General features: G+C 37.9%; 2 protein-coding genes across 7 annotated transcripts in view; both read left to right on the forward strand.

The window, feature by feature from the left end:
- The first annotated feature begins 1,130 nt into the window (after positions 1–1,130).
- Positions 1,131–107,321, forward strand: FYB1 (FYN binding protein 1). 3 transcript variants are annotated; one of them, XM_082837410.1, is made up of 19 exons: positions 1,131–2,345; positions 53,761–53,917; positions 72,362–72,405; positions 74,328–74,347; positions 74,788–74,822; positions 75,804–75,924; positions 78,207–78,366; positions 78,869–79,013; positions 83,372–83,394; positions 84,471–84,537; positions 85,308–85,442; positions 87,132–87,157; positions 89,937–90,003; positions 92,705–92,795; positions 93,975–94,137; positions 101,839–101,872; positions 104,519–104,550; positions 105,338–105,402; positions 106,604–107,321. In XM_082837410.1, the coding sequence occupies exons 1-18, from the start codon at positions 1,211–1,213 to the stop codon at positions 105,358–105,360; spliced, it is 2,478 nt and encodes an 825-aa protein (XP_082693536.1). In that variant the 5' UTR covers positions 1,131–1,210; the 3' UTR covers positions 105,361–105,402; positions 106,604–107,321. The 3 variants fall into 3 exon arrangements, with proteins under 3 accessions (XP_082693536.1, XP_082693535.1, XP_082693537.1); XM_082837409.1 differs by lacking the exon at positions 106,604–107,321 and having other exon boundaries at positions 105,338–105,540; XM_082837411.1 differs by lacking the exons at positions 85,308–85,442; positions 106,604–107,321 and having other exon boundaries at positions 105,338–105,540.
- Positions 107,322–120,176: 12,855 nt separating this feature from the next.
- The window catches only part of RICTOR (RPTOR independent companion of MTOR complex 2), a 127,646-nt gene continuing 103,643 nt past the window's right edge, over positions 120,177–144,179 (forward strand). For all 4 annotated transcript variants that reach the window (XM_082837398.1, XM_082837400.1, XM_082837399.1 and 1 more), the window contains exons 1-2: positions 120,177–120,286; positions 120,458–120,505. In XM_082837398.1, coding sequence (XP_082693524.1) covers positions 120,238–120,286; positions 120,458–120,505 — 97 coding nt within the window. In that variant the 5' untranslated portion in view covers positions 120,177–120,237. The remainder of the gene's footprint in view (positions 120,287–120,457; positions 120,506–144,179) is intronic.

The raw sequence follows: 144,179 nt of genomic DNA on the forward strand, positions 1-144,179 counted from the left end.
AAGGAAGTAATACAGGGGCATGTAGCAGGGCCTGCTGTGCTACATGAGTTAAGAGGAGGGAGCAATTCCTCCCAACCGGACAGGATCTGGTTTTGTAGTATCTGAGTGGGGCCTTGAGAGAAGAAATACGCTTAGCAATGACAGGTGAGGATAGGAAGCAAGAAAACGTTTTCTAGGTGAATTTTAAGGCAAAAAATGGAAACTGTTGTGGCTACCTGTGATTTTTTTTTTCTAAGCCTCAGATTTTCAAATATATTCCTAAAAGAACTAGAAAAGTTCAACTCCTGGCTTTTGAGAGAAAAAGCAAACCCACCATGAATTCTTACAGGTTACATGGGATTATAGTCGCAGAGAAAGGTGACTGCCTGCCCTCTTTACTAGGTAATACCCTAGTTCTAGACAGGGGGACAGAGACTGGAGAAACCAGCACCTGGAAATGAGATTTTCCAGCCTGTCCCTGCACTTTCCTTGTCACCTTCCCTGTGCTCCAGACTATGTAAATGAGCGCAATCTGCCTGCTAGTCTGGTTCCAGTTGAATCGTTTACACTCATATGTATCAATAAGTAGAAAAACTCATTTTATTGCTTATGTATAAAACTGAGTGGGTTTTTCTGCCACATCTCCCTGTTAGGAAACAGATGGACCTTCAATATAGGTGGGAACAAGAACAGGCTTGCAAACACAAAATGTCAAATGTGGCTATGCTGTGTGAAGCATGCAGCCCAGATTTACAGAAGAGCTTGCTTTCATTTTTTAAATGCAGTTCCTATTTAAGAGACTCAGCTATAAAATATGGAAGAGGTCATTTCTTAGTCACGTTCATATTTTTTCAAGTTCAACAAAACACATAAATACCAAGTTCAGAGTAAATCCAACAAGAGAGTTAGAGAACCAGTGAGAGGAAAGGAGAAAATATAAGCTGTGACTTAACAACAACAACAAAAAGCAAGTCAGTCTAAGACAACCAAAAAAAAAAAAAAAAGTCTAAGTATCATAGCCCTCCCCCTTCAAGAAATTCTCACAACTTATTTTGCCATAGAGGAAGATAAATGTTACAATATCTCACGAACCAATCAGCGGTGCTGCAGGCCTCAAACCAGGAAACCCTTTAAAGTGTAGTACTTTAAATTGTGCAAGTGAGACTTTGGGCTCTCAGTGAGTTTTTGTTCCCTGTGCCTGCAGGATGGGAAAGCGAATGTGAAGTCCCTCATGGCGAAGTTTAACACAGGGGGCAACCCCATGGAGGAGGTCTCGGTCAACAGCAGGCCCTTCAAGGTCCCGGGCCAAAACTCCCCTTCAGGAGTACAGGTCAAAAAGAACTTATTCAACAACCAAGGAAACGCCAGCCCTCCTGCAGGACCAAGCAATGTGCCCAAGTTTGGGTCCCCAAAGCCCCCTCTGGGGGTGAAACCTTCTTCTGAGGAAAAGCCTGACAAGGAGCCCAAACCTCCATTTCTAAAGGCGACCGGAGTGAGTCCCAGGTTTGGACCGCAGGCTAACTCGGCCGCCAGAGACCCCGAGGTGAAACCGGGATTTCTGAAACCTGGAGGCCCCAAGCCCATCAACTTGCACAAAGAAGATTCCAAACCTGCGGTTCCCCGGGCTCCTGGGAATAAGCCTTCACTTCACAGTGTAAACCAAGACCATGACTTGAAGCCACCAGGCCCCAAGCCGGGGTCAAATCATCCAGCCCAGGAAAATGAACCGAAGCAAGTCTTCCCAAAGCTGGCTGGGGCTAAAGGCAAGTTTATGTCAGCCTCACAAGATCAGGACCCCGCGCCCCTCTTCCCCAGACCTGTCTTTGGCCAGAAGCCATCCCTGAATACAGACGACCCCCAGGAAGACGGAAGCCCCACCAAGACTGTGGCTCCACAGAGAGGCCCCCCGGCCCCCCTGGGAGCCAAGGCCAAATCCGGCCCTTTGAAACCAGCCAGGGACGACCTAGAGAATAAAGAGCGTGGAGGCGAGACGTCAAGTTTTCCTTTTCCTGGAGTCGTTCTGAAACCTGCTGCAAGCAGAGGGGCCCCAGGCCTCTCCAAAAATGCTGAAGAGAAAAGAGAAGATAGGAAGGTGGATGCTGCTAAGAACGTCTTCCTGAGCCAAGTGAATCCTGAAGAGCCGGCCTCTGGGGCCCCTCCTGCCAAGTTCCTGAAGACACCTTCGAAGTGGACAACGGCAGGGCCCTGGGGCCCAAGTCAAGAAAAGGAAAAGGAGGACCAGAATTCAGCCACCCCCAAGCGGAAACCCCTGCCCTCCTTGTTTACCCTGGGCCCCCCTCCACAAAAGCCCAGCAGACCGCCGCACGTTGACTTGACGAAATTCCGGAAAGCCGCTTCTGGACACAGTGAGTTCTTCTCTCATTTGCTATTTTGCACATGTTTTTTTTCCCAGCAGAGGGTGATCTAGCTTCCGGGGAAAAATTTGTAACAGGGAACTGATGCCGTCACCGGTACTCCTGTGTGTATGATGACTTTTGTTTGGCATTTTTTTCCTCTGGTGTGGGACGTCTGAGAAGGTTGAAATCCTTGGTTTTAGGTCGGCATTCTGTGAGGAAGTGCCTTGGGGGGCTGATTTGGGGGGCGTGGGGAGAAATACATCCATTTGATTGCCAAGTGGTTTTGCTTAATGATAAGCATTTCTTTTACTTCCTTTGTTGGGTTTCATTTCTGTTGAATGCGACTGAGGTGTGTTCCCTCTACTACCACAAAGGAGTTAGAAGGTGAGCAAACCTCTAAGTCAGTGGTGGATGCCCAGGGGACATTTGACTGTCACGGCTGGAGGGTGCTACTGGCGTCTAGCGGGTAGAGGCCAGGGATGCTGCAAACATTCTACAATGCACAGAGCAGCCCCGCCCAACAAAGAATTATCCAGTTCAAAATGTCAATGGTACAGAGGTCGAGAAACCTTTTTCCAAATGATTTTAAATGTCCACAAATTTATCATAGGTCTCCTAAGCCCAATATTCAAATAAGAGATGCACAGGACTCTTGTGAAATGGTGCTTACTGTTTCATATTTCAGCTGTTTTCTATTGCTCCGTCAGCATAAAGTTTTCTGAACGTTTCTGATTCATAAAGTAGGACATAACTAAGATAATAAGCCAGACAAAGGGATACATGATTTTCCTCCTGGGTAAATAGTTCCGTTTTCTACCAGAGATGTTACCACCATCCAATGGCACAGGCTAAAAGTTGATCCTGAATGACTTGGTAAAGATTTGTAACCCTCATAGTGATGAAAGGAGCTCACTTATGCTTGAAATGATTAATATTTTAGGCAAATAATGGACAACCGTTGTTTATGGTGAGAAACGAAAAAGGATACTTACGAGTGACCACACCACAACTATATATATTTTTTACTTACGAAAGTGGATCTAATTAATGCAGTTCTGGGTATAAAGGTAGTTCATTTCTATTTTGGCTCCGTAGAAGCATCTCACAGTGTCATCTTCCTGAGACCAATATTCTCGCTGTCAACCAACATGTTAGGAATCAAATCCCCCATTAATCGGTCTCGTAGAAAGCAAGTTTGGAATGACCCCGTGATCACCTTTCTTCTAGAAAGAGTTAGCCTGTTACACTTGTTGTGTCCTCGTGTGTCACCTTCTCATTTTAATACTGGGCCATAACTCAGAAATGTTGTTTTTCTGAAACCTTCTAAAAAAGCCCTTTCTTAATTCCCTGTCGTAGTTCTGCGCCTCCGGTAAAAAATTAACTATCATAACCTCCATTTTACGGCTCTGAGTTCATGCCAAGGAAACTGTCCTGATGTGAAGCGGAAATCCTTGAGAGTTTTTTCCACGTCTTCCATCTTTATTTACACTCCACTACCTGGTTTGAGTGGTAGTACCCAGATGGCTGCTGTTGTGCTATTGAAATGCCCGTGAAGTCCTCTTTTGGCTCTGCAGTCCTGGCAAGGTCGGCCTTGATCTGATTTTCAGTGCCGTATAGCTCCAAGAGACCCAGGCAAAACTGCTTAGGAAGCCAAGTTGATCCTTGTCCTCTTTTTCCTCCTTCTTGCAACCCTGTCCCCATCCTGACATGCCTCCCCCCTGCTCATGTGCCCCATGACACAGTTTAGATTCGAAATCCTCTCGTCAATGTACCCTACCTCCACCCTCTGATCCCTCGATATATATTATGCTTCAAAGTGGACCCTGTTCCTTCTTCATCCACCTCTTCCACAAATCAAAACTCAATCTTCTTAATTTGAACTGATGTCAGGTTGGCGTCAGGATAAAGTAATCTGATTCATAACTTTAAATTCTGAGTAACACCCCTTTACAGCATTCACATTTTTTTTAAAGCATTTACATTTTTAACTTATTTTTTAAATAGAAATTTACATCTGGCTCAAAAATGATATAGAGTAAAAAGTACTTTAGTCCGTCTCCACCATTTCCTGGGTCTCCTCAGCCTCTGCTCCACAGAAACCACTCTTCTTAATTTGTATATCTGTCCGAAGTTTCTTTGTGTTTACACAAGCAAATATAAATACAGATATTAATCTCCTTGCTTTTTACTGAATAAGTAAAATACTATATGCAACGCTTTGATCCTTGCTTTTTAAAAATAAAATTCCTGTCTATCTTTCCACATTTTAATAAGAGGTTATTGAATATTCTTTAAAGCTACATGATATTCAGGTAAATGGATGACTCACCTAATTGATTTAACAATTTGTATTGTTTCCAAACTTCTGCTCTTCCAAACAGTGCTACAGAAAATAACCTTGTATATGTGTCACAAAATGAGCATTTACTTTCTGAACACAGAGAATTTCTTAATAATCAGGTCTGCTGACTCCTAATCCTACCATTGCTATTTTTCCTAAACCATACTAAGTAATTTAGTACTCCATTTAGAAAGGTTAAACAAAATACCAGAATTTGAAAGTGTATAATAGCATTCAAATTAACTGAAGCTTCACCTAGTAACTCTGTAGGTTTTCAAAACTCTAGAACTTTTTTCTTAGGCTTCTACATGGTTCCTTCCTTTCCAGGTTCACATCTAATTCCTTAAACCTCTTCCCCAGATCTACCTTCCCTCTTTTATCATCTCTGTCCAATATATTAGCCATTAAGCGTGCTTATCATTTATTGAGGACTTGTTACATATTAGATACATGTTACCCCTGTTTATTCCTCCCAAGAAACCAATGAAATGGGAATTCAATGAGGAAATTAAAGCTCAGAGAGGTTAGGTGGCTTGCCCAAGGCCATAATGTGACTAGGCAAAGACAGGGCTGGTCCTCCTGTCTCTCTGATTTCAGAGGCTGTGTCCTCCCTTGCCACCCTCCTTGCTACGGTCCCTCTCTTGAAACATAGGATATTATGAGATAATAAGTAACGCATAAGTGAAACCCAAAGAATCTTCATTCTTCTCCCTTTCTCTGTCCTTTGGTTAAAACACGTCATTTTTTGTTTCACTATAAATACCACCATAAGCTCCATGTAAACAGAGGCCAGTCTGTTTAACATTATTTATTTGGGGCATAGAAATAATATATTCTTTTTGATTGCTCAGATTTGTCCCCCCACCGAAATCGTTTAATCAGAATTTAGTATTCATACTCTTTATAGCCTAGCAATTACTTTGAAAATGATTTGCTTTTCTGTCTAGATTCCCAAAGAAATCTGTCTTTAAGATTTAAAAACAGCCAAGATGTATCTGTGTCAATCATTTTATCACCAGTATTTTCTGAGATGATGTTCCTCTTAGCTCTCAGACATTTTCTGTTCCATGAATAAGGAGGGCCCACCACTTCTTTTGATCCGGCTGATGGATAACGAGCGCATCTACTCACTCTAATCCAGTGTGATAAATTTGTCTTCCCTTCAGAGCTGTGATTTGAGTTCTGAGTATTGCTTTTAATCCCCTCATTTGTAAAATGAAGGTTAGCTGTGCCGGTCTTGAGGGCAGTCCTTGCTGGGGACCTGAATGCTGTTACATTTTCTGACATCTCGTTAAGAGCCCTGTACCAGGACAAGGCCAACCATGGCAGCTCATTCCCCCTTTGTCTCTGGGAAGATCCTGTTGTGGTATGTAGGGCTTTTATGCTATAGGTTGTGCCTTGACCTTCCCCAGGCTGTTCACCACATCTGAGTCCACTTCTCCAACCTGGCGTGCATTAGGTAGAATCCACAGGTTTTCCTAGGATCACTGTCTGCCCCCCCATCTTGCTTCTCAGCCTGGGGAACAAGCGGAAAGCTTCACCTGCCTCCTGTGGCACCGGACTCTTCTGTTTCTTCCCTTAGCCACTAATTTTTGAAGTTCATTTAATGCAATTATTTTCCTTTTCTTGTGCCATGGCTCCTAGTGAGTTTGGGATAATGTTTATCTTGCCTTATTTTGTTTTTCCTATTTTATTTGGGAATTGGAGGAGGAACATCCTGTAAGTCCCTCCCTCATTATTTAATACCAACTAAATATTTCAGTTATAATCCAGGAGTCAGCGGTATTTCCAAAGGGACCATAGGTTCACCCCTTCACAAGGCAGGCAGCAAGATGGCAGAAAGGAAACTCATGTGACTTTGAGTGCCCACTGAGAGCTGTGTTTCGTATCCTCTGGACTGTGCTCACTGGTCATGGATACTTGGATGACCACTCCCTATCCCCTCCCCAAGTCTCCTGTTCTGAGGAGTCTTCAGGACGCAATCAAGAAGGGGCTGGGGGAGATCCAGCTACCCCACACGGGCTTCACTCAGACTGTTGATAGCATCTGACCTCCACTAACCTGCAAATCCCTGAGAGCAGTCATATTTTAAGCTTTTAACAGCCAATCAGTTTATACTTGGACTAAGAGAGGATTCGAATACTGACTAGGCAGATGAGCCAGGAAAAGGAAAGGACCACTGAACTGACCCCTAGGGAAGGCAGATTCCCCCTCTTCAGGGCCACTGTCAGCACTGAAAAGTCCCCTAAGCATACTGAGCTTCCTGGTTTCTTGCTGGGCGCTCAGTTGGGCCATCAAAATTCTTTCTTAATGGCCTGGGCATCAGCTAGTCTTTTAATATTAATTTTGACACGATAAACCACACTTATTATTTAATTTACAGGAAAACGTTTCCTTACAGTGATATTCACCAGGCCTGTAAAACAGACGATTGTTTTCTTAACTATGAGAAGAGAAATTTCTGTAAACCCAATTTGGAGCAACATGCCATGATTTACCATGATGTAATAATAACTCTTCCTGTGATCAAGAGGCTAGAAGTCGGTATATTTTTAAGCCACTTACAAAGGAAAATTTGGAAATATTGCCCAACCAACTGGCACTATATCAACGTTTGTAACATGCGCTAGATCAAAGAAGCTATGACCACTTGTAATATAAATGCATATTTTGTTTTACAGTGGCTGACTTACCCTTAAAGTATAAAATGCATATGAGATGATTTAATATATAAAAAATTTGATCAACATTATTTAATTCTTAAGATAGGCATGCAAAGTTGTTAAGAGAGTAAATCCTAAGAGTTCTCACACAAGAAGAGACTTTTTTTCTATTTCTTTAATTTTTAGCCATATTCAGATGATGGATGTTCATTAAACCTATTTTGGTAATCTTTTCATGCAGTATATAAGTTAAATTATTATGTTTCTGTAGACTCCTTAAACTTATACAGTACTGTATGTCAGTTATATTTAAATAAAACTGGAAAAAAACAGGCATGCAACCCTTACAGGTAAAAGCATTAAAATGAAATTGCAATTTACTTGAGGAAGGAAGGGGGTCAAAAAGAAAGTCACATCTAAGAGTCAAATAAAAATACGTATGAGTCAAGTAATCAAATACCTGAAAGCTTTTCCTGATTTACTTTCAATTGTGCTTACACATAAAAATGCTTTTAAAGAAAAGCATTAGATAGGAAGATTGGGACAGATGTACGTGTGATAATTCAGTTACTGGGCAGGAGATGCCTTGCTTCATATAATCTGCTAAAATAATTTCCAATTCAAGCCAAATAAAACCTTTTTTTGTTTTAAGAATTGGAATTCCAGAATAGTCATTTGCCATTGAAGGCTCCTTTTTTCCCCTGATGACAACTGTTTCTGAATATGATGAGTTCATATGAAAAAAGTACCTCTTTGTGCGTATGTGTTTTATTCTCAAAACAAAACGAATTAACTTTTATAACACAAGAATAACTTCAATTATTAGAAGAGCAAAAGTATGCCTTCAGGAGCAGAAATCCAGCTACCTGATTTTACAAAAATATCTGGAAATGTTTTATCCTTTTAGAGTAAGCACAATCATGATAGTTGTGGCGTGGCTCTAAAGCCCAGAGAAACATCCAGAGCACTAGATTGTTTGTTCTTCCAATATACGAGAAACAAGGAAGAGAAAAAAGTCCACATGCTGGAGAATGTGACTGCTACATTAACCACTAGTAAATACACAGACAAGAAACCTATTTCTCTTCCATTAAATTGCCACTAAAGAAAAAAGACTATACTTCATTTTGTCTGGCATAGCAAGCTAGAAAAAAACATCTAGAACAGCTGATAGCAATAGATACCATCAGGAAAGAGCAACCAAAGATGAGACATCTGGCAGTAGAAAAAAAAGTCTGAACAAAAACCCATGTGAGGTTTTTCTTTCCCCAAAGTAAGAACTTGCATTGTCGAATCAGCTGTTCGTATCTGTTACAAAAGTCTGCATCTCTCTGCAGCTGTGCTTCTGCACACCACAACAGCTCTTTCCGCCAGCATGCTACTGGCGACTGGGCAGGTGTTTCTCCAGGGGTGGCAGTAGGTCTGTTGAGGTAAAGAGGGGCACAGGGAAGTTCTTGCCACATACCACCCCTTGCTCTCTTTTCTTGATTTTTTTATAATTCTTAGAGCAATAAGATAGCTCATCTGATTTTCCAAAGCAGCCTGTGTGGTGATAGGATTACTGCGACCAGGCAGCTAAAAATCTGTCCCCGCGAGCTTCCCTGGTGGCGCAGTGGTTGAGAGTCCGCCTGCCGATGCAGGGGACACGGGTTTGTGCCCCGGTCCGGGAAGATCCCACATGCCGCGGAGCGGATAGGCCCGTGAGCCATGGCCGCTGAGCCTGCGCGTCTGGAGCCTGTGCTCCGCAACGGGAGAGGCCGCAATAGTCTTCAGTGGTTTGTTTTTAAATCCACAGTAGTTCCTATTTCTCTTCCAAATTGTCTCCTTAAGGAAGCTGAGATACATCATGTGTTCTCAGTTACGGAGGGTCTGGAGTGTGGCTTCTCCTTGCTTTCCAGCCTTTAGCTTCTGGTTCATGTAGAGTGGGTAAAGCTACACACACACACACACACACACGCACACACACACACACACACACACACACAACATAGCCTTGACTTGCTCCTCAGCCATTTTTTCAAAAGCTGTTTTATATGAAAGGAGGATAAGGTAAGTCTATAAAATACATTTCAGTCATTCACGTTACTCTAAATTAAAGAGAATTTTCTAGACCTGATATGAACAGTTTGACAAGCAGGAAATCTCACTCTTTAAGAGGCTGTCTTCTATTTCTCTGAAGGCTTGAGTTCTTAGTCCTCAGGAGGAGACGTTAGTTGTGCTCTGGCTGAGTAGAGTGCAACCAGATGACGTTTCCAGATCACTATCTTCTGCTACATCTCTGTCTACCACTTAGGAACGCCTACTTTTTCCACTGATTCCGAGTGATTATCTAATGGACCTTGGGTGAACTATTACAAAGTGCAGTAGTATCTTAGTCAGTGCAGCCTGCTATTACAAAAATATCATAGATTGGTGGCTTTGCAACAACACAATTTTATTTCTCACAATTCTGGAGGATGGAAAGTCCAAGATCAAGGCACCGAGAGATTCATCGTCTCGTGAGAACCCACTTCCTGTTTCATAGCTGGCTGTCTTCTCTCTGTGTCCTCACATGGCAGAAGGAGCTGGAAAGCTCTCTGGGGTCTCTTTGATAAGGGCACTAATCCCATTCATGAGGGCTCCACTCTCATGACGACATAATTACCTCCCAAAGGCTCTGCCTCCAAATATCATCACATTGGTGATTAAGTTTCATGTAAAATTTGGAGGAACAAAAACATTCCTGTGCCACTCAGACTTGCAAATGAGAGTCTACTACTCCCCAACCATCTGTCTCCCTCTTATTTTCTTGCTCTCTTCTTCATTCTCATCTTCTAACTTATGGTTCCTTTTAAAAAATCTTATTTTTTTCCATCCCTCCACACCATCACCACAAATCTCTTTTCTTTGGGGACAATGAAGCCTGGGAGTAAAACCCACAGAAAATGCTGAGCTTTTTGAAGGCATGAGGATCAAAGAGGTTGCTGATTCTAAACTACTAAGAAGACATGGCTAATTACATGTGTCAACATGATTTTGAAATGGAAAAGCTAAAGTAGGAAATAAATAAAAGCTGCTAGTGTGCTCCTGAAAATCTGGATAAAGTTCATTCCAAATGCTAGCCCATGTTTCATGGACGAACTTAATGATCTCCACAGAAGATAAATGAATAACCACGTAGCTTGAATTCTCAAGGTCATTTCTGTCTTTCAGCTCCTGCTTCTAACTTGGATTGGTTTAGCAATTGCCCCCCTGACCTTGTGCTGTACTGCAGTCACCCAAACAAGACCCGGCTATTTTCCTTAACTTTCACTGCAAACCACTCACTGAAGGCATTTGTGTGCGTGAGTGACAGACTTCAGTGAAGGTCTGTGGAGACAGGAGTTCACATTGCGTTGAGGCTAGAAATGTGAAATGGAACACCGGCAACCATGGTTCTTCAAAAGCAGCTCTGCATTTTGCAGCTCAGCTTCCTGTCCCCTGCACTCTGACTCACCTTCTTTCTTTTCCTCACTTCCTTGACCCCTCCTTCTCAATGGCAAAGAAAAATGAGAACAAACTTTCCATTTTCTTATTCAGAAGAGTTCAGCTGCCTCTAACCCAAACCTTGAACTCAGCTGGTGTCTTCCCTTGCACATAAGCAGGAGTTTCTTATTCAAAGGCCATTTCACTATCTCTTTTTTTTTTTAAAGAAGATGTTGGGGGTAGGAGTTTATTAATTAATTAATTTATTTTTGCTGTGTTGGGTCTTCGTTTCTGTGCGAGGACTTTCTCTAGTTGTGGTAAGCGGGGGCCACTCTTCATCGCGGTGCGCGGGCCTCTCACTATCGCGGCCTCTCTTGTTGCGGAGCACAGGCTCCAGACGCGCAGGCTCAGTAGTTGTGGCTCACGGGCCTAGTTGCTCCACGGCATGTGGGATGCTCCCAGACCAGGGCTTGAACCCGTGTCCCCTGCATTAGCAGGCAGATTCTCAACCACTGTGCCACCAGGGAAGCCCTCACCATCTCTTTTAAGAATGGAAGGAGTCTGTGGGATGGGATGGCCCGGGGGGGTGGAAGTGGTTTTATTTTTTATTGTGATTGGTAGCCATTTTAGTACTAGAAACAAACTGCTGATCAATAGAATACATCCAAGAGAGTTTGGTCTATCATGATAGAAGTATAGGAACTGAATCGTTCCACATTGGTGTGAGAGTCAGGTTGTTTCATCTTTTGTCTATTTTCAGTACCTAATAACCAGAGATTCTTTAAAAATACAAGTGCTGGAGAGCAGTTTTCTTCTATCAGATCTGGGATTTGCAAGTTTTCAGACTTCTGCCTTAATATAAGGACAACCATGCAAACTAATGTCTCTTACATGTCTTCATGATCATTGTGACACTAAATGGGTCCTAAAGAGAAAGATGACCAAAATGAACGGTGGCTCTGATCAACAATGTGGACATCATATGTATTCAGAAGGAGCCAGAGGACATAAAAATTAGGCCTTAGTCTTTCAAAAGTTCTCAAACTTTAAATTGCTTTAGGAATGCCCCCCAATTTTCTAGTGCAAGAAGCCTGAGATGAAACCCAGAAACTGGAATAGTTATTAACATCATCAAGTGATTCTAATGCAAGTTTTTCCCTGACCACAGTTGAGAAATGCTGCCATTTATGAGAACTGTTACAGTGGGGGAGGAGTAAAGGGGATGATGGGGAGAGGAAGGGTTTCCAAACCAGCGGTATTTTCCTGAAAACAAAAGAAATGCTGTAACACTGAGACAGGATCTTAGAAGTTAGTGATTGTATCAAACATGGAAATGAGTGAGTGATCTCTTTAAGCAAACAAGTAGTATCCTAGGGTTGAGCTTAAAAATTTGCTTAGTTAGGGAAAGTGCAAAGATGCTATTCAAATATCTAACATCTGGGTGGCTGGCACCAGAGTCCTGAAAGTCTTTTGTTATATCAGGCATTAACCTGTTCGTTGATGGATTGCAAAGACATCCAGGGGTTACTGAGGGGCACCTGGAACCCTCAGAGGGCTTCAGCTAGTTAGAGTGTTTTAAAAGTTGATGGTTAGATCGTACATACCAGCTGGCTGGTACGCCCCAGCTCACCCTGCCCATCAGCCTGGAGGAGCGTAGTGCTTCCCATCTCCCCCACAGAACACCTGTAATCAAGGACTCTCACTACTCTCTCTGCTTCTTTCCTTTCTTCCTTTTTTCTGCTCTCTATTCCCTTCTATTTTCATTTATTTTCTCCCCTTCTGCCCTGTACTGGCCTTCAGGTTAGTTCAGCAGTGTTTTTCACGTGGCACATATTCTTACTATTCATCAAATTAAAAAGCCACATTTAGCACAACTGGTGGTACTCAAGGCAAAGGAAAAACAATGTAAGTGCTAAAATAAACAGACTTTGGAAACCTGAATAATTGTGTATCACTGTAAGAACTACCACTATATTGATGGAGGCCAGGATGACAGGAGAGCCCACAGTCCTGCCCAAGGTGGCTGTACTTGTTCCCTTGGGAGGTCTCCATGCTTGGAGATGGAGGGTCCCCTCCACTGAAACTGACCAGGAGGGCCAGGGGATAAGCAGAGTTAAAAGCACTGGGTTTTTCTATGCTCTGAATCTCATCAGCGCCCAAGTGCAACTGTACTGGCCTAGCTACCCCACTACCTATATAACTCATCACTTGGTAACAACATTCATCTTTTTCTTTAACAATATTTAGTGTATTAAGTTACGAATCTTCAAAATAGGCCTATGTTCATATAGTACTTAAGAGTAATTAAGCCAATGCAAAGGAAAGCTGGGCATTTGTCCCAAAATAAAGGGTGGATTTCCTCTGTAATGCTGTTTAGTTGATGTTCAGAGCTATTCGAGTTTGGAGAAAAGCTCTCTCAAGTTCCGATGCTGCAGAGTCCTGCATTTGTGAGCCTAATGATAAAAGGAGAGGGTGGATGTGGCATGGATAAAAACAGATTTTTTTCAAGCTTCTCACTGTATTTTTGTAAGCTGGAAACTTTCTTTTTAATCTCGCTGTGAAGTTGATAGGTGCTTACGGAAAGCGCTGTGAACACTTATGATCTATGAGAAGTGAGATGTATTCTAATGACAGTAGTGCTTTTTTTGTTTTGAAAAATGTAAGTGTTTACACAATTGTTTCTCATCAGAGAGAGTTCGGAGCAGTTGCTTTGTTGCTAGAGAGACTCGGGGTCTAGTACAAGCCCCGTTACTTACTGTGTGACCCCGAGGAGGGTTCTTAGCCTCTCCAAGCCTCGGTTTTGTCATCTGTTAACGGAAATAAGAAATCAATTCTGTCATAGGGTTATTGTGAGGATTAAATGAAAATGTATATAATGTACTTTTAAAGTTCCTGGTGTATCCTGAAGACTCAAACCATTAGCAGTAATTTAATTACATGTATTAAAGGGGAAACGGAGACAATGTTCAAGTAAAGACCTCATTGAAAAATACATGAGTAATAGATGGCAGCCATTAGAAGTCGCCTCAGGTATCAATCAGTACTAGTAAGAACATCATCCAATTGTTGCAGACTTTAAATCATAGTTTATTTTGTTTCAACACAACATACAAGATTTTCATTATCACAGCATCAACTTGGTCCTCCTTGAGATGCAGCGTCGCCTTGCATCCCTCTTGCAGTATTACTGTCTCCTTAGGTGTGAGTTCTACTATTTGTTCACTACAGAGTTCTCCTTTCTTGGCGCTGGCTTTTCTTGAATTTTGAAGGCTGTTTGTTTGTGCACAGGTTGGTAGTGGTGATGCAGTTCGGCTGTTTGCCGTTTCTGTTTGTGCAGCCAGCTCTGGGGGAGACAGAGTTCAGCGGAGTGAGGCAGTGGCTGAGCGCTGAGGGGTAGGGCCTTGATGGCTAGTCTTCCCCAGGACAGCCCCTGCCTCCTGGGCATTGCAGCCCCCGGAGTCCTGCTCCACTTCGCCCACCCAAGGGCTCAGTCATTGCTCCCTTGATTCCCGGCCATATCTATATTGCATCTTTCCCTCCAAGTACTCCCCCAAAACCCCTTCCTGTCCCCCCGATTCTCTGTCTTTTGAGTGCAGAGCACTCTGGGTGGGGTCCCACTCTCTCGTGTGCTCTGGTTGGGCTTCCGTTTCTTCTTTCAACAGGTCTCTCTTCAAATCTGTTTTTTAGGGATTCCTCATGGCTTCTGGTCCATTGTGGATTTACTTTCTTGTTTTCCAGTACGTTTATCGTTTGTCTGTTTGCTTGCTTGCTTGTTTTCATTAATTATCTTTTCCATCATTTCTAGAGATCTGGGGTGAGCAGAGCTTGCTATGGCGTGTAGTCAACCGGCCATCTTGACTGGGAACTTTTAATCATATATCTAAGGGGGAAAACATTAGTAAGGCACATAACTGTTGTAAAGCATCAATATCAGAAGAAGTACTTAATGGGTTACCGTACATGAATCATCTAAAGTTTGGATTTACAAAATGTAAAAAACAGTGAAAAATTCAACCATCCTCATGTATTGATAGTATGTATGTGTCAATGTAGACTTTGCACCTGGTCATAATAAATGACAATCATCCTAAAGAAGATAATAGTTCACATGGGTTTTTCACCTCTTGAATTATGTTACAAGAAAAACAATGTTTGTATATACTGAGTACTCTTCCCTATTTACAAGGATTTGTAAGATCTAAAGGAAGAACTTTGAGAAATGTGTTTGAGTGCCTTAAAGGGACACATAATTCATTATTTGGAATTTAAAAAATTACATACTCTCCAAAAAAGATTTTTACTTAGATTCCAGACTTAAGGCATAAATGCTAACAGCATATGAGCTGGAATCAAGATTAACTAAAGCTGGGGCAAAACTGTTTTTACTTAAAGTGCTTTCCATTTAATTGAGGGGAAAATAATATAAATTCATGTTGAAAGATATCCATGGGATAGAGATTAATTAATCTTTGATAAGTAAAATCGATATAATTTCTGTAAGATTTTATAGGTCTATAGGTCAGAATAGGTTGTACATCATCTCTCACTTTAAAATGAACACTGATTCAAAGCATATATTCAACAAGTATCTCTCTATAACACTATTAAAGAAATCTCGGGGCGAAAGGTGAACTATCAAAAAATATACGAATTACTGAAGAGTTTTTTTTTAAGCCACAGCAGCAAACTGATGGGAGTTACTTCAGCATCTTGATTCAACAAAGAATATTTAAGTAAAAGCCCAGTTTGCAGTAGCAGTAGCACATTTGATAGCATACTCTGCAAATATGAAGTGAGTCTTTCCTTCAAATGGACTTATCACCCAATGTGAAAATTCTTTGGGAATTTTCTTGGAATTTTTTGTAGTCTGTGAGTGAAGAGAAAAAAGAGAGATTTGACTTAATTATACTACCCAATAGTTTAGGATTTTCACATTCAAACCCACCAAAATAACCCATTTAACTTTTGTTTTCAAATTTTCACCTTTTGGTAATTTAAAATAATTTAAACAGGCAACAACATTACTGATTTTATTAAGATAACTATACCTTCCTTGTAGAAGAAAACTCATCAAACTTTCTTTTGGTTAAAATACTTGAATTGTTTATTATTTTAACTTTTATTATTCTGTTCCACATACAGCAACACAAAATGTTTTAGACTAGGGCTTCCCTGGTGATGCAGTGGTTGAGAGTCCGCCTGCTGATGCAGGGGACGTGGGATCGTGCCCCGGTCCGGGAAGATCCCACATGCCGCAGAGCGGCTGGCCCCGTGAGCCATGGCCGCTGAGCCTGCACATCCGGAACCTGTGCTCTGCAACGGGAAAGGCCACAACAGTGAGAGGCCCGCGTACCACCAAAAAAAAAAAAAAAAAGTTTTAGACTTCATGGGTCAATTTGTTAAATTATAATTTACCTCATAACTTTGGCAACTATCTGCTTTAGAAAGTTTTATGAATATTATAATCACATTTTCTGATATGGTCACAAAATTAGCCTAGCAAATCAATTTATAATACATTTTTCTGTTTTCTCTAATAATTGAAAATTGGGTTTTCTTCTAAGTTGCTAAATAGGACTGGGTCTGCCATTAGGTGAAGTAAATTTTCATCATCTCAAAGTATCTCACCTGACAACTATTATAAAATTTCCTTTTCACCCATTGTTTCTCAAGGCAGTGTTTCTCCCAGTGTGGCCTGTTGACCATCTACATCAGAACGGGCTTAGGCACTTTACAAAACTTAAAATCACTGCATCCCCACAATTCTACCACCACCATAGCCACTTTTCTGAATGAGAACTTCTGGCTTTGGAGCCAAGGCATCTCCATTTTTTTTTTTTTTTTTTTTTTTGGCATCTCCATTTTTTAATAACTGCCCTGGAGATGCTTGTGCACATTGACAATAGAAAAATTTTAACTCAGATGAGCCCTTCTTTAACTGGCAAATACTTTTTCTTGTGTTATAAAGTAAATAATAGCTTGTTTTGAGCAGTGTTAGAAACTCATGTTCCTTAGGGAAGCCCTGGACTGAGTAGGAATGGAAAGGTAGAGATATCAAGGAAAAGGACAACTGGTAAACCAGGCAGTTGGTCTGAACCATTCCACACAGCCTTGTCATAGACGCTGGCCTGAAGTGCTACGAGAGCTGGCATTTGACAGTTAGCTTGTGTAGAATCAGAAGAGACTGCTGGATAACATTCATTCTCCCATCATGCTAGGAATTCCAGACAATCTTCCTAAAAGAGCTAAGTGCTCTTAGGATAGATCCAAACATGTCAAATGCATAGATTATGCTTGGTTTTAGTTGTGACTAAACCAAACCAACCCCTTTCCTTCCTGGACCAGAGTTTGAGAGTACCTAAAAGGAGAAACAAATACCAATATGTACAAATAGGGGACATGGGTGCCTTTGAAGATGAACTTTGTCAACTCAGTTTTGCTTAGAGCTAGTCCTGTCTACACTTATTTCCTTTTGCCTAAGAAGACAATTCTGCCCTGAACAACTTTTGAGGATAATGAAATTTTCCTGAAACACCTAAAAAAATTAATAATAACAACAACAAACAGGAAAGAAACAATAGCACGAAAGTATGTCAGACTGAGGTGCCAACTATTATAGAGAAAGTGTTGTGAAGAAAGCCTTCTCCTACTCCTCTATCTCCAGATGGGTACTTTATTTTACCAAATGTTTCACATCTCCCACATGCTAAGTACTCTGACCTACAAGGATCTTACATTTTGGCTCCTTGTTTTCACCCTGATTTGGGTCTGTGATGAACCAGTCAGCAAGGGATATGATCATGCTAAAATAAGCTTACGTTTCCCACATTGTACCTGCACAGTTCACACTAACCTAGTAAAAAGGATGTATATGACCTGAGTCTCTTTGAAAGCCTTCTATTTAATTAAAGCTTTTTGAAAACAGAGATAGACCTCAGGCCGAAATAAAAGCATCTGTTTTTATTGGTTAGAGCCACCTGCACAGCACCTATTGGAGCTTCCTCAAATTTTAGTGAAACCAAATGGCAGTGGTAGATAGTATTTGACCACACACACCCACAAAAACAAACACACGCACACACACACACATTAATGGCATCTGTACATGCCACCTGCTCTCCATGCACACCAGCATTGTTTAACGAGCAATAAAAGGTAAATGAGGGCTTCCCCGGTGGCGCAGCGGCTGAGAGTCCGCCTGCCGATGCAGGGGACACGGGTTCGTGCCCCAGTCTGGGAAGATCCCACATGCCGCGGAGCGGCTGGGCCCGTGAGCCATGGCCGCTGAGCCTGCGCGTCCGGAGCCTGTGCTCCGCAACGGGAGAGGCCACAACAGAGACAGGCCCGCGTACCAGAAAAAAAAAAAAAAAAAAAAAAAAAGGTAAATGAGAAGGACCTACTGTACAGCACAAGGAACTTTATTCAATATTTTATAAGAACGTACAAGGGAAAAGAATCTGAAAAAGAATAGATATATACATATGTATAACTGAATCACTGTGCTGAACTCCTGAAACTAATACAACATTGTAAATCAACTATAATTCAATTTAAAAAGGAGGAAAAAAATGGTTAAAATGGTAAAGTTTATATGTATTTTACCACAATAAATAAAACTTCAAAATTAAAAAAAAAGATTTCTGACACATGTTCCTAAGTGTGTAAAACACCTAGTAGCTAAACGTTAAGGTTTTTGGCTACTCCTTTTTAAAAAGGCAAAAATATCAAAATAAAGAAACTATTATTTTTAATATAAGAATGATGCTATTTTAAAATATTTTGTATGCCTTATTCTTTATTAAAACATCCAAAAAAGAATGCAAAAAAAAAAAAAAAAAGAAAGAAAAGCAGTAGAAGATGGGACCAGGGAGGTAGGCAGGGGTCAGAATTTATAGGCTATATTAAAGACCTGGGACGTTTGCCTAAATATGAGGTGACCTGGTTAGATTTGACGTTTGGGAAGGATTGTTCTAGGAGCAGTATAAAGAAGTAGGAGACCATTGCAGTAATCCAGGCAAGAGCTTGGACTACAGAGGTGGCAGTAGAGATGGCAAAAGAGAGTGAATCTGAGAGATATCTAGACTAGGAAATGATGGATTAACTATGTGAGAAGACCACGGTCTTTATATTGAACATGTTCGATTAGAGGAGTCTTTGAGACGTCGCACAGGCAGATAATTACGAGGGTCTGGAGCTCATAGGAGCTTCAGTTGTCTCTCTACATTGTTGACACTTCAGCCTGTCTCTTGGGACCCAATGCTCTTCTGAGTGTTTACATTTCCACGTATCTGATAGACTGTTATCTAGGTTTGTCCTGTCCAATATAGTAGCCACTAGCCACAGGGAGCTTTCTAAATTTAAATTAACCAAATAAATTTAATATTCAGTTCCTCAGTTGCACTAGCCACATTTTAAATGCTCAGTAGCCGCCTATGGCTAGTGGCTATAGTATAAGACAGCACAGATATTAAGCATTTCCATCATCCCAGAACATTCTACTGAACAACACTCATCGAATGACCTCCTGGTGCCTCAGCTACATTTCCAAAACTGAATTAATATCACCAACAATATCACACCAGTTACATGTTATATGGTGCTGGTTATTTCTGTACCTAAACTCTTGAAAACTGTGAGTTCCATGAAAGCAAGAACCATGCCCTACTCATCCTCAAGTCCCCCCATACCAGCAAAATGCTCTTGTACTATGTGCTTGGCAAGCATTGGTTGATTGAATGAGTAACTGAGCAAGACAATATTTAAAATTCTGTCCCAAAAATATGTAGAAAAGTAATCACTTATGTAACCTCTTAGATTTATACTGATGAGATAACTACTGATATTTGGACCCATAGAATACTGTAGCCTGGTTTATAAGACAGCTTCAGTAAAAGGGTTTATTGCACATCATTATAACATAATTAGAGTAGAGGCAGGAGAGGTAGAAAGTAGATGGTATACTCCCGAGTTACCTTCTGCCTCTACTGTACTCAGTTTTAACGAGACCAGCATTCAGTGGGTAACACCTACCACCATGTACCACTTCACGGAGACAGCAGCAGCAATAGCATCTGTTGCTATAGCATCTCTGTTTCCATCCCTCAAGTGTTCTGCCCCTAAATGGCCAGGATACCTTGCCAGATAACCGTGGTGGTGTTGAGAGTTCTGGCCACAGAGTCCTCCTGGGACTGGTCAGTGTCACGATAAGGATTTCCCCAAGAGCCTTAGTCAACACCCAATCTGCATACGCTCGTCACAATGCTGCTGCAAGGGATTGCCTCCTCACACATAAGGATGGGAGGGTTGGAATAGAAATTAAACATCGGTGGAGGTCCCAGGAGGAATGATGAGGCACATGAAAATGGAATAGGACAGGAGTGCCAAAGCCTGAGTAGAAACGTACTCCTCTTCCTTTATCCCAGCAGCACAATATTCTGATATAATTTTCCTGTTTATGCACAAGGAAGAAGGAAATTGTAGGTGAGGGATAATGATTTTGGACATGGTAAATCATTGGGTGATGGTACGGTGTGGACAGCAGCAAATAGTTATTTAGCACTGAGTATGCCCTAGGTACTGTGCAGGGCCCTAGGGATCCAACAGAGACGAGACAGATGTGTCTCTACTCTCCTGATGCTTGTCTTGTACTAGGAGCCACGGACAAGTCAGTGGGCATGTATACTACCCCTGACAAGTGCTAAGGAAAGGAGAGCACGGGCTGGATGCTGTGAGACTTAAATATTCCTGGAGACTTAGAGGAGGAGGCTTCCTATTGGAATTGACACCTAAGCAGAGCCCTCAGAAAAGAGTGTCAATCAGGCCAGTGAGGGAAGAGTGGGGAGATAGATGAGGACGTGCAGATGCCTGAAGAGAAGTGAGAGCTGTCAGGGGCCCCAAAGTGAACTTTTCTGTAACTCAGAGTTTCAGTGGGAGAAGTGGCAAGGTGTGGGAAGTACAAAAAAGTACTGAAAAGTTAAAGCCTACATACTGTTCTCTGTCCCCTAGAAATGGAAAAGATCTCATCTTTTTTTTTCTCTTTTCCTACTCTGCCCCGTGTTTCTTCCTCCCCCACAGGAATCTAAATCAACCCTGCCATTCAGTCACAACACGTGGTTGCACAGTGGTTAAATGCACACTCTCTGGAGCCGGGCTGTGTGGGTGTGATTCCCAGCTCTGCACACCAGTAGCTGTCAGACTTGGGGCAAGTTATAATAATTTGCATGTTTCCTCACCTACAAATGAGAACAATAATGCTACCTACCTTCTGAGGGTTTTGAGGAATTACAGGAATATTTCCAAAAGCAGAGCTTTGAGAACATATGTGCCTGGCACATAGGAAGCACCCTACAAAAGCTATTTGTTGTTAGCATGGGCTAAAAAGACTCTTGTTAGCTAGTATGGAAACAAGCATTTAACCTACATTTCCATGGGGAACAACTTACAAACTTCTCTGTGTCCCAATCCACTAGGAGCCGGGGCTAGGAAGATGTTTAAACTTAGCAAATTTTCTGTGTGTTCCATGAGATAATATGTTTTTTAGGGATTTCCCAAGATTTTGAGAAAATTATCAGGTACCTTAGAAAACTATTGCAATATGTTAAAAGATCTGAGGAAAAAGAAAAATCTGTCTTACCACACCCAACAATAAATTCCTGAGTGATATTTCTTTAGAGATTAAAAATTGTTAGCCTCAGTTGTTACCAGAAACATAATATCAGGCCTTGGGTACTTTTTTGAATCTTGGTTCAGTTAAAAAACACAAGTATTGCTCAAGTTCTTTTACTTTATTTGGATATTCTACCAGTATTTCTTTCTTTTCTCCTAATATTATATTACAATCCATTCTTATTCTCCCCATTTTGCAATGAAGACACTGAGGCTCAGAAATTAAGTAGTTTACCCAAACTTATGCAACTAGTAAGAGATGTAGCCAAAATTGAACCCTGAGCCTTTTGACTATAGAGTCTGCATTTGTATTCTGATATTTGAGCCTTAAAAACACTTCATTATCGTATGGTGCTTGGAACACTGAGACATACTGAAAGGCTAGTGTTATCTCAGAATTGCCCATCTACTGAGATTTCTGCAGGATGTTATAAATGTTATGGGGAAAAGTAATTCAAGTATGTTTGGGAAATCCTGGGTTAAGCAAATTTAAATTAGTTTTTTAGTGTAAGGTCTTTAATATACTACTGAGCACTATGAATATCAAACGGAGAATATAATTTGTAGCAATTTCCAAATCATATTTGACTACAGACCTCTTTCTTTTTTCCTCCCTCTCTCAAAATAGCTCAGTAAGACCAATGTTCTCAGGAACTAACTTTGAAGGAAATGCTGCATGACATAAATGCAGAGTAACATAATACTTACAATTCAAATTCACTGGTGAAAAATATTTTGTGTTTGCTAGGAAAGATGTTTTACTGTACAGAGCAGAAATTGCATAAAAAGGAATTTGAAGTCATGGTTCTAAATCTTAATTTGCTTGAGATGGGGGAGCTGAGTGAGAACAACTTTGCAAAAATATGTCACCAGTAAAGTAGGAAGTGGTATTCTTGCAGCTTCTAACAGCTTCAGCAGCTTTGTTGTTCAGAGCCAGAGCTGTAAGATGCCTTATCTCAGAGAGCACACACACACACATGCACACACAACCTCAAGGACCAGAGAGAGGTGATGAAGAACGTTGGGGATTTTGGTGGTACCCTTTTATATATAAAAGTTGAGGTTCAAAAGCTGGAAGTAAAGCAATTGCAAAGTTTAAAAACTTACTGGAAAAAAAAGTAGTTTTGCACTCTAAATGATTCACTAATTCTATGACAACCAGCAGTTTCAGCACCATAAGTTGCAGTGACTGTGATCAACCCACAGTTATTAACAATCTTTAATGTCAAGAGTTCCTTTCTGGGCCCAATTCTGTCAACTTTGGGTGATCTTGGACAAGCAATTTCTTTGACCGCCTTCTCATTTGCAAAAGGAGAAGGTTGAATTGGATCACCCCTAAGGTACCTTCCTGCTCTGGAAATCTGTGAAATTAAAGGAAGAGGTGGATCACAGACCTCTTCTGGTCGTTAATTCCCCAAGAAAATAGAGACCTATCTGGATATCAGGGGCATGGCAGTAAGGAGGCACCAACAGAAACAATAAACTTCGGAGGTTAGCCACAGCCCTGAGGAAACCAGATAGGTGTCTAGGCTGCAGCCTGCAGGCCACTGTGTCATGTTACTAAATTCAGGATGGGCCTGAAATAGTAAGTGTAGGCCATGAATGGCTGGAAATAATGACAGCTGTGATCTTCCAGTGTTGCCAGGGCAAAATCTCCTAAGACAGAGTCCACAAAATCAGAAATACTATATATATATATGAGAAGGAAGATCACTGGCTTCCTCCCATGGGTTCATAATGCTTAATTGAAATTGTAACCACCCAGTCTCTGGAAATTAGGCTAACCTCTTACCTTCCTGTTTTTGCTCCTGTCTCTCAGGGTGAAACTTTGCCGTGGTTTCACTGGTGCAGTTTTCACTGCCTACACCATCTCAATTAAACTGGGCTTGGGAAAGCAAACCAAATGACTAGTGCATGAAACGACTTGAATCAGAAAATCAGGAAGTTGCATCACCTTTTTTATTTTACTCTGAACTTGAAGAAAAAGGCTCATTTCTGAAAAACTCTAAGGTTTCCATCTTTGTTTCTTTTCCTACCATTTATGACTGTCTTGAGAGATCAATGGTGTTTATCTTTTCAGAGACTGGCACTTTCAAAGTAAAGCCACTCCTAATCGTGATGCCAAAGGAAGACTAATCATATGATCATCCAGAGCTGTGAGCTATTATATGTTTAGTTGTTTGAAAATATAGATTTGCTTTTGCTGATGATGGGGAGCATAGCAGCTGTGTGTCTTTATAATCACACAGTCCTTAGGTGGATACAAAAACAACCTGGGATTTTCTGAATAAACGAGGACAACCATGAGGGGGCCACTTTGGGGCAGGGATGTTACTTTGCTCTATTTAGAGGGGGCTGCTCCGTGCTCTGCACCTGCCTCTAGGGCACTTAACACCCTGGATCTCACGTATAAAATGAGGTCTTCAGTTTTCTGGAATGCCACCAGCAGGCTGGGACACACTATTCCTCCTCAAGTAGAGCTGTCTTGCCTAGTTCAGGAATTTTAGCCTCCTTGATCTCTAGCCACTGAAAAGCCAGTAGCCATTGGAATAGCTAAGATCAACCCCTTCTCCCCCACCCCATCCCCAATTCCAAATGCTTCTTTGGAAGCTTGTACTGCCCACCCCCATTTGGACCCTTGACCAGATGCACATGGATATTCTTTTCTGCCTAGCATCCTATCAGGATGGCCAAGAAGAGCACTGAGCAGTATGAGTGTGCAGTTAAAAATCTTTTGGAAACATCCTACACAGCAGGAAACCTGCACATAAAAGGTACATTAAGAGTTGAGCTCATTATGAAATTATAGAGTGGCAATTCCACATACTTTCATAGCAACTTTTGTCATAATTCTCTTTTTGTCTCCAGAAGAAGGCAGGTGTTTTGCTCAATGAGGTCAAAAGAAGTCCCTCACTAGTTCCAAACTTCACACACCCATACTCCGGTCCATGTGAGACATTCTCATTTCAGAACCATTTCAACTCAATCCAACCCAGCTCACTGCTTATATCAGGAACATCAATCAACTAGGGTCTTCTCCAAGCCCTATCGAAGAGATGTCTAACCCAGTTGCTGTTGACACATGATCTTCCCCCCCACCAACCGGGTCCCTTCTTTGATGTTTTCTTGGATTCTCCATAAAGAAGGCTCAACAGCCAACGTAGAATCTGCCTGGGTGAATCTCCACTCTGCTCTATCTTCCCACCCTACATCCCTTCTTCCTCCCCTCAAATCAGAGATTTGGCTGTCAACAATTCCCCTCCTTCCTGGAAGTTAGGTATCAACCTTGCTCACAGCCGGAATCATCTCAGCACACACATGCACACAAATGTATGAGCAAGCAAACATATGCTCATGACTTTGGGGAATTATTAAGGTCCTCCCCTTCACAAAAACAACTGGGAGAGCTGTTTCTGTGTGGGGGAGGAGTTCTGCCTGCTATGTTTGCCTTTAGTCTGTTAGTTGTTGATTTTTCTGTTTTGCCTAGTCTCTCTGTAGCTGCTTCTTTCATCTTGAAGAGTAACACGTACATTTTCAGTTATTTCACCATTGAGATACTGAAAAACCTTTCAAAAGGAAGGTGTTAAGCTTTTATCTCCTTAGGGTTTTGGAAAAAATGAGGTAGAGAGAGATTTGGTTTCCTGGGATGGTAGAAAGAACATAAGACTTGAATAAGGAAAAAGGATTCTAGTATCAGGATCTCATGATGTGAAGATTTGCGTTCCTTCATGAATCACCAAACTTATCTGGACCTCAGACTTCTTATCTTTGATCAGAACTGAGGGTGCTTTAAAGAGTTATTCTGTGCTTTGTCATCCATAAGGCTAAATGATTCTCTCACTCTGTGTTTCAAAGTCCTATGCAGAAGCAGGAAGATGGCTTCATAAAGAATCAACAATCAACTTTTTATGCCAAATTATGTGAAAGGCACAGAAACAGTAAACTCACAAGAACTTCCAGTCCTACAGTTTTATGGTTGTCTTTAGGAACAGAGATTCTAATTCCTTGGCCATTTGCTCCATAAACTGTATAGGGTAGGTAGTCAAAATGGATTCTATCCTCTTGACGAATCCACTTTGTCTGGTTCTTCCTCTGTTTCTGGAGAGAAAACTGGTGGTCAGTATTCTACAAACTGTACATTAAAGATTGCTCCTGATCACTTTGTATTCCTTTCTCCAATCTTTTCAGTCTGCCATATCCTAAAGTTATCTTCTGATCTTCCCCTTTGCCTTTATCACTCTCCACCCCTACTTGGCACTGCCTCATCCATCCAATTATAAAAGGGGTAGTGTGGTCTTCTTTTTTTAAATTGAATTATGGTTGATTTACAAAGTCATGTTAGTTTCAGGTGAACAACATAGTGATTCATTTATATATATACATTCTTTTTCAGATTCTTTTCCCTTATAGGTTATTACAAAATATTGAGTATAGTTCCCTGTGCTACAGAGTAGGTCCTTCTTGGTTGTCTATTTTATATTTAATAGTGTATATATGTTAATCCCAATCTCCTAATTCAGTGTGGTGTCATCTTAATGAGGTTTTTCCCATTTCATAATCACAAGGTTCTCTTATTTCAGCTATGGGTGGATCATGTAAGGTTTGGTTCTTGTAGACAGGACAAGAAATAACCAGAAGGAACTCTTAGAAAATGAAGTACAAACTGAAAGCATCAGCTAGTAGCCAATATGATATTATTTTTTTTTCTTTTTTTTCTCTTTTTTTTTAAACATCGTTATTGGGGTATAATTGCTTTACAATGGTGTGTTAGTTTCTGCTTTATAACAAAGTGAATCAGTTATACATATACATATGTTCCCATATGTCTTCCCTCTTGCGTCTCCCTCCCTCCCACCCTCCCTATCCCACCCCTCCAGGCAGTCACAAAGCACCGAGCCAATATCCCTGTGCCATGCGGCTGCTTCCCACTAGCTATCTACCTTACTACGTTTGTTAGTGTGTATATGTCCATGACTCTCTCTCGCCCCGTCACAGCTCATCATTCCCCCTCCCCATAACCTCAAGTCCGTTCTCCAGTAGGTCTGTGTCTTTATTCCTGTCTTACCCCTAGGCTCTTCATGACATTTTTTCCCCTTAGATTCCATATATATGTGTTAGCATACGGTATTTGTCTTTTTCTTTCTGACTTACTTCACTCTGTATGACAGACTCTAGGTCTATCCACCTCATTACAAATAGCTCAATTTCGTTTCTTTTTATGGCTGAGTAATATTCCATTGTATATATGTGCCACATCTTCTTCATCCATTCATCCGATGATGGGCACTTAGGTTCTTTCCATCTCCGGGCTATTGTAAATAGAGCTGCAATGAACATTTTGGTACATGACTCTTTTTGAATTATAGTTTTCTCAGGGTATATGCCCAGTAGTGGGATTGCTGGGTCATATGGTAGTTCTATTTGTAGTTTTTTAAGGAACCTCCATACTGTTCTCCATAGTGGCTGAACAATTCACATTCCCACCAGCAGTGCAAGAGGGTTCCCTTTACTCCACACCCTCTCCAGCATTTATTGTTTCTAGATTTTTTGATGATGGCCATTCTGACTGGTGTGAGATGATATCTCATTGTAATTTTGATTTGCATTTTTCTAATGATTAATGAAGTTGAGCATTCAGTGTTTGTTGGTAGTCTGTATATCTTCTTTGGAGAAATGTCTATTTAGCTCTTCTGCCCATTTTTGGATTGGGTTGTTTGTTTTTTTGTTATTGAGCTGCATGAGCTGCTTGTAAATTTTGGAGATTAATCCTTTGTCAGTTGCTTCATTTGCAAATATTTTCTCCCATTCTGAGGGTTGTCTTTTGGTCTTGTTTATGGTTTCCTTTGATGTGCAAAAGCTTTGCAGTTTCATTAGGTCCCATTTGTTTATTTTTGGTTTTATTTCCATTACTCTAGGAGGTGGGTCAGAAAGGATCTTGCTGTGATTAATGTCATAGAGTGTTCTGCCTATATTTTCCTCTAAGAGTTTGATAGTTTCTGGACTTACATTTCGGTCTTTAATCCATTTTGAGCTTATTTTTGTGTGTGGTGTTAGGGAGTGATCTAATCTCATACTTTTACATGTACCTGTCCAGTTTTCCCAGCACCACTTATTGAAGAGGCTCTCCTTTCTCCACTGTACATTCCTGCCTCCTTTATCAAAGATAAGGTGTCCATATGTGCGTGGGTTTATCTCTGGGCTTTCTATCCTGTTCCATTGATCTATCTTTCTGTTTTTGTGCCAGTACCATTATGTCTTGATTACTGTAGCTTTGTAGTAAAGTCTGAAGTCCGGGAGCCTGATTCCTCCAGCTCTTTTTTTCGTTCTCAAGATTGCTTTGGCTGTTCGGGGTCTTTTGTGTTTCCATACAAATTGCGAAATTTTTTGTTCTAGTTCTGTGAAAAATGCCAGTGGTAGTTTGATAGGGATTGCATTGAATCTATAGATTGCTTTGGGTAGTAGAGTCATTTTCACAATGTTGATTCTTCCAATCCAAGAACATGGTATATCTCTCCATCTATTTGTATCATCTTTAATTTCTTTCATCAGTGTCTTATAATTTTCTGCATACAGGTCTTTTGTCTCCTTAGGTAGGTTTATTCCTAGATATTTTATTCTTTTTGTTGCAATGGTAAATGGGAGTGTTTTCTTGATTTCACTTTCAGATTTTTCATCATTAGTATATAGGAGTGCCAGAGATTTCTGTGCATTAATTTTGTATCCTGCTACTTCACCAAATTCATTGATTAGCTCTAGTAGTTTTCTGGTAGCATCTTTAGGATTCTCTATGTATAGTATCATGTCATCTGCAAACAGTGACAGCTTTACTTCTTCTTTTCCGATTTGGATTCCTTTTATTTCCTTTTCTTCTCTGATTGCTGTGGCTAAAACTTCCAAAACTATGTTGAATAAGAGTGGTGAGAGTGGGCAACCTTGTCTTTTTCCTGATCTTAGTGGAAATGCTTTCAGTTTTTCACCATTGAGGACGATGTTTGCTGTGGGCTTGTCATATATGGCCTTTATTATGTTGAGGTAAGTTCCCTCTATGCCTACTTTCTGCGGGGTTTTTTATCATAAATGGTGTTGAATTTTGTCAAAAGCTTTCTCTGCATCTATTCAGGTGATCATATGGTTTTTCTCCTTCAATTTGTTAATATGGTTTATCACATTGATAGATTTGCGTATATTGAAGAATCCTTGCATTCCTGGAATAAACCCCACTTGATCATGGTGTATGATCGTTTTAATGTGCTGTTGGATTCTGTTTGCTAGTATTTTGTTGAGGATCTTTGCATCTATGCTCATCAGTGATATTGGCCTGTAGTTTTCTTTCTTTGAGACATCCTTGTCTGGTTTTGGTATCAAGGTGATGGTGGCCTCGTAGAATGAGTTTGGGAGTGTTCCTCCCTCTGCTATATTTTGGAAGAGTTTGAGAAGGATAGGTGTTAGCTCTTCTCTAAGTGTTTCATAGAATTCGCCTGGGAAGCCATCTGGTCCTGGGCTTTTGTTTGTTGGAAGATTTTTAATCACAGTTTCAATTTCAGTGCTTGTGATTGGTCTGTTCATATTTTCTATTTCTTCCTGATTCAGTCTTGGCAGGTTGTGCATTCCTAAGAATTTGTCCATTTCTTCCAGATTGTCCATTTTATTGGCATAGAGTTGCTTGTAGTAATCTCTCATGATCTTTTTTATTTCTGCAGTGTCAGTTGTTACTTCTCCTTTTTCATTTCTAATTCTATTGATTTGAGTCTTCTCCCTTTTTTTCTTGATGAGTCTGGCTAATGGTTTATCTATTTTGTTTATCTTCTCAAAGAACCAGCTTTTAGTTTTATTGATCTTTGCGATTGTTTCCTTCATTTCTTTTTCATTTATTTCTGATCTGATTTTTATGATTTCTTTCCTTCTGCTACCTTTGGGGTTTTTTTGTTCTTCTTTCTCTAATTGCTTTAGGTGCAAGGTTAGGTTGTTTACTCGAGATGTTTCCTGCTTCTTAAGGTGGGCTTGTATTGCTATAAACTTCCCCCTTAGAACTGATTTTGCTGCATCCCATAGGTTTTGGGTCATTGTGCTTCCATTGTCATTTGTTTCTAGGTATTTTTTTATTTCCTCTTTGATTTCTTCAGTGATCACTTCGTTATTAAGTAATGTATTGTTTAGCCTCCATGTGTTTGTATTTTTTACAGATCTTTTCCTGTAATTGATATCTAGTCTCATGGTGTTGTGGTCAGAAAAGATACTTGATACAATTTCAATTTTCTTAAATTTACCAAGGCTTGATTTGTGACCCAAGATATGATCTATCCTGGAGAATGTTCCATGAGCACTTGAGAAAAATGTGTATTCTGTTGTTTTTGGATGGAGTGTCCTATAAATATCAATTAAGTCCATCTTGTTTAATGTATCATTTAAAGCTTGTGTTTCCTTATTTATTTTCATTTTGGATGATCTGTCCATGGGTGAAAGTGGGGTGTTAAAGTCCCCTACTATGAATGCGTTACTGTCGATTTCCCCTTTTATGGCTGTTAGTATTTGCCTTATGTATTCAGGTGCTCCTATGTTGGGTGCATAACTATTTACAATTGTTATATCTTCTTCTTGGATCGATCCCTTGATCATTATGTAGTGTCCTTCTTTGTCTCTTTTAATAGTCCTTATTTTAAAGTCTATTTTGTCTGATATGAGAATTGCTACTCCAGCTTTCTTTTGGTTTCCATTTGCATGGAATATCTTTTTCCATCCCCTTACTTTCAGTCTGTATGTGTCTCTAGGTCTGAAGTGGGTCTCTTGTAGACAGCATATATGAGGGTCTTGTTTTTGTATCCGTTCAGCCAATCTGTGTCTTTTGGTGAGAGCATTTAGTCCATTTACATTTAAGGTAATTATCGATATGTATGTTCCTATTCCCATTTTCTTAATTGTTTTGGGTTCATTATTGTAGGTCTTTTCCTTCTCTTGTGTTTCTTGCCTAGAGAAGTTTCTTTAGCAGTTGTTGTAAAGCTGGTTTGGTGGTGCTGAACTCTCTCAGCTTTTGCTTGTCTGTAAAGGTTTTAATTTCTCCATCAAATCTGAATGAGATCCTTGCTAGGTAGAATAGTCTTGGCTGCAGGTTTTTCTCCTTCATCACTTTCAGTATGTCCTGCCACTCCCTTCTGGCTTGTAGGGTTTCTGCTGAGAGATCAGCTGTTAACCTTATGGGGATTCCCTTGTGTGTTATTTGTTGTTTTTCCCTTGCTGCTTTTAATATGCTTTCTTTGTATTTAATTTTTGACAGTTTGATTAATATGTGTCTTGGCGTATTTCTCCTTGGATTTATCCTGTATGGGACTGTCTGTGCTTCCTGGACTTGACTAACTATTTCCTTTCCCATATTAGGGAAGTTTTCAACTATAATCTCTTCAAATATTTTCTCAGTCCCTTTCTTTTTCTCTTCTTCTTCTGGAACCCCTATAATTCGAATGTTGGTGTGTTTAATGTTGTCCCATAGGTCTCTGAGACTGTCCTCAGTTCTTTTCATTCTTTTTTCTTTATTCTGCTCTGCAGTAGTTATTTCCACTATTTTATCTTCCAGGTCACTTATCCGTTCTTCTGCCTCAGTTATTCTGCTATTGATCCCATCTAGAGTACTTTTAATTTCATTTATTGTGTTGTTCATCGTTGCTTGTTTCATCTTTATTTCTTCTAGGTCCTTGTTAACTGTTTCTTGCATTTTGTCCACTCTGTTTCCAAGATTTCGGATCAACCTTACTATCATTATTCTGAATTCTCTTTCAGGTAGACTGCCTATTTCCTCTTCATTTGTTAGGTCTGGTGCATTTTTATCTTGCTCCTTTATCTGCTGTGTGTTTTTCTGTCTTCTCATTTTGCTTATCTTACTGTGTTTGGGGTCTCCTTTTTGCAGGCTGCAGGTTCGTAGTTCCTGCTGTTTTTGATGCCTGTCTCCAGTGGCTACGATTGGTTCAGTGGGTTGTGTAGGCTTCCTGGTGGAGGGGACTAGTGCCTGTGTTGTGGTGGTTGAGGCTGGATCTTGTCTCTCTAGTGGGCAGGTTCACGTCTGGTGGTGTGTTTTGGGGTGTCTTTGGCCTTATTATGATTTTAGGCAGCCTCTCTGTTAATGGGTGGGGTTGTGTTCCTGTTTTGCTAGTTGTTTGGCATAGGTTGTCCAGCACTGTGGCTTGCTGGTCGTTGAGTGAAGCTGGGTGCTGGTGTTAAGATGGAGGCCTCTGGGAGATTTTCGCCGTTTGATATTATGTGGAGCTGGGAGGTCTCTTGTTGACCAGTGTCCTGAAGTTGGCTCTCCTACCTCAGAGGCAGAGCCCTGACTCCTGGCTGGAGCACCAAAAGCCTTTCATCCACACGGCTCAGAATAAAAGGGAGAAGAAGTAGAGAGAATTAGTAGAAGTATGAGGGAAGAAAGAAGGAAAGGAGGGAAGGAAGGAAGGAAGAAAGAAGCAAAGAAGGAAAGAAGGCAAGAAGGAAAGAAAGGAGGGAGGGAGGGAAGGAGGGAGGAAGGAAGGAAGGAGGGAAAGAAGGAAAAAAGACCAAAAGAAAGAAGATACAGTAAAAATAAAATAAAGTATAATAAAGTTATTGAATTAAAAAATATTTAGAAAAAAAAAAGGGACAGATAGAACCTTAGGACAAATGTTGGAAGCAAAGCTATACAGACAAAATCTTACACAGAAGCATACACGTACACCGTCACAAAAAGAGGAAAAGGGAAAAAAATCATAGATCTTGCTCCTAAAGTCCACCTCCTCAATTTGGGATGATTCGTTGTCTATTCATGTATTCCACAGATGCAGGGTACATCAAGTTGATTGTGGAGCTTTAATCCGCTGCTTCTGAGGCTGCTGGGAGAGATTTCCCTTTCTCTTCTTTGTTCTCACAGCTCCCAGGGGCTCAGCTTTGGATTTGGCCCCGCCTCTGCGTGTAGGTCGCCGGAGGGCGTCTGATTTTTGCTCAGACAGGACGGGGTTAAAGGAGCCGCTGATTCAGGGGCTCTGGCGCACTCAGGCCGGGGGGGAGGGAGGGGCACTGCGTGCGGGGCGGGCCTGTGGCAGCAGACGCCGGCGTGACTTTGCACCAGCCTGAGGCCCGCCGTGCGTTCTCCCGGGGAAGTTGTCTCTGGATCCCGGGAACCTGGCAGTGGCGGGCTGCACAGGCCTCGCGGAAGAGGGGTGTGGAGAGTGACCTGTGCTCGCACACAGGCTTCTGGGTGGCGGCAGCAGCAGCCTTAGCGTCTCCCGCCCGTCTCTGGGATTCGCACTTTTAGCCGCGGCTCGCGCCCGTCTCTGGAGCTCCTTTAAGCAGCGCTCTTAAACCCATCTCCTCGCGCACCAGGAAAAAAAGAGGGAAGAAAAAGTCTCTTGCCTTTTCGGCAGGTGCAGACTTTTCCCCGGACTCCCTCCCGGCTAGCCGTTGTGCACTAACCCCTTCAGGCTATGTTCAAGCCACCAACCCCAGTCCTCTCCCTGCGCTCCGTCCGAAACCGAAACCCAAGCCTCAGCTCGCAGCCCCGCCCGCCCCGGCGGGTGAGCAGACAAGCCTCTCGGGCTGGTGAGTGCCGGTCGGCACCGATCCTCTGTGCGGGAATCTCCCAGCTTTGCCCTCCGCACCCGTTGCTGTGCACTCCTCCGCGGCTCCGAAGCTCCCCCCTCCGCCTCCCGCAGTCTCCTCCCGTGAAGGGGATTCCTAGTGTGTGGAAACTTTTCCTCCTTCACAGCTCCCTCCCACTGGTGCAGGTCCCATCCCTATTCTTTTGTCTCTGTTTTTTCTTTTTTTCTGTTGCCCTACCCAGGTACGTGGGGAGTTTCTTGCCTTTTGGGAGGTCTGAGGTCTTCTGCCAGCCTTCAGTAGGTGTTCTGTAGGAGTTGTTCCACGTGTAGATGTATTTCTGGTGTATCTGTGGGGAGGAAGGTGATCTCCGCGTCTTACTCTTCCGCCATGTTCAAGGTCCCCCGCCAATATGATATTATTGAGGGTCAAAAATAAACAAGTTGTGCTTTAAGAAAGAGAGGTTGTGATAATAATACATTTCAGGCAACAAGTTACACACCTTAGCAGCACAATGACTACTTAAAATTACCAGTCTCTTCACAGCCCTGGTCTACCACCATTTAGTCTGCACCAGGATTCTCAAACTTGACTGTGCATCAGAACAACCCCAGAACTTGCTAAGATGCAGATTTCTGGGTCCCAGCCCCCAAATCTCTAATTCATTAGATCTGGGATGGGGCCTGAGAATTTCTGTTTCTAACTAGTTCTCAGATGATGCTGATACTACTGGTGCTGGGTCTACACTTCAAGAAACACTGTCCTATGCTAAATAGAAGAAAATGGACAAATACTATCTCTAAGTTATTTTTTTTAATTCTTTTAAGCAATCTACTTAAAGCATCTCTTCACACCTTAATCTAAACCTCTTACCACATCAGTAGTGCCAACATTAGCTGGCTTGAGTTTCACTATTTCTTTAAAGGAGAAGAAAGCAAAATTAACATTTCTCAAAATGTGGTCCGTAGTCTACATGCATCAGAACTCCCTGAGATTCTAGGCAAGAATGCAGATCACTGAGCCCCATCCAAGAGCATCTCTGAATCAGAATCTCTAAGGATGGGTTCCTAGAACCTGTTTATTAAATATGCACCCAAGTTATTCTTAAATTTTGAAACTACTGCTGTAGATCTAAGTTCAATAATCAGCCTTATACTCAATTTCTGAATAATTAAATTCTGACAACTTAATAAGAGCCTAAAAGGTGATTCCTTTTTAAAACTAGGGGTCATATTTCAGTTGAAATATCTACAATATTAAATATTTTAAGTTTTAAAATAGGTATGCCATATAACTTATTAATATTTGATCTATGATGAAATAAGGGTACCCTAAAAGTTTTTCTGTGATCGCTGTACATACTTGATTTTTCCCCATCACATACTAAAGTTTTGGTCACTGAGTAATTAACTTGTACTTTTTCTGTTTAATGTCCTTCTAGTTAGAGCTCTCTAACTTATCGGGGTTTCTTTAAATATAATTCTTAGCTTCTAAAGTAGCAGTAGGCCCTTCAACAAGGTGTTATCAACAATCTAAGTTAAGTGTGCTCCTTTGATGCAGTCCTACAAAAGACTGCATTGGAAGTTTGGTCAAAATGAACACTATGACGCAATTTGTAACCGTCAAAGTTTACCAAGACAAGTATAAGTAATACAGTTTTAGCAAAGCATATCAGAAGAAATCAGGCTGGGGCAGTTTCGGTGGTCATAGTTTTCTATATCTCCTGGTTCCTCAAGATAACTTTGGCTTGGTTCCATTATATGTTGGACATGTACTGTTTTGTTTGTGAATTCCTGGCACATGTGGAAAGAGGAAAATGGGGTCTTACCAAGCCCCTTATCCTCCCCCCTTCCCAGTTTCATCATGCTAAAACTCCAATATGGACAAGAGCATCAATTATGTGCAAGGTCAAGGGGATTTGACTCCAAGTCTGATTGACTCCAAAGTACATGGTTTTGACTGGAACTCTACATTGGCTGGTTATCTTGGACTCTTTTCTCCTTCCTGGCTGACCTTTCTGGATTAATTTAGACCCATCCAATTCTGATCTATTCAGAATCCTTAGTCTTGATCCTATACTGCTTACCGGCCTTGCTCTCTTATTACCAAAGATTTCCTTTCTTTCAGTCAAGTCAGTGATTTAAAATTTAATTGTATTTAGACCCAGTGAATTTTTCTTCTGGATGACTTCTTATTCCAACTCCAAGTCTGGTATTAAATGTTATTCTTTCTACTAATTATATGACTTATGCCTATATTTGACTGTCATTCTTTCTGTTCAGTGCCCTGTAACATTCAATTTCACTACTGCATGCAAAAAATAATAACCCTTAGTGTGAATATTAATGATAAACATGAATTACATAATAAATTCTTTATTGTGTTTAATCTTTCCTTTGTTCCAAGAGTGAAAGATCCAAGAGGATTTGACATTTTTTTTCTAGCAGAAGATTATTTATTCATATATCCATTCAACAAATATTTAGTGAGTGACTACCATGTGTTTATGCCTGGGAATATAGCAATAAGAATGATTATATGGTTTTTGCTTTCATATAGCTTACATCCTAGTTGGAGGAGCAGATAATACACAAGTAAATGGATAAACAAATTCAGAGAATGCTTAGTGTTGTGAATGAAATAAAAACAATGATGTGACTGAGAGGTAGCAGACAAAGTGAAGCTACGTTAGATGAGATTGTCAGTGAAGACCTCTCTGAGAAGATAATATTTAAGCAGAGTCATGAATGATGAGAGAGTCCAACTATACAATGATATGGGAGAGGAACATCTGGCCAGAAAGCAGTTAGTGCAAATTCCTTAGGCAAGAATCAGCCTATTTCTTGGTTAAAGAAATAGTAAGACCTCAGTCAGCTGGAATACCATAAGTGAAGGGGGAGTGGTTCAAGATGAGGCTGGAACAGTAGGCACTGACCAAATCCAATGGGTCCTAGAAGGTCATGGTTCAGAATTTGTAAAAGGAAGCCATTGAAATTGGAGCCATTATGAGGAAGAGTATTATAATCTGGTTTACATTTTGGGACTTCTCTTTGACTGCTGTGTGGAGTATAAAATGTAGGCACATACGAATGAAGCTGAAAGACAGGTTGGAAGATTGTCAGGTGGGAAATGATGTGGCTTGGACCAGGGTGGAAGGGAGACAAGTAGATGAATTTAGAATATGTTTCAGAGGTAGCGTTGATAGGAATTGTTCACATACTGGATGTAGGGAGTAAGAAAACACAAAACAGAAATCAATATGAGTGGTTGTTAAATATTATACATTGATTTCACCAATTTACTATTATATTTGGACTTCATACAAGATTAGATGCACAATGTAAATGTGACTATATTATTTTAATTTAATTTGCATAATATAGTGAAGAAATTTATGAATTAGATTTAGAAGCAGTAAAACTTGGTATTGTTTGATCAGTGAGAACCATTAAGCAAAGCACACAGATGAGATAAATGAGCTGGAGGAATCTTTGTTTGCGGTTCGTAAACCTGACTGAGCTGTGGAGAGACAAGGTAGTATATTCCAACGTGAGGTCTTCAGACATTCTCAGAGTTCCTCAGCTCTGCTAGACAAACTTTTAAATTATCATTTTAGTGAAAATGTAAAAAAAAATTAATGTAAGCATACATTTACATTAAGTTTCATTAAAATACACCTTTATTTACCCCAGACTAATGAAAAGTACAAGTGAAAGCCAAAAAATGTCACAGTAACTGAAAAAACAATGTAGTGGTAAAATTGGCTTATAACACAGGACATAATACTATAGCAATACTAAACTCTAAAAGAAATATTCCTCAGAGCACTTTAATTAAAAATAGACTGTGAATATGGGTTAAAAATTAAAAATGGATTTACTCAATGGTTAAACACATGTTACTAATAGAAAAGGTTTATTAGCACCATAAGAAAATTATACAAATACAACTAACTAGATTAAATTGTCCTTCACTGAGGAATACATAATAAGGGAAGGAAATGAAAGTTCATGGATTACCTACTGTGAGCTAGGCACTTGTGACAGGCACTTTTGTTAATTAATGTAATTATCCTAACACTGGGAAGTAGGATTTTTATCATTTTACAGATGAAATTGAGGCTCAGAAAAGTTAAGTGTTGGTGTTGACACAACTGAAAAAAAAATGATTAAAAATGTCCAGTGGTAGAGAGGGTATGAGGGGGCAAGCCTTCAGAGAGTCTCTACTGGTAAAGCTCCGCTGGAGGACAATTTCACAGAAACCATGTGAATATAAAATGTGCAAATCCTTCATCTCAGTAATTATACTTTTACATACCTAATCTAGAAGGCTACTGCCACGGATATATGGAGAAGCATGTAGGTAGCTGCTTACGGCTGCATTGTTGGTAGAAAGTGGGTAAAGACTAAACAAACCATGAAATATCCTGATCACAAAGCACTCTGCCACAGTTACAAAGAATGAGCTAGGCCCATGCTATGCAATATGACGCTCAGCATACAGCAATATTTAGGCTTTTAATCCAATATTTCTATGCATACATCCGTAGGTGAGTAAATGCATGGAAAAAGTTCTGCAAAGATAAACAATGGTTGGAATGGGGAGTGAGATGTCACGTGAAATTTTATTTTTTCTGTTCTAAAACTTTTTCAAGAAATAATTAATGTTATTTGTATAAATTAAAATACCTTTTTTTTTTTTTTTTTTTTTTAAGAAAAGAAGGAAGAGGGCAAGACCTGCCTGAGGTCACGCCTCTGGTAGGAGCTTCTCTGTGGCTTTTATATTTTCTCTCTTTGGTCTTCTCTTCTTCTATGTCTTTCTCTCCTCTAGGTCTTGATTTATCACCTGATGCTTTTGTGCTGTCTCTTGATTCAGGGACCCTTCACTCTTCTCCCTTGGTGATCTTCCAAAACTAGCAATGACAAGAATAGTCATTGCCATAGAAATGACAAACATTAATTGAACTGAACCTTCTGTTTACATCCATCTGTCTACGTAGTTGTGCTTCTTTCAGCTACACTGGGTCGTGGTCACTTTGCTTCTCCAGTGCTTCTTCCTTTGGAGTCTCTGTCCAGGCGCTGCAGGGAAGCTCTGTCTTCTTTGTTGGCAGTTCTGGTCCTCTTTCCTCAATTCATGATTCTACCTGGTCTGGTGGTCTAATTTACCCCTTTCAAACCCTTATAGTTTTAGCAGGAAAAAAACTAGGTTCCTGGAGGAACCTATGATCAGGCAATTTCCCTTAGAAGACATTTTCTTTATAGCACTTCCTCTCACTTAACTTAAAAAAGGTGTCTATCACAAAGTAGTTTAATCCAAAAGTGCGCTTTGTTTGGTGTGCAGAATTTGGGGGATGTTGTTTGCTTTATGTATTTGTTTTGTTTTGTTTACTTAGTTGCCGACATTCAAAAATTGAAAGATTTCACAGAAAAGTCTAGACTTGTTCTCCACAAATTTACAGTTGGCTGGAGCCCTGCAGTAGCCACTCCATTGAGCCAGGGCATGAACCTCCTGCTCACCAGTCGATTCCCAGAGCTACGTACAAATGCATGTTCCTGTCTGGCTTCCACTGACAGTTGAGTTTGAAGCATCTGCTTTAGTTGTCCCTCTATTTGCTCACATTCTGAAGCTGTAATATTGTCTCTGCATCAACAATGTTTACTCCTTTTCTGCTTATAGATGTTATGTTTCTGGATTGATTTTTATTTTTAAAGTATTGACTTACTCAAAACACTCACTATTCCTTCAACATATAAAACAGTTCATATGAGGATTTTCTAAACCTTGAGTTCTAGTACTTCCTTTACTCCTATATGTTTTAGTATACTTTTAAAACAATTTTAGCGTTTGAAGAAAAGAAATTCAGTTATTGTCTTCTGCCCAAATATGCTCTATCTCAGAACAAGAAAGGCACCTTGTAAGCTATCAGCATCTGACAAAAAACTTTTCCTATATACTGACTTTTTTCCTTTTCATATAATACTTAACATTTTTTTACAAGGAAAGGTTCAGAAGTCAGCAGCCTTCAGTCAAATTACTGTCTGATTTGATTTCATGTTATTTTATGAGTTGAAAATAAATAAAAACAGGGCTTCCCTGGTGGCGCAGTGGTTGAGAGTCCGCCTGCCGATGCAGGGGACGCGGGTTCGTGCCCCGGTCCGGGAAGATCCCACATGCCGTGGAGCGGCTGGGCCCATGAGCCGTGGCCGCTGAGCCTGCGCGTCCGGAGCCTGTGCTCCGCAACGGGAAAGGCCACAACAGTGAGAGGCCCGCGTACCGCAAAAAAAAAAAAAAAAAAAGAAAAAGAAATAAAAACATTTATAAAAACAACTTACATTTCATGATTATGTCTAATTATGAAAATAACGATATAAACAAATGGATAGCCAACAAAGTTATTGGGCAAGTGAAGTTTTAAGAATTAAAAAAGTATTCAGAGACATTGAATGTTACAGTTAGATCTGAGATAGGGAAGTTTCAGGTAGTGATCAAAGGCTTTCTTTACTTATTTTCCTCTAATTGATCATATTTGTTTTGATCTCTACCTCTTCACCTTCTTTTTAATATCTGCCTTGATTATCTATGAAAATATGAACGTTTCAGTTATTACTTTTCTTTCCATGTTGATGGACTATTCTAAGCTGGCCAACATTTTCTTGGCAGTTTGCTTTCAAAGCAAAGGTTTGTGTTTTTTTTTACTAATATAGTTACAGTACTTTGTTTTCAACTAAATTGGTTTTCAAAATTTCCCATCCTCTATGGGTTTACATCCACTATGGGTTTATAAATTCTTTGAAGATAAGAATAGATGACTTTGAATCAGGCAAGAAAAAAATTCTGTAAAACAAGATTTTCTAAGCCTGTGCCCCGGGGGTTTCAAATCCTTACTTTTGAAAGCTACTGAGGATCTTCTGAAAAATTTTATGATTTAACATAAATGGCAATACCACTTATATGCCTATACTGTAAATGATATTCTATACTGGATCCAATGTCAATCGTAATAGAGTATGATTATCCCAGTCTCAGTACACAGAGAGACATAAACGTGCCCTCAGAGGTTTAATGAGAGCCTGTCCCATGTAGAACACAACAGTTCTAGGTTCTAAGATAATTCTTAAGTAGAACACCCACTATGTGCTGGGTAGGTACACATATCATTTCTAATTCTCATAACCATCCTGCATGTTAGGAAGCAGTAGTCCCATTTTAACAGGCAAGGAATATAAAACCCAGAGAAGCAAAATACATTACCCAGTGTCCTACAGCTAGTACTAGTTGGGATTGGCAGTCAAACCCAGATCTGAATGATTCCAGCACAAATATTGTTTCTACCAAACCATTCTACTTCCCATGTTGAAAACTCGCTTCTGGTGTTGTTTAGGAATCAAGAAAGTGAAAGTAATGTTTGTTTGTTTGGTACCTAACAAGCTGGGTAAGGAGTTAAACTTCCTGATTCTTAACCCATTCTAAGATATCTTAACAGAACCAAGATTATGCATAGTTGGTTTGGGGAAAAGGTCTTGGTTTTTACAGTTGAGGTGGGCAGACTGCCATATATCAATGATGCAGCCTGATCAAGTAACAGTTAAGAACAGGAATGTTTATTAAGAGTGGCAATGTTCAGGTGCTTCTGCAAGGTGGGTGTATATGACCATTTCACAGATGAGAAAATGAAGGCTTGGAGAAGTCAAGCAACTTACTTAAGGCCCCAAATTGAGTAATAAACAATTAAATAAAGGTTAACATAACATAAGAGTGATGAAGTCTGATTTCTAACCCAAGCCTCTCTACCTCAGAACTTTTCATTCTTCCCTCTGCCATGAAGCCACCCAAGCACAATAAAGGTATAGAAGTGGCAAATATAGACTTGTGTTCCAAGAAGTGTGGCTGTGAAGGGAAGGAAAAAAAGCAGCTGGTAACTAGAGTGGGGGACAAAGAAGAAAGGATATTGTTGTGTTTCTTCACAGTAGAGGAGATCAAACCATGTTTAAGATGGGAAGTGCATCGTAAAGGATGAAACACAGTCCAGAGCACATAGTAGTTTCGTAATAAATGTTTCTTACCTGATGCAAGTGAGGGAGTCGGTGATTAATGAAGCAGGGTCTCTAAGGAAGCAGGCACTAATACGAACCAAGACTGGCAGCTGGTATTGGTAAGACTGATGTTTTTCCAGAGAATCAGTGGTAAAGGAAATGAGGGAAGCAAGATGTAAGGAGACTTTAAGTTAGAATGAAGGGTAAGTGGGAATGGTCAGGTAGAGTATTCTCCATGCTGTTAGTAAAACAAGAGGTAAGAAAATCTGTGGTGAATGAGGAAGGCATGAGTAGGGTCTGGTAATGTGGAGAACTTTGAAACCACTATTATGGTAAACGTGAAAAGATCTCAGTGAGACTCCATCCTGAAAAAGCCCATGTTTAGTTAGGTGTAAATGACTGCTCATGGGCAGGCAACTGCTAGGGGTTCCATCAAGCATGCACTTAGATTGTTCTTAGTGCAGAATTCACCAGTCCAGATTCTGGAAATGCCATACAGTTGCTAGAGCTTTTCATCCTGTCTGGATGGGCAATAGCCATATGCTTATCCAGGCCTAGAGAAAATAAAAGTCTATATTCCATGTTGCCAGTTCAATGGCTAAATCTTGGGGCAGGCACATAATAATTCCCAAATAAATAAATGACCTTATATAAATGATTTTAAAGGATTTCAAGTCAGGATAACTTAGTAGTGATTTTATTTGTGGCACCCCCTCAGCGTTGTGTGATCATCTTTTATGTTTATATAATGCTTCAGACGTTTCAAGATGCTTTCAGACATATCAGCTCACCTAATCCTTAAACCTATGTGAAGTAGTTGGGGTCATATCACTCCCTTTTGACAGTTGGAAAAACTAAATCACGTGGAAGTAAAATGATTTGCCAATGACAAAGAGCTCTTTGGTGACAGAGCTGGTGGTAAAATTAAAGTTTTCTAATTTCTGGCTCAGTTCTAAGACATCCCAACAAAACCATAATTAGAAATTAGGTCTAGAGTCAGGGTTTTATGGCAATTGGGTGATAGTGTCTTTGGTTTTGTAGAGGAATCCATGGATTAAAAAGGAAATCCAGAACCACAACTCAAGATGCTCCTTAGACGCCTTGGGACATGAAGGTTACAAGCACCTTCTTAATCAAAAGTCATAAATGTCAGAATCTGTGGGGTAGATTTCCCAAGTCCTCATAGATATTTGTGTTACAAGATTATTGTGACAATATCAGGAACCAGTATTTAGTTGTCAAAAAAATCTAAAGTGCAAAGTTTGTGAAATAATACAATTTCCATTTTCTATAACATAAGTGCATTACCACCATCACCATTTCTTCATTAATCACCCCCTCCCCTTCTCCGCATCTCTTCTTTCCTTCCCGCTTAACTCTGTTTTTCCATTTATAGTTTTTTTATTTTTTCACATTTATTTTATTTATTTATTTTTTTGGCTGTGTTGGGTCTTTGTTGCTGCACACGGGCTTTCTCTAGGTGCGGTGAGTGGGAGCTACTCTTCGTTGCAGTACGAGGGCTTCTCATTGCAATGGCTTCTCTTGTTGTGGAGCACAGGCTCTAGGCACACAGGCTTCGGTAGTTGTGGCACCCGGCCTTCAGTAGCTGTGGCACGTGGGCTCAGTAGTTGTGGCTCATGGGCTCTAGAGTGCAGGCTCGGTAGTTGTGGCGCACGGGCCCAGCCGCTCTGCAGCAAGTGGGATCCTCCCGGACCAGGGCCTGAACCTGTGTCCCCTGCATTGGCAGGTGATTCCCAACCACTGCGCCACTATGGAAGCCCCCATTTATAGTTTTAAATCCTGACATAATGTCACCACTTTGGGTAGTTTGTGGTTCAGTGAACCTGGAGCCACGCTTCAGGGCAAGGCCAGATAACCCCTAGGCACTGCTGACTCATGGAAGCCTCTCCCAGTAGTTTGCTCCTGGTAAAATGACCCTTGTGTTCCACCCATCCAGGCCGGCCTGAGCCAGGGCACATGACTTGCACAAGACCTCTTCTGAGCTTCCAAAATTAAAGAGAATGAAGTTTGAATCAGAGGTTGTTAACTTCCCAGATTCTTGAGAGTTGTTTTCCTGCTCTAGAAGGTTTTGCAAGTTCTCTCCCCTTCATTCCCAACTCTCCCCAGTTTTTCTGTAACCAGTATGAACTGTTCCCTACTATAAGTACAGTGAGTTCTATTAGTCACATTTTTAAAATTATGTCTAAGAATTTTATTATCAAAATTACATCTCTTGTGGAAGTTCAAGCGTTACAGCAAGGTGGAAGTCAAGCTCCCATTCAGCTTTTTAGCAAAATGCTCAGGATCTCCTTGAAGCCTTGGGCTCCAGTTAAAAGGCCCAGGAACACAGTTCCTGAATCTGACTTGGGATGAGAGTGGGCAGTAGGATGCATATTCACCTGATTAGCTCACTGCCACTGAGCTGTCCTATACTGTCCAAGAGACTAGCTCTGCCTACTGCTATGAGGCCCATATCCCTACACAAACTTGTCATTCTTTGGGGAAGAAATTCCAAATTGTCTTTTCAATTCTTGTAAAGCCACAGACTACCTAGGCAATATCCCCTGAGACTTGGGGGATAAGACACACACACACACACACACACATATATATATATATATATATACACACACACACACACACACACACACACACACATACACATATAGATAGATAGATGGATGGATAAATGGATGGATGGATGGATAGATAGATAGATAAACAGATAGATCAGAGTTTTGTGTGTTAGGTCTCAAATTTTACATTTCTATTTCTTGATGCAAACCAAACTCTAAACTTGTTGTTCTTTCCCTTTATTTTATTTATTTCATATCTTTTAAATCCTTTCATGATTTTATTTCAAGCTCCTCAATTCCAATTCATGAGACTTTTTTTTTTTCCTGTCAGCCCACATCAGTCATCCATCTTTGGGGACCCATTTTCCACTAACTCCTGAATATCTACTTTCCTGCTATCTGGTTCCCAAGATCAAATTCTGAAACATATATCCAAAACACCAATATATTTGAATTCCTTTACAGATTACTTTATAGTCTCCAGAGCTAGTACTGCCCTAATGAAACTGAAAACAGTTGTCAAAACTGCACTAAGAGGAAAAGTACCAATTAGAAAAGCCGGACTTACAAAAATGTGTTAGTATGTCCATTGGAACGTATCACTGATTTCCATTTCATCACTTTGAGGGCATGAGCAGAACATAGCAGAAAGGGCACAGACATCATAAGAAATCAACTAAGGTTCAAATACTGGCTGAGTTTGAATTCCACCTCTATTGCTTACTGACTTTCTGAACTTGGGTAGTTTTCTTAATTATCAAATGGAAGCTAGATAATAACATATACCCAAAGGAATGTTATGAAAGTTAAATAAAATTCCATATGCAAAATGCCTAAAACGGTTCCTAGCAAAAAAGTGATTTATTAATGTTATCATTAATCTCAGAAATTTCCTATAGATTTATTGTTTCTGTTTCTTCTTTACTTGCTTTATTATAATTCAATATCCACACTTTTCTTTCCATCACATCAGACTAGATTTTTGTTTTTGAGAATTCCAATATTACTAATTATATTTTGGTATATTTTATAAAGTCCACATTAAGATTTTAGAGCCAATCATATTATAGTAAGGTAAGTCTACCTGTTTTTTTCCCCCTGAAATACTAAGATGCTTTTCCTTAGAATTATTTTGTATACATGCAAATATATTCCCTGTAGTATTTGAAAGTGACCATAAATTTTGCAAAGCAAGGGCTTCCCTGGTGGTGCAGTGGTTGAGAATCTGCCTGCTAATGCAGGGGACACAGGTTTGAGCCCTAGTCTGGGAGGATCCCACATGCCGCAGAGCAACTAGGCCCGTGAGCCACAACTACTGAGCCTGCGCACGTGGAGCCTGTGCTCCGCAACAAGAGAGGCCGCGATAGTGAGAGGCCCGCGCACCGCGATGAAGAGTGGCCCCCGCTTGCCACAACTAGAGAAAGCCCTCGCACAGAAACGAAGACCCAACACAGCAAAAATAAATTAATTAATTAATAAATTCCTACCCCCAACATCTAAAAAAAAAAAATCCTATTAACCAAATGATCACTGTATGAATACATGTTTTTTTAAAAAAAAAATTTTCAAAGCAAAACATTCCACTGCTAAATACTAGTGTAACATAGGAAGACTTTAGCATGTGTTCTCCCAAGCTTAATGAGGAATAAGACACTTACACAGTTTAGTGTCTCATTAAACCTGTCAAATTATCTCTAACAATTTTCCAAAAGTAAAAAAAAATCCAACCAGTCCCTCTCCATCTCCCAGCCTTGCTTTCCTCTGGTTTTGCTGTACCCTCAGGCAAGCCCTTTGGTGGTGGTGGTGAGATGGCTGCAGAATTCCCAGAGGACCCCCTTGGCGTTCCAAGTCCAATGGAAAAGCAGTGACACCCCTTTCTGGGCAGTTCAAGTTATTCTACCCAGGGGAGGGAGAGTAGATGCTGGGCAGGCAGAAGAGCAGGGGCGCATCCCAGATGCCCATCAGAAAGCCACACCATAAGGCTTGTGGGGCTTTCAGGATCTTAGTTGCCCCACCAGGGATCGAACTCGGGCCCCTGGCAATGAAAGCACGGAGTCCTAACCACTGAACCGCCAGGGAATTCCCAAGAATTTACTAATTGAACTAGAGAAAAAGTAGTAAGTCCTATATATCAAAAAAAAATCAACTTTATGACAAAAATGAACTAGACAAAAAAAAAAAAAATATATATATATATATATATATTTTTTTTTTTTTGGTACGTGGGCCTCTCACTGTTATGGCCTCTCCCGTTGCGGAGCACAGGCTCTGGACGCGCAGACCCAGCGGCCATGGCTCACGGGCCTATCCGCGCCACGGCATGTGGGATCTTCCCGGACCGGGGCACGAACCTGCGTCCCCTGTATCGGCAGGCAGACTCTCAACCACTGCGCCACCAGGGAAGCCCTAGACAAAATATTTTTACCATAAATGTAATCAGTTAGAAATTTTTATTTACCAGATTTATAAGGGAACTAATTCTCCCTACCTCAACCCAAAAACATAGGTACCAAAAGAGAAAATGAGCTATTCCTGTGAGATTTGCACCTTGCAAGAAGTGTCACAAGTCAGAGGTGCAGGGGCTGAGCAATTTTTAAAACTCCAAGAGGACTGTGAGAGAAAGGAGATAGGGTAGTATTTTTAATAATCACCATAAGTGAAAAATTTTGGAGAGAGGCAGAAATATCTAAAAGGAGTTCGGAAGCTTTTTGTACAATCTATAAATAGTAGAAAAGTGGTTGCCAGGGGCTGGGATGGGGAAAAAAAAGGAAGAAGTGGTTGGTCAAAGGGTAGAAACTTTCAGTTATGAGATGTGTAAAGTCAGAGGATCTAAAATAAAACATGGTGACTACAGTTGATAACACTGTATTGCATAACTGAAATTTGCTAAAAGAACTTAAATGTTCTCACCACCAACCCTAAAAAGGTCAATATGTGAGGTGATGGATGTTAACTAACTTGATGGGGGGAAACCTTTCACAATATATATGTATATCAAATCATCATATATACACTTTAAACAACTTACAATTTTATTTGTCAATTATACATACAAACTGGGGGTGGGGGGAGGTAGGGAAAGAAATGGAATATTTAAAAAGCCATGTCGAGTATATGAGGGGAGGAACCAAGATGGCGGAGTAGAAGGAAGTGCTCTCACTCCCTCTTGCGAGAACACCAGAATCACAACTAGCTGCTGGACAATCATTGACAGGAAGACACTAGAACTCACCAAAAAAGACACCCCAGATCCAAAGAAAAAGGAGAAGCCACAATGAGATGGTAGGAGGGGCGCAATCACAGTCAAATTCCATAACTGCTGGTGGGTGACTCACAGACTAGAGAACACTTATACCACAGGAGTCCACCCACTGGAGTGAAGGTTCCAAGCCCCACATCAGGCTTCCCAGCCTGGGGGTCCAGCAACAGGAGGAGGAATTCCTAGGGAATCACACTGTGAAGTCTTGTGAGAATTGTTCGCAAGACTTCGACAGGACTAGAGGAAACAGAGACTCCACTCTTGGAGGGCACACACAAAGTAGTATGCATATCGGGACCCAGGGGAAGGATCAGTGACCCCAGGGGGACTCAACCAGACCTACCTGCTAGTCTTGGAGGGTCTCCTGCAGAGATGGGGGATGGCTGTGGCTCACCATGGGGACAAAGACACTGGCAGCAGAAGTTCTGGGAAGTACTCCTTGGCGTGAGCCCTCACAGAGTGTGTCATTAGCCCCACCAAAGAGCCCAGGTAGGCTCCAGTGTTGGGCGGCCTCAGGCAAAACAACCAACAGGGAGGGAACCCAGCCCCACCCATCAACAGTCAAGTGGATTCAAGTTTTACTGAGCTCTGCCCACCAGAGCAACAGTCAGCTCTACCCATCACCAGTCCCTCCTATCAGGAAACTTACACAAGCCTCTTAGCCTCATTCACCAGAGGGAAGACAGCAGAAGCAAGAAGAACTAAAGTCCTGCAGCCTGTGGGAAAAAAACCACATTCACAGAAAGACAGACAAGATGAAAAGTCAGAGGGCTATGTACCAGATGAAGGAACAAGATAAAACCCAAGAAAAACAACTAAATGAAGTGGAGGTAGGCAGCTTTCCAGAAAAACAATTCAGAATAATGATACTAAAGATGATTCAGGACCTCAGAAACAGAATGGAGGTAAAGATCGAGAAGATTCAAGAAATGTTGAACAAAGACCTAGAAGAATTAAAGAACAAACAAACAGAGATGAACAATACAATGACTGAAATGAAAACTACACTAGAAGGAATCAATAGGAGAATGATTGAGGCAGAACAGATAAGTGACCTGGAAGACAGAATGGTGGAATTCACTGCTGTGGAACAGAATACAGAAAAAAGAATGAAAAGAAATGAAGACAGCCTAAGAGACCTCTGGGACAACATTAAATGCAACAACATTTGCATTATAGGGGTCGCAGAAGGAGAAGAGAGAGAGAAACGACCATAGAAAATATTTGAAGAGATTATAGTCGAAAATTTCCCTAACATGGGAAAGCAAATAGCCACCCAAGTCCAGGAAGTGCAGTGAGTCCCATACAGGATGAACCCAAGGAGAAACACACCAAGACACATAGTAATCAAATTGGCAAAAACTAAAGACAAAGAAAAATTATTGAAAGCAGCAAGGGAAAAATGACGAATAACATACAAGAGAACTCCCATAAGGTTAGCAGCTGATTTCTCAGCAGAAACTCTACAAGCCAGAAGGGAGTGGCATGATATACTTAAAGTGATGAAAGGGAAGAACTTACAACTAAGATTACTCTACCCAGCAAGGATCTCATTCAGATTCAATGGAGAAATCAAAAGCTTTACAGACAAGCAAAAGCTAAGAGAAATCAGAACTACCAAACCAGTTCTACAACAAATGCTAAAGGAACTTCTCTAACTGGGAAACACAAGAGAAGAAAAGGATCTACAAAAACCCAAAACAATTAAGAAAATCGTCATAGGAATATACATATTGATAATTACCTTAAACATGAATGGATTAAATGCTCCAACCAAAAGACACAGGCTTGCTGAATGGATACAAAAACAAGACCCATATATATGCTGTCTACAACAGACCCACTTCAGACCTAGGGACACAAACAGACTGAAAGTGAGGGGATGGAAAAGATATTCCATGCAAATGGAAATCAAAAGAAAGCTGGAGTAGCTATACTCATATCAGATAAAATAGACTTTAAAGTAAAGAAATTTACAAGAGACAAGGAAGGACACTAAATAATGATAAAGGGATCAATCCAAGAAGAAGATATAACAAATATAAATATATATGCACCCAACATAGGAGCACCTGAATGCATAAGGCAACTGCTAACATCTGTAGAAGAAGAAATCGAGAGTAAAACTATAATAGTGGGGGACTTTAACACTTCACTTACACCAATGGACAGATCATCCAAAATGAAAATAAACAAAAAACCAGAAGCTTTAAATGATACAATAGACCACATAGGTTTAATTGATATTTATAAGACATTCCATCCAAAAACAGCACATGACACCTTCTTCTCAAGTGTGCACAGAACATTCTCCAGGACAGATCACATCGTGGGTCACAAATCAAGCCTCAGTATATTTAATAAAATTGAAATCAAATCAAGCATCTTTTCTGACCACAGACCTATGAGATTAGAAATGAATGACAGGGGGAAAAAAACGTAAAAAAAAAACAAACACATGTAGGCTAAACAATACGTTACTAAACAAGCAAGAGATCACTGAAGAAATCAAAGAGGAAATCAAAAAATACCTAGAGACAAATGACAATGAAAACCTGACTATCCAAAACCTATGGGATGCGGCAAAAGCAGTTCTAAGAGGGAAGTTTATAGCTATACAAGCCTACCTCAAGAAACAAGAAAAATCTCAAGTAAACAATGTAACCTTACACCTAAAGGAAATACAGAAAGAACAACAAACAAAACCCAAAGTTAGCAGTAGGAAAGAAATCATAAAGATCAGAGCAGAAATAAATGAAATAGAAACAAAGAAAACAATAGCAAAGATCAATAAAACTAAAAGCTGGTTCTTTGAGAAGATAAACAAAATTGATAAACCATTAGCCAGACTCATCAAGAAAAAGAGGGAGAGGACTCAGATCAATAAAATTAGAAATGAAAAAGGAGAAGTTACAACAGACACGCAGAAATACAAAGCATCCTAAGAGACTACTACAAGCAACTCTATGCCAATAAAATGGACAACCTGGAAGAAACGGACAAATTCTTAGAAAGGTATAACCTTCCAAGACTGAACCAGGAAGTAACAAGAAATATGAACAGATCAATCACAGGAAATGAAATTGAAACTCTGATTAAAAATTTTCTGACAAACAAAAGTCCAGGACCAGATGGCTTCACAGGTGAATTCTATCAAACATATAGAGAAGAGCTAACACCCAGCCTTCTCAAACTCTTCCAAAAAATTGCAGAGGAAGGAACACTCCCAAACTGATTCTATGCGGCCACCATCACCCTGATACCAAAACCAGACAAAGATACTACAAAAAAAGAAAATTACAGACCAATATCACTGATGAATATAGATGCAAAAATACTCAACAAAATACTGCAAACAGAATGCAACAACACATTGAAAGGATCATACACCATGATCAAGTGGGATTTATCCCAGGGATGCAAGGATTCTTCAGTATGTGCAAATCAATCAATGTAATACACCATATTAGTAAATTGAAGAATAAAAACCATATGATCATCTCAATAGATGCAGAAAAAGCTTTTGACAAAATTCAACACCGATTTATGATAAAAACCCTCCAGAAAGTGGGCATAGAGGGAACCTACCTCAACATAATAAAGGCCATATATGGCAAACCCACAGCACACATCATTCTCAATGGTGAAAAACTGAAAGCGTTTCCTCTAAGATCAGGAAGAAGACAAGGATGTCCACTCTCGCCACTATTATTCAACATAGTTCTGGAAGTCCTAGCCATGGCAATCAGAGAAGAAAAAGAAATAAAAGGAATACAAATTGGAAAAGAAGAAGTAAAACTGTCGGTGTTTGCAGATGACATGATACTATATGTAGTGAAGCCTAAAAATGCCACCAGAAAACTACTAGAGCTAATCAATGAATTTTTTAAAGTTGCAGGATACAAAATTAATCCATAGAAATCTCTTGCATTCCTATACACTAATGATGAAAAATCTGAAAGAGAAATTAAGGGAACACTCCCATTTACCATTGCAACAAAAAGAATAATATACCTAGGAATAAACCTACCTAGGGAGACAAAAGACCTGTATGCAAAAAACTATAAGACACTGATGAAGGAAATTAAGGATTATACCAACAGATGGAGAGATATACTATGTTCTTGGATTGAAAGAATCAATATTGTGAAAATGACTATACCACCCAAAGCAATCTACAGATTCAATGCAATCCCTAGTAAATTACCAATGGCATTTTTTACGGAACTAGAACAAATCATCTTAAATTTTGTATGGAGACACAAAAGACCCCGAATAGACAAAGAAGTCTTTAGGGAAAAAAACAGAGCTGGAGGAATCAGACTCCCTGACTTCGGACTATACTACAAAGCTACAGTAATCAAGGCAATATGGTACTGGCACAAAAACAGAAATATAGATCAATGGAACAAGATAGAAAGCCAAGAGATAAACCCACACACCTATGGTCAGCTAATCTATGACAAAGGAGGCAAAGATATACAATGCAGAAAAGACAGTCTCTTCAATAAGTGGTGCTTGGAAAACTGGACAGCTACATGTAAAAGAATGAAATTAGAACACTCCCTAACACCATATACAAAAATAAACTCAAAATGGATTTGAGACCTAAATGTAATGCTGGACACTATAAAACTCTTAGAGGAAAACATAGAAAGAACACTCTCTGACATAAATCACAGCAAGATGTTTTTTGATCCACCTCCTAGAGTAATGGAAATAAAAACAAAAATAAACAAATGGGACATAATGGAACTTAAAAGCTTTTTCACAGCAAAGGAAACCATAAACAAGACGAAAAGACAACCCTCAGAATGGGAGAAAATATTTGCAAAGGAATCAATGGACAAAGGATTAATCTCCAAAATATATAAACAGCACATGCAGCTCAATATTAAAGAAACAAACAACCCAATCCAAAAATGGGCAGAAGACCTAAATAGACATTTCTCCAAAGAAGACATACTGATGGCCAAGAAGCACATAAAAAGCTGCTCAACATCACTAATCATTAGAGAAATGCAAATCAAAACTACAGTGAGGGATCACCTCACCCCAGTTAGAGTGGGCATCATCAGAAAACCTACAAACAACAAATGCTGGAGAGGGTGTGGAGAAAAGGGAACCCTCTTGCACTGTTGGTGGGAATATTAATTGATACAGCCACTATGGAGAACAGTATGGAGGTTCCTTAAAAAACTGAAAATAGAATTACCATATGATCCAGCAATCCCACTACTGGGCACATACTCAGAGAAAACCATAATTCAAAAAGACACATGCACCCCAATGTTCATTGCAGCACTATTTACAATAGCCAGGTCATGGAAGCAACCTAAATGCCCATCAACAGACAAATGGATTAAGAAGATGTGGTATTTATATACAATGGAGTATTACTCAGCCATAAAATGGAACAAAATTGAGTCATTTGTTGAGACATGGATGGACCTAGAGACTGTCATACAGAGTGAAGTAATTCAGAAAGAGAAAAACAAATATCATATATTAATGCATGTATGTGGAACCTAGAAAAATGATACAGATGAACTTGTTTGCAGGGAATATTTGAGACACAGATGTAGAGAACAAACGTATGGACACCAAGGGGGGAAAACCACGGGGTGTGTGGGGATGGTGGTGTGCTGAATTGGGCAATTGGGATTGACATGTATACACTGATGTATATAAAATTGATGACTAATAAGAACCTGCAGTATAAAAAAACAAACAAACAAAAAAACAACTAATACTAAACTTTCTTTGGGTTATTTGTATGGAAATATGTTAATATAAATGTTTTAGATGTTACATGAAATTTCTAAAAATCTTATATGTTCTGGTATAAAGTTATAAATCATAATTCTAGTTATTACTTTAAAATGTAAAATGTATATCTCAGAAATAAATAAATTTCCTTGTCAATTGCATTATTATGAACTTTCTTCAAATCTTTAACCGTGGTCATTTTTAAGTCTTTTGTCATTTACAGACATTTCTGGGTGTACTCCGATGCTTTTGCAAAAATGTTCCTATAAAAGAGTTTCATCTTCAAGGAATTTATGAAAAGTCTCTGACAAGTACAGGTTTCTGGTAACTGACTATACTGCTAAACTGAGTGAATAAGCATTTTCAGAACTCTAAAGGAAACCTGATGAATTCATAAAAGTGCTAACAAAAGATCAAGATAAAAACAAATTAATTACATGGGACTGAGTGAACTGATGTGGATGATTATAATTTTTGTGACCTTCTGTTTGAATTAAAAAAAAGAAATCGCACAAGGACTCAGAGGGAAAAAATATACAAATCAATTTTCACTGCAAAGTAAAGGAGCTGTTACAGTGGAGGATTACTGGACTGAATGTCAATATTATGACACAGTATGAGTGTTTTTCGTGTTTGGTAATTGCAACCATTGTTGCTTTTGTTGTGGTCATCCATTTACAATACTTGGTGTCAGTTTATTTATCTCTTGTAAAAATAAAATACAGTGTGTGTGTGTGTGTGTGTGTGTGTGTGTGTGTGTGTGTGTGTGAAAATGAACTTAAAAAGAAAAATAAGAAAGAAAAAAGGTGACTTTGAGGGCAAGAGGGTTGAGGAGGATCAGAGAATCATGATGCTATAGAGATTTTGTAAGCATTTAAGAATAAAAATATGTAGATGTTTTAATTGTGTAAATATAAAAGCTGGTATGCAGAAAGAAAATAAAAAAGCCATGTCGCATGATACTGAGAGTATTAAACTCTTTAAAGCATTAATTAGAATAATTAGAATGCATTTCTTACATATTTATGTTTAAAATCCTCATTTCTACATACTTGGAATAGCCAGTTCTTATAGTTTGAAGATTTGTCTTAATTCACAGTATTTTTTGCTTTGCTTCTTAGGTACCAGCAAGGTCTCAACGTCCTACTCAACAACTTCCCTACCACCACCTCCACCATCCCATCCAGCCTGCCAGCCACCATTGCCAGCATCTCACCCAACACAATCGGCAGTCCCAAGTCTACCTCCCAGAAACATTAAACCTCCCTTCGATCTCAAGTAAGCAAAAGGTTATCTTGCCATTTCTTTGTCAGTCTCTTGCCATGGATTTTCAAACTATGTTTGGCTGAATGCTGTGGGTTCCATGGTAAGCTAATGGATCCACAAAGATGAGCAGTTGGCAGGGGGAAAAGATGGCTGAGCAAGCTGTTCTCACACCACCATACCTTTGAGCAACTCTTATTTCTCTGTTTTTTCAGTGGTTTTCCCCTTAAGAGTTCATCTGAAGAAATTTTCCAGTGCCTTTTTAGAAGTTCTGAAGCATTCTTCAGGTCAGCACCACCACCATCACCATTAGCATCACCACAACCACCATTAACATCATCACCACCATTAGCATCACCAACACCACAGCCATCACCACCACCACCATTATCATCATCACCACCACCATCATTATCATCACCACCAGCACCATCATTGCCATCATCACCACTATCACAACCACCATCACCACCATTATCATCACCACCACCACCACCATATTTTACTCACTGCCTATGATGTGCTAGGCACGTTACATGTATAATCCTTATAACTTTATTGAGTGGATAGTGTTATCATCCTGTCACAGATGAGTAAATGGAACTTTACAGAGGCTAAGTAACTTCTCCAAATGTGAGTCAATGTCAGTCTGAGTCCAAAGAAAATGTGAGCTTTTAACCACTCTGCTAAATAACCTCCTTTAAGTAAAAAATGGAGGTTTTCTCTGAATAGTCAGATTTTTGACTGTGTATTAAAAAACTAGGAAACTTATTCAAGCCCACTCTCACTTTTCTTAGATGGTAGTTTTAGAAATGTCAAAACTGTATGGGTTGTATGCACGGGCTCTTTATCCGTGATTTACCAGAATACCTGGTTGAGGAAAAAGCAAGCAGAAGATTGGGCTAGATGAAATGTTTTAAAAAGAAATAGCCAGGGCTTCCCTGGTGGCGCAGTGGTTGAGAGTCCGCCTGCCGATGCAGGGGACACGGGTTTGTGCCCCGGTCCGGGAAGATCCCACATGCCGCGGAGCGGCTGGGCCCGTGAGCCATGGCCACTGAGCCTGTGCGTCCGGAGCCTGTTGCTCCGCGGCGGGAGAGGCCACAGCAGTGAGAGGCCCGCGTATCGCAAAAAAAAAAAAAAGAAATAGCCAGACGATGGCAAGCATAGATTCCTTTGGCAAGTCAGAGTAGATCTTCCGTTTCCTCTTCTAGAAAATTGTTTTGCATGATTCTCCTTTACCGCAAGTAAGTAATATGCCAAAATATTTGCTACGTTTGTTTTTCCTTCACTTCAATCCCCTATCAGATTGATATTCATTACATTTAAAGTACTTAATATCCTTAATCCTTCTGATAGAATCTATTAATATCAAAATCCGATTGACAGCTTTCCTTTAATGCTGATGATTACAATTTAGAGCAGGGGTTGAAAACATGTTTGTCATGGGTAGCCACCACTACGTTTCACTTTATTAGGCTTTGGGTGGGGGGGTGTGGTTAAAGGCATAACTTCAACTAACTAGGAGGTGTTAGAGCAGCTTAGTGGCTACAATCCTCTGTATAAGCTGCACTGTGCATTTATGTTAACTACATGCCCTTCCAGGCATTTGAGTTTATGAATCCTAATTTATGATAACCAGCTACCAAATAAGAGTGTAAGCCATCTGCCTACTAAAATATGTGTCAAATAAATATTAGTTTAATTAAAATAACTAATAGGTGTTCTTATATACACTTGATTTCTGTGTAAATTACTTTCCTTTCACATGTATTAAATCCTGTGTCTTTTTCCTAATTTTGTTCCTACTCTGATGAATTTAACCCATTAGATTTCGACCTTAGTACTTTTGAATTTTATTATATGACTCTATCCCTGCTCCTGGCTTCAGTTAGGCTTCTGGATCCTGTTTAATTCTAGTGAGAAATTTCGGTAAATAGCTTGAGCATGAATTCCTGATAATTTCTAAGGCATAAAGACTGGTAACTCTTTGATTGAAGAAATCATGGAGAGGAGGAGGGTTTGGCATTATTCCTGCTGTTTGGGAGTCCCCAAGACCACCCATATGTTTGATGATCCACTAAAAGGACACACGGGACTCAGCCCATAGTAGTACTCATGGCTAAGATTTATCCCAGTCACACTCTCCTTCTAAACCTGGCAGTGGACAGAGTAGGACTGCTCTTTTCTCCAGGTACAAAAATGCAATACAAGTATAATGTTGCTTCTCAGGAAAGCCTTTTAGAGGCAGCTTTTACTGAAAGCTGGCACCTAGGCACCTTCTGCCTAGCAACTACCAAAATACCAGACTTCTAGAAGGAAAGCAGGTGTTCACCGTAAGTCATGTTGTTTATACAATCTAGGCACAGCAAAGCATTCTTATGATTAGGCCACTTTTCCTATCAGTGCAGGAAATGCTTTTGGAGCTGAGTTCCCAGTTACAAACTAACAGCCCATCTTGATAAAAGATTCTTTTAAAAATAGCAACTTCAGGCCTGCTATGATCACTCTTTTCTGTAAACCTACACCCTAGAATCCACTGTGATAAGGTAGAGAATAAAAAGTTATAAAAAGAAGAAAGGATTTCAAAAAGAGACCAGTAGCCTGGACTACAGCATCATACCAATGCTGGTCAATTTCCCAACTTTGTAGGAAATTCGTGCAAAGTTGAAAAGAGCCCGCCAATCAGCCAGGTTCAAATTTTCACTTGTAATAGTGTTTTCATCAGAAATCAGCAAAATCCACCAATTGCAATAAACTTAACCTCATCCCTATTTCCATCTTATTAAGGACTCCTAATAAGAAAGTTTGATTCATCTAAGAGTTACTCTTACTCTCAGAAAAAAGATGGAGAGAAACAAGAATCTTAGATGTTACATTGCCTAGATAAGCTAGAACTGGCACATCTGAAAGTTAAATGTCAGATGAAGAGAACAGAGAAAATGAAAGCCAAGGGACATCTATAAGACAATTTTTTTTTAAGTAAAAATGTGGTGTATGGTGTAAGGCTTTCAAGCTCCCATCAGAGAGCTCAAGTAAAATCCAAAATAAAGAAATATCTGGGTTGGAAACTTTCCCCCGAGGAGGGGAAGCTAGAAAAGACACAAAGAGGAAATGAAAGTAACATTGGTCTTGATATTCAGTCTCACAAATTTATATTTCATGTGAGAGGGAAATTTATGGAATGATTTTTAAGTAAAATTGTGAGTGATGTATGTTCTATGCTTTTTCTTCTCACCACCACCCTTCCAATAATAATTTTTTGAGCCACTACTTTGTGCCTTTGCAATAGAAATTCACAAAATATCAGTGAACAAAATGAAGATTCCTGCCCACATAAAACAGGGGGCAAGAGACACAAGGGGGAAAAAAATAATAAACAAGTAAAGGATAGAGCATGTTAGGAAATATCAAGTGCTATAGGAGAAAGTAGAGCAGATTAGTGGTGTAGTGTGAGGGTTGGGGACAGCGTGTTGCAACTTTAAAGGGACAGGTGAGGGTCACTCCCCTTATAGGAAGTTATACTGGAGCAAAGACTCAAGGAAGTGAAGGAGTTAGTCACGCAGATATCTGGAGGAAGACCATTCCAGGCAGAGAAGACAGACAGAACAGAGCCCTAGAATGTCCAGGGACTCAGAAGGAGGTAGCTGGGGCTGGAGTAGATGAACAAGGGTAGGAGTAGGAGGGAAAGATTCAGCTCATGCAGGTCCCTGCGGGTCATGATAGACATTACAGCTCTTATCCTAAGTGAAATGGGAAATCCTGAAGAGCTAGAGCAGAGCAGCGACGTTCTCACTTATGTTTTGTAAATATCACCTTAACAGCTGTCTGAAAAGGGACAGTTGGCAAAAATTGAAGAAGGGAAACCAGTTAGGCAGATAGGGCAGAAGTGCAGGCAAGGTGCAGAGGTGGCTCTAACCAGGAGGGTGCAGGGCAAGTGGTACGAGGTCCAGATTCTGGATGTATTTTGAAGGTAGAGACTACAGAATTTGGATTTGGGGTATGAAATAAAAAGAGGATCCAATGTGGCTCCAAGGTCTGAGCCTGAGTAACTCCAAGGCTGATGTGTCCATCAACCGAAATGGGATTGGCTGAAGGTGAGCAAGTTTGGGCCTGGGGAAGGTCAGGAGAGCCCAGCTATGTTAAGCTTGTGGCGTCTCTTAACATGCAAGTGCAGATGTTGAGGAGGCAATTAGGTATAAGAAGTGAAGAGTTTGGGAGAGAGTTCTCGGTTAAAAATATGTATTTGAGGGTCATGGGTGTATATTCCACACTTAAAGTCCTGACACTGTTAAGATCACTAAGGAAGTGAATTCCTAGAACCAAGAATTAGAACAACGAAGAACTAGTGCTCAAGTGAGGGACTGGCTTCCCAAAGGCATAAATGACTGATAAGGTTCACAGTTCTCCCCAGGGTGTAGAGTCTGTATTGCTTATGGCAAGAAAAGGAATCGGGATCAAAGAAAGAATTTCAGGAGATCTCCCGGCCTTTATCACCTGCCTACCTCCCAGAAGTCACTTGTAATTGTATCTTTCAGGTCAGTATGCCTTAAGAATGTGAAGAATTGGAGGCAGGTGAGAATTACGAATAATAAACATCTTCAAAAAGACAGTAGTTAAGGCCAAAGTTATACTGTATTTTAAATTGTATTGTTTCCCCACCTAGTGGTCAGAAATCAGCTAGTTCCATTTTTTATTTTACTCAGACATCTGAAGAGGAACTGAAATGGGTCAAAGGAGCTCGTTCATCAGTTTTAGTGTTCAAATCAATATCTTTAGGGTAATGCATTTCTTGGTACCATTTTTAAAAATTAATTATAATTTTAACAGTATAACTCATTCATATGAACACAGAACCAGTGGTTGAATATTGTGGTATACAAAGCAAATTACATGGTTACTAATAGTAATGAAACAGGAAAAGTGAAGTAATAAGAAGTAATAAATAATGGAAATGACTAAGGTTGGAAAAGGAAATGTTAAGCAATTCTTACCCTGAGGTCATTCTTAGTCAGTGTAAGACTTTTCTTTTTCTGGCTCTAAAATTAGAAGAAAAGTAAGAATTTACCATTATAAACATTTTATTAGTTAGAAAAGCTTAACACTTACGACAAAATTCAAACCCATTTATGATAAAAACCCTCCAGAGAGTAGGCATAGAGGGAACTTTCCTCAACATAATAAAGGCCATATATGACAAACCCACAGCCAACATTGTCCTCAATGGTGAAAAACTGAAACCATTTCCACTAAGATCAGGAACAAGACAAGATTGCCCACTCTCACCACTATTATTCAACATAGATTTGGAAGTTTTAGCCACAGCAATCAGAGAAGAAAAAGAAATAAAAGGAATACAAATTGGAAAAGAAGAAGTAAAACTGTCATTGTTTGCAGATGACATGATACTATACATAGAGAATCCTAAAGATGCCAGAAACCTCCTAGAGCTAATCAATGAATTTTGTAAAGCAGCAGGATACAAAATTAATGCACAGAAATCTCTGGCATTCCTATACACTAATGATGAAAAATCTGAAAGTGAAATTAAGAAAGCACTCCCATTTACCGTTGCAACAAAAAGAATATAATATCTAGGAATAAACCTACCTAAGGAGACAAAATATCTGTATGTAGAAAATTATAAGACACTGATGAAAGAAATTAAAGATGATACAAATAGATGGAGAGATATACCATGTTCTTGGATTGGAAGAATCAATATTGTGAAAATGAATTTACTACCCAAAGCAATCTACAGATTCAATGCAATCCCTATCAAACTACCACTGGCATTTGTCACAAAACTAGAACAAAAATTTCACAATTTGTATGGAGACACAAAAGACCCCGAATAGCCAAAGCAATTTTGAGAAAGGAAAACGGAGCTAGAGGAATCAGGCTCCCTGACTTCAGACTATACTACAAAGCTACAGTAATCAAGACAGTACAGTACTGGCACAAAAACAAATATAGATCAATGGAACAGGATAGAAAGCCCATGGATAAACCCACGCACAATGGTCACCTTATCTTTGATAAAGGAAGCAAGAATATACAATTGACAAAAGAAAGCCTCTTCAATAAGTGGTGCTGGGAAAACTGGACAGCTACATGTAAAAGAATGAAATTAGAACACTCCCTAACACCATACACAAAAATAAACTCAAAATGGATTTGAGACCTAAATGTAAGACCGGACACTATAAAACTCTTAGAGGAAAACATAGGAAGAACACTCTTTGACATAAATCACAGCAAGATCTTTTTTGATCCACCTCCTAGAGTAACGGAAATAAAAACAAAAATAAACAAATGGGGTGTAATGAAACTTAAAAGCTTTTTCACAGCAAAGGAAACCATAAACAAGATGAAAATACAACCCTCAGAATGGGAGAAAATATTTGCAAACGAGTCAACAGATGAAGGATTAATCTCCAAAATATATAAACAGCACATGCAGCTCAATATTAAAGAAACAAACGACCCAATCCAAAAATGGGCAGAAGACCTAAATAGACATTTCTCCAAAGAAGACATACAGATGGCCAAGAAGCACATGAAAAGCTGCTCAGCATCACTAATATTAGAGAAATGCAAATCAAAACTACAATGAGGTATCACCTCACACCAGTTAGAATGGGCATTATCAGAAAATCTACAAACAACAAATGCTGGAGAGGGTGTGGAGAAAAGGGAACCCTCTTGCACTGTTGGTGGGAGTGTAAATTGATACAGCCACTATGGAAAACAGTGTGGAGGTTCCTTAAATAATGAAAAATAGAATTACCACATGATACAGCAATCCCACTACTGGGCATATACCCTGAGAAAACCATAATTCAAAAAGAGTCATGTACCACAATGTTCATTGCAGCTCTATTTACAATAGCCAGGACATGGAAGCAACCTAAGTGTCCATCAACAGATGAATGGATAAAGAAGATGTGGCACATATATACAATGGAATATTACTCAGCCATAAAAAGAAATGAAATTGAGTTATTTGTAGTGAGGTGGATGGACCTAGAGTCTGTCATACAGAATAAAGTAAGTCAGAAAGAGAAAGACAAATACCATATGCTAATACATATATATGGAATCTTAAAAAAAAAAATGGTCATGAAGAACCTAGGGGCAAGACGGGAACAAAGACACAGACTTACTAGAGAATGGACTTGAGGACACAGGGAAGGGGAAGGGTAAGCTGGCACAATGTGAGAGAGTGGCATGGACATATGTACACTACCAAGCGTAAAATAGATTGCTAGTGGGAAGCAGCCGCATAGCACAGGGAGATCAGCTCAGCGCTTTGTGACTACCTAGAGAGGTGGGATAGGGAGGGTGGGAGGGAGGGAGACGCAAGAGGGAGGAGATATGGGGACATGTATATGTATAACTGATTCACTTTGTTATAAAGCAGAAACTAACACACCATTGTAAAGCAATTATACTCCAATAAAGATGTTAAAAAAAAATAAAGTAACACTTTCTTCAACACTTTTTGAACATTAAAAAAAAAAGAAATGCTTAACACTTTCTGGAATTTTGAGACTTGCCATATCAGTCATGCACTCCCAGACAGTCTTACCTAAGCCCATTCGCTTTAAGAAATCATAGTTTTATAATTTCTCATGCGTTAAATACAGGAAGTCGTGTTCCAGAGAAAAATTTATGGGATTTCGTTTTCAGTAAGGTCAGGTATAGAACAAAGTTTTATATGTCACTTAGATTTCCTCCTTCTTCTTTAAAAATCAAACTGAGAATTAAGAGCTAAAGTCACGGAATAAAGGTCATGAATAGCGAATAAAGTATAAAGGTCAACAGTTCCCATCTTTAGAAGTCAGGAAATAGAGCTCTAATAGCTTTCTAAACATGACAGTCATAACATTAAATTAATTTTGCTTTTCCTGTTTAATTCTGTATGCTTTGTTTATACTAAAACAAAGAACTATGGTGAAAGGCCTTCTTGAATAGATGTCCTTATTGTAACAACTGATAAGCTTCCTTTTCTTCTTTACCCGCTCCCTCTGTTTACTTTTCTAGGACTTGGGTTGTGGCTAGTGTGGTTGTTTGTCTCTGTCTCTCTGTGTGGCTTTTCTCAATGCCTGGAACACTTTTTTGAGCAGTTGGTGACAGTTTGTTCTGGGTCTATCCTTGACACTCACCTATTTCTTCCCCTCATCTTTCTTCCTTTTATTCTTCACTGTTATTCCTATTCTTAACACAATTTCATATTTAGTGACTATATTAATGTTCTATATATGGTGAATTCAGACCTATATAAAACTAAAATTTATATGCTATAATGTTGGTTCCATGAATATATGTATGCATACAAACATTATCTACAAGTAATAAATCGTTTACATTAAAGTGCAGGTGTATATGTATGAGTGTGCTATGCAGATCCCCTTCATTTTGCAAATATTTGTAATTCATCCAAGTGTTTCAGGAAGTAAACTGCAAGTCCAGTAGTCTTTTTAACTTATATTCTTCTTCAAAAATGATAATAAACAATTCACCTTAGTAATAAGCGTTCATTTCTTAGTATTACTAAGACATCGTTAATTTGGCCAAAAAAAATCAAAGTCCTATATAACAGGAATTATTCTAATAGCTTCCTAAAAATGACAGTCATAATAATAAATTAACTAACAGTGATAATCTCTTTATTCCAAGGGCTTATGGTTTTGTAGTAGGAATAGAGACCTGCAAGTAATTGCTCTATAATTATAGCAATCCAGAATAATCTCTGTAGTGAGCAATGTATGACATATGGAAGCAGCAACTGTGTGAGCTTGGGGGAGTTAGGATAACTTCACAGAGGAGGGAGTGTTTAAGAAGAGGCTTAAAGATTTAAAGATTAAGGAGGGCCACAGCAGGGGATGATGAGAAGGGAGAATTATTCCAGAGAAGGCAAACAGCAGGGGCTAAGCATGAAGAAACAAGAAACCAGTGTTCAGAGAATAAGTGAATTCAGTATTAATATGTGAAAAGAAGACAATGTAAGAAGAGGAAATATGGAAAATAAAACTCTAAAAGAGCAGGACAGATCTTAAGAACTATATACCATGAAAAGAACTATAGATTTTATTCTGTAGAATGTCAGTGTATTTTGATGTCTAAGGTATTTATATCTTGTGCTTTTAATTAATATTTAATTCACTAAAGTTAATAATGCAAAGGCCTAATTTATTTTAAATACTTAAACTCACATAATATAACTTGCTATGCAATTTATACACCTAGCAATTTTTATTTAAATAAGAATAATTATTTTCAGGGGGATCTCTGATTAATGATTGGAAAACTCAGACTAACTTCTTTCAGATCAATAGTTATGTTTATAATAAATTTAAGTAATTAAACTCCCTTACATGTTTCCCATTACGTGTATAAATTTACATATTGAATTTTGTTTTTAAGCATTTCCGATACCTACCTGACTGAACAAATTTCATAACTCCACTCAGCAAAACCTCCCAAGAACTTAAACAACTCTTGTAAATCTATTAAACCATATCCATTTCTCTTATCTACTCCAACTGCATTTGCAATTGGATTTTTCTTATACTTCTTTTTTAAATTTTTAAATTTTATTTTATTTTTTTATACAACAGGTTCTTATTAGTCATCAATTTTATACACATCAGTGTATACATATCAATCCCAATCGCCCAATTCATCACACTACCATCCCCACCACCCCACAGCTATCCCCCCTTGGTGTCCATGTTTGTTCTCTACATCTGTGTCTCAACTTCTGCCCTGCAAACCGATTCATCTGTACCATTGTTCTCGGTTCCACATACATACGTTAATATACGATATTTGTTTTTCTCTTTCTGACTTACTACACTCTGTATCCATGTCTCAAGAAAAGACCCAATTTCGTTCCTTTTTATGGCTCAGTAATATTCCATCGTATATATGTACCACATCTTCTTAATCCATTCGTCTGTCAATGGGCATTTAGGTTGCTTTCATGACCTGGCTATTGTAAATAGTGCTGCAATGAACACTGGGGTGCATGTGTCTTTTTGAATTATGATTTACTCTGGGTATATGCCCAGTAGTGGGATTGCTGTATCATGTGGTAATTCTATTTTTCATTATTTAAGGAACATCCATACTGTTCTCCATAGTGGCTGTATCAATTAATATTCCCACCAACAGTGCAAGAGGGTTCCCTTTTCTCCACACCCTCTCCAGCATTTGTTGTTTGTAGGTTTTCTGATGATGTCCCCATTCTAACTGGTGTGAGGTGATACCTCATTGTAGTTTTGATTTGCATTTCTCTAATATTAGTGATGCTGAGCAGCTTTTCATGTGCTTCTTGGCCATCTGTATGTCTTCTTTGGAGAAATGTCTATTTAGGTCTTCTGCCCATTTTTGGATTGGGTCGTTTGTTTCTTTAATATTGAGCTGCATGTGCTGTTTATATATTTTGGAGATTAATCCTTTATCCATTGACTTGTTTGCAAATATTTTCTCCCATTCTGAGGGTTGTCTTTTCATCTTGTTTATGGTTTCCTTTGCTGTGCAAAAGCTTTTAAGTTTCATTACGTCCCATTTGTTTATTTTTGTTTTTATTTCCGTTACTCTAGGAGGTGGATCAAAAAAGATCTTGCGGGCTTCCCTAGTGGTGCGGTGGTTGAGAGTCCACCTGCCGATGCAGGGGACACGGGTTCGTGCCCCGGTCTGGGAAGATCCCACATGCCGTGGAGCGGCTGGGCCCGTGGGCCATGGCCGCTGAGCCTACACGTCCGGAGCCTGTGCTCCACAACAGGAGAGGCCACAGCAGTGAGAGGCCTGCGTACCACCAAAAAAAAAAGATCTTGCTGTGATTTATGTCAAAGAGTATTCTTCCTATGTTTTCCTCTAAGAGTTTTATAGTGTCCAGTCTTATATTTAGGTCTCAAATCCATTTTGAGTTTATTTTTGTGTATGGTATTAGGGAGTGTTCTAATTTCATTCTTTTACATATAGCTGTCCAGTTTTCCCAGCACCATTTATTGAAGAGGCTGTCTTTTGTCCATTGTATATCCCTGCCTCCTTTGTCATAGATTAATTGACCATAGGTGTGTGGGTTTATCTCTGGGCTTTCTATCTTGTTCCATTGATCTATGTTTCTGTTTTTGTGCCAGTACCATATTTTCTTGATTACTGTAGCTTTGTAGTAGAGTCTGAGGCCAGGGAGTCTGATTCCTCCAGCTCCGTTTTCTTCCCTCCAGACTGCTTTCCCTATACAGGGTCTTTTGTGTCTCCGTACAAATTTTAAGATGATTTGTTCTAGTTCCGTAAAAAATGCCATTGGTAATTTAATAGGGATTGCATTGAAGCTGTAGATTGCTTTGGGTACTATAGTCAATTTCACAATGTTGATTCTTCCAATGCAAGAACATGGTATATCCCTCCATCTGTTGGTACCATCTTTAATTTCTTTCATCAGTGTCTTATAGTTTTCTGCATACAGGTCTTTTGTCTCCCTCGGTAGGTTTATTCCTAGGTATTTTATTCTTTTTGTTGCAATGGTAAATGGGAATGTTTCCTTAATTTCTCTTTCAGATTTTTCATCATTAGTGTATAGGAATGCAAGAGATTTCTGTGCATTAATTTTGTTTCTTGCAACTTTACCAAATTCATTGATTAGGTCTCATAGTTTTCTGGTGGCATTTTTAGCATTCTCTATGTATAGTATCATGTCATCTGCAAACAGTGACAGTTTTACTTCTTCTTTTCCAATTTGTATTCCTTTTATTTCTTTTTCTTCTCTGATTGCCGTGGCTAGGACTTCCAAAACTATGTTGAAAAATAGCCATGAGAGCAGACATCCTTGTCTTGTTCCTAATCTTAGAGGAAACGCTTTCAATTGTTCACCATTGAGAATGATGTTTGCTGTGGGTTTGCCATATATGACCTTTATTATGTTGAGGTAGGTTCCCTCTATGCCCACTTTCTGGAGAATTTTTATCATAAATCAGTGTTGAATTTTGTCAAAAGCTTTTTCTGCATCTATTGAGATGATCATATGGTTTTTATTCTTCAATTTACTAATATGGTGTATTACGTTGATTGACTTGTGCATACTGAAGAATCCTTGCATCCCTGGGATAAATCCCACTTGATCATGGTGTATGATCCTTTCAATGTGTTGTTGCATTCTGTTTGCAGTATTTTGTTGAGTATTTTTGCATCTATATTCATCAGTGGTATTGGTCTGCAATTTTCTTTTTTTGTAGTATCTTTGTCTGGTTTTGGTATCAGGGTGATGGTGGCCGCATAGAATCAGTTTGGGAGTGTTCCTTCCTCTGCAATTTTTTGGAAGAGTTTGAGAAGGCTGGGTGTTAGCTCTTCTCTAAATGTTTGATAGAATTCACCTGTGAAGCCATCTGGCCCTGGACTTTTGTCGGAAAATTTTTAATCAGAGTTTCAATTTCATTTCCTGTGATTGATCTATTCATATTTTCTGTTTCTTCCTGGTTCAGTCTTGGAAGGTTATACCTTTCTAAGAATTTGTCCATTTCTTCCAGGTTGTCCATTTTATTGGCATAGAGTTGCTTGTAGTAGTCTCTTAGGATGCTTTGTATTTCTGTGGTGTCTGTTGTAACTTCTCCTTTTTCATTTCTAATTTTATTGATCTGAGTCCTCTCCCTCTTTTTCTTGATGAGTCTGGCTAATGGTTTATCAATTTTGTTTATCTTCTCAAAGAACCAACTTTTAGTTTTATTGATCTTTGCTATTGTTTTCTTTGTTTCTATTTCATTTATTTCTGCTCTTGTCTTTATGATTTCTTTCATTCTGCTAACTTTGGGTTTTGTTTGTTCTTCTTTCTCTAGTTCCTTTAGGTATAAGGTTAGATTGTTTATTTGAGATTTTTCTTGTTTCTTGAAGTAGCCTTGTATAGCTATAAACTTCCCTCTTAGAACTGCTTTTGCTGCATCCCATAGGTTTTGGATAGTCGTGTTTTCATTGTCGTTTGTCTCTAGGTATTTTTTTGAGTTCCTCTTTGATTTCTTCAGTGATCTCTTGGTTATTTAGTAACGTATTGTTTAGCCTCCATGTGTTTGTGTTTTTTACGTTTTGTCCCCTGTAATTCATTTGTAATCTCATAGCATTGTGGTCAGAAAAGATGCTTGTTATGATTTCAGTTTTCTTAAATTTACCAAGGCTTGATCTCTGACCTCCGATGTTATCTATCCTGGGGAATGTTCCATGCACCTTTAAGAAGAAAGTGTAGTCTGCTGTTTTTGGATGCAATGTCCTATAAATATCAATGAAATCTATCTGGTCTATTGCATCATTTAAAGCTTCTGTTTTCTTATTTATTTTCATTTTGGATCATCTGTCCATTGGTGTGAGTGAGGTGTTAAAGTCCCTCACTATTATTGTTTTACTCTTGATTTCCTCTTTATAGCTGTTAGCAGTCCTTATGTATTCAGGTGCTCCTATGTTGGGTGCATATATATTTATATTTGTTATATCTTCTTCTTGGATTGATCCCTTGATCATTATGTAGTATCCTTCCTTGTCTCTTGTAACATTCTTTATTTTAAATTCTCTTTTATCTGATGTGAGTATTGCTACTCCAGCTTTCTTTTGATTTCCATTTGCATGGAATATCTTTTTCCATCCCCTCACTTTCAATCTGTATGTGTCCCTAGGTCTGAAGTGGGTCTCTTGTAGACAGCATATATATGGGTCTTGTTTTTGTTTCCATTCAACAAGCCTGTGTCTTTTGGTTGGAGCATTTAAACCATTCACGTTTAAGGTAATTATAGAAATGTATGTTACTATGACGATTTTCTTAATTGTTTTGGGTTTGTTTTTGTAGATCCTTTTCTTCTCTTGTGTTTCCCAGTTGGAGAAGTTCCTTTAGCATTTGTTATAGAGCTAGTTTGGTGGTGCTGAATTCTCTTAGCTTTTACTTGTCTGTAAAGCTTTTGATTTCTCCATCAAATCTGAATGAGATCCTTGCCAGTTAGAGTAATATTGGTTGTAGGTTCTTCCCTTTCATCACTTTAAGTATATCATGCCACTCCCTTCTGGCTTGTAGAGTTTCTGCTGAGAAATCAGCTGTTAACTTTATGGGAGTTCCTTTGTATGTTATTTGTCGTTTTTCCCTTGCTGCTTTTAATAATTTTTCTTTGTCTTTAATTTTTGCCAATTTGATTACTATGTGTCTCGGCATGTTTCTCCTTGTGTTTATTCTGTATGGGACTCACTGCGCTTCCTGGACTTGGGTGGCTATTTCCTTTCCCATGTTAGGGAAGTTTTCGACTATAATCTCTTCAGATATATTCTCTGGTCATTTCTCTCTCTCTTCTCCTTCTGGGACCCCTATAATGCAAATGTTGTTGCATTTAATGTTGTCCCAGAGGTCTCTTAGGCTGTCTTCATTTCTTTTAATTCTTTTTTCTGTTCCGCAGAAGTAAATTCCACAATTCTGTTTTCCAGGTCATTTATTCATTCTTCTGCCTCAGTTATTCTCCTATTGATTCCTTCTAGTGTAGTTTTCATTTCAGTTATTGTATTGTTCATCCCTGTTTGTTTGTTCTTTATTTCTTCTAGGTCTTTGTTGAACTTTTCTTGCATCTTCTCGATCTTTGCCTCTTTTCTTTTTTTGAGGCCCTGGATCATCTTTAGTATCATTATTCTGAATTGTTTTTCTGCAAAGCTGCCTTCATTTAGTTGTTTTTCTTGGGTTTTATCTTGTTCCTTCATCTGGTACATAGCCCTCTGCCTTTTCATCTTGTCTGTCTTTCTGTGAATGTGGTTTTTGTTCCACTGGCTGCAGGTTTGTAGTTCTTCTTGCTTCTTCCTCCTCCTGTTGGAATTCCTCCTCCCATTGCCGGACCCCCAGGTTGGGAAGCCTGACGTGGGGCTCAGAACCTTCACTCCAGTGGGTGGACTTCTGTGATATAAGTGTTCTCCAGTCTGTGTCACCCACCCAGCAGTTATGGGATTTGATTTGACTGTGATTGCGCCCCTCCTACCATCTCATTGTGGCTCCTCCTTTTTCTTTGGATGTGGGGTGTCTTTGTTTGTGAGTTCCAGTGTCTTCCTATTGATGATTGTCCAGCAGCTAGTTGTGATTCTGGTGTTCTCACAAGAGGGTGTGAGAGCATGTCCTTCTACTCTGCCATCTTGGTTCCTAGTCCTCTTCTTATACTTTTTAAGAAACATTTATTTAAAAAAATTTAAGTGTATAAAGGCAAGGAGAATAGCATAGTATGCACCCATGCACCCTTCCCCAACTTCAACAGTTTTTAACTCACTACCAATCTTGTTTCATCTATACCCCCCCACTTCTCTCTTCTTATATTACTTTGAAACTAATACCAAGCATCATGTAATAATAACCATAAATATTTCAGTAGGTTTCCCTAGAAATAGACTCTATGTATTAATTTAAGACATAAAGTCTTCAAATTTCCAGTTTTCTCTTAAATTGTATGTGGGTTTTCTTGTTTGTTTGAATAAGAATCCAAGCAAAGTCTATGGCTTATATGTTTTGTAATTCTCTTTCAATCTCTAGGTTCACCCTCTATTTCTTTCTTTTTAATTGTTGCAATTTATTTGTTGAGCAAATCAAGTTGTTCGTGGGCGTTATAGTTGCCCACAGTCTAGATTGCACTGATCGCTTCCTCACAGTACAGCTTGTGTGTTCCCCATTCCTCTGGAAATTGGTAGTTGGATACAGATGGGTGCTTGATCAAATTTAGTTCTATTTTCTAAATGTACTTCTTTCTTTATTTAGGTAAGACTCCTTCCTTGGTGATGATATATTCTTTTATTAGGAGCTCATAATTTTGGCTGACTCTGTTTTATGAGGCCAGCAGCCATTGACATTAACACTTAGAGTCCTTAGTTTTCAACTAAAATATTAAGTCTAACTGACAATTTTTTAAGCGATGTGACACAGATTTTCAACTGAATATCTAATGTAGTAAATCTCTTAAATACTACAAATACTTAAAATATTGAACATACATATATTGTCCCAATGATTAGAAACAGATTTTTGTACCATGGGCTTGAATTACTTCATCGTTTCTGTATTTAATTCTGAATCATCCAAGATCTAAAAAAGCTTACTAATAAAAACAAGTGTCATGTCATGATCAATTTCACTGGGCCTTTACACTTACCTAGGTAGTAAGCTATGCATATGTGTTAAATTTTAAATGTTTGATTTTTTTAAAAAGTGAGTTTATTAGATAGCAGTTTAGGACCACATATGTTTATCATCTCAGGTGGAAACTGAGACATGTATATCCATGGCAATTCTTCCTGGGCTACAAGAGTATCCACTAGCCCTTTTTTATGGTCTCAGTGGTAGCAAGGCACTTCCTGCTCACATTCTTCAAATGGTGTCAATTTCACGTTAGAAAGATCACTTTGGTAGAAGCATATAGAAGGGACTTTAAGGATAGGAAAGATGAAGAGCAATTCTCATCACTAGAAGACTGTCCAGAAGGCTACTTCATGGGTCCACACTAGCAATGATAGAATCCTGTTCTTGTGTCTAGCAGGATAGGGGAGAGGCAGAAGGGGGAGTGCATTATAGGAGACACTAAATACTCAGAACTTGCAGAACTTACAGAACTTGATTAATTCGATGTGGGACTGTAGAAGAGTGAGAAATAAAGGATGACTTAAGGCTTAAGTGGTTAAGGGAATTGTGGTGCGATTGACCAAGGTAAGAAACTTAGTAGGAAAAACAGGTTTAGTGTCAGTGAGACATACAAATAAAGATAGATAGGAAGATGAATAGATAGATAGATAGATGAATGGATGGATGGATAGATAGATAGATAGATAGATGAGTCTGAAACTCAGAAGTGAGGTCTGGGCTAGAGATTTCAACATGTAGTCACCAACATTAAGATAATATGTGAAACTATGGAGTTATATGAGACCATCTAGAGGCAAATGTAGAGTGAAAATAAAAATGAGGAAGCCAAGACTGGAACACAAAAGAACACCATCACTTAAAAGGGGAAGTCAGAGCAAATTAACCCACAAAGGAAATTGTGGGGTAGTGACCAGAGGGACAAGAAGTGAGTGGGAGAGATTTCTCATGGAAACAAAGGAGACTCCAGGAAGGCAAAATAGCCAATACTGTGATAAGAGCCACAAAGCAATCAAGTAGGTGCTGGCTGAGAAGTGTGTAATGGATTTGGTAATCAAATCTTTTAAGAATAGTTTCAGTGAAGGATTAGCAAGGGAAACCAGATTGTAGTCAATGAAGAAATGAGGAGGAGGAGAGCAAGTGAAGTCGGTGAGTATGGACAGCTTTTTCTACTTTGGGAAAAGGATGATGGCGTTATGGTAATGTGGAGGATTTAGAAAGGTGAAGAGAAGTGTTTGTCCTTCATGAATGAGAGTAACTTGGGCTGAGGGAGAAAACAGTAGTGAGATATTTAGGGATGGGGAGTGAAAGAAGAAGAACAATAATAGTTATATAAATAATATGATGACACACAGAAGATAGCGAATAAAAGGAGTAAAATAATTGATCATTCAGATAGGATTCAGAACACAGATGGAAGGAACTTCGGTAGGGACAGGTAAGGATGGGCGTAACTGTAGATAAGCTTGGGAGTTAAAGGAATGTATTTTAAGAGAGTTCACCCCCAATAAGTGCTATTTTATCAGTGAAATAAGACACAAGATCATCTGATGAAAAGAGAAAGGAGAGGAATAGGAGATCTGAGGGAAGTAATGAACGTTTTGAATAGCAATTGGGAAGGATGATGCAAGAGACGGTTGACTAGAAAAAAAGTGTAATGAGATTATAGAATAGTGTTGGGGGTATAGCTGAGATTGAATGTCAATTATTGGTAATATCCTAAATCAGTAAAATGGCAATATTCCCCAGTTATGCAAATCAACCCAAGAATAGAAATAGAAAATATAGATGGTTCCATAAATCATTAGGGATTCATGAAGCCCAGGTATTGATAGCTGTTATGAGCAGTTGGAGTGAAGTGGTTTGGAATGAAGCACCTTGGAGCTCAAGCCACAAGTGATAGAAGCAAAACCAGATGGAAAACATCTGGAAAAGGGTGATGAGTCAGGATTGGAACGAATGATCTTTGGAATCTGTACCGTACAGCCAATCATATACCTTCAGAACCCAGAATTGACTTATTGACATACTGTCCTTTTAACAGAAAAATATTTCTGCTCTGAAACTAAACTACTGATTAATTGTAGATACTCACTTTGAATGGGCAGTGCTGTGCTCAAGCTCCCTGATTCTCCATTTTTTGCAGCAGTAGTGGCATCAATACAAGGCTAAAGCCTACTCTACTGACTTCTGAAGTTTTAAATCAGAGCAGATATGAAAGAGAAGAGTTATTTTTAAATGATCCTTTTATTCTTTTTTCTTTTTCATTGTAAGGGGAGCATCTACTTGTTTCATTTTCACTTTTTCTTCTCTCTTGTTTTCAGAAACCCTGTAAATGAAAGTCAAGATAGTGTCATGCACTCTGATGGTAAGAGGCGAAAGATGTTTTATTTATTTTTTCCCTCCGATACGGAAGTTTGAGTTAATTATTCTCGTAGGATCATTAATGGGTCATTATCGTCATTGGTCCATGCAAGACCCGTCTCTTATTTTACTTACTTATTTATTTCCTTTTATCTCCATGACCCACTCCCTTTCCTTCCTCCCCTTTACCAGAGACAAATATTCTAATGTACTTAGTGTGTGTCTTTTGTACATATTCTTTGCATGCTGTTGTATGTGTATATGTACATATTTCAATTTACATAAACTGTATATTATAGCTCACTCTGGCCTTTTTTTTTATATTCAGCATAATGTGTTTTGGGGGGGCTCCTCCATGTTATATATGTATATTTAATTTCTTTCTGTTAACTACTGCACAGCACTCCATGGTATGCATCCTACGCATTCACATTTCACCTTCAACTTGCTGGTACCACAAATAATAGTTCAATGCACCTTCTTGTCCATATCTCCATGTGGACCTCTGAGAGCCTTCCTTTATGTATATCCAGCAGTAGAGTGGCTGCTTGTAAGCAATGGCATACTCATTCCAACTGAGTAGGATTAGAGTGCTCTCCAGAAGAGCTGCATCTCTGTGTACTCCCATCACAGGGCATGAAGATTCCAAGATGCCTGCCTTTCGCCAGTGCATAGTACCATGCAGCTTTCCAGTTGTTTCCAGTCTTACATGCATAAAATGATGACTTGTTTCATTTTCATATCTCTGCTTGCTGCTGAGTTCGAATACTTGATTTGTTTAATAGCCTTTGTGGTTTTCTCTTCTGTACGTTGCCAGTTCCTATTCCTTGACCATTTTTTTCTTGGGGCTGGTATCCTTTTCTGGATGATTTGCAGGAGTTCCTTTGTATTCCAGATATTAATCCTATGTCAGTCGTAGACACTGCAAATATCTTCTCTCATTCTGTCCATTGTCTATTAACTTAGTCCATGCTGTCCTTCACTGAACATAAATATATTTTGATATAATCAAATTCATTAATATTTACTTTGTAATTTATACTTTTTAAGTTTTATTTAAGAAGTCCTATCCCTAGGAAATACAAATATTATCTTCTATGAACTTTATCCTTTATAGTTAGGTCTTTGATCTCTTTGCAGTCCACTTTTGAGGCGTTAGTAGAAATATAGATTTGTTGTCTCATGTACAAAGCCGGTTTTCCCATTACCATACTCTGAAATCCACCCTTTTCTCATTAATTTATAATGCCACATTTACTGTATTAACTCTATTGATGTGTTTGTGTCTTTGCATATATAGGTGTGTTTGTGTGTGCATAATGTGTGCTTCTATTTGTGTGTGTGTAAATTTGTGTATCTGTCTCTGAGCTCTCTGCTCTATTCCACTGGTCTATTCATTTGTATATCAGTTCCACACTGTTTTTATTATTATTGTTTTAGATGATGTCTTTGTACCTGGTAATTTATTGATATTACCAAACTCTTGAGCAGTAAAATATCTTTTTAAAAAATCTTATTAACTTGATTTGTTTGACACATGAAAGCAAATCCTTGGGAACAAGTAAGTCGAAAAGTGTGAACTAGTTGTGATTTTCTGGTAAAATCTTTGTTCCATACTGCAAGCCCACAAAACCAAATGTGCATGCTTTTCATAAAGAGAATAAAGAGTGTCTTCATTAATTTTTGGCTTTTGCATTATTTTATGAAAGTCAGTGAAATGATTTTATAATTAAATTACAAGATTCAAAAAAGCCATAGTAAGAATCTAAACTGCATATTCTATTTTGTACTTCTATACCTTTGGTAAATTATAAGTTCTGTTACATGATGAACTGTTTTGAATATTATATTACATCTAATAATCCTGTATTAAAGCACTTCTTAATTACAATACATTAAATTGTATTCTTTTTTAAAACACTTTAGGAACTGGAAATCTGGATGAGGTCAGTTTTTTTTTCCTTCTCATATTATATTGCTGTAACTAGAATATGTAACAATTATTGTGATTCATTTTCTATTGATATAAACGAACAAATGAAAATCCTTATGAGTAATGGTTATTTTTTTCCATTTATAATCTTATTTCATCTAAAATGCTTGAGACATTAAACACCCATTATTACACTGACTCATAGTAATTTTGTAATGCTAAACATAGACTGAAGTCTGGCTACACATCTGAATTACATAGCAAGATATAAAATGAAATCTTTCTGTGCTTCCTTTTCCAGTCTGTCTCTAAAAAGGAAACAAAAATATTTTAAATAAGCCAAATTGACACACAAATGTATGCTTGTTTTACTGATTATTTGAGTAATGTAATATGTGTATGTTCCCTTATTAAATAATTACAGTTAATCATTATTAATGTTTTTCTTGACAGGAACAAGAGAGTGAAGGAGAAACATATGAAGACATGTATGAGTTACAGTTTTTTACCATGATATTTTCCTTCTAAGATGAATATAATGATTTGTATGAGGGAGAGTGGAGGGATATTCAACACTGGGAGGGAAAAGCTGTATTGTTCAAATGACGGGCATATAATGATAACCTTTATTTCAGTACAAAGGACTAAAGATTCTTTTCTTGTCTAAGGATTTTACAGAGGATTCTATTAAAATGTCATCCCCGGAGAGGTCAGAGGCCTGCAGCCCACTAGATAGCCCACAGGCAGGGAATCACAGGGGCCGGGAATCTGATTTCTTGCTCTCGGTGTGTCCTTGGGCACATGAATTCGTGTATACGTTACAATGTCCTCACCTAGACAGCGCTTCACCTCACAACCTTGCTATGAGAGACGACTTAACACAGCACCAGATGCCAAAGTTTTAGTCTGCTAAACAGAAAGGTGTTAGAAAGGGTTCCAAAATGGGTTTCTGGGTAGCCCGAGATTAAGAAATTTCTTGGAAAATGAGTAGAAGTAGAATGAATATGTTATTTTATCTTTTGTTGATTCAAATATGTTAATTTTCCCTACCCAGTTCTTATTCAACTAATTCTGACTAAAGTTTCTGAATTAAGGTTTGTACATGTGTGTACAAGTGCATGTGTGTACGTGAACTTGTACTAGTGAGTGCATGAGAGAGAGAGAGAGAGAGAGATTAATTCTATTCATGCCGACAGGCCGCAAGAACCGTTATAAACAGTGCTTTCCACTTGCCTGCACGAGCTGTAAGGGCAGCAGAACCTTAGGAAGGCATCCTCATTTGAATGCCTCCTGCTGGGTCTAAGAACAGTCTCATACACCCAGGAATTTTGACAAGCCTTGGCTTTACACCTTCACCTATACTTCTTCACATACTATCTTCTGTTCTGGGTAGAAACCTCTCTGGATAGGGAGCCCTGACACATCAATGCCCGTGGATGCTAAAACAAAGTTACAATTTTAATCCACAGAGAAACAGCCAAAGAAAGAGAGAAGAAAAGGGAAAAGGAGGAAAGGAAGAGATTAGAGCTGGAGAAAAAGGAACAGAAAGAGAGAGAAAAGAAAGAACAGGAAATAAAGAAGAAATTTAAAGTAAGAGCTTGCTTGCCGAAGGGTGAAAAAGAGTAACCTCTTTTGATAACTTTCACACAAAAGGGGCACAATTCTTGAAACCTTACGTGGTCGGAGAATTACTTAATCATTGTTTTCTAAAGAGTAACTACCTTCACAATAGTAATGTTTTTGTCCAATAATCTCCTTTACCCCTGCACTAAAAACTAATGCAATAAAGTCCAAATAAAATATGGTGGGAGCTCAGGAAATTTTATGTCGATTGAGTGAAAGAGTACTTGATTTCTCAGACCCATCTTGACCCTCCTTGTTATGCATTTCATTTTATCCTACTCATAATGTGAGCTCAGGACCACACACATACACATCCCTGTGGCATGTATTATAATGGTACGAGGGACAGAAGTGTCTCTGGATTAACCAGACCTGTCGTAATAAAGCTCCGTGAGCTACCTGATTGCTGCTGTCTAGACCTGACTTTTGCCTTTATTTTAAGCTGACCTACATTCTGACTTGATACCTGCTGTTTCTCCTCCCTCTTCATCCACCTGGATTTCTGACCTCTGTCTTCTCTGATCTCTGATTTCTAATTGTGTGATTTGTATTACTACCACCACTACCACTATACTTGCGGACTATACTCTTTTGGCCAGTACGTCTTTGATGACATGGCCCATCTGGGGTGGGTCTAGTATGTCAGCTATAGAGTGATTATCTAGCTACAAAACTATTCTTCACTATAAAAAGGATTCATATCAAGTTTCCTTTAAATATTTAATTCCTCCTGAACATTTACAATATGGTTTGAATTATAAAAATGTGGTTTATATATAATTTCCCAGTATATTGATTATAGTAAAACAAAGATTCAACAGCAGGGCAAAGGGAAAATGTAAAGCTTAGAGTCAGTTGGACAGATGTGGATTCAAAGTCCAACTGCACATGCAAATTATGTGATCATGGGCATATTACTAAACTTCTCTGAATCTCAGATCCTTATTTTTAAAGTGAGTCAATGATACCTCTCCTGAAAGATTTTTATGGAATTAAATAAAATAATGCACGGAAGGCACTGTATCTATGATAGGATCTCGTTCAGTTTTGCTTACTACATTAAGCAAAATTAAGATTACAGTATGAATACTAAAACATTTTACTCATACAGAATATATGGCTACCAATGTTTATAGTTTTCAAGTGGAAAACATGAAAAACTAATTTCTTAAATGAAAATCTTTATAACATACTTTTTATGAAGAGATTGTTTGTGGTTTTGAAGGAATGGTGTGAAGCTTTCCCTTGTGGGGTTTTTTTTGAGAAATCAATTTTGCATTGTCTCATTCATTCATTTGAATAACATTTGTTAGTAAGAAAAAAATAGGATACGGAAGATATACCACCAAACATGAACTCAAAAGTTTGTCAAGACTAGGACTTCACACGCTATATTCCTTCCACAAAATGTTAATAGATGTTCCAATTAAATAAATAAATGTGAGAACTGTTACATAGCTTCACATTTCATTAATTCCAAGACAAAATATTTCACATTTTAAAATTCTGATATTAAGATGCGTTTTAACATCGTTGGCATATCAAAATTTAACTTAAGCTATTTTCTTTCTTTCTTGGTGGTGCATAATTAATGATATGTCTCACAATCCATCACATCACAAGTTCAATAAAATAAAGTAGACCTTCTTCAAAACTCACAATGCATATTTGCATATCAAAAGGTCCGAGAAATTCTGTTGAAAAGACCAATTTAGGATTAGGAAATGTTTAGGATTCACGGCCTCTAAACTAGACTATGCCCTTGCTGTCAAGAAAACACTGTACTATTCAGGATATTAATTTAAAAACCTCTCATAATATTTGTTTGTTATTTTTATTATTCACAAAGCTATTTCTCTGTCTACCAAGCAAACCACCAGCATACCCCATAAAAACACATAGCACCCAGCATGTCGTACATAAGTGGTATTCGGTTATCGGTGGCTTTCTCTGCAAATCTTCCACAGAGTTCCCGAGGTCAACAGATCACTGCCACTCTCTCCTAGCCCCCGAGCATGTGCTTACCTGTTCTTTGCTGGTTCTGTCTGACCTCTGCAATTTTCCCCTAACCCCTCCTCTAAGAACATTCACCAGGAATGACATTCACCCTCAACTTCTAGTTCAAACTTGTAAATGTTGGTAATAGGCAGGTTGGCAAGTGGTGGACATATTGTCTTTCAAAACCGCGTTCCTTAAAGATGTTCTGAATAGTAAAGAAGCCGGTCGTGATTTTTTTTTCCTCTTTGCAGCTAACAGGCCCTATTCAAGTCATCCACCAAGCAAAAGCTTGCTGTGATGTCAAAGGAGGAAAGAATGAACTGAGCTTCAAGCAAGGAGAGCAAATTGAGATAATCCGAATCACAGACAACCCTGAAGGAAAATGGCTGGGCAAAACAGCCAGGGGGTCATGTGAGTGCACATCTTCCTACGACTTCGAAGTGTTTTCTATTTGAGCCAATATTAATGTGAAAATTCTTCCAAAGCTACTCATAAGCATTAAGTTGGGAGCACGTTACAGGGTGGACAAAGATAGGAAGATTTTAAATGACAGGTATAGCTCCATCTTCACCTTATCTGTGTAATCTTTTTAGTGGGGAAAAATGTAAATATTTATAGTATCTCAGGGAGGAGCAAAGAGCATTAGGTTCTTCATTGAGGTTAAAAGGCAAAAATGATTCATACGAATCACTTTGGAATCTTGAAAATAGACTCTAGGCTTACCCCAAACCACAACAGCATAAGACTTTGACAAAATACAGTGAAACATGTGTCAACAAGTCTATAAATCAGAATTGCAAGCAAAGAAATAAAGGGAAAATTTAAAGAGTAAGTGTGCAATTAATACTTTATCCACAACTTTATGATATTTAAACTACAGTTACCTGAACATAAATTGTTCCCCTTTTGGTAGATGGCTATATTAAAACAACGGCTGTAGAGATTGACTATGATTCCTTGAAACGGAAAAAAAATTCGCTTGGTGCTCTTTCATCAAGACCTTTTGAAGATGACCAGGAAGTATATGATGATGTCGCAGAGCAGGAAGATGTTAACAGGTATGTGTAAATACAAATTGTAAAGCAAATCAAATCATCTCTTTGTCAGATATTGTGGATTTTAAGATGCTAGAATTTTACTTTCCCTATTTCCTACTGCCCTCTATCACTAAACTGAATTACCATTTACAATCACTTCAATATGGATGAAAAGTCATTTGAAACTCCATAGTCTTTTATTTCACTCTTTGGTTGTATGTATCAATACTACTTGAAATATAATGGGCCATTTGCCAGATATTGTCAAACGTGTTGTCAATCCAAAATGCTGTTTTACAGTATTTATTCTGATTTGATCTTAAGGATATGCCTAAAGTAAGTATGACTTTGTAAAACTGAAGGATGAGATGTAGAAGTTAGCTCTGAAAAATATAAAGTGTTTTTCTCTGAAATCTGAGTCTAAATATATTCATCGTTCTTATTTAAAAACATAACAGACAAAAATGCTCTTTTAAGCCAACTCTACTTTGCTCTTTAAGAGTAAAAATGTAAAATCCCCTATGATCCCTGGCAATCAACTAAGGGTCCAACTTTCCATTCATTCCACTAGAATGGCATGACCTTCCCTGCAAGAATTATGGGAACATCTTTCTGGGGTAGAGGAGTCCAGAGGAGAGGATGGCGATCTTCTCCCACGTACCTTTCCTTCCCTTCTCTCTTTTCTCCGTCTCCAGCTCCCTTTATCCTTGCCTCCTCTTCTGTCTCTTTTTCCTAGCTCTGATCTTCCTTGTCCTTTCTTCTCCTTCCTTTTCCATTCCCCTTTTCTTTTCATTCCTTCTTGCCTCCAATATCTCCCTTTCCTGGTAAAGCCATAATCCCTTCAAGTTGAAGGAAAAGGAGAAGGAAAATCTCCAGCACGGTGAAGAATCCTCTTTTTTTTATGCCCATCTGTGAAATTGGGAAATCCCCCACGTGATCCAGAACACATGATCTGTGCTAGACCTTCACTTGGGAAAAAATGTGTCTGCATTCTTCATAACTCAAATTTTAAAGGCAAAATATTTTCATTATCAACCATTTTAAAAATGTAAAATGATCAAAACAGTAATATACTTTTGAACTAGATGAAGAATTAAATTTCCCTCTTGTGGACTTTGAGCTCATGGCATCAATTAAACTTATGTTGCTCTCTGGCAGTTTTGTCTTTCTAAAATGAATAATAGGGAATTCCCTGGCGGACTGGTGGTTAGGATTCTGGGCTTTCACTGCCTGGGGCCTGGGTTCAATCCCTGGTTGGGGAACTAAGATCCTACAAGCCACGTGGCACAGCCAAAAAAAAAGAATGATGGCCTTCCATGCCTTCTTACCATGTTATGATCATAAATTATGCAATATATAGCAAAACATGCGATGTATGCACTGGAGTTTACAGATTGTAAATTGGCCTTAGTAAAGAAACACCTTGACCTAATTTGAAAGTCAGTAAATGCTAATTTGGGGGTCAAAGTTCCAAATGGCCATATTCTGAGAGTTATAGAATTTTCTGGACATGAGTATGCCATACCATGTATATTAGCAACATATATACCTTATGTTTGTCTTTTATCTTTTTAAAAAAACACACACACATTTTTCTTATTTTGGAATTAAAGAACCCCAGTTATATTAATATATACATATTTACACTGATGAACATACTCAAGAAAAAAATGATAAATCCACAAAAAGGGATGATATCCTTAAAATGAAGCATTATGTTCCATAATAGGTGACTATTTCCCAAAACAAATGCTATTACCTTTTCCTTTTATCCAGTCTATACATACCACAACTCTAAAAGATATCTCTAGTTAGTAAACATGTAGCAGAAAAAGAATCTTCCATTTAATAAACTGGGGTTGGAGGAGGTGTATGGTTTTTATGCTTAATATTTTAAACAAGTATAGCCCCACAATATTTACTAGCATCTATTCCTCCCTTATGCGCATTTAATAAGAAAATGGAATAAGAGACATCACTTCTACACAAGCATTTTTCTTGAAACTACAGCTGCTGCTGGCAGAGATCTCATGACAGAATATGCTTTGTCCTTAGTAGAACAAGGAAAGATGCTAAGTATAGCTGGCAGCTTGTCCTGGCAAGAATAAGAGAAGGCACCATCCTCTCCTCTCCCTCCCCCAGATGCCTCCTGGTTCCTTGCACTCTTTACCAGCTCTTTCCCAATTCCTCCAGGGTAAGGAGAGCTGACTGTGTGCTTCAAATTCTGTGAGCAGACAGGAGGCTTAAAAGCACAGGACCTGACAGCGGTTCTTCTCCCTTTCTTCTCAACTAAGCAATTTTTTGTGCTAAATGTGAAACGTTGAACAAAAGGAAATTACAAGTGCAAATACCACTCTTCCATCACATAAAAAAACTTTCTCCTATGTATGTTTCCAACCTTTTCCCTGCGATTTATCCTTTCCTCTTTCTCTTTCCTCCTCTTTTCTCACACTCTCCTCTCCTTACCTCTCATTCATCTGATCAATGGTTTGTATTCCAAAAAGACCATTATAGGAAATTGAAGAACGGCTATAGAGATGAAATCATGTATGGTGGCTTTGCTCCTGATTATAACTCTGTTCTTTAGGAATTGGGTGTGAGACTCTCCAAGGGAATATATTGTATTTGCCAGGAGTGGCAGCCAACCCAAATTGCAATTTTTCACATAATTCTATCTGCTTGCTTCATGCTCAAAGGGAAGTGTTGAGGACAATGAATGTGAAAATAGTTTGTAAGCAAGTAGAAAATATACTAAAAATTCATCAAAAATCAATTCTTATTTATATATTAGGACACTTATAGCATGTTCTTCTCCAAAGTTCCATTAACAAACGTACTTTTTATTTCTAGATTAGCAGTAGATCTGCGTCGGACCAATTTCTTTTATTCTGACTTAAAGGTTGAGGAATCAGATATGAGTGTATAATTACACTATACGATTGTAATATCAGACTGATATCTGTTACTGGCAGATTATCCAAAAGGCTCAAATGGTGACACAGGGAGCGCAGCGAGGTGTAGCCAAAAGGATGTTGTAAGGGAAGGCAGGATGCTGAAGTTCTCCTCTCATCTGTTCATCTACTTAAAAGTGGGCTTGGTCACATCACGTCATTTCTCAGCACCTCAATTACTTTCTGCAAAATGAACTAGATGACTTCTGAGATTTTTTTTCTTGGTTCTCACACTCTACACTTCCTTTGTTCTCACAGAACTCATATTTTAGTGGCAGAAATGGACAAGAAAACAGACAATTATAAAAGAGGGGAAATAGAGAATGTCATTAAAATAAATTAAAAATCAGAATTCTGGATTTAGAGAATCAGGAGCCACGCTCTACAAAGGCCCCATGAAGAGGATTTCAGTTTTTTTTAAGTTCTCCCTTTTAAAAAAATGTAATGCTATTGGACTAAGAGTTAAATGCTGTGACTACAAGATAGCAAAAGAAAATGGAATTTAACGCAATAATGGCTCTGGAATAATACTCTCTTTTTATAAATAAGTCCATCTATGGAATGATGTAATACAGTATAATCTGAAAACTGCCTCATGGGAAAATGCTAGAAGCAAACAGTATCATTGTTTAGAATACTTTATGGTACTGAATCTCACTTGATTCTTATTAGGTTTGTTTTGCTTTGTTTTTTGCTTTGTTACTACTCATCTATTACAATAAGGAACAGTTTTTCTTCCTTTTCACATATAACATCTGATAACTTTTTTTCTAACTAAAATATAGTTGATTTACAATACTATATTAGTTTCAGGTATACAACATAGTGATTCAATGTTTTTATAGGTTATACTCCATTTAAAGTTATTATAAAATATTGGCTATATTCTCTATGCTGTACAATATATCCTTGTAGCTTACTTATTTTGTACATAGTAGTTTGTACCTCTTAAACCCTTATCCCCAGCTTGCCCCTCCACCCCATCCCCTTGTTACTGATAAGCAGTACTTTGTTCTCCATATCTGCGAGTCTCTTTCTGTCTTGTAATATTCATTCGTTTTATTTTTTTTAGATTCCACATATAAGGGATAGCATACAGTATGTGTCTGTAACTATCTGACTTATTTCACTAAGTACAATACCCTGTAGGTCTACCAGCGTTGTTGCAAATAACAAAATCTCATTCCTTTTACGACTGAGCGACATTCCATTGTGTATATGTACTACGTCTTCTTTATCCATTCATCTGTCGATGGATACTTAGGTTGCTTCTATTGATATATCTTGGCTATTGTAAATAACATCCTGATAAACTTTTGATTGGAATGTTATTTTTCCTTTTGTATAACTGCTCAATATATGTACTTCTCTCCCTGATAGCTAAATACTTCATATATTAATTTAATTGGTCCACTTTTTTTTTCCTAGCCACAATCAGAGTGGAAGTGGAGGTAAGCCACACACTTTCATCAGCAGTTTCTGCAAGTCTTCGACGTTTTTGTGTGTACTAATGACAAAATGCTTTTGTCTGCAAACAATGAGGAGGATCTTAATGTGGTAGAAAGAACACTGGACTGGGAACCAATGACTGGGAGTCCAGCCCTGGCCACTGAGTGACCCTGAGCAAGTCAGTTCTTTCTTCCAAGTTTGTTATGGGTTGTAGGGTGACTCCACTTCCAGTATGCCCAGGGCAGTCTTGCTTTATGCCAATTGTCTGAGCACAATTTTTAGTAGTGTCCCCCTTCACTTTCAGAAGTATCCTTGTTTGGATGATAACTTACATGGTCACCTTAGCTATGACTCCTAAAGACTCCTCATTATCTCATCAACAAAATAAGGGTTACTAATACCTGGCAGTGCTAAAATTCTCATCCTAAAAATCAAAAGTCAAGTTGATTGTACATATTCCTGTACAGAGAAGGTACTCAATAAAGATTTGTTAAATAAATATTTGTCAAATAGAAAGGTTCCTAAGGACTATAGGATAACAAATCAAAGAAAGGTTTAACTTTTAAAATATCACATTGATGAAATGAAATAAAGAAATGAAAAGTCAGCCCATCAATGTTTATAAATTCACCTTTCATTTTATTTGCTTTTCTTTACTTATATCTTGATCAGTAGCTTTTTCTGAACGTCTCCTCAGTATTAATTAAATTTTTCTTATCACCTCTCCCTTCTTTTTCCACAATAAATTCTAACTCTATCTTTATTTAATTTGACTTTTTTCATAGTTATTTTCCCCCATTTCTTTCATCTCCCATGCATACTACTCTTTATCTTCCCTCATATTTTTATTACATTTCACCTCTAAAAATTCCTTATAAGATAATGTTAAAAATAATTAATTTACCTACTACCTATGTGAGAGTGGGAAATAAAGCTAGTTTTTATTTAAATAGTTGATATGAAAGTAGGATGCTTTCTGCAATTAAATAAGACAGATTTATTATCAAATTTTGAGTGAACATTTGTGACCAAATTATAAAACTAACAGAAGACTTTTTCCCCCCTAATTCACATGAAGGGATGTTCCCACCTCCCCCAGACGATGATATTTATGATGGGATAGAAGAGGAGGATGCTGTTAATGGGTAAGAATGATCAGCGAATTGCCTTTTTGCAAAGTATTGTATATACTGGAGTTGTATAGTTTTGATTTCTCTTTAAAATAAAAAGCAGAAATAGCATTCCCTGTTACGTTACCAAAAATTATTTGAATGTTTAATTAACAGCATTAGTAAATGCGGAAGTGTAACTGCACCACACTTCAAATGAAGTGGTATATTGTTTGGAATAACCTTGACAACTACGTCAAAAGAAGTGAAATGAAAAAGGGATAAAGGGTTAGAAGTGTTGCAGATTTTTTTTCAAACTTTTCCCTATCATTTATTTATCAATCAATAATTTATTTTTATGACAATCTGGAAAGTTAATCAGTCGCATGGCTATCCTTTGTATATTAATCATAGTTGTAGGCAGCCCAAATAAACTGAGATCATATGCTATCTGTGGCAAAACCAGTATTGAATCCTTTGGGTGTTTAAACTTTTGAAATGGTGTATTTTAAAATTTAAATACATTTAAAAAATGTTTAATCTATTAACAACTTACTTTTAATACAGTATAGCTAAATTGATGTTTAAAACTTAATCCTGACTCAGCTTGCCTAGTTTAAGAACCAGGAGAAATCTACCAAATAGGAAAAAATAACTTACCTATTTACTTAGTAGAAGCAGTATCAAAGACCATAACCTATAAACGTAATTGCTTCATTTTGTTCAATACAATGAGTAGCTTACAGCCTGAATGATCAAAGCAGTATAATTATAAAAAATCTGATCAATGCCTGCATGCTCCAAAGCTCCATGCTACAGGATGAAGAGAAGAGTAACACGTGGTCCTGGGGGATTTTGAAGATGTTAAAGGGAAAAGATGACAGAAAGAAAAGTATACGAGAGAAACCAAAAGACTCTGAGTCAGACAATGAAGGTTCATCGTAAGAGTCGACCAACCACTAAATACAGTGCACGATAACAGCACTAATAATTTAATCAAATGCTGCTAATATTTTATAACCAATAACCAATTTCTGACAAACTTTTAACAATTTAATGTGTTTTTTCCATTAGTTATTCTAGCCTCATTTACTGTGTCACCCTTAAACTCATGCATTTATATAAGAGGAGCACAAAGTATTCGAAAATCATCATATGGTTCAAAAATATATTTTGCTTTCCATTCAAACATGTACAAGCACACACACGCACAAGTGTACACACACACACCCTCACACACTCATACACACTCACCCTCCATTTAGTAGGACTTTTTTAAACTGTGGCATCACATCTGGATGTTCACAATTCCAACGCCACATTTTATTATATAATATTGTATACTAACTATTCTTCAAAATATACATTCTCTTTTAAAAATTAATTGCTAGAAATAAAGGACACAATTTGGAATTTCTTTTCTCTAAGTACAGTATTTAAAGTCTTTGTAACTCTATATCACAATTGTGATATATTAATTCTACTTGAATTACATATTTATCCTATAATAAAATTATTCTAAATATCTTCAGTTCGTATAAATAAAACTAAAGCATAAATTTTATCTTTCCATACAAAAATAACCCTTTAGTATAAGTTCCATGTGTATGAATTTGAAGGATCTTAATTACATTCGCTGGTACAGGATATCCTTATTTTATATGTGCCTAATAGATTCACCACACTTAACTGAAGTCTTTATAAGATGTTAATTCCACATAGAAGTCCTAATTTTAAACCCTTTTGTGAGACACTAAAACAACACTCAATAAACAGGACTCTTAAAATTATAAGTAAACATAGCAAATCTTCTCTTCATGACTACATTACTCAAATGTAGTCCTTAGAAATAAAAGAAGAGATTTTTTTTTTTTTGCTCTAATTACACACCAGCTAATTCTGGTTTTAGATCACTTGAACTAATGACCTTTCACACTTTACTGTAACTGTGCACCATTCTTCCAGTGATGTGTGTGTGTGTGTGTGTGTGTGTGTGTGTGTGTGTTTAAAGCTCAGAAAGTAATAAAAGCAAAGGTCTTTTTCTGTTGCAACTAAAAGCCACCCAATCCTGATTCAAATCACTTCTGTTAATAAGCTCTCACTCTCTAGTTTCAGTGGATTTTCCTCTCTTATTCACCATTCTTCTTTTGGAGATATACATGTACATATTGTTGAAACATGGTCATATAAAGATTCCTATGACCTCTGCTGATTTTGACTCTGCATTTATATTCTTTGAGTCAAATAAACAGTTTTGGGCCTGAGCTATGCCACAGCGACTCCACAATACTGAGACCATTGAATTACTCTGGTATGATAATATGCCCAAACTTCATAGAACAAATCTGCAAACATTGGTCTAATGGCTGTGAGCAAAATAAACTACTGGATATCTTGACTCTTGACTTTTTTGGTCAGCACTGGAGTTCACAAAAAGTCTTGCTAAATTCCAGATTGATGGACAAAAACTTGGGACTTAGCAGAGAAATGGAGGATGAGAAAGGAATGACAGTCAACAGATTAATTAGACTTTATAAGCCTCCAGGCTATTCATGTCTCTCCTAAATAAAAGACTCAGTTTCTGTGTTTATATTGGTCTGATTATAACTGTGTTATCATTTTCTTTCCAGTTTCCCTTCTCCTCCTAAACAAGTGGGTAAGTAATAAAAGCTAATTGTATATTTTATATCTCACTTCTTGCAGATGAGGTAGTGGAAAGGATTGGCTATAGTCACGCTGTCTGAATTAAAGTCCTGACTCTGAAAATAATAAATTGTGTAACCTTGTCAAGTAACTTCATCTGGGGTCACCACAGTTTCTCAACAGTAAAATAGTGGGAAGAGGAAATTTTAAAATATCATGAATTTTAAACAGTTCTTCCAGCCATAGGATCACTATGGAGAAAGGGCCGAGTAGGGATGGACCCCAACATTCCCCATGGACCCTCCCCACCCCAATTCAGTCAGAGCTTGGTGTATTGGACTTATGCATAAAGATTTCTGAAAACATGCCACATTATATGCCATGAAGGTCCTTCTAAATCTAAATTTCTTTGATTTTTAAAATGTATCACTTATATTGTCTTTGGAAAATTTTCCACTGCTCAATGTGAAACAGTTTCTTCTTTGTACAATTTTGATCAGCTCATTTTTTTACCCCTGCTGAGACAGCTCTTTAAAGGAGTTTTCTTAAGTTTACTTTGAACAAAATAAAATGTCTCACAAGAATATTCAGGGGCTTTCAAAAAGTTTATTTTGACTTGTAAATAAATTGAAAGAGGGCTTCCCTAGTGGCGCAGTGGTTGAGAATCTATCTGCCTGCTAATGCAGGGAACATGGGTTCGAGCCCTGGTCTGGGAGGATCCCACATGCCACGGAGCAACTAGACCCGTGAGCCACAACTACTGAGCCTGCGCGTCTGGAGCCTGTGCTCCGCAACAAGAGAGGCCGCAACAGCGAGAGGCCCGCGCACAGCGATGAAGAGTGGCCCCCACTTGCCACAACTACAGAAAGCCCTCGCGCAAAAACGCAGATGCAACACAGCAAAAATAAATTAATTAATTAATAAACTCCTACCCCCAACCTGAAAATAAATAAATAAATAAATAAATAAATTGAAAGAGCAAACCAAACACAAAGATAATCTATTCTTCCAGACTGTTTATCTGACTTTATTTTCAGTTATCAATTTGAAAATACGTAAGGCTCTAACTCAAATTGATCAATAACTGATAAGCTTATATTTTAATCTATAATTTTCAAAAAGTACTCAAGAAACTTAGCTCTTGGGCTCCCCTGGTGGCGCAGTGGTTGAGAGTCCGCCTGCCGATGCAGGGGACGCAGGTTCATGCCCCAGTCCGGGAAGATCCCACATGCCGTGGAGCGGCTTGGCCGGTGAGCCATGGTCGCTGACCCTGTGCGTCTGGAGTCTGTGCTCCGCAACGGGAGAGGCCACAACAGTGAGAGGCCCACGTACCGCAAAAAAAAAAAAAAAAGGAAACTTAGCTCCACAAATAGTAGGAACAAAATGGAAAAAATGTGATCAAATAAGTAAAAAATGTGTTTCTTGTTTTAATTTTCTTTCATTCTCAAAGGTGTATTAAGTGCATGTGCATGGAATAGTAACTTTTCCCTTTCTGGAAACCAGTGATATGTAATATTTTTACATATTTATTATAGATTCTTCATATAGTTGAGCACGTTTTATCCTGTGAAATTACTTAACCTGAGTGGGAGGAAAATACACACACAAGCACACACACACACAAACATATATACATATATATACAGAGCATATATATATATATATATATATATATATGTGTGTGTGTGTGTGTGTGTACATATATACAGAAGGGGGGGATTTTTTTTTTTGGTTGCACCGGGTCTTAGTTGCGGCAAGCAGGCTCCTTAGTTGCGGCTCCCCAGCTCCTTAGTTGTGGCATGTGAACTCTTAGTTGTTGCATGCATGTGGGATCTAGTTCCCTGACCAGGGATCAACCCAGGCTCCCTGCATTGGGAGCGTAGAGTCTTATCCACTGTGCCACCAGGGAAGTCCCAAGGTTGGGGGGGGGATTTTTTAAAGGAAACCAAATCCTTACCACTACCAGAGAGCATTTTAAACTTTCTGTGATAATCATTTCTTAAAACATTTGTACTCTCTTCAACTCATCTCTTCAGCTTAATTTGCTGTGGAGCAACTTAATAGGTGTAGAGAGGATGCATTCCTCCTGACTTTATTAACAAGAAGTCTAGGATCAAGAAAAATGTCTACATATTGGAAAAGCCATTGAACCAGTTAAGGTCATAGCAACTTTTCCACCAATACTGATTCTCGAGACCTGCTGGTATCAGAAGTGTCTTTTATTTTACAATAGTGCCACACATAATATTCCTACAAGGTAAAAGTTAATAAAGACAGATCAATGAGTAAAAAAGAGGGATAGATAGATAGATGATAGATAGATAGGCACAAAGACAAAGACATATAAATAAAGTGATATATATTATCCTAGCACCCCAAATCCCATAAAAATCTTTACTTCAATCTCTACCTGCAGCCAATGGCCAGTAATATTGATTTGCTTGTCAGCAATCTACTAATCTTACAATTCATCACACTTGTGGATATTCAAATAATCTCAGTCACTGCTTTAGGGTTTTTTTCCTGATAACAATAGTTATTATCATTGTCACTATTTTGTTGTTGTTGTTGTTTTTCTTTTTGAGGGATATTTAACACAAGCATCAAGGAAGAGAGGAACCTCTCTCTCCCTTTTAAGGAATAGGCAGTGCTTCCAGGAGAAATGTACAGAGACCTCAGGAAAACTTATTTTGTTGTCCTTGAAACAATCTTTATATTAAAATCCCATTGAATGCTCATATCAAAATGTACATTAATAGTGTTTCAATATTTGCTATTCTGTCTTTTGTTAGACATGGGAGATGACGTATATGACGATGTGGATGCCTCTGATTTCCCTGCTCCACCACCAGAGATGAGGTAATTTAAATCAGACGGTAATTTAAATTAAATCAGACGGTTTAAGAAAATTCAGCTGGAATAAAACCCCAGTGAGGGCGTGTGTACTGTGTGCCATCCTGTTGGCTCTGTCGTCCTCTCCCTGATCCCAACTCTGACCTCTCTGCCAGGTTTGTGAATCGATGGATAGCCCAGGTTCTCCTCCTCCTTCTCTCTCTCGCTTCCCCTCACCCCTTCCCAGTGGTCCTTCTTCCTGACCCCTGATTATCTTCTGACCTATGACTCACCAATGTCTTCATTCATTTATTCACTCATTCACTGGGAAAATATTTGAGAGCCCGATCGCAACTGCTCTCACTGATTCATTCGCTCCCTTTTTTACTTTTTTCTCAAAACGTTTTTTGTCTTGAACACACTGCTTAGTTTATGTCTCAATCCTAACCCACCTGCTTCAAGCCTCCTCCATCCTCCACAAGAAGATCGTTTCCTTTTATGAAAAAAAAAAGAGACAGCAGATTTGTGTTTTGAAAGGACTTTTACGAGTTATGTCACTTTTTCACAAAATCGTCTGATTCTCAAAGGTTCCATTCAAACAAAAACAGTCAACAGTGAATAGTGACATTCTTTAACTTACCTAAGCCTTCAATTTAATTTTAGGCAAAAGTTGTAAGAAAATCTAAAATCAATTAATAGAAGAGGAGTACCTTTACAAAATTCTTTTGTAATAGAAAATAACATGTTAGGATGCTTTTTTATACTCCAATAAATATGTGAGATGATCTGATACATGCTATGTATGGAAGCAAGAACACCTCTCTAGCTTTTTCAAGAAAAAAGAAAGATGAATAAAAAGATCTTGAAGTTGATCAGTTAAAGGATAAAAGTAACATCATGGAATACAGTAAGTGGTGTCTTCTGAGCTGTACTGGTAAAAAATGCATGAGTGAACTCTAAGTTTATGTTTTTGTCTTTTTTTTTTTTTTTTTTTTTTTGTGGTACGCGGGCCTCTCACTGTTGTGGCTTCTCCTGTTGCGGAGCACAGGCTCCGGACGCGCAGGCTCAGCGGCCACGGCTCACCGGCCCAGCCGCTCCGCCGCACGTGGGATCCTCCCGGACCGGGGCACGAACTCGTGTCCCCTGCATCGGCAGGCGGACTCCCAACCACTGCACCACCAGGGAGGCCCCTCTTTTTTCGTTTTTTTTACCAACATTGTTAAACTAATTTTACACAACAAGAGCAAGATCAAAGAAACTGAGGGGAAAATATCCTGTTATTTACATAAGAAGATCAAGTTCTACAGGCAAAACACACCAGAAATATGAAAGGAGAATCATTCTCCTTTTTCAGTTCTCCATGAAAGGAAAATCTAATCTTCAGAAATATGTTAAGTTTTAATATTCCTCACCATTGGGAAGTTGCTTCTATTCCTGACAGTTTTAAGCACATTTTTGTAGAAATGCCACCACATTCCATTAAATAGCTCTCTAGGAACCCAGAGTCACCCACTGGCCCTTTTCTTTAAGCAAAATAAGCCCCAGTTGATTAAACTTTGTGCGATATGTACTAATTTCTTTCCCGTTGCTTATTTTCAGAGTTTAAGGCAATCGTGTGTCTCTAACACAGCATTCTATTTTTTTAAATAAATTTCAATAAATTACCTTTAAAGAGAGCTTGTGGGGCATTTTTAACATTCATGTATATTCTGATCGCTCCAGAGTGCTAATCCGGGCCAGCGATTCCACTACTACCCAGGTACCATCAGAGAGAAGGTATGAGGGACAATGCAGAACCTAGGGCAGGACAGTGTGCTAATTCATTTCCCAGTGAATGAACTAAATTCTAAGATTCAAAATTTTTAAATAAATCAGTTACAAACAAAACTTTACCTTAGGTAATCAAAATTAATGTCAGTGTTTAAAATTTTTCATTATTCACAAATATTCTGATTTTTTAAATTCCCTCCTACAGAGAGTCACAGCCTTTCCCTAACATCCATACTTAACCCAGGAATTGTTCACAACCTTGGTTGCAAATTAATATCACCTGGGAACTTTTAAAATATATAGTCAGTACCTGGACCTCACTCAATTTAATTAATTAGAATTTTTAATTAATTTAATTTCTGGGAATTAGACAAGGGCAGTGGTATTTTTTTAAAAACTTCCCAGGTGATCCTATATGTGGCCAGGCTGGAGAATCACTTCCTCAGAGCTGTTCACCTGTCTTATAATAATTGGCTTTAGTTGGTATCATGAGATGTGACCCTGGCTTTGTTTTAAGTAGATTATATATAGATAAATTTTTTAAGCCATAAAAATCAGTCTTTCACAAAGTGTTCTTTTTTAAAAAGCCTTTTCTATGACATTAGCCAAACCACTTAATTATCTAGGAAGGGTTGAAAAATATAAGGGGTTCAAGAATAGGTTGAATCATATGAAACTGCTGGTATGTAACCATGTTTAAACTACACTTCAGTCATTTTATACCATTCAACATAATACATTATCTCTCACTTCCATTTTAACTCAGTCTGTATTCTTTTGAAAATCTATTCTGCATTATGAAATGTCATCATTTATTACAATGAATGTACTAGATTTCTAACAATGATAATTGAAAATGAAATTTAACAAAAATGTAATGTTATGAATTGTCTGTTATACACTATTCTTCTTATATTTTGAAACTAAATGCTATTTTATGTGTGTTCTGCCATCCTAGTCAAGGAGCCAAGGCCAAGGCAGAAGAAAAAGACCCTAAGAAACTAAAAAAGCAAGAAAAAGAAGAAAAAGACTTCAGGAAAAAATTTAAAGTACGTTTACATTTAAATGTCATACAAAGTTCAAAGTGCTAATGAAAAAATTGATGATTTTTAAAAGTGTAATTATCAATATCACAGTTCTCCATCACAACTCCTTTATTTTCTACAAAATTTATTTTAGATTTAAATTTATTCCTATAAGAAATTAAGTAAACTCTCACACATGCACACTATATGTACTATGATAATCATCTAAATTTAGCTTCCTTTGAAACTTAATCAGAAGGTAAGCTAAAAATAGAATAGATAAAAAAGATGTGAGATAGATAGATACATGTGAAATATTATTCAGCCATGAAAAACAAGGAACTCCTGCCATTTGTGACAACATGGTTACACCTTGAGAGCATTATACTAAGCAAAATAAGTCAGAATGACAGAGACAAATACTGTATGATATCACTTGTACGTGGAATCTAAAATAACCAAACCCACAGAAATCAAGAGTAAAATCATGGTTACCAGAGAAGGGGAGCATGGGGAGATGTCTGTCAAAGGGTACAAATACTCAGTAGTTAGATGAGTAAGTTTCAGGGATCTAATTACAGCACGGTGCTTATAGTTAGCAATACTGTATTATATACATGGAAGTCCCTAACGGAGCAAATCTTAAATGTTCTCACTATAAAAAAAGAAATGGTAATATTGCGAGGTGATCAAGCCAATAGAATTTACGTTCTGATTGTTATCATTTTGCAATATATGAGTGCGACAAATCAACACATGCATTACATCTTAAATTTTAAAAAACTTTTTATTTTAAAAATAATTATTAGGGGCTTCCCTGGTGGCGCAGTGGTTGGGAGTCCGCCTGCCGATGCAGGGGACATGGGTTTGTGCCCCGGTTCGGGAGGATCCCACATGCTGCGGAGTGGCTGGGCCGGTGAGCCATGGCCACTGAGCCTGCGCGTCCGGAGCCTGTGCTCCGCAACGGGAGAGGCCACAACAGTGAGAGGCCTGCGTACCGCCAAAAAAAATAAAATAATAATAATAATTATTATTAGGTTGGTGAGGTTATGAGTGATTTTTCTCCAAAGAAGTTTTTGTTATTTTTTGAAAACAAGGAACTAGTTATTTAACAAAGATTTTCTTAATAAATCTGTCAGTAAATGAATTACTTTAGTAATACACATCAATCAATAAGGTAAATGTTTTTCCTTATTTTTCCAGTATGACGGTGAAATTAGAGTCCTCTATTACACCAAAGTTGCACCCTACTTAACTTCTAAAAAGTGGGGGAACAGAGATCTACAGGTGAAGCCTGGAGAATCCCTGGAAGTTATACAAAACACAGATGATACAAAAGTTCTCTGCAGGAATGAAGAAGGAAAATGTAAGTCACTATTTATTCTTTATCGCTAGGACGCCCCAGAATTTAACGACTAAACAAGTTTTAGTGATCACTCCTATTTGTATTAACTGTTTTTGCTCCATGCTTTGTGAGTTGTGGAAAACATTAAGAAACTGGAGACCTCGCTGTGCTGGAATCAATGTATTTTATTTTAATTTTTTTTTTTTTTCATTTCCCACCTGCTATATTTGGCACCGAGTTGCCAAAGTTATGCCAAATTCGTGCTTCTGAAAATGTGGTCCCCCAGACCACCAGCATCAGAAAACTCCTGTGTGTATTACAATTCTAACACCCTGGACCCACCCTTGACTTGCTGAGTCGTGTACTCTGTGGGTCAGACAGAGTCTGTGATCATAACGGCTTCCCTAGTTTGCTCCTACGTACACTAAAGTGAGAACCACTCTGCTAAAGTAGTGAGTGGTTCTTGCTCTGGTCTGGTTTGAAATTATATCACATATGTCACACCTAGAATCTCCAGTTTTCCTACCTTGCAAATTCACTTGTTTTCACTTCCTGTTCGGCCACATTTAATACGACATTCTATTTCAAATAAACACAAGAGTGTCCTGTCCTCTCTGACTTTCTCAGCTACTAAAGCTGGCAGCTGGAAATGTTTTTGTCCAGTTTTAAAAGGAAGCTTATTTCATTTAACGTCCAGGGAAGAGTAAGTCAAAATTATGTTGTCCTATATTTAAAATTGAATGGCCAACATGGCTGTCCCATATCAGCTCGGTAAGTCTGCATGGAAAACACAAACTTTGAGTTCAATTTTAATGACAGGAAGGTGACTCAGGGACAGGAACCGAAGTAGATGTTTTAAGAATAAAATACAGTTGACTCAAGGGTGGGGAAAATGGATCTAAAGCTTTTATGGAAGGGGTGTGGTTGGCTTTAAAACAAAAAAATGGAATGTGGGTGCAAAGGATAACAGGCAGCGGTATGTAGCGTTACGACTTGAAGGTTACTGGAGATAATTCAAAGATGGAGCTCCAGAAGACAAAGAAAACCCCCATTCAGACCAGGATTTGTGAAGATGTACCCCAAGGAATAGTCTTAAATGCAGAATAACTACATGCTTTAAAAGGTCATCAAAATATTTTAAAATGTTCAAATTTTTAAAATTATTAAATAAGTTATGATAAATATATAAACTGAGTATTTTCCAGGGTGATTATGATAGCATGAGGAAATTCTCATGATACAACAGTAAGAGGAATAAGAAGCCTGCTTAAAGTAGGATAGGATTTATTTACAGCCATGTTAAAAAATATGTAAATAAAAGAAACCAAACTAAAATCCTAATAGTGGCTGATTAGGGTGATGGGCCTAAATGATATGTCTCCTTCCCTCTACTTTCCAAATTATTTCACATTTTTCACAACAGAGAATTGTTCTAGTACTTGTCATGTGGACCTTTCTCCAGAGGAAAAGCTTCAGACTTATCTTGACCTGCTGTCCTGAGATTTCTGTCCCCGCAACAAATCCCATCTAGAGCAATGCTCCTCGACTCCAAAGTACATACACTTCACGTGGGGATCTTGTTAAAAATGCAGATTCTAACTTAGTAGGTCTGAGGTAAGGTGTTTTCCCAAGCTCGCAGGTAATTGATGCTGCTGGTCCGCAGAACATACTCTGAGTAACAGCATATAAATGACCTCAACAACAAACATGTATAGATACAGATGAGCAGATGTAGATTCAGCATCAAAAACAGAAATTCAGAGGAGACTCCTACCTAGGAACCAGTAGACCCTAAGAATGAGGAAAAGCAACAGCCATTCTGGGATAATTTGTAGTCTGCTATCATTTTCTACTTCGACATCAATAATTCTAAATACTGCTATGAATACTGGAGGACTCCTATCCTCTTAGAATTTATCATCTGTTAAAAATGAGAGGTGAAAACATTACATGACATTCTGGTAGATAAAATCAAGAGTTCCTTGTAACTTTTATCTTCTTTTTTTTTTTTTTGTCTGCGGCAGGACCAATGCACCTTACAATTCTCAAGCTCACTGATAACTAATTCAATTCTTAGGTGGTTTTAGGGTCCACCTCGAACAGAATGAAAACCAGATGATTATATCAGTAGCACTTGCATACTAGTTGTTTTTTATTTATAGACTTTCTTTGGCCTGGACTTTGTCTTAGTTTGGCTTTCCCATTTAGGAGGAGATTCTGGGATACTCCCATGAGCACGTGGAGAAGTAGACTGGGAAGAGAAGGCAGCTAATAAAATCTTGTTAATAAACTGGGAAGAGAAGGCAGCTAATAAAATCTTGTTATCAAAAAAAGGTACACTTGGGTAGTAGGAGCTTAATCAGTTGGGAAATCGGAGTGGCAGTGTTATCCCATCCGGTGGGAAACAAACTGGGGTACTTATACATCAACTCTGTGTCCATCAGGAATTGAAGCCTACTCCTGGGCAGGTGGGAAGGCCACCAAGAGCATCTGCGATTTCATTATTCCACAATTCAATGATCATATCTGCTTAATTTCCCTTTTATTTTTCCAAATCTCTTGCTTTTCTTAATTTTTCTAAAACTGCTGGTTAGTCTTTCCTTGAACTGGATGTTTAATTTTCTTAATTTTAAATTTAATTTAAATTTCTTAATTTTCTTAATTTCTGATCTATTCCTCAAATACCTCCATAGGATTTGGGACAATTGTTGTATGGATTTAACCCTTCCTCACCTGGATTATTGCAATAGCCTTTCAAATGATATGTCTCCCTTACCCTTCTCTCAGCCAATCCACTCACCATACTGTTACCCAAATATTATTTTTAAAAACATGAAGTCTTTAGGGTTAGTATATAAAACCCTTTGTGATCTAGCCTCACCTGCATCAACTATTTCCCATCTGCAACTAACACTCCAGAAATGTAAACTACTCATTTGTCATTCCCTGAATAAATTATGCTATTTCATCCTTCTATGCTATTTTATTCTACTTGGAATGCCCATAAATTATCTATTAAAAACAACCCAGTTGTCATCTAAAATTGGAAGCACACTCACTCACTCCTCTGCAGCCACCCTAACACAATTAATCTCTCCCTTGCTGCACCATGCCACTACTGTTATTGCTGTCACTGTCCTTCCTGTTTTTCCAATCTATTACTCTTATGAGACGGAGCTTGAGAGTAGCTTCAGTGAAATGTTCTCAACATTGTATTGCCAACACATTCTCCACTGCCTGGCACCTTGTTTGGGGCTTGCTGAATTGAGTATAACAATTTGGATAACCAGATGAAAATCTGACATACTGACATTCACAGGAAGAAGTCCGTTGAATAGTTTAACTTGTTAGAAGACAGAAGTTCTCTGTCTTAGCCATAGTGATGTGGTTCACTTGTTGTGTATCATTTGGGAGACTCTGAATCTTTCAGTTCCTTTTTTCTACATCTAATTAGCAGTAACGACATTTGCAGTCCAACATCATGATGACCCTAACGTTTTCCTTACTTTCTATTCTTCTTTAATCCATCCAAAAAAAAAAAAGAAAACCATAGTTTACTTAAACCTAATTTGTAATGATAGATATGAGAGGCTAAATCATTAACAGTAATCCCTTCCCACTGTGGAGTAGAGTACAAGCCACTTTTACAGGCATTATCACATTTGATCAAGTCTCACCCACTGACTTGTAGAAAAGCACATTGTAGAGGCATTGAGATCTTAAATATATATTTCTGGCACATTCCCAAATGTTTAGAATTTCTCGCTAATATTTGTGCATGTTCCTCAACTCAAAGTCTCATAAGCTGTGAGTTTTCCCACCTTTTGTCACTGGAGAAAGTTTTTCTACAAAAAAGTGTGGAATGAGACATGAGCTGAGTTATTTGTGATCAAAATGTTGTCCATTTCCTTTGGGCACCAAAGGAAGGGGAATTTTAAAGGTGCTTTGGGTGTCCCCAAATCCAATTGATGATTTCTTTGCTTAGGTAATTTTGGTTTCGATTTTAAAACAACACATGTTCACTGAAGAAAATTTTTGTATTCAGAAATTTAATGTCACCTGATTTGAAGCCCTAAAAATAAGTAGAGAGAGAAAAAGAGAGAGGGAAAGAGAACATTTTTATAGAACTAGGATAATAATTTATATTTAGCATTATACACTGCATTTTGTTTTTAATTTCTATTACATTATGAGCATTTTCTCTTGAAGTCGGACGTTGTTCCACTTGCCTTAGTAAATCTATGCAGTATGACTTTATTGTTTTTAAACTGCATGAGGCCAAATTGAGTAAGTTTAACTTTATTTCTGGACTTGCTCACAACAAACGAAATAATAAGGAAATAATAAAATTTGTCATTTTTATTGAGTAAAAAATTTGAAAATATTAGAACAAAGATATTTTTTCCAAAGATGCTTTTGTATATCCTTGGTAATTTTATATTCACAACACCCTCCTGAAAGGTGAGTCATTAGTCCTGCGACACATCTGCACTGTAGCAAGTAAATGTTTTGGGAAGAAATTAACTGGCACAAATGGTGGGTGGGTGTTACTTTCTTAACCAACTCTACCCACCACATATTTCAAAACATTTGTTTCGAGTCACTGTGTTCTGCTCTATGAATGCGAGATTTCCTAATGATACTTTCATATTATCTGTGAGCATCCCTGGTGTGCCAGTGCCCACGATATTATAGAGCTAACTAAACACAGCAGCCACTCTGCATGTTACAGAACTATGATGAGGTTTTCTGTTTATTTCATTTGTTTGTATTTTTCATTACATTCCCTATGATGAATGTTCATGGAACATGTGAGCAGAGAACATTTTTCTACTGCAAAAAAAAAAAAAATTTGTGTCTAGGAACTATCATGGAGAAGTGGTTTAAAACTTCATGGTAAGACACTTGTTTTGACACTGCCATGAATCATGCTTGTAATAGAATGAAGTTTCAGCAGAGATTTTTAAAGGTACTAGACAGCAAAACCTATGCTGTATTAAAAGTCGTTAACCCTACAAAAGTGCTATATGATAGTGATTTCATAGTCTATGAGCCCCAAATGATCACATCATTTCAGGGAACTAAAGTAGAGCAGCACAGTACCATCCCACACCCCAACCCCTTGATAAGTTTGTTCTTAAATAATATTCACAATCGTTGATGTTTATGTAGCTCACACAACAACAAAAACAACAAAACGGCAACAACGTTAGAGCCTTCAACAAAAGAAAAAGCTGCTCCTTAGAGCTCTTGAAGAGTCAAGATATAGGAGGAAATGTAATAGGGATTTGAGCAGCTAGGAAAATATATTTTTTTATAATAAACTTTGTGAGGTTAGGTAATTAAGCTCTATATCATGAGTTATTAACTTTGGTCATTGAAAGGACTGTTTTATGCCTAATTACAGATAGTGTTTTATCCAGGTCTACACAATTTTAGCATAACTGAGTTTTAAAAAGTAGATGACCTACAAGCACAAGAAAATAAAATCCTTTTATTTCCAGAAATGGTGATTATATTCTCTTTGTTTTGGATTTTGTTTCTCTTGACCTTCTAAATATATTTTACAAACAACAACAGAAATATACTTGAGGCCAGAATAATTCCAATCTCTGGCAATATTTTCTTACTTCTTATACATTTCTCTAATTGTCTACATGTTAATTTTAGTTCAGGCACTTTACAAAGCCCAGACAACTCACAATGAGATTGATTTCATCGTTAAAGGCTTCAGTCGTTATTTTAAAATTATTAATTTAAACATGAATATCAATGGGAACACTTACTTGTATTGTTTTATTTTCCAATTTGTTTTAAGAGAAAATTCAAAATGAAAACATAACCACCAATTTTAACTAACGAAAAAAACAAACTTTGTGACTCTTACTGTCTGTAGAAATGGTTCACACTTTAGGTTAGCCCTAAACAGAAGTACAGGTAAAGACAGACTTCAATTATTGGAAGCCTGACACAAAATCCACAATTTGTTCAAAAAGTCTGTTATTTGCACAGAGTTTCTCTTTTGAGAGACACACATAGAGTTGAATTTGTTAGAGATGAGATTATCCCCCTTTAAAAATTACGCTAAATGATGATGTCTACCTTAACTTTTTTTTCAAGTTTGTTAACGTGAAATGACTGAAAGAACTGTGGAATCAAAGTCTACCCAAGGATCATAGATATTAATTTTAGATGACCTTTATATTAATTTTTCCACTTCTTTAACTGAAATAAAAAGGAAGGTATAACATTGTCTAATTTTTCATACTCTGAGAAAAATATTACTTATTGTACTTTTATCATTTTATCATTTCATTACTGCCATGCTGCAGGAATTCAGAGATAACTTTGATTCTTTATTTTCCAAATATGATTCTTATGAACAATTTTCATCAACAAGTAGTTAATTTCTTGACAAAAAATTTTGGTGGAATTGATTTTACCCTGGAATATTTCAAGGGAAAGTTCATTCTCTTAATTTTTAATCCACAATTTCAGTTGTATGATTCTAACTTTTAAACAATTTTGCATGTTAAATCAATGGCAATACGTACGTTTATTAACGTTTACGTAAGTTTATTAACGTTGGTATTAATTTTTGCTTGTGAGCTTCCTGCTTTATCATTTTTTACACATTTACTCTGATTTAGAACCAAAACTAGATCTGAGGTGGAGCAAAACCAATAGACTGACTCAGTGAAAGAAGTTATTTAGAAGCTGTATTGACAAGACTATAAATGGTACTAATCTCAAACATACAACAGTGGCTAGGTGCTAACACAAAACCAATAATTCCAAAGGCTAGTAACATTAATTAGATGTCAGCAGACATTTTCTTAAGAAAAACAGCCCATATTTTTTCTTAGGAGTATTTTGCACAAGAGGGGCAAAAATAAAGTGAAAAAAAATCTTTGCTTTCTTGTATAAAATGTTTATTTTCCATTTAACAGAAGAATCACTAGAATCCCTGATACTAGTGCTCTTCTAATAATTATTTATTCCATGAAAGATGAAAATGCAAACATTGACGCTCTGTCAAATGGCAAAAGCAATAGTGAAAGATCTTTCACACTCATTATAAGAGAGCTGTTTTGAAACCATTTAGAATGCACACTCCCCCAAGTAAACACTAGATTGCGGATCTGAAAGGGGAATGGAACACAGTTCTGACTGTTCAGTATAATAAAATTCGAAAAGTTAAGTCTTAGACCTGGTGATATTTAAAATCCCTACCTGTGACCTACTTTTTTCATAGGAGAAATTATGCTTAATAAATTCTTAAAACTGTGTCGAATGGGTAACACCTTAAAGAAATAGATTAAAATGTGAAAGAAGATTGTGCTACAACCTACAGTAGCTTAGAAAAGAAAATATTGGTTTTTAATTTAAGGGGGAAAGGAGGAAAGATTGTAAATGGAGGAAAAGAGTCATGTAGGAGAGAGAGAGAAAAAAAGTTAGAGAGAAGAGGAAAAGTTATAAAGCAGAAACTAACACACCATTGTAAAGCAATTATACTCCAATAAAGATGTTAAAAAAAAAAAGGAAGGAGAGAAAAGTGGACACAAATAAGAAAAATAAGTCATATTTGGAGATAGATATAATTATTCAATATATTATATCATATTCTTTTAATTATTAAATTCTATTTCAATTTCTTTAAAAATAGTAGGGATTTCTCGAGTTTGTACTGTTAATAAAATTTATTTTCTTTTTCTTTCTTAGATGGTTATGTCCTTCGGAGTTCCTTGGTAGACAAGTAAGCCCATTTTCTTCTACTACTATACTTCCGAAAATAATTATATGCTTTTCTTTAAGAAAGTTTCCTAATATCACTTACATAATATAATCTACTAAACTATCATAAATAAATTTTAAAACAATATGCTATACTAATGTCAATATGGTAGTACCCATAACGAAGTTAGTTTTGATAAAGTGTCACTCTTTTAAATATAAAGGAGGAGCCCTTCTCATTCATGATTATACAGTTCATAGTTTTATATATTCATTGGATACACACATTGCAAATATTGGAGACAGGTCAAAACCACTAACACTTTGCATTTCACTAGCTATTAATGCAGTTGATTGAATTGAATTAATCAGGTATCGATTAGTGTCTGCAGAGTAGGTACAAATATCACCTGTTAACGGTTTATGGCTTGGCACCTAATTGAAGGCTTTTCTTTACTCACACTAGGCATAGTAGAGTATTAAGTTGCCTTTTTTGGAAGCATGCCAGAAAAAGATAGTGGTCAATGATTCTTCTATTTTTATGAATAGGACATTGTCACAGTCTGGTACTAGTGCTATTAGAGTCCACCCACAATGTTATAAGATCCTATTCCAAGTAAACCAGTGCAAGAAATGAACTCCATTATCAGGGTAGGTCATATACCAATACAGAGATTTACAGAATTCAGCATGATTAAGAAATCAAGGGAGATTCACAAACTGTATCCATAAATAACCTGACACCAATCAGAAAGAGGCAAAGCAATGTTAAGGGCTCTGTCAGCAAACCAGGAAAGAGTCAAAAGAAAAATAATCACAATACTTTTATTTTCCTCAGAGCATTAATCACAGTAGTAGGTGTGGGACTTTTCAATAGGTTTTACTCTATGAAAGATACAAATTTCAAGGAAAGAATGCGTGACAAATAACGGGACCACGTCTTCATCAGTGATTACTACAGGATGATTAAGAGAGAATTCAGAAAGTGTACTCTCTAAGTAATTATTGCTTTACTACCTATTGAAGTGAATACTTAATAAAAGTTTATTGAATGAATAATAGAAAAGAATCTGTCCTCTTTGCATTTATATCAGATTTCCATTAGCCAAATCCTCCCCCAATCTCAGAGAAAGGATCCAAACAGAAGACCTAGGGAACTCACAGCATCTGCCATAGTTGGCAGCAATTTGAAAAGCCTGCTGCTGCTTCCATGATAAATGCACAGAGGTAGTATAGGAACCAAGAGTAGGTCTGGTCTAAATGACAAAGTCACCTTACATTTGTGTATCCTACGTTTCAAGGCTATATTAATATTTATAATTCTTTCTACTTTAATTACTTGCATATCATTCTCTCCTCCATTAGATTATAAGTTTCTTGAAGTAAAAACTGTGTCTTACTTATATCTCCTGGTACATAAGAGGGACTCAGTGTGTGTGTAGCATAGAATATTTCACAAAGGTTCAGGACCTGATAAAACCTAAAATGTGTAAAACTCACCAGAACGATTATTATGGCTGCCGCCTATAACCACAAATATTTTTTTAAATTATATAACACAAGAATCACCATACAGTGACTCCTTGGCAGTCCAGTGGTTAAGACTCCATGCTTCCAATGCAGGGGACATGGGTTCGATCCCTGGTCGGGAAACTAAGATCCCACATGCTGCGCGGCATGGCCCAAAACTTTAAAAAGTAAAAAATAGGACTTCCCTGGTGGCGCAGTGGTTAAGAATCCGCCTGCCAATGCAGGTGACATAGGTTCGAGCCCTGGTCCGGGAAGATCCCACATGCCGCAGAGCAACTAAGCCTGTGCGCCACAGCTACTGAAGCCTGCGTGCCTAGAGCCCGTGAAGAGAAGCCACCGCAATGAGAAGCCCGCGCACCACAACGAAGAGTAGCCCCCGTTCGCCACAACTAGAGAAAGTCTGGCGTGCAGCAATGAAGGCCCAATGCAGCCAAAAATAAAATTAATTAATTATAAATAAATAAATAAAATATATAAATAAAAAAAGAATCGCCATACAAACCATATCCTGGCTGCTTATTTTGTAACCAATATTTATATATTTTAAATTAATATTTACAAATTATAATTAGAAACATTGCAGAAATTATGCACCCATTTCCTATGCCAAATATTTCTGTATTTGATTCAACATTTGAAGTTCAAGTGAAAGTAGTATAAATCTGATATTACTGAACATAAAGAATCCATCACAGTTTTGGATTAGGGCCCCCAGTGGAGTACTATGCCATGATTTTTCAGTTTGTTCAGTTCAACAAACACTACTGACCAAGGACAGCTGTGCGCTAGGCTTATAGTTCTATCTAAAGATGAGTAAGGCAAGGTCTATGCTCTTGGGGCATGTTTTCATTATTCTGTATGTCTATGATATGGAATAAATTGTGTGTGTGTGTGTGTGTGTGTGTGTGTGTGTGTGTGTGTGTGTGCGCGCGCTATAAGAATGAAACAGAGGATTAGATTAAGTCAATGAAAGGAGATACAGATGAATATGAAATTTCTTCCCACTTATAAATGTAACTTCTCACCCTTAAATGCCTTATGTCACATAAAATCACATTATTAAACTTATAACCTAAATATTGCTTTAATGTTAAGAAGATTCTTTCTTTAAAATAAAATTTATTTTCTACATTTACAGTGATGGAGAGATTTATGACGATATTGCTGATGGTAAGTCTCACGTGGCACCCAGCACAGAGAACAGTCATGGTGAATTTACTGTTCTTACAAATACTGAAAATAGCTTGCTGGATTAATTAGAGCCTTCCAATCTGATTAGAATTTGAATCACCTGAAAATGTTAAGAAAGGTAAATGCCATGGTATAATGAAATAAAATTATTTTTGAACATGACTGAAAATCAAGGAAAAATCTCTTATTTATTTTCTTTGAAAACAAAAGAATGAAATATTAGTGTATTTTTCATTATACCATGAATCTTAATAAGAATTGCTTTTATCCACAAAAATATTTGTGCCTCAACAATAAGTAGGTACTTATTTCATAACCTGTATTACTCACTAGTATTATCTAAGCATTGTACATTTCTAAATTATGATCTAAAAAATTAATCTCACCTGAAATGAAGCATAGTGTTAATTATGTTCCTTTTAGTCTCCTTTTAAATGTATGATTCTTACTGATACCTAATATGTTCAACCTCATTAAGAATTACTATCAAAAAGTACATTTAATTAAGTACCAGGTAAAATAATCTTGAGTCTCATTTTGATAGAGAATAGATTTGTCCAGAAACTTTGTTTGGAAAAGTACACTGAGCAATGAATGTTAAATAAATATATGGCCTTCGATTTAAATGCTTTTTCATAAAGTGAGACAATTCTCCTATTTTTATCCTAAACCAGGAGAGTATGAATCATTTACATTTACAGCATTGGAACACTTAGAGGATATGTATTTTGTGTAACTAATTTAAATTTGTATTTTCTTCTTTTAGGTTCCATCTATGACAATGACTAGTTCTCAGCTTTGGTCATTCTGCTATGTTCATTTGATGACAATGTGAAGTCTGTGTTTTAATTGGCCTATGTTATCGGGTATCATAGAAAATGAATGCACAAAACTAGTTATTACCATTTGTTATAAAATTATGATTATTTTTATACATTTTGAGATTTTGGACTTAGAAAATGATTTCCCTGCTTAATCAACATCTTGGAAGACTGCATCAATGAGATGTAAGAAATATTAAATACCCAGTTCTGCCTCAGCTACAATTATATAAGCACTTCTTTTAGACCATCAATAGACAACTCTCCCTTCCGAAAAAAAAAAAAAAAATCTTTTGAGAAAAAATGGCTGTTGTCTAAAGAAATATAAAGAACAACAAAAATATAAGGAAGGAAATTTTTAAATTTTTCATAAGAAGAAAAACTCTTGTTTGTACTTCTAATGATCCTATCTTATATTCTCTATTCAAATTATCTATCTTTTAAAAGGCAGGGCTGTCTCCACTCTTACTGGTGGGTTAAATGTTTTCAAAAATTATAGTAGTAGCAGAACTTTTGTATAACGTTTACCATATAATTCTGTTTAAAGTACTGTTGTAACTAGAGTAGATATGAATGAAGACCACCCCAAAATTATGAAGAATGGAAGAATGGAGTTCAAAATTAACTAGCCTTTTATGGCATCTCTTTACTATGAAGACTCTTTTAAAGGTTTCTGTTTTTGTTTCTCTATTACCTCTATGGAAAAAAAATTTTAAACCACTTTACTGGAAAGTTGGCCAGAATAGGAAATACAAATTAATAAACCTTAGCGTTTGGGCTGGGGTATTTCCTATTGGTACGTACTCAACCAAAAATAACCCAAAAACAAAATGTGAAGCATTTGGGTTCCAAATGCTAAGAACACTAAACACCATGATACAAAATGCAGAAACCTAACACCCAAGAAAATAGCATATTAGGAAATTTTTTCACAGCTTCCAAAATATGAATTGAGCAAATCCTAATGCTGGCTCTGCTATTAATGAGCCATGATGTGTTACTGGATAAATTATTTATCCTCCTCCTAGTTTTCTCATCTGCAAATTTCAGGATTAGACTAAGTCAATTTTTCCCAACGTTTTCACTATCAGTTACCTCAAATGTCTATAATCCTCCCTCTACCCTAGCCCTGTGTTTCAGAAGTTTTGCTGATTTTTAAAACTCATTGATTAAATAATGATTAATGCATTATCCATGTTTTAATATTGCAGAGGCCCATTGGAGAGTCTGAAGAGTAGCCCCACTGAATTGAAATAATTTCAAGTAATTGTAAAGGAACTCAAAGGCTTCATGTGGGTAAAGTGGGATTTCTATTAGGTGCTTTGAAATTTAAAAATAGATCAACTACTATTGTTCAATGTGTATACTCTGGGGGTCTGAGGCCCCCAAATTAGAAGCCACTAATCTCAAAGACCCCCTCCAGTTATGAAATATTTTGATGTCTACTTTTTGATAGGGAGAGCCAGTATTTGCTCACATGATGAATTTATTTTAATACTAGATAAAATTACAGCATCCAAAAGTGGTTTTTGTTTGTTACATTTGGTAACAAATATACAACATACACTGACATTATGTTTCCAGTAATTTTATCTTCTGATTGAGAATGGTATGAACTCAATACAATGTCAGTTTTTGGGTTTTTTGTTTGTTTGTTTGTTTGTTTTTTTGCTGTACGCGGGCCTCTCACTGTTGTGGCCTCTCCCGTTGCGGAGCACAGGCTCCGGACGCGCAGGCTCAGAGGCCATGGCTCACGGGCCCAGCCGCTCCGCGGCATGTGGGATCCTCCCGGACCAGGGCATGAACCCGTGTCCCCTGCATCGGCAGGCGGACTCTCAACCACTGCGCCACCAGGGAAGCCCCAATGTCGGTTTTTAAAATTCTAAATTATATCAAGGGTATCTTTCAGAGTTATGCTTTATACACCAAGAAACAGACACATGTTTATGAAAGATTTATATGACAATCATCTTAATATAAAAGAAATATCTGAAGTATTAATTTTAATATACTAAATATTATTTCTATTATGGTTTTATGTGAGGAATTTTGTCATGTGAGAAGAGCGACAAATAAATAATACCTTCAGCAGATAACTTTGCCTCCTACTTATCAAGAAATCAAGGCCATCAGCCCTTCTGTCCTGTAACTTGATCCCAAATCTATGAGTCTTTGAGCCCATTTTTACCTCTTTTGATTTCCACCTCAGCGGATGGGGTGGTACCTCCTGTTCAAGACCAAACCTTCCACCACTGGTGCCCTTGATACTTTGCCTCCTGTTTTGTGGTAGAAATTGAGATAACCAAGTGCAGTTCCCTTTAACTTCCTACAACGTTCAACCTTAACCCTATCCAGACACTATCCCAGAAAATAAGATGTCAATGCTTAGAGTCAAAGCCACAACCTGTTATCTTACGTCTTTCTACCTTCTCTGGAGTCTTCTTCCTCCACAATTAATTCATTCTCAACATCCCTCTTGCACCTCTTCCCCAACCCTCTTTCCCTCCTTCCCTTCCTCTTTTCTATCTTTAACATCTTCCATTCTGCAGATTCCCTCTTCTAGGCTTACAAACATACCGAAGTCTTTCCTATTTGAAAAACAGCAGGAAACCTTGCCTCGAATCCAAATACCTCTCTAACTACAGCCCATTTCTATCTTCCTTTCCTCATCTCATTGTCTTAAAATAGTAGGGTATATGGAATTCCCTGGTGGTCCAGTGGTTAGGGCTCCCATGCTTCCACTGCAGGGGGCACAGTTTCAATCCCTGGTTGGGGAAGTAAGACCCCTACATGCCGCCTGGTGTGGCCAAAAAAAAAAAAAGTAGGGTATATGTGGCAGCCAGGAGAATGTGCCTCACAGACTTTCAACCACGGAGAGCTTAATTAACCAAAGACCCCAGCTTCTGCACTCTGAAATCCATCCCCACTGTTGTGCCAATGCCACGTTTCCCACAGACTGCTCCTGTGTAGCCAGCAATTGAGCATGGCAGGCCTGTTCCTGAAAGATACATAAGCTTCCAGCAGCCTGGCTAACCCTTCCTTATCCCACATAGCACTCTGAGATGCTTCACCCAATCATCTCCCCCTCCTCCCTTCATGAGGTCAGACTTGCGCTGCTGCCTGATGGCTCCTCCAGCCTTCCCCACCTGCCTCCCATTTCCTCTGACACATATATTTGTGCCACCCTCCCCCCCCCCCACAGAAAATTACTACACTTTCACTCCATCTTGGTGTTTGCTTTCCAGAGGACCTGCACTGAACACAGTAGCGCTGGAGAGTTTGTAAAAATACACATCCTCCTCAAATCAACTGAATAGAATCTCTGGGGAAGAAACTTTTCAATCATTATTATTATTATTTTATTTTATTTTATTATTATTTTTTTTTTGCGGTACACGGGCCTCTCACTGCTGTGGCCTCTCCCGTTGCGGAGCACAGGCTCCGGACGCGCAGGCTCAGCGGCCATGGCTCACGGGCCCAGCCGCTCCGCGGCTCGTGGGATCTTCCCGGACCGGGGCACAAACCCGTGTCCCCTGCATCGGCAGGCGGACTCTCAACCACTGCGCCGCCAGGGAAGCCCTCAATCATTATTTCTAATTGAAGTGTAGTTGATTTATAATGTTGTGTTAGTTTCAGGTATACAGCAAAGTGATTCGGTTTTACATATATATAATCTATCTATTTTTCTGATTCTTTTCCCTTATAGGTTATTATAAAATATTGAGTATAGTTCCTTGTGCTACACAGTAGAAACTTGCTGGTTTCCATCAATTTTTAATTAACTCTAAATATGAGTTTAATGCTTAGCCAGGTTTGGGAATCCCTGGCCTCTATTCACCCTCTGCCACATTCTTAAGTTATATTCAATCTTCAACTTGCTGCAGTCTGATCTCTGCTGCAATTACTCTCAAGTCAGCTCTATGTGGATATCCCACAAGTACCTCTAACTCATGTGACTCAAAACTGAGCTCATTCTCTTCCCCCTTTCAGTTGATGATCCCTCTTGTAGATTCTATCTCAGTGACAAATGTATCATCCATTTGCCCAAGCTCAAAACCAGAAGTTTCTCTGCTTCTGCTCATTCATTCTCAGTGTCCAATGACTCATCATTAAACAGAGGTCCCCAAAATAAAGACTCTGTCTTACTTGTTTTATACTCCTATACTTTACATGGTATTTGAAGCCTTTTATTATATATTTGACAATGAAAATATAAGTGATGCCTGCAAAGAATGTGTTAATCCAGTAGGCTGCCACTGTAATTTTTCCTTAACTGCTGTTTCAAATGCCATAAGAGGTTGAGTAAATTGATGGCTGAGAAATGCCAATTCGATTTATCAACATGTGGATAATAGGTGACCTTAGAAAGACTGAAGCAATCAAGCCCAAGCTGACTGCAATGGTGCCCTGCGTTAGGAAGCAGATTCTGGGATAGAGTTTGGAGTATCTATTAGGGATGAACATCTGTTGAAGGAAGGGAAAGAAACATGACTGAGCAGAGAAAGCAGTTAAACTGGGATCCAAGCCCAACATCCTCAGCCAACCAGATGGGGGCCTTCGGAATAAACTCTACCCAGGCCAAAATGGCCAGTCCTTTTACCTCACTCATCACCATACATGGGCCACCCTGGGAAGGGCATGACCTTGTGCAAGATGACACTGAGTCTGAGGCAGACCCTGAAGAAGCAGACAGTTTGAGGCAGTCTGCAGACCACATTCCCCTCAGCTGGGCAGCGAGTACTTCCTTGAAGGAGGTTAGCATCCCATGTCCACAAATGGACTGAGAGGTGAATGGAAGGTTAGAAAATTGAGACAGACATAATGGACACCTCTTTCCAGAAATTTTACTGCAAAAGTAAGGAAAATGATATATAAGTAATAGCCAGATGGGAAAATAAAGTGAAGAAGGGGCTTTATTATTTTGTTCTGGGGAATAGATTGTTTGTTTCTAAGACAGAAAAGACTTGAGCTTATGCAAAACCAGATGGGAAGGATCCAGTTGGGAGAAAAAGGTAAAAAGATGGAGGATTGGACAGAAATAGACTGCAAATTACAATTTTTTTCCCTGGCAAATTATGTGTCATTACATCTGTAAAATGCTAAGCATTGTTCTGGACACATCATAAGGACTCAAATATTATCACATTATTATTATGACTAATTTTGAAATACATGCTGATGCTTGTCACAATTATGCCACATACTTAAGGGTTTATTTTAGTGACTACGTATGTCATTTCTTCTGCCTCCTGCTTGAGATTATCAGCTAAGTTACATAACCTTGAATAAGAATCTAAACTTTGCTAAGACTCAGGATCTTCATTTATAAAATATGAAAGTACGTACTTTACAGTGCTGTGAAAATTAATTGAAACTATGTACTTAAGCATTTAGTACAGTGTCTGACCCATATTAACTTTTTCTAAAAGGTATCTAGATACACTGTTTTATCTTTTTTTAATATTATTTTATTTATTATTTATTTTCCTTATTTCTTTTGGCTGCGTCAGGTCTTACTTGTGGCACATGGAGTCTTTGTTGAGGCATGCAGGATCTTTTCATCATGGCACGCAGTCTGCTCGGGCTTCTCTCCAGTTGTGGCGTGCGGGTTTTCTCTCTCTAGTTGTGGTGCGCAGGCTCCAGAGTGCGTGGGCTCTGTCGTTTGTGGCACACATGCTCTCTGGTTGAGGTGCGCGAGCGCAATAGTTGTGACACGCGGGCTTAGTTGCCCCGAGGCATGTGGAATCTCAGTTCCCCAACCAGGGATTGAACCCGTGTCCCCTGCAATGGAAGGTGGATTCTTTACCACTGGACCACCAGGGAAGTCCCTGACCCATGTTAATGTTATCATTATCACCTTGCTTGCTTGTTTGCTATTATACGTTTTGAACATGTCAACTGAATGGAATTCTGTTGAGATGAGCATTATTTTAATGATGGCAAACTTGCTCTGACTCCCAGTTATTTACCAGCTGATATTTGAGAGTAATATAGAAACACTTAAGATTAAACACAATAAACAAAAATAAAATAATAATAAATAAACCCACTGTCTGAGCCAGGTCCAGTTCCTGCATCTGAGTTTCAGGTTACAGTGTGGACATCATTTTTTATTTGATATTTCCTGCAACACTTAGGGAGACAGGCATCCTGGTTTTCATAATAGAAACATCTGTTTTCTAATTCAGTGACAGTTTTCACCCTGTTTCGTTGAGGAAAATATTAGGGGCTTCCCTGGTGGCGCAGTGGTTGAGAGTACGTCTGCCGATGCAGGGGACACAGGTTCGTGCCCCGGTCTGGGAAGATCCCACATGCCGCAGAGCGGCTGGGCCTGTGAGCCATGGCCGCTGAGCCTGCGCGTCCGGAGCCTGTGCTCCGCAACGGGAGAGGCCACAGCAGTGAGAGGTCCGCGTACCTCAAAAAAAAAAAAATATTAGGCTGTGTATATGTTCTCCTAGAGTAGGCTGGGGCAGAGTCACAATCTTCAGCTTTAACTGCAAATTTGGTAAAATAATGGATGTGCAAGAGGCACCTCTTGTCTCTGGGGGTTCATCTGCATGTAGCAATTCCTCTCTGTCTCCACAACCTATTGAATTAGAAGAGTTTTGCAAATGTCAAAAAGCATGTTTAAACACCAACTTATTAATGGTATTCCTACTGAAGTTTAGATAAAGATTCAGAGTTCTTGGCTACAAGTAACAGAAATTAACTATTGCCTTTCCATAACTCACTCGTGAATCAAAGTCCCTAGAGAGAGAACTCCATTGACTGGTTAAGTCATGTGCCAGCCCACGTGGTGGGGGCAGGGAGGCTCCTAACGCTTTGGCTCCCAAGTGAAAGAGAGTCACCTAGAATTATCCTCTCAAGCAAGACTATACTCAAGATAATTTCCCAATACAAAAATCAGAGTGCTACTAACAAAAGGGGACCTAACCTTGTCAGTAAAGCAGGCAAGGTATGTGTATATATATATATATATATATACATATATATATATATATACACACATATATATATAGTTATATATATTTATATGAAAGACAAAGATATATTTTGTTTATATATTAAACACATAGTAATATTTCTCTTCTACAAGGAATATATATATATATATATATTCTCAGTTTCCTTAAGAATTTGGTCTTCTATCTTTCCTTGCTCACTTTTGATAGAGACATAGAGCAAAGGTTCTGTCCTATAAGAAACACCATAGTGTCAACGTGATGATCACTGGCAACTGATACTCATCTTTGATGTGGGGATAATAGAGAATGGTAGGGACTGTGGCAAACAGTAGAATATAAGCTCTGTCTACAGGAGTCAGTTGCTAATTATACTGGATATCTCCTGCTTGGCCCTCGAGATCCCCCCTCCAATCCTTTCCACCCTGCTCTGTGCCCCTCAGGACTACACTTTATGGGCTGACTCAAGAGGCTCCCTTGACTTATAGCTTCTGGTTTCATTCGGCCATGGAGGAGCACTACCTGACACAGACAGAGAGTGAGATTTGGCTATTTATTCGTCTGGCTTCCTCCCTGAGGCATTGTCATGAGCTAGCTGTGTCCTCCACCCAAAGTCACAGCTCTGCCAGACAGCCTTCTGCATTGTGCTGCCTCTCTGGTTCCAATGCTTCTCCCTCTCCTTCCTCTGAGATTGCAATCGCTCCCTGAGGTTATACCGGTTCCAGGCTACTGCTCTTTACACTGTGGTTTCCCAACACACTGTCCACACATGTGTAATCAATCTCTTTATTAAGCCTTCCTCAAATTCCCCAGTTTGAGTTTGCCATTTGTTTCCCACTTAGGCCCTACTGATATATGACTCAAACCTGTTGGATTACGGGCCTGGTGTCGGTAGAGTCTCCAATTTTTCAAAAGAAGTGATATCAAGGTTTATATATATAATTCCTACTTTTTTTTTTTTTACTGCTGATTCAAGTTTTCTTAAAAGCACTATTCAGACCAAACAGGTTATCCTAGTTATTATCCCAAATTATTATGGGCCAGATTTGACCCATGGGGTCCATCTGTAACGTCAGCCATTTATGATGGGAAATAGATGGAGCACAGGCCACTCTATAGCTATCCAACTTGCCAATAATGAGGGGCCTTTTTGTGTGAGTGAGTGGTGGACAAAATTTATTTAGTGTCTATAACAACCAGATTAGATTATTAAACTTCCTTTTTTTTTTTCAATATGGATCACAGAGGCTTGCTCTTCCTTCCTTCCTTCCTTCCTTCCTTCCTTTCTTTCTTTCTTTCTTTTTCTTCTCTAGTCATTCTATTGGTCTGTCTTCAAATTCCTTTCTTTTTTAGTGTCCAATATATCATCATCTAATGGAGTTTTACAATTTTAATATTGTATTTTTCATTTCTAGAATTTTCACTTGGTTCTTTAATCTTCACTTTAATCTTTCTTTCTTCTATTCAGTGAGACTACTGTTCTCTATTTGGTTTCCACAGCTTTGTGTTTTATTTTGAAAGGTGTCCTCAGGCAAAAAGCCAGAGAGAATGTTGAGTTCACCCTATTTGTTTCTTATATCTCAAGGTCATGATCCACACTATCTATTGTCCAATGCTTAAAAACGGTCGTTCATATATTTTGTCTAGATTAATAGTTGTTTATTGTGGGAAAGTAAATCCAATACCTATTCTCCATCATGGATGGAATCAGAAATTGTTCATTAAAAAAAATTACCTATCTATTTATCTATCTATCAAGATATCTTTTTATATTCTGCTTCTGATCATGATATCTGAAGTCCATGGGCTATAATTCTGCTGATTTTTATTTCTATTGATTCTTACTCATGGTGAATTTTTCCTATGAGTTTAATGATCTTTGACCATGAACTTTTATTTGTTTGATCTTAAATGTGTAGAGTGGGTATTTTTCCCCAGAAAGGATTTGTAATTGCTAATTCTGGAAGCCAGGGGGCACTACCAACCTGGGTCCACTTTGGTCCACTTCTAGGATACTGGGTTTAATGCAGAAGTGTCATGTTCTGCTTTTCTACCTTCTGTTAGTTGCTTAACCTTCAAAGCCCAGGTATACTATTGGCATTTGCCCTCTAGATAGCTGGGCTTTTCCAGTTTTCTATTTGTTCAGTGTTGTTCTAATTCTGGTACAGTGTTAGGTTTCTGGTTTTTGGTGGAGAAGTTTTGGAGATTTATTTTAGCCAAAAAAAAAAGAAAAGAAAGAATAAATTAAGCTATTGATATTTATTATACAGATTAACAATCAACCTGTCATTTGATTAGTAGGTTGTATTGGCATGAGTCATGTAAGGTATCCTGACGGAAAACTGGGGGTTCTGCAACTCAGGGGAACTCACAACACTCGCCTAGGAAGTCTTTTCACTTGGGCATATGTCCATATATCACATCCAGATAATTGGATTTAAGGAGTATATTTTAAACTATCTTTAACAAAGTGGATACACTGTTTATAAAGAATCTTGCAAAGGAACTATGTGTATGTAACACAAAGAATGAAAGCACAAGCACAAGATTTTAAAATATGGAAGATCAGATATTCTTATTCCTGATACTAGCACTTTAACAACATCATTACAAGAAAAAAGCAATGATAATGTAATCAGATGTCACAATGTCAGCCAACATTTAAAAATATTGAAATTATTAAGATTATGTGAAATATAAATTTATGCACATTATCCTTTAATATTATTTAACTCTAAGTGTATACTGTTCCTTAGGATGTTAGCTAATGATAGTATAAAGCTATCTGATTAGCAAAATATTTAAAAATATTATGCAGATAATTGAAGATATTATGAAAATAATTGTTTCCTGTAATGTTAGAAGCCATGCAGTATTGAATTCATTGCTTTGCAGAAAGACCCTTCTTTTTGTCAACAAAGAGGTCCATACCAGTGGGGAATATAGTGGCATTTCCTGCTATGGTAAAAAAAAATAGCTTAGAAAACACACAAAGAAAACAATTTGTTGACAAAACTAAAATGCAGTCCCATTGATCAACCAAAACAGAAAAAGGAAAAGAAAAAACAAACAAACTGAAGACTTGAAGAAAAAGGTACTTGAACAAATAGGCATTATGGAAGCTTTTCAGTGCAGTTGGATGGAAGCATAGATGTTTCTACACGTCTCAGTTTATGGTGTTTGCTAAATTCTGTTCAGTGGTAAAATACACCAATAACTACTCTTTTTCTGCACGACCAAAGTAAAGGTGTATCAAAGAATATATATTCTTATCAGTAAACAACTTCCTTAATAAAAACAATGTTTTATGAAAAAAATCAACAAAGCAGTTGTTATAAATGATAATTTAAAAGGGATTCACAGAAGAATAGAAAAATGCAGTTTAGTTTTCACACACTTTGAAATGAGGAGTGACTATAAAAATCTTTTGTACCATGCAGATGTCTGATATTTATTTAGTGCCAAACTGTTTTTCATGATGGCTGATGATTTCCAGTAGCACTGTATCTTAACAGAAATTTAAAAAAAATATTAAATCTAAACTTTCCCTTCAAGGTAAATATAACAATAGCTAAGAAAGTTATTAATTTTCAGAGAAATTTGTGCTAGGAAGAGAGCATTTAGATAATAGGCATTTGGAAACACTTCCATAGTTTTGTGGGGTTTTTTCTGAAAACAAAAATATAAATGTGTCATCTACATAAAGTTTTATATCTACACTTAAAAATCATGGAAACAGAGTTTCTAACATGCTTAGAATCTTTCAGATTAAGAGTTTCAAAACCATTCTGAGATCATTTGCTAAACATTTCTAAATGTTATGCCTTCCAGTTTGCTATGAAAATGAATTGACACTAGGGAAGATGGACATTTAGTAGCCAAATTACATTAAAAAATTTTTTTTGAATGGATGGAGTTTGGATGGATTTGAAAAATGAGTGTTATGATTTAGAAACTGCAGCCAACAGAGTAATTCTTCCACTTTTAACTTTGTATTTTGTGATTCCAGCCACTAAAACTCAATATCCAAATAAACTCTTAGAATTGGACTTTTGAATTGCTGTACCACAAAGATTTTAACAACAGATTTTTTAAATAATGAAGTATATTCAGCTCCTTTGCTTTTGTTTTTGCCACTAGTAAAGCAACATAAAAAATAACTTTGAACCATTTTAATTTCATCTTTATGTTTTATATTCTAGTAAATAAGAAAGTTAATACACATGTATTGGAGTATGTGCACAAATGCACTTTTTAAATGATTTGTTTGTTTATATATAAATTTTGGTAGGTCCACTGCTTAACAAATTATTATAATCAAATGTTTATAATTGTGGTTTAGGGTAGCCAACAAAATTCCTCTAAAACAGTTTTCCTTAAAAAATTTTTTCATAAGTAAAAATTTGTTTTAGAACAATTAAAATGAGAAAAAAAAAAAAGATAAAATCACTCAAATTTCTACCAACCAGAGATAATCACTGTTGAAATTTTAGTGCATACCCTTCCAGATTTTATGAATTTGGGCATCTTCTTTCACAAACATATGCTTATACTTCATTTAAAGCTGTTTTCATTGAGGGCCTTTATATCTTACAGAATTTTTAAAAATTAAATTTACACGAGATTTTGGGACAGAGATTAAAATTTAAAGGAACAATACCAAGAGGCAACTTTGTGAACCTTCATAATTAACCCTGTATAGGATTATAATATCTGTTTAATTTAGTCTATTGCCTGTCATTTTAATGGCCTTTATCTAGATGTTAAATGTGTGGTTTAACTAAGAAGAGAAATTACCCAAAAATAGACTGACCAAATGTTGTGGTCTTTGACTTGCTTTATCTTCGTATGGCCTATGTAATAAGGCAGATAGATAAAGGGAACGAAGATTTTGGCACGGCTTTGTTTCTCTTCAATGTTATCACTGTATCTGAAACATATAATTTGGTGTATAAACTAGAATTATTAACTGTATGTAATTGGATAGGGAATAGAACCCAGAGTGACTGTCAATGAAGTCATTGTATCTTCCAAAACAAGCAGTTATCTTTTAGAGGTGTGGTCCTGGACCTAATCTCATATAACACTTTTTATCAATGACTAATACAATGAGAAAAAACAGTCATTCACACAGTAAATGAAACTTAATTGGGAAATGAAAACTAAGAAGAGGAAGTCACATTCTCAATGACCAGATTAGAACCAAAATGACCTGGAAAATTGGAGAAGTAGTAAGAAGTAAACAAAATGAGTAAGACAGAGGAGTGGGCTAAAATAAACAGGGAAGAAAAACAAGTTTCAAAAAGAGGAATGGCTAGCTATTGGCAAGTTTAGAAAATAACTTAGAGATTTTAACAACAAGCTGACTAAGATCGATAATGTAGTGTTATGGTTTAAAAAGCAAACATAACATTGTAAAATGTGTTCCTTACTAAAATTTACCGAAACTCCTGCTTCCTAGTTGAAAGTCTTTTGCAAACACTAAGAACGTGTTCTTTTTACCAGAAATGCCATTCACCTTAAGAACAAACATGGAGATCACAGCCAGTCAAATGACTGGGATAGTAACAGAGGAAAAAACTAGTTTCACTGTAAGATGTAAGTCTTGGATAAAGATGATTTTTTTCCTCCTGAAAGAGATGGAGTAATTGAATAATGATCTTTAAATAGGAGCATATAGTTATAAAGATGAAAGACTATTAGATTCAGGCTCTCATGTACCCTAAGTACTTTAAAAGTGGATCGGTTGTTCTCAGTTTTCACGAAGACTGAAAAAGAAAATGAAGTTAAATTGTACTGGGAAAGGGTTAATTCAGAATAGATAGGAATTTCAGAAATAGGGTAAAAGGGGTTGGTTGAAAATTGAAACCATTCTAAGAATCTGGTAGAATTTTCATTGACAGATTTTCTACTTTTCTAAAATGGTGAAATGTGATACATGAAGAGATGAAATACAAAAATTTAATGTCCTATCCAGACCTCAAGTTTTGTGATTTTTGCCTTAAGCTGTAACTGCTTGGTAATGTCAGAGGACATTTTTAAAAAGCACTCTAATTGTGTTGCCTCCTTGAATCTAAGAGCAGTATCAGCAGCAGATACTGATTGCAGCTCTCCTAAGAAAAGGACCTGGAATATACAGAGAACAGTATCCTAAGGAAGCAGTGTTCCTCTTTTATTTTCTTGATGATGCTACCCTATGCTGCTTTTAGTTTTCTCATTAAAGTTTTTACTTATTTTACAATTGATATGTATTAATTATAGGACATTTTACAAGTACAGACAAACGAGAACAGAAACTGTATGTGTAATTCCACAATTTAAGGAGAAAAAACAAGTTAACATTTTGAGGTACATCTCAGATTTTTCTCTCCATACATAGACATGTAAGATATTTTATAAAGTATACTTTTAAGTTGTTATGTATTTTAAGTGTTTATAAAAAAAGGGAACTTTGTAATTTCTTGCTTGATTTAATATCATGAACAGTATTTCCTATAAACTAGACCTGCATTGTCATTTTTAATGGCTGCAATAATTTGCATAATCCCTACTTTGGTTATTTAAGTGTTTCCAATTGTTCCCTATTTTTAACGACTGCAATTGATATCTCCAAATAGCTTTTTTTTTTTTTTTTTTTAAACAGCAGAAAGAGCATTGAAACAAAGAAGGAATCCAGGGCATTTACTCAGCTACCTCATTATTTATTGAACACTTATTTATGCTGGGCACTGCATTAACTAGTAGCCGGGATAAGACAGGTTAAGGCAAGATCTCCACTGCTAATGAACCTCCAGTCTCATGGAATATAGAAAGACAAGTGTCGAGGAACAGGAGGCGACAAAACGCTCACCCCTCTCTTCAAAGTTAATCTAGTTTAAGAGAAAGTTGCTGGGTCAGGGGCCAGGTGTATATATATTGATTAAAGTCTCTACACTTAATACTTGTTAGGTTCATCTGTAAAAAATATTAATCCACAACATCCACATTGCCCATTGTTTCAGGAGCTACACAGAGGGGAAAACCCAGACAGAGGCTTTAGCAGCTTCTCTTTCCAAGCAGAGAGGAAACCCTCTCCTCGGGCCTCCAGGCCCCCGCGCGTGCGCGGGAACAATCCCACCCACCGCCAGGGACCACCACCCGGCACTCCCGACTTTTCACCCCGTTCTCGGGTCCTACTACAAGCGGTCAAAAGCAAAACTTCCACCCGACTACTTCCACTTAGAGAAGCCAGCCTGGCTGAGTGTGGCTTTGAAGATCAAGTGCAAGGCTGCTTAGCACGGTGGTCAGTGAGGCTGGAAAATAAACTTTGTTACGTGTTAACTTGGTTGGAGCAAAGCGACTCTAGGCAGGATTTAGGTACGTTACAACTGCACAGTGTTTTGTATTTTTGTTGTTGTTGTTTTAATAAAATCGTTTTAATTGACGAATAAGGAAGGAGGGCTATCTCAGGACTTGAAAACAATCATGCAGGATGGTTTCAGCAGGTGGCCAGCCTGGCGCATGAAGGCCTCCTCCCACTTCTTGTCGGTTTTGACTACGGTTTCCGCGGCGGCTGGAGGGGAAGCATCCTCCACGCTGCAAACTCGCATCAATGGGATTCCCCTCGTGGGAAATGCCCCCTCCTGGCGGACGTGCTCCCGGAGGGCCGAGCGCGTCGCCGCGCCCTCCGCCTCCGGGACGGGCGGGCGCGCGCGCGCGCGCGCTCCGCAGACTCTATCAAGATCCCGACTTGGCACCGCACTCCCTCCGCGCCCCGGGCTAAGCCGGCACCACCAGCCGCCCGCCGCCAGCCGCCGCGGGGGGCGGGCGCGGCGCGAGGGGAGGGGAAGGGGTTCTCGCGCGATTGGGCGAGGTTTCCGGTGTTGTGACTGAAACCCGTCAATATGGCGGCGGTCGGCCGCGGCCGCTCGCTGAAGAACCTCCGAATACGAGGTAAGTCCGCTGAGGCCCTCACCCCTCGCCGCCGGGCAACCGCCACCCCTGGCACTTGCCTAGCCTTGGTCATGGGCGGGGGGAACGAGCCGGGGCGCTGGCCGGAGCCAGGGCTGCCTCCGCTGGCCTGGGAGCGAATCCTAATTGGGGCTATGTGTCTGTTTCGCGCAGGGCGGAATGACAGCGGCGAGGAGAACGTCCCGCTGGATCTGACCCGAGGTAACGCGGGGCGCCGCGGGCGCCGGCGAGGGCATCCTAGTGGGGAGGAGCCGGGGGCTCGGGGCCGTGGACAGGGTCCGGCCCCGCACGGGACCCGCGGGGGTGCGGGAGGCAGAGCCCGAGCCCCGCCTGCCGGCCCGCGGGAGCCGAGCCGGGGGCAGTCTCCCCGGACCCATCCCCCTTCCCGGTGCCCGCTTTCCTCGCTCCGAGCCCTTCTCCGGGCCTCTGGGTGCTGCGGGGAGCACCGAGCGGGACTCGGCGGAGTCGCCGACCCTCTGGGTTCTCTAGATCGGCGGGGGAGCGTTGTCCTCCTGTCCCGGAGCTCGAGCAGCTGAATCCCAGGGGCGGCCGGAGGGAGGTAGAGGCTGTTATTTAGGTTGCCGGAGGACGTCTGAGGGAAGAGCGACCACATCCTGCCCTCCCCGTCCCCCAGCGCCGAAGCCGGACCTGCTCGGTCCTTGCTGACTGCGTGACTGTTTTTCTCTTTGCCCACTGCCCTGGGGGACCCGCAGCATTGATAACTCGGTAGTGAAACCTGGAGCCCGTGATTTCTGCGAAGTGTCTGGTGTACGCTGTATTTCCCTCTTGTTTCCCTTTCCCGGGCCTCTGAGACTGTAGTTGGCAAAAGCCGGCCCCTCACCCTCGTTGCAGGTTCATTGTTTACCTTCTGCAGTGGCGATGGGTTTGTTTACACCTTCGGAACTGGGTAAACCCCTGCTATATTTTTAAGGACCCCAGCCGGCTACTGGCCAGTATATCTTCTATCAGTCACCGTACTGGAGTTTATTCGACAATATCTCGTTGAGCGTTTAGTAGTTATATACAAGGTTTCTCTTTTCTCTTCCACGGTAAACAAGATTTGGTCTATTGATTCCGAAGAAGTCGTGTTTCACACGGGCTGTAACTTAGCGTGTAACCTGGTTCAGCTGTATAGAATTCAGTTTCCTTTTTGAGATCTGAAAAGCACTTTAGGAAGTTTGAAAAAACGTCGTTTTAAACATTCTATATAAAATTAAAAAAAAATTTTTTAACCTACGTTCTACTTAACATAATGACTATTATCTACAGTATTTGTTAGATGTGAGCTCATTGTTGAGGATCATCTCTGTATTTAAAGCATAGCGCATTTTCTAATTTGTTTTATTTTGTGTATCATAATGTAAGATTACTGTTTTGTAAACTAAAAGCCTAGTTTTTATTTAGCTACAAGAGTACATTTTTGTAACAATATTTTATTCTGAAAGTTCTAGGACTTTGTCTCGGGTGAACTAGGTCCTTTTACAGGCAGAAGAGTTTCTAAAATAAAATAGGGCTTAAGTAATAGAAATGACAACTAATTAGATCACTAATGCACTAAATTAGAACATTTTTTCAGCAGATAGGGTTTGAATATTACTGTAGGGAGATGTAAAACTTTTGACTTGTGTAACTGTTTGGAAACTTGACTGTGTATAACACACATATGAAAAGTCTGTATGCAATATATGTGGAAAAAGATTTTCTAGTAAATTTGCTAACAAAATAAGCAAAATTCCCACAGGGCTCAATTTAGCATTTGAGTTTTGTAGCAGATGTAGTTTTAGTGATTTATTTTATACATGCGCATATGTTTTAGATGGAGGTGAAAAGACCATTTATTAGATAGATCTTGGGTCTAATTTGTGTATTAAAGACCTGTTTGAATGTGGTGCTAGAAATAAGTTATAGTTGTGCTTTAAATTGACTTTACTGAGCTCCTATATATAGTGGTTTCTCTGGTTGGTGTCAAAATTTTGGGTAGTAAAAGAGCTTATGTACAAATTTGATACCTTTGGTTTACTCCAGTTTTACTCAAGTACACAGATAACTGTATATTTACTATTTAAAATACTATATTTCCTGAAAATTTAGTAAATACCTATGTCCTTAGGTGTTTCTGGGATAATACAAATAGTGCAGAAAATGCTATTTCTGCTTGCCCTGACAAGATGTATTTCAGTTTGGAATGAAATATACACAGCCAGTTGAATCTGATTGCAAAAGCAATATACAACTAGGAGTGAGAGGGCATTTGAGAACTGTGTTCCAGAGTCTTAAGGAAGTTTTGAAAAAGTAATCTGAGTTAGATTCATTGTATAGTGACTCTGTTGTTTGAGAAATTGCTATTCTGACAAACATTCATTGTTAGAAGAAGGCTTGTGGATCTAACATGAAGAAAGTTCATGAGGAATTAAACTTTAGTAATCATTTGAGAACTGTGGGGCAGTCTGGGTTGCAGCTGAAGGGCAGCTGTTTGTGGATTGGATTACGGCATGTTTTAGAGAAAGTTTGGGTAACCAAAAAAATTTTTTTAACGCTAAGGCAGTGTTTGCTCTCATTCTCATTATTTTTATGCAACCTTTGAGAAATTCACTGTGTAGCTGTATAACAAAGTTCATTATAAAATAGAGGCCATGATCATTGTAATTCTTGAAGGAGCTATCAATGTGTAGTATAAAGTCAAATAGTTCTGAGTTGTAATCTCAGCTGTGATACATAATAGGTGATTTGGGGCAGGTTATTTGACCTTGATTAACTCTTGGTTTCTTCAGCTCAAAAAAAAAAAAAAAAGAGATTAATTTCAGGTTATTCTTGAAGGTTGTTAAGAATGTGATAAGTAAATGAGCTAGGCCATATAGTACTCAGCATGGGACGTAGTACTTTGTGAGTGATGTTAACTAAATGTTAGTTGCTTTCCTAAACTATGAAATCAAAATTATTTATATCACATTTAAAATATTTCAGACGATTGTTTTGAATATTATAAACTTTTAATAAGGAATTATGGTAGTGAAGCTTTCTTTTTTTGAGACATACAGTTAATTGGGTATAGTCTTTCTGAACTAGAGTTCTTTTTATTTTTTTTAATTTATTAAGAAAAGCTTCAAAATGTATAAAGTATATGTGAATGTATGAATATAATAAATATAAGGAGCTCTTATATGTCCCCCATCATTTAGTTTCCTCGTGCCCCCACCCCAACTGTGATCATTTTTTTCTTCCAGTTTTACTGAGACGTAATTGACATACAGCACTGTATAAGTTCTTGAATGTAACAACTGTAAAAAAAAAAAAAACAAAAACAAAAAACTGTAACATTACCAGAATTAGGCCTAAGCAAGGAACAATCTATTATATGTACTTAAGAAAAAATGTGATATTTTCTTTAACAGAACCTTAGAATTTTTCTCCCAGACTCCAGAAAATTTCTTAGTAATAAGACGTGGCCAGCCTTGCAAGCTTCTTTAAGCCCAGGAGAGGCTTAAGGTTCTTTGGTTTTCATATTGATGTTAGTGCTATGGTTTATACGAAAGTGCTTTAATTAAAAATTGTTTTTGGATTAATTTTGGTCTAGTTCAGGAACTTCATTGTAGGAGATCCTATAGTTGATATATTGGTGATTGTTGCTTTAAGTTTTGTTCAGACAACTACTGTACTTAATCATGAAAGTCCGTGATACTTGCTATTGGTATCATTAAATACTCTCTCTGTTTTGCATGCCAGTTTATTTTGAAACCAAAATGCTTCCCTTAACCACTTCCACTGCAAGGATAGTCTGTTTTTTTTTTATCAGTCCACTAGTACATCTCTTCTTGGTACTGAATAACTTGAAGAGAGACAGAATATTCTTCCTGTGTAAGCCCTTCCTAGTATAATTTAATTATTGTGTTCAAGGTGAATTCCAGGGAAATGGAAACGTGTATATTCAAATATAACTGTTAGAATATAATTTATTTTTAAGTATTGAGTTTTGTATTTTTTGACTGTCCAATCCTTTTACTTTTCCATTAGTAGGAATAAAAAGATTGACTGTCTTAGCTGCTGTTTAATAGCTAGGAAAGTAGGAAGGTTATCTGAATGATGCAGATTTGAACACTTAATTTTTTGTTTTGTGATTCCTTCTAGTCAAGAGATTGCTCATGTTGTTTAATCCCTTACTTCAGTTAGACAAAACAAACATTGACTGCTTTTTATATAAGAAATGCTGAATTAAGTGCTGGAGGAGTAAAGGTGAGGAAGATGTTACTCCCTTTTTAGGAGTTTACTGGAACAGACATAAAGAAGTGATTGCGATACGGAACAATAAACTGAGTAATCAAACTGTACAAGGAACAGAAGTAGCCTAGAGGAGAGAATGATTAAATCTGGTGGGTAGAGAATCAGGCAGCTTCACAGAGGGCTTGACGTCTTATAAGAATTGTGGACATAGTGGAAGGAAATGTGGGCTCTCAAGAGAATATACCACACCTTGGGAAAGGTAAAGTCTGTAGGAAGAGGAGCTGCTCTGGAGGCCCCTGGTAGAATCTAAGAGATCATGGGACACTAGACCGGGGTATTGGAGACAGAAATGAAGTTGAATATATATTGGAATGGAGGAACCAACTAATTTGTTTTCTCCAGATTCTAAACTGACTTTGGAATCCTCGTACTCTGCGCAGAGAACTGTTATTTCTTTATTAGGATGACAGAGGCTGTCTAATGTGAATCCCCTTGTCTTCTCCCCTTTGTATTTCACCTATACTTACCTTCTGTTTTCCCGAGTCGGAGGATAAATCATCTCTGTTCATTTCCAAGGCTAAACTGGAAAGGAATTTTATGCTCCTAATTCTGTTTCCCCTAAGATTCTTTGTAGAACTAAGATTTCTTGCTTCTTCATTTCTTCCTTCTTTTGGCTCAGTTTTCTCGTGTTCAGCATTTTTTGTTGTATTCATATGGAGCAGGTACTTTGCTAAGCGTGGAATGATGGTGAGACGAGTAGAATGATAAGGACAAAGATTTCAAAACAGTTATTTTTTTGTAGGCTCTACACACAGTTTTCTTCCTTAACTCCTTTAGTCTTGTAAACACAGCTCTCCCCCTGTACTTAAATAGTTTCTTAAGGGATGCTAGTAACCTCATGCAAAATTCATTGGTATTTTTAAGTTCCCCATTCTATTATTAGGACTACTTACTGTATTAGTAGTTTTGTTCCAGGCACTAAAACATTATTTTTCTTAATCTTCGATAACTCTTTGAGGTACTCCTATTATCCGTATTTTACAGTTGAAGGTATAGGCTTTCAAATTCTAACAGACTGAAACTCAGAAAGGTAAGTTATTCAGCCAGGGGTCACAGGGCTAGTGAGTGACTAACTGCAGATCATGCACTTGTAGCTACTACACTATTGCTATTCTTAAAACTCCTGGTTCTTTTCCTACCTCTCCTTCTCTGTTTGCTGGCTGGACTTCCACCTCCTTAAGCAAGTGTGCCCTAAGGTTCTGTCCTTGATTTTCTTGTCTGCCCTCTTATTGATGCTAGCTCCCTGAGCACCCTTTTCACTCATGGATTCAAGAATCCATGAATTGAGATGGTTACAGTAATTACATTTTTATTCATACTTTCTCTTCTAAGCTTGCAAAACATATTAGCATGTATGTCTGGTAATCATCTCAGAGTTGTGGTTTATAAAATTTTGCACTCCAACGCATACCCACTTTTCACTTTCTAGGTACCACCACCGTCCTCTGTTATTCAAGCTAGAGACCTATTGCTCATCTTCTTGGTTCATTTGCCACGTTTCCCCAGTTTGCCTCTGAAATCTCTCTCTCCTTCTATTCTCATTGTCATTGGTCTAGTTCACATCCTCATTATCTCATTTGGATGACAGTAAAAATTTTTTTCTCTTTTTTTCACTCCCTCTGCTATATGATTGCCTGAAATCTGGAACTGATCTCATTCCCTTACATAAAACAAAACAAAACCAACAACAACAAAAACAAACAAAAAACTATATACACACACTTTACAGGTTTCATTTTTTGCTCACAGAATAAAGTCCAAATTTCCTAGCTTGGCATTGAAGGCCTTTTATGATTTATTCTAGAAGTATTTTCTTCTGTACTATCTTAACCATACTATTCTAAATCAGTCTGCCTCTCCACATAGTTCACTTGTGTAACGCACTTCCTCCCTTCTTTTCACACAGTGATTTTCAAAGGGGGTTGGGGAGAATTTGCTAGCCTAAAGTACCTACCTCCCCATTCCTGTTCTTTCCCCTTGGAGATTGTGTTATGCCCGTGATTGAGAATCCCTGCTTTAGTCAAAGACGACTGTTTGTTCTTCCTTGCACATGGCATGCAGTGTCTATTTACTTTTCTTTGCATAGGTTGTTTTCTCTGCCAAGAATTCCATTTTCAGCACTCTTTAGAGAAATCCTAATTCTTTAAGGTCTAGGTCATATGCCACTTCTGGGAAAATCCTTCCTTATCATCCCAGTGGGAATTCATTGCTTCCTCCTCTACTTTTCCACATTTTTTGTTTATTACTTTGTAAATATCACTTACCATTGCCTATTTAAGTTCCTTGTTCACTACTTCTCTCACTAGAATTTAAGCTTCTTCCCCAGCATATATCGTATAATAATAACCGAGACATTTATTGTAAGGAGGAATGGAGAGAGAGATGAGAAAAGGAGCACAGTATTAAGGAGAGTAGAAGTAAGAGTATTTTAAGTTTGCAAACTTGAGGGACAATGAAAGCGATGGTGCCAAGAAATGGAGAAATCATTTTGGAAGAGATGATAATGAGTTCAGCTTTTCACTTTGAGTTTCAGATGATTGACTCTGTCAGAGATGTGTAAGAGGTAGTGAATGCTGCAATGGATGTTTTTGTAGTTGTTCTTGTGATCAGATTGTTCTCTGCTTTAGGGCCTTGAGAGAGGGAAGAATGTAAATGGAGGAAGAGCTGAAGATCTGAATGTTAGAGGATAAGCTGATTAGAGTATGTGTCACAGCATAGGAATCAATAAGAAGAAAGGGGCGAAAAACAGAGAAGAAAGTTAAAAATTAGTAAGATTGTGATCTTTGAAGCCAAGTGGATAATTTGGGGTTGAAGAGGTTGAGAGGCGTAGCACTGAAGTTGGGTTCTGGAGAACTCAGTTCTTCTCTTCTTTAATCTGAGGATGATCTTGGCATGCTACTTTCTCTGGGCTTCAATTTCCTGATCTCTGAAATGCGTACTACTTTCCATGCGTAGCACTTTCACCATCAGTCTTTGTGATTCTCAGATATCACGATGTTTCTGGGATATTGAAAGGTTAAAGAGAAAGCCTTGTTAAATCTCTTGTTAAGTTACTGTGAGAAGGATTCCCATAAACAGCAATGAATACATGTAGCAGTATGGTGTTTCATAGCACTTTAAATGTAAATTATAGTCAACTCTCAATTTCCTTGTAAGTGATCATCTGCAGTGACTTGCTACCTCCTCCCCCTCTCAGGTCTCAGGCTACTGAAATAGGGCTGTGAAAAGCACAGTGGGGTCAGTGACTGGTTTGCGTGCCTGTGTATCTGTACTTCTATTACAAGCTAAATACAGTCCACTCTCAGTTACCTACACTTAAGAAAAAGGTGAATAATGGTGGAAGATTGCTAAATATAATCTCAATAGCATTATTTATATGTGGTTTGGGAAGATTTTATATTTTTTCCTCCCCTACAGTAGATTGATGTATCTTTCATTTGAATTATTAGCATCAATTTTTATTTCCTAAGCAAATACTCTTAGAATAGTGGATGTAAACTGGCTAAAATATTTATTAGGTAATCCAAATATGAATAATTGAGAGTTGACTGTTAATGCTTTTTGGATCATCCATTGTTTTGTATTATCTGTGCTTTTTTGTTAGTGTGGCCAGGTTAAAGCTGAATAGCTACTTTTAAATTATATCACTATGATGAATGTACTTACAAGATTATATAGATGCCAAACTAAATTGAAAATAATTGTGTAAAACTAGCTGAATATAACATTCATGTGTTCAGAGTCATAGGGTTGAAAGAGAACCTAAACCTAAGCACCTTCTTAAAATTCCTGTTACAAAGTCCTCTAGCCATACAGATTGCATAAACTGAGCAATGTGCCTGGTAATGATGAAATTTATATATAATATAATAAAATTGAGGATGTGCCAGGGCTTCAAACATGCCTGTTCAAGGAGTCAGTTGAGTTCAGTAAGCAGTATAGAAGAGCTTTTTAACCTTAATTACCTGGATTTTAAAGAATCTGGCTCCTTCAATTACTCTGCCATTTTTTTAATCCCAAAATGTTGAAGAATTTGGATTTGTAGTGGCTTGTTAATATCAAGACAGCATATTTTTAGTATATTATCAGGTTAGTAAGTGTTAATGTGAATCAGGAAGGCATAATTCTTGGCTTTAAGGAGTTTTATATTATATTTGGGATATACGTGTAACAGGGCATAGTATTTGAAGCACCTGCCAGTTATCTTTATAAAGGAGTCATAAGCCAGAGGAATTCAGAAAAAAATGGGAGATAGGTAAGGAATGACCTAGAGGAGAGTCCTCATAGAAGTGTTGACATCTGTTAGGACCTTTGCATAAAAGTGTAGTATTTGAATAGTTAGAGCCCTGGATCAGTGTTTTAAAAATCATGCGTAATTTTGTGAATTAACATGTTCCTGGCATATTATTCAGTATTTGAAGATAATGTTGAGAAAAAGTTGATGATGAGTTCTGTATATAAATCTCTTAACTATTGAAGGCTGATTGTATTTTGGGCTAGGGCTTTTCAAACCTTTGAAGGTAGTGCTGGACTGGACTGAGAGATTTTAGGCATATTGTGAAGTAATTGTGTGCTTCTGATTAAGAGTATATAGATGCTTGGCTGCATTCCAAACCCAAGCATAAATGATTTTTTTCTTTCATTGTTTTGTAGTATATGTGTCTCCTCTCCCCGTTATTAATACTGCATGTTCAAAGGGCTCTATAAATTTGTATCAAACTTATTTCTAGATGTGTGCAATTTGGAAATAGAGACTATAAGTGGGATGAGTAGTGTTTTTGTTATTTTCCATGCTAAAATGACCGTATTTTCTGATTTCAAAATTTAAACATGTGGCCTGACAGTTTATATTTGAGAGAGAATATTTGAAATTAAGCTTATCCTGAAAAACATGCACTGTTTCATTGCCAAATCCAGACACCCTACCCTCTAGTTATTTGGGTAAAGGATAAACAGTGTTTGGGGAAATTAACACTCTATTAAAGGAGCAAAACAAGAGTTGAATTGCCACTTGCAGGGATTTTAGTAATCTTGTTCAGAACCCAGTGTAATTTCACATGTTTCTTATAATGAATAAATAGTGAAGAAACACAGAAGCTGTAAACAAAGAAGATTGCCAAGTAATTTACTTTTAGTTGCTAAGAAGAAACAACTTGCCAGATGAAAGTGTATTTTAACTGTTTTTAGATGTGTGTACATATATATTTTTATCAATAGTTTCATACTTTGAGAAATCACATCTTAAAATAGTATTGCTAGTTATTTCCATGCTTAATGTTCATCCCTATAAAACTTTTAATTGCCCTGGTTTTTTTTCCACTCATAATTCTGTATAATACACTCCCTAACCTTCACCACACCACCATCACCACAACCCCTTCCCCCAAGAAAAATGAGAAAAAGAAAAACTGACGGGAATAGAGTTGCAGAAAAAGTGAGAAGACTGCAGGTTGGAGGTAGGTGAGCTGTGAACTTGAACCTTTAGCTATACAGCAGTATCTGGGGTGGCAAGTGGAATATTGTGGAAAGTTTTATTTAACACGTGTTGTAGGTAAGATTTTAATCATATCTGTCACATAACATTCGTATAAAATCATGGTAATGGGATATTTGAATACAGATAGCTATTTCCTATCTTGTTTATTTAGAGTGACATGTGGTTTTACTTTATATGTTGTAATTTCTAATGGTATTTTCGAATGTCATAACTTGGTATAAAGCAGGTCGGATTAATTCTTATGTTGTATAAGATTTCGTATGTCATGTAAGAATAATTCTTAACATAAGAGTTTATAACTTTTTAATGAGTTAAAAAGTTATAATTTTAGATTAGTGTAGTCTTAAAAAAGTTTAAATCACTTTTTATTTTTAATAAACCTTAAAATAGACCTTTTCTCCTTTGTCACGGGAGAATTCAGTGTTGTGTGTTCATGTTTCAACATTGTTTTGAATATATAAGTGTATACTGTTTTACCTAGTGTAACGGAAGAAATTTTTCAAAATGCTGGTTAGTTTTCAAAAGGAAATAAAAAGATTAAGAGATTTGGATAAACTATGGCAGTTGCCTTTTGCTATGTTATTGTTTCTTGTAATAGTTATTTTGTTTTGTTAAAAAAGTTTAGATTTAATTTTTGAGTCCTAGGAAAAATTTTTTACTTATATCGGTGATTGTGTCTCTATTATAAAAGTACCACAGGAAAAAGTGTAACTATTTTTAAAGTAAGTAACAATATTACCACTAAATATTCACTGGGGGTACTTGAATATGAGTAGATTTGGGACAGATGTGTGTGTATAAATATTATTTCTATTTTTAAGCATATATGGAAGCTACTTTAAAAATTATGTTTTTAGTTTTACTGTGCTGTAAAATACAAACTATATAACTGGACTTATTAACATTATATGGAAAATAGGGATAATTAGGTTGTGATTATGAGGAATTAAGGGGCTCTGCTGTCAGTAACATATACTAACTGTAGTGAATAAACTTGGTGATGATACATACTTTGAATTTTTATTGGTATCTTTTGGAGTGCTTGATTTTGCATCCTGGTTGTTTTCCAGATAGGTAATTGCTTCATAGCATAGTTCAAGGTAGGTGAGGTATGACTCGACAAAGTTGTTATATATGTCTACAATATGGATAGTAGGATTATATGTATAAAGATAGATATAGGGTACTAATATGGACAAAATAACATTTAATAACATGCTACCTGCATGATACATTAACACAGTCTAACACTGTAACTAAGGGCCTGAGCTTTGGAACCAGATAGATGTGGATTTGAATCTGGATTTGAATCTTGACCTTGCCTCTTAGAATTTTTTGACTCTGGACAAGCTGCCTTTTCTAATTTATTTATTTATTTATTTATGTTATTTTTGGCTGTGTTGGGTCTTTGTTGCTGCGTGCGGGCTTTCTTTAGTTGCGGTGAGCGGGGGCTACTCTTCGTTGCGGTGCGTGGGCTTCTCATTGCGGTGGCTTCTCTTGTTGCAGAGCACGGGCTCTGGGCACGCAGGCTTCAGTAGTTGTGGCACGCGGGCTCAGTAGCTGTGCCTTGCGGGCTCTAGAGCGCAGGCTGGGTAGTTGTGGCACATGGGCTTAGTTGCTCCGTGGCATGTGGGGGTCGTCTGTGACCAGGGCTCAAACCCATGTCCCCTGCATTGGCAGGTGGGTTCTCAACCCCTGCGCCACCAGGGAAGCCCAAGTTAAAGTTATTTTAATCCAAGTCTGCTAATGTGTGTTAGGTATGTCATGATGTGTATGGATTTTTTTTCATTTGGTTGGGCAGTGGATTTATATGAGTGGTTAGAGTTTGGAATAATTACACTAATTCCAACTTAAAACATTTAAAATCATTTTCTGAATATCTGTTTTTTCCTCTTTAGCCTGACCTTTTAATGTTTTAGCCATGAAAACATCTAGATAGGTGAATTTTTTTTTCTTGAATTTTTTTCATAATGACTATTTAAAGAAAAATTATAGATAAATCACCGTAAAGAGTTCAAAGCTACCAGTTAGAAAGTTGGAAAAACTAGAATTCCAATCCAATAAAAGTCTTGTGTTGACCTAATTAAATTGGTGGAATGGTTACAGAAATTGGCTTAGTATTTCTATGGAGAAAAAGGGAGGATGGTAAACAGTTCTTGGTCTTCACTGCAATAATCTCATGTGGAAGACATCATTAATAGTTTTAAAGTGTCTTCGTGTGATTGTTTCTCCATCTTACCCTTGTTTTTTTCAATTTCTCTCATCGATTTGTATTTCTCTTATTCTATTTCTAGTCTTCTGGTGACTCTTCACATTTTTCTTTTCCCGTACTTGATAGTGTTTTATATTCCTTGATTTAAAATAAATTTTAATTGTCAAGTTTTTTTTTTTAATTAATTCTTCATTGAATTTTAGGTTTTTGTCTCTGAGTCGGTGATGCTTTGTTAGAAAAAGATTCCACTGCCCATCTCTTGGTATGCATATCCCGAAGAACTTAGAACTGAATATTGCATAGGAAATTGATTAAATACTTGACAGCAACTTGGCAACATGTGCTTAGCATAGATGAGTAAAATAAAGAGCATTTTACTTATTTCAATATGCAAAAGCAAGAGTAAATATGAAAGTGAAACAAAAATATTCAACTATACTGAAGGTGAAGAAGTTTTGATGAAGTGCATTTTCTAAATGTTGGTAATTTTAAAGATATTAGTATTCACTCCATTTAAAATATTTTTATGCATCTACTCTTTGGAATTATGGAAAACAATGACTGGAATTCCCTGAAGGTGGGAACATTTAATAACCTTGGAATATCCTTGTTGATTCTGAGTCTAGACTGTTCAGTTCACTGAACAGATCTAAACTGAGTGTGGATTATTAGCTCCCAAAAGAATACTTGTTTTGGGACTTCCCTGGTGGTGCAGTGCTGAAGAATCCGCCTGCCAATACACGGGACACGGGTTTGAGCCCTGGTCCGGGAAGATCCCACATGCTGCGGACCAACTAAGCCTGTGCACCACAACTACTGAGCGTACGCTCTAGAGCCCATGAGCCACAACTACTGAGCCCGTGTGCTGCAAATACTGAAGCCCGTGCACCTGGAGCCCGTGCTCTGCAATAAGAGAAGCCACCACAATGAGAAGCCTGCACACTGCAACAAAGCATAGCCCCCATTCTCCACAAGTAGAGAAAGCCCATGCGTAGCAGCGAAGACCCAACACAGCCAAAAAAAAGAAAGAAAGAATACGTGTTTTTAGTGGTGAATTTTGAGTGAGGGCTTGTTTGATTGTATTAGGAATGGTAAAATGCAGTAAATCTATATTTTGCACCATCTTTTTCAGGATTATATTAGTTATTGCTCTTGTTACCTACTGGTACATGAATTTTTTTCCAAATTATTTTAAATGATTTTTTCCTAGCCTAGAGCTGAACTAGTGTGGTAATTTTTTGCTGTCTACCATGATCAGGACTTGGTCTAAAATGATATTTTGATTATCAGAACATTTCAAATTGTGTGAAGGATTTATCACATGATGTGTTGTTTTAGCAGGCAATCTAGAAATTACATACTTCGAAGTAAATGTTTTCCTTCTAAGCAGTCCTCTTGGAAGGGCATGTACTTGTTCTAGTGGTGATGTCACTGTTCAAAACATTTTAAAAATTCTGCTTCTGAAGATTATTAAAGCTTAAAATTTAGACTTTTAAATTGGTATTTGGTTTGTCCTTTGGGATGAATTGGAGTTCAGGAAACAGTTAAATATAAGTTGGACTCAAATGTAGTGGGAATTCATTAACTCAGTGATTTATTCACTCATTAATTTGAAAAGAATTCATCGAGCATCTGCTGTATTTTAGCACTGTACTGGAATATGTGTGAGAAGATAATTTTTCTAAAAAGTATACAACCACTATATGTGATGACTGCCATTATAATCTAGTCCCTGGCTTCCTCACAGCCGTTGTCATTTCCTAACTCTTTTCCTTTTGTTCACTATATTTGGCAAAACAGCCTCCTTTTTTTTCATTCCTACTCTTATTCTCTTTTCAGGGCCTTCGTACTTCTGTTACATTCTGTCTAGATTATTCTTCCCCTAATCTTGGGAGGCTTGCTCCCTCACTTTATTTAACTCTGTTCAAATATCACTTTATCAGAGAGGCCTTCTCTGATCATCTTATCTAAAGTAGCCCTCATCTCCATCACTTTCTATTCTTTTTTTTTTCTTTCGGTACGTGTGCCTTTCACTGCTGTGGCCTCTCCCGTTGCGGAGCACAGGCTCCGGACGCGCAGGCTCAGCGGCCATGGCTCACGGGCCTAGCCGCTCCGCGGCATGTGGGATCCTCCCGGACCGGGGCACGAACCCATGTCCCCTGCATCGGCAGGCGGACTCTCAACCACTGCGCCACCAGGGAAGCCCACTTTCTATTCTTTTATATTGTTTTCTTCTGTAGCCCTTGTCACTGCTGCCAATTACAGTATTGTTTGTCTGTCTCCCTGGAATGTAAGTTTTGTGAGGACAAGCACTTTGTGTTGTTCACCATTGTATCCCCAGAGCCTAGAACAGCTCCAGCACATTATATGTGCTTGGTAAGTCGTTATTGGCTGAATAAATGACCATCAAATTTGTGTGTAGCTTGAGGGGTCCAGGCCCATTTTTTCATGGCTTACTCAACATCTTAACAATGTAGTCATGTATTTCAAGCTTTCTGTGTTTCATACTTAACTAATTATCTTAGTATTCTAAAAATCTTTCTATATTTTCCATTTGGGTTTTAAGAGAATTACTTTAATGGGGCCATGTCACCCAGGAGGACACCCAGGAGACATTCTAGCCTCATTCTTTGTCCTTATTCTACACATCAAATCTGTGACCAGATAATAATGATTTTATCTCTGAAATACTGGTAAAATCTTTTTTCCATTTCTGTTGCCATGCCATTCTTGAGGCCTCATTTTCTTTCTTGGGTGATTGCATTGGCTTCATAACTACTATCCCTGTTCTAGTTCTATCCTTTCCCAATCTACTCTCTTCACTCTAGCTAGAAACACATTTTCTACAAAGTTAATCTTAATTTTCTCAGCTGGGTGGAATATCTTCCTTCTTTGGGCTTCTATAGTATATTGTATGTTACCTTTCTTGTAATATTGTAATAATTTGTTCACTCCTGCCTCCCTCAGTCATAGTTGACAGATATTTATTTACCTTAACTGTGTGCTGGGTACTGTTCTTTTGCTGGTGATTCAGTGGTGAAAAACATTGAATATTTCCCCTGAGGAGTTTATGTTCTAGTAAGGAGAACACAGACAGTAAACAGGTGAACACAGAATTTTAAGTATGAATAAATGCTCTGAATAATGTAAAATTGGAGTATGTGAAAGAGAGTTGATAGGTGGTTAGGGGGTTGGTCAGAGAAAACTTCTCTGAGGCAGTGATATTTAGTTGATCCAGGACTAATGGGGAGGCACCAAGTGAAGAAGTAGGGGGAAAGTCTTCAACAGGTAGAAGGAACATAAAATATTGATCCAAAGGCCCAGAGATAGGAAAGAACCAGAGAAAGAAAGCGCTTGAGGAGAGGAAGAGTGGAGGATGTGAGACTAGAAGAGGTAGGCAAGAAATAGTATCGTTGAAGTATAAGTATTACATGAGAAAATTTGTTCAAAGACCCTAGTATAGTGTCGGTAAGTGCTAGGGTGAAAACCCAGAAGGCAAATGTTATTAAATAAATAATAGTGATTTATCCATTCTTTTAATCATGGACATTTGGTTGTAGTTTTTTGCTCTTATAAACAATGATTTTATATATGGTCTTGTACATGAATCCTGGTACTCATACGTAAGTTACTCTAGGTTATATAACTTGGTGTAGAATTACTGCTTATATGAAAAAATATATGTATATCATAGTAGCAATATGTAAGAGTTGCTCTTGATCCATACTTTTGTCAACACTTGGGATTATCAGACTTTCATTAAAAATATTCTATTATGAAAAATTTCAAACATACACATACACAGAGAAAAAAATATAAGGAACCCTCATGTACGCCTTATCCTACTTCAACTATCGTAAACATATGGGGCAGTCTTACCTCATGTGTAAATCTTCCTCCTCCCTTTGTGGATAATTTTAAAGCAAATCCTAGGCAAGTATTATTTAATTTGTAAATACATCAGTGTGTATTTCTAAAGGATAAGGACTTTTAAATATATAACTGTAATACTATTAGCACAACTAAGTAAATTAACAATGATTTCTTTATATCATCTAGTATTTAGTGTTCAAATTTTCCTGATTGTCTTACAGATATCATTTTGAGTCAGGATTCATACACAAGGTTCACACACTTTTAATTTAATTTTTTGAATATGTCTGTCATATTGCTTCTCTTTCTGCGTAATCTGTCTTTTCAGTCTGTAGTATTTCTTTTGCTTTGGTCTGAAACATCTTGAATAAAATGTGTTTAGATGGTTATTTGTCCTACTTTGAAATTCATTGGGCATCCTGATTCTAAGTATTTTTCATGTTTTTGAACAATTTTGAAAAATTCTCAGTCTGACTTTTTGAGTAGTGCATCTCCTGCATTTTTTCTTGTTTAGGAATTCTTATTAAATGCATGTTAGACTTTCTCATTATCTTTCTTGTTTTTTAAATTTTTTCATGTATTTTGTCTCCTTTTTTCTTGGGGATCATGTTATAATACCTTCAGATGTATCTTTCAGTTCATTAGTTCTCCCCACAGCTGTGTTTATTCTGTTTATCCCCCCAATGAGTTTTTTAAATTTCAATCATGCTATTTTTATTTCAAGAAGTTCTGCTTGGATGTTTGTAAATTTTGAATCATATTTTCAGTCCTTTCTTTCCTTTAAACCAGAAGCTTGCAAGTTATGGCCTGCAGATTTTGCAAGTAAGGCTTACAGATGCTGCATTTGTAAATAGTTTTATTGAGACATAGCTGTGCTCATTTAAGTATTGCCTACAGCTGCTTTGGTGCTACGGCTACTGAGTTTAGTTGCGAAAGAGACCTTATACCTTTCAAAGCCTGAAATACTTAGTCTGACCCTTAATGGAACAAGTTTGCCAAACTCCCTGCTTTAGATATATAAAACATAATTATTTCATTGTTTGTATTATGTATATGGTACTTCTAATATTTACAGTCTTTTAAGATTTTTTTGTTTATTGTTTCTGTTGATAGTGGCTTGTTTTCACGTTTCCTTCTGTGTTTATGATTTTTGCTTGTGCACTTAAATTTTTTAGGTTACTCAGACTAAGGGTGGCTACCTAGTTGGGTGGGTGGGTGGGTGGGTTGAGGTGGTGGTTGATGGTTGAATTTGCTTCTGCTGCCCAGGAATATGGTATACCAAGGGCTACTTTAAATTAAAATTCTCATTTTGAGATTTTTTTTTTGGATCATGCAAAAGAATATATCTAGGTTCCAAAGACACCTGTGGTTGGCTTAGAATCTCAGGGAAGTCTCTTTTTATTTGTTTTGTTTCTGTTTGCAGCTTTACCCAGAGATACTTTTCTTTGTTCTCTGCCCCTTTTGCATGAGTGTTCTTCTCAGTGTATCAGACTTTATGGCTGATGAATTCCTTGTCTTGGGGTAAGCCCACACTCCTCAAGTCATGCACTTAAGCTCTACAGCAGTGGTTCTCAAGCTCTAGTCTTGTTTTGGAGGTCCCCACGACCTCAGTAATTTGCTAGGAAGACTCATTATGGCAAAAGGATGCAAAGCAAAATTAGCAAAGAGGAAAGGTACATTGGATGAAATCTCGGGGAATCCAGGCACAAGAGTCTTGTGTCTTCTCCCAGTGGGGTCACATAGGACATGCTTCATTCTCCCAGCAATGAATTGTGATAACACGTGAAATATTGTCCACCAGGGAGGTTTGTTAGAGACTCAGCCCCAGGGTTTTTAGTGAGGACTTGAGAAGCAGGCAGCCTCTGCCTGGCAGGTAACAAAATTCCAGACTAACAGAATGAAAGCAGACGTTTGGCAAAAACCATATTGTTTGCATAAATGGTTTAGGCCCAGTGAGCCACTCTTACCAGTTAGGGCTGTAGGAAACCTCTGCAAGTATTTTTCCGGATGTAAGCCAGTGACTGAACTGGTAGGCAGACCTTTTTAAGGAAAAGCAGTTAGGCCTGTTAGGTTAACGTTTTCTGCGTAAATGTACAAATGAAGCACCTGGGGATGTTGATTTAATGAAGAGTCAGATTGGGTAGGTATGGGAGGGCCCAAGAGTCTGCATTTCTAACATGCTGCCAGGTAGTACCCATGTCGGTAGTTCACAGATGTACTTTAGTAGCCAGGTAGTTGCCCTGAAGGCCAGAAGTCCTTCTTTCCAATAGTATTTTTATCATAAACAATAAGTCTTTATTCTGAATTGGTAGAAAAGTTTTTGTTGGGGGTTAAATTCTCTGTGCTGACAAACAAGTTTTTTTTCCTGGAGTGATATGGTTTATTTCGTATTAAACTTTATCCAACTTGAATAAGGAGATCTAAATTTATACTTCAATATTGGCATATTTTGTGTCATTGGGAGAATGGGAAAAGTGACTTTCAATGACTTTGTTGTAGAAAAGAATGAAGGATCTGGACTGTTGGTAATATTAATTGTACAGACCCACAATCTCTTATCCACAATTTTGAAAAACCAAAAACTCTGAAAATGAAAGCTGTTTTTCAGAAATAATGTGACCTGACAAAACGTAACCTGACCTAAACTCATTTGGCAGCAAAACCTGACCAGAATTTATATTATCTCAGTGTGTCTCCTCACATGTTCATCTAAAAAATATTACTGTATGTGAATATGTAATACTGCCCCTAACCTTGTTGGGATTGTTAAATCTGTGGTATATTACCTTTAAAATTAAAAAAAATTTGAATTCCTAAACCTATCTAACCCCAGCATGTCCGATGAAGGATCATCTGAAGGTTGTATAGTAGAAGTATGGAAAGAATTATGTTTAAAAGCACTATCAGAATACATAAATAAATATAAAAATATTAGCAGTTAGGGTGGATCATATTCAGACCTCCTGTTCATGCAAGATATAACCAAAGAAATGCATTATATTGTTATATTTATAATAGTTCAGAGCTTTTAAAGGTTAAAATTCAAACAGCATTTGTAAATTTACTTTTAGATTTTGATTATTGGTGTTAATGCAGTTATTTATGCATGCCCAAGTGGAATGTACAGAAGAATAACAAGTAGTAAATTTGTAACTAGAGGACTTGTTTGCACTTGAATTACACAGATCAATTGTATATTATGGCATTTTTGCACAATTAAGATCACCATTGCCCAAGGTTCATGAAAAAGCTTAATTTATCATGTGTTTCCCATATGCATGGGACTCCAGAGTAGTCAATATGTTTTTGTCTTGATAATTTTAGGTGAGGTGTGTCTACTTTGATGTATATAACCATAAAAACATAAACAATGCCAAATACGGCAATATCAGCAAGGCACTGATTCAGAACTTAGTAGTAGTATAAAAATAAGATACTGTTGTGATATAGTCTGTAGAAGAGGTGCTGAAGATACATATGCTAAGATGTCTCAATGATATTTGTTGACTACCTGAACGTAATTTTCTAGTTCAGACAATATTACTGTTGCCTAAAGAAGGAAATTTTGGAAAGCTTTTTTTTTTTTTCCCCTTAAAGGATGAATTAATTTGATCACAGGACATACTGAATTCGACGTAGACAGACCACCAAACATAAAAACAGATATTTGTTTCTTTAATTGAAGATACACTGTAGAATTGAAATTTTGAGGCATTGTATTGAATTTGTTAAGAGTTATGGAGACAGTGAAAAGAGAAACCTGAGGGCAAATGATACAACTTTAGGTAATATTAAAGAGTATAAAATAGGAGGAGGGAATGCAGACCTTTGAGAGAAGTACTCAAGGAACAGTGAAAAATAGGTATGAAGAAGACCAAGACAGTGAATTATAGCAACCAAGGGAGAGAAGGTGAATTTGGTTAGCATTGGCCAGTAGTTCTCTAATGGAAAAGTCAGGGAGTTTGAAAAGCTGAGAAAAAGCCTTTGTATTGGGTAAATAGTAAACTCGTAGAGAACAACTTTAGTGGAATGGTGGCCTAGATACCTGATGGGTAGAATTTAGAAGATGAGGTAAGAATTAATTAACTTGAGCCTCAGAGAGATTTGGTAGAAGAAAGGTGTAATGTCACTTCAAAAAATGGGAAACAGTGGGCAGAAGCATTTTTTTTTAAAAGATGGGTAAAAACTAGTGAGAGACTTAGGTCAATGAGAAATAGTGAATAATTAAATGATGGAAATACTGGAATTAGGCAGTAAGATGTAGAACCAAGAATACAAATGGAAAGGTTAGAAAATAACATTGTAATAGCATTTTTCAGATTTCTAACCCACACTCAAATTGTGTCTTGCAGCCAAAGTGTATTTGTACTCTTTGCTCCTTTATTAGTTTCTAAGAGGGAAGTCCTTAATTACATTCATAGAAGCCACCTGTCAGACAAGTGATCTGAACTATAGTCATGTTTCATAAAAAACGTGAAAGTAGCTGTACAAGCAAAATGTACAACTAACTTTGTAAATAAATCTAATAGGCTGGGTGTATATAACAATTAATTGCCTCAGCTTTTAGGCACAGCTGTTCAGTTCTTTTACAGGGTTCATTTACATAGTGAATTGTTTCAGAGAGAAACAGAATTTTTCTCTTACAATAAAAGATTTCTAATTAGGGGACTGTGGAAACCTAATGATTTAATAGATTAAGACATAGAAGTTTTAGCAGAACATCCAGTGATTGTAATCTTTATATAGTAATTGCTTTTAGTTATTTTTACTAACATCAGAAAATGTTCTAATTGCAGACAGTACTTTTCATACTGTTTTTCTGCAGAAAAATAGCATTAAAATAAATGCCATGACAAAGATTCTTTGAATCTTTTCTGTAGCCTGGTGAATGTCCTTTGTGTATTCTTTGTATATACTTGTGTATACTTTGTACGTGTGTATAAAGTAAAAGTGCTTCGTGAATTTGGTTACAGTTCTGTACTACAGTTATCTCTAAGCCCAAGCATTCTACTGATCTCTAATTTTATTGTGAAAAAGGGAAAGAGATGAACTCTAAGAAAGCACTTCATTTTTTTTTTCCTAACAAGCAGCTCTTCTTCATTTTCCACCACAAACATCTAAGCCATCTTTACCAGAAAAATCTTTAAAAATTCACAAATTACTTACCATTTAAAAACAGATAATGATGGAATGATTAGAAGATTATTAGGTAAATAGTTAGGCTTTAGTTCTTTATCTAATTAGTACAACCTGGGGACATGATTTCTAGTGCTGGTATGAATGTAAATATCGATATAATGCTTGGAGGGAGGGGGTGTGTAGACAAAGATCAGGAAGGTGATTTTCTGAAGGTAAATGGCAGGCTCAAATTTCTACCTTTTCTAGACATTGTCATTTAAAATTTTTATATTTGACAAATTTGAATGGGTCATGGCAGTTACATTGCTAATTATATTAAATAGGTATGTTCTTACCTTAGAAGGTGAGATTCCTTTTCAAAGCAATAGAAAGACATTACTTATGGTTAGGTTTTGGGGGAGTAAATTTGTTTTGGTCCTCAGAATTTGAAAAATAGATACATTAAAGCAGTGTGATCTTTCTTATCTGCTCCTCTTTTATATACATCTCTTCTACAGTTATTGTTATTATAATCATAAGACAGTATTTCCATTGTAAATTCTTGTGTTTTAATATTCACAGTGTGACCTGGGACATTCAATAAAATTTTTTGGGGGTGGTTACTGTGTGTCAGACATCATTCTAGGTATTAGGATGACACCATAATGGTGAACCAAAGCTGACTTACAGGGAGATAAATGTCAACCAATCATACAAGTAAATGTATAATTGCAAACTGGTGTGTACACTGAAGGTACATTCTCCTTTGAAAGGCAGAACAGTATAATGAGGTAGACTGTAGGGCGATTGCATTTTGGGGAGTGAGATAGACTCTAGAGTCAGATTGGTTAGGTTCAAATCTTATTACCATGTCTGGTATTTGTGTGACTTCAGGCAAGTGAATTAATGTCTCTAAGACTCTTTTTAGCATGAGGAGGATAATAATAGCACCTACCTTCTATGGTTCGTATGGAGATTAAAACAGATTTTTCATGTAAAAATATTAGCACAGTATATTGTAGCATATAATGTACTAATAGTTATTTTTGTGTCTGGATATTATTTCACATTGTAATATATTCTTATTTGAAAATGATACAGAAGCATATTTCATAGAGTAGCTCTTATCTGTTCTTCAAAAGTTCAGATCAGATAAATCCAAAGGGATATCAGAATCTAGTTACATGACATTGTGGTAGTCTTTATAGCATCTTTCAAATTTCAGTGTGCATAAGAATGACTGGGGTGCCTCCTACAAATGGTACAAATGTGGGTCACTTTCCAGGCATATTGATTCTGGAATCAGTATTTCTTATAATTCATGTATTTCTTAGAAACACAGGTTTGAAAACCACTGGTCTGTAAGTCTGTTTCCGATGCAGGCCAAATAGTCAATTATTTTGTCTCATCATTTTAAGGTATAACATGTAAGGTGTTTTTTGTTATTTTTGGTGTATATGCTTACTACAAATGGTAAAAAAAATTCCCCTAAATCTATACTTGCTCTAGGATTACTTATTAGTAAATAGTGTCATACATCAGTATGTCCAATCTAGAATCCTGGATTCATCCTTGATTCCTCCTCCTGCCTTTCCTTCCAGCTCTAATCCATTACCGATGAAGTTTCTTACATGGAAGGTTTTTGTAACCTCTATTTAAACTTGACTTTCTTCTCCCCTACAGTCTTTCTAAAACACAGAGTTGATCATGCCATCCACTTGCATAAATGTCTTCCTTAATAATTATCCATTGCCCAAAGATGTCTAAATTTCGTAGTATATCTTATAAGGCCATTGGAATGAAGCTCCACTTTCCTATATTTCCTATCATCTTGTTTTCTTGGGAATATTGAATTTCTTGCCATTCCTTGAGAAAATACCATATTTTTTTCATGTTTACTTGTTGTGTACATTCTGCTTTTTCCTGTTGTATATGCCTAGAAAACTTATTGCTTATGGTCAAGAATCAGTTCCCATGTCAATCCATCCCCAAATAACTGTCTCACTCTTTTGCTCAGTCTTTCTTACCCAGTGTTTATTGAGCACCCACCATGTGCCTGGCATTGTTTCCAGGCCGGGGATGCATGTGTGAACAAGACAGTTTTCCTGTCTTCACTTGTCATACAGTCTAAGTCTATCAAACACCCTCCTTTTATCTTATTCCCATAGTATTACTATGAAGTGTTATATATACCTCTATTCCCATTTAATTTTGATCTCCAGGGCTGAGACCGTATCTTGTATCTATTAATATTCCTCACCTAAGCAGTTGGCACAGTATATGGCTTCTGGTGAGCCCTGAAATGTACAATTGAATAAAACTTAGGAATCTAAATATAAAGCTACTCCCAGGATAGATCAAAACTATACATTGTAGGAGACATTTGTACTTTCAGTTATATAAGTAATAAAATGACTAAATACAATCTAGAGGGGAAACCTGTGTTCCCACTCTACTGTCCCCACTATATAATGTCATTGTTATTTTATTCTTTACAGAAAATATTTAAGGAAAATTGGGAGGAATATTCTGTCATTTGAAACTTAAAAGTATTTTAAGCCATTTGTATCGATTTATTTTGTGATTTATTCAAAATAATGATTTGAAATAAAGATTATAGACAGTATTCTAATTATTGATATTATATATCCATACAACTTTTATTTTTTATTTTTTTTGCGGTACGTGGGCCTCTCACTGCCGTGGCGTCTCCCTTTGCGGAGCACAGGCTCCGGACACGCAGGCTCAGCGGCCATGGCTCACGGGCCCAGCCGCTCTGCGGCACGTGGGATCTTCCCGGACCGGGGCACGAACCCGTGTCCCCTGCATCGGCAGGCAGACTCTCAACCACTGCGCCACCAGGGAAGCCCCATACAACTTTTAATTGAAGTTCTGTT

The sequence above is a fragment of the Leucopleurus acutus genome (genome assembly GCF_964270905.1).
Source record: "Leucopleurus acutus genome assembly, chromosome: 3".
Taxonomy (NCBI): domain Eukaryota; kingdom Metazoa; phylum Chordata; class Mammalia; order Artiodactyla; family Delphinidae; genus Leucopleurus; species Leucopleurus acutus.

Excerpts from the sequence above, each read along its gene's own strand:
- FYB1 (XM_082837410.1), top strand. The coding sequence starts at position 1,211 with ATGGCGAAGTTTAACACAGGGGGCAACCCCATGGAGGAGGTCTCGGTC. Across the intron at positions 85,443-87,131 it reads TCAGACAATGAAGGTTCATC|TTTCCCTTCTCCTCCTAAAC; the intron begins GTAAGAGTCGAC and ends TTTTCTTTCCAG. Across the intron at positions 92,796-93,974 it reads ACTTCAGGAAAAAATTTAAA|TATGACGGTGAAATTAGAGT; the intron begins GTACGTTTACAT and ends TTATTTTTCCAG.